Consider the following 144,179-nt stretch of genomic DNA (forward strand, 5'->3'; position numbering starts at 1 on the left):
CAATAAAATACTTGGGACAGAAGCTCATTTATTGATGAAAGCAAATATATCTAGAGTTACAGAAACTTTATGTCTATGAAAACTTGAGGAGAAAGATATATACTCTATAGGAACAAATATGAAGTGATAACGGTGTTATTGAAATGAGGATGAAATGTTCTTACAAAATCAGCATTGTGTACGCACGTAGCAGCTGTTTTTATTGACCCCTTTTCATATCTAAAATTGGAAAGAGCTCTGCATTGATTACTATCATTTATTTCACTCCTGAATATGGTATTCAGACTGATTGATCAATATTCAATTCAGTTCAAAGTTTATTTCATTTTCGACAAAAACATATATATTTCACTTTCTTTGATAACAGAGAGTAAGATACACAAGGCATTGTGGAATAAAAAAGACTCTACATTAATTGTGCAACCTTATCACTGCTTACAGTAATCATACATTGTCATGAAAACTGAAGTGGTAGAAATGAAAACATAACAATAGGCAAAGTGCGAAAAGTAGAGGGACCCACTAAGAAGACATAGTTTTTAGAATGCGGGCCCCTCTGGTAAAGAGCATCAATAGAAAGGTAACTTGAATTTATGCATATTGTTTTGTATTACTTTATATTGAAATGATGTATTATTTGAACTTGAATTTGAATTTGAATTTGAAGCACAGTAAATAAGATAGAAGAAGAGAATTATGATATCATTGATATATCTTTCTGATATCATATCATAATATCAGAAGTAAGAAGAATATGATATCCTTATGATACAAAATAATCACTTGGCTGATAGTGACAATACTCTCAGAATGATGGCAATAATGACATTCAATATAGCATGTATGAAAATACACTGTGAAGTTAGAGGGATTCCAGTATTGGTAGAGATGAGAATTGGGCTTTTAACTTTTTGCGAGATACCAAGAAAACACTTATGATATAGTACAGAGCATACCATTTTAGGAGGAATTCAAAGTTTATTTGATGAAAATCGGGTTTAGAATGACTGAAACATCCAAAAACAAAGTAAAACAAAGCGATCGTAATAAAGTGTGGGTCCCGCACTTTATTAGAGTTGCTCTGTTTTTGATATCTCAGCCATTTTAAAACCAATTTTCGTCAAATAAATGTTGAATTCCTCATAGAATTGTATGCTCTTTCATATTTCATTAGAGGTTTCTCATTATCTCACAAAAAAAAATGTTAGAAACCTGAAATTAGGTTTCAACCAAAACTATACGATCCCTTTAAGTTTGGCACTCGATGAAGAAGGCAACCGATGCACTGAACGTGGGGTAAAAATGTGAGCAGACGAAGGCAAGAACAAAATCACACTGTCCGTCGAGACTAGAAATGATTACAATTAAGGGATTTAGAATAACGAGCAAAGCAATTAATTGTGTGAATAATGACTATGCAACAGGGATTCTATGTGGAAATCAAGGAGAAAATTATCCATTGTTGCAAAATGGAATTGAAACGAAGAGAATGTTGGTCAACCGCAAACTGTCACCACGACCTATTTCAAAGTTAATGAATGACGTGAACACCTCTATTAACATTCATCGTTAATGACAAAAACATATCAAAATTGAGCGTTAACTCGGTACGCGCTATGACTTGCTAAAAAATAAAATACATGTCCATCATATACATGAACATGGATTTATTTCCTATATGCAATTAATATACACACGTAATAAATCTCTTGATAAATCTCTCTCTCTCCTTTTTTTTTTTAAACAAACAAAATAGAAATGTATATGAGACTTGAAGAGAGGCAACTTTCCACAAAGTATACAAGGAAGCAAATCATTTGTTTTTCGCCAGATGCAAGGGCATACACCAGTCGGCTAAACAGGTGAATGCGTTGATTGCAATATTAGGAGAAAATCTTTGCCGAGAAGATATAGGTATAATAGATAAATAAATAAATAACTATATACTATATATATATATATATATATATATATATATATATATAATAGATAGCACTTACATGACATGCAACATAGTAATGATAGCGAGAAGAAATTATGATGATAATAATGATGATACAACAAGAAGTAGAGGAATCACTCGAATCATTATACCAGAGCAGAAACTAACTTTTGTGACTCCAACAAACACACACACACACACATATATATATATATATATATATATATATATATATATATATATATATATATGCGGTGGCGCACACACTCGGTCGTCAACAAACCTCCTGTATTAAGCTATACTGATGGTAATGCGCTTGAATACCTCTCACCATTTAATTGAGAGACCAACCTACAGTGAAAGTGATGTCGAGCATGAAACCTGAAAGTTAAGTCCTTTCAAATGCTGGAACACGGAAGAGAAGCCCCTTAAGTGTTTCCTGATTAACTGGTCTTCATGCATATTCTTCAGAATGTTCTAAAGGACGAGATATGAGCGGACTGGGTGCACCGGTGGCATTCATACTCGTGGAGTTATCCCCTTGTGGTGGTATACAGGAAGTGCGCATCTTTCCCTATCTCCATTCATGCGAAAGACTGGGACGTTAAAAATTATCGGGACTAATTCTGTGTGACCGGTTGTAACACAATCAGGGATGTAGATAGGCATGACATTTATCTTTTTCTTATTTTAAAAGGATGGTATAGTGTAAATGGAGATGAGGATTGAGCTTTTAACTTTTTGCGAAATATCAAAAAACACTCATGGAATGTTACAGGGCATACCATTCCAAGAGAAATTCAAAGGCTATTTGATGAAAATCGATTTCGAAATGGCTGAGATATCCAAAGACAAAGTAAAACAAAGTCCCACCTTTTGTGAGGAGCGTTTTGTTTTGGATACCTCAGCCACAAGCATCTGCTTCTATGTAGGTTCCTTCCACACACAATTTTATTTACCCGTCATGAATGTACCCTTGAGGATGATTTCAAATCATTTTTATATGCTATGTATAAATGCTATTTGTATACTGACCTTTAACTTATAATCTATGTGTTACTTTACATTGTCATTGATGGATGCTGTAAACATAACTCTATATGATTTGTGTGGAAACCTAATAAATGAAATGAAATGAAAAAAAAAACAACATATTTTCACCAAATAAACATTGAATTCCTCATGAAATTACGTGCTCTTTCATATCCATACGTGCTTTCTCTGTATCTCGTCAAAAACGTTAGAAACCTGAAGCCAGGTCTCAACCAAAGCTATATCATCCCTTTAAAGCAAGACAGTCAGAGAAAGAAAGAAAAAAAGCTCTGAGATGCACCGACAATGACAACGGTCGTGATAGTGGATATTCCAATGGAAAAGTACCTATACAGGAAATAAATTCATAACAGCCTAAAATTAGTTTATAGAGTGAAATAGACACAACTAAACTTACAAATGAACGTGATGAAGGAATAATGAGGCTATACTAGTGAATGATTGCAATGACGTGTGAAGAAAATCTGAATACTAAAAATTAAAGGGAATGTAGACAAAATGTTAAAATTAGACAATCAGCATCGGCAGCACAAAATATATGTATGGGCTCTCCCCAAAAGTACAGAAACATTGAAAACAGACAAGTAAAGTTCTATCAAAGAGAACAACAAAATGTTATTACCATTGCCTTGACATATCATTCTACCTCAGTCCAGTTCATTGTTTTGACTGAAAAGAACTTGTACTTATTCAACAAACAGCGATGATGAGAAGGCATTTTATTGTGTGACATGCAACTTTTGACATCTTTGCACTCGAATGATAAGGGAAAAAATCATGACCATCACTGTCACTTGTCAAATAAGAATCATTGATATATAAAAAGCTCAACTAATATTATTATTGTTATTATTATTATTATCATATTCATTATTATCATTATCATTATTATTGCCATTATTGTTATCGTCATTCATTGCTTTTGTTTCTATGTTTGCCTTCTGTTTGTTTGTAATCATTTACCGGCATGTATGTATGCATGTTAATATGCATTACGTATATGCTGGTATATTATGTTTCAATTTTCTCATTCAGTACCTCATCTTGTATCCCTCAACAACCCGGTCGGATGGATTGATGCCTCATGTTAAATTACTTTTTTGTTATTAATGTTAAAATTTCCCCATATATCCTGCATCCGTGAACGAAGTACCATCAACAAACTATATGTGTCATGCGCACTCCAGATGGACAAGAAATGGATAAATGCCAACCGTGACTATTTTGTGTGTTTTCGCGTACAAACGGAGCTGTTACATTGGCAAGCCTAAGCACGATACCACATATTCGCGGTGCTCTCTCTGCTGGGTCACTAAAGTTATTGCACATCTTGACTCCATTGTGCAATGTCAAACAAGATCGAGGAAATGTAAAGATTAAATTTGGTTCTCATGATTGACTAGCAAATTTTGTTTTAATGAATTGTACAGTTTTATCATTTGTGCGAAAGCTTTAAATATCAAGTCATGAAGGACATGTTATCTTTTTTTCATGTTGTATAGTCAAATTGTATAATTTCAATTCAATTCAATCATAGTTTATTTCCAATCAACGAAAATAAAAAAACATAGTACAAAGAATACATGTCATTAAATAATATTGTTCAAACGTTTGCAAAAGATTCATGTAATATACGAGACAAATTATAGAACAACATAATGTACAATAATTAGGAGGAACACTGTATAAATACTTCGTGGGCTAGCGGAAAATAAATTCGATTATGGAAAACAGCGATCCACTAAAAAGCAAAGCTTGTCGGACGAGGATCGCTAGATGAATAATAAGTAGTCAATATATATAGTCAATGACACAGAAGTCGTATGCACAATATGAAACAATTTCCCCAACCAAATTACAAAGTGAAGACAGATAGTGTGGATTCACTCATTAATGCAGCGTCATTACATCATGCTAACATTATGCAAAGAAAAATGTGAATAAAAGCACATGTATACAAATATAAATAAAACGTGAATATATATATATATATATATATATATATATAATACAACTGTATAAATATGTAAATACATAATTATCATACCGTGTATCCTTACATAATATATTTACATTGAATACATGCATGCATAAATACATAATCATACATAACGTTTAATTTAAATGACTCAACTTGATCAACTTAAGCAGAATCACACACACACACACACACACTCAATGTAAAACATTCTACAACCTGCTCAAGATGCTGTGATCTCCCAATAAACCACACCACGAACAGAAATGGGAAGGAACTCCACCTGAATAACGACAATCAAGACAAAATACTCATTGACCTGCTGTAAACTAAAGCAACAAGTAGACTCGTCTCATCACTGAACTTGACACTGTCAAATGATAATGATTTTGGGTGTTTAATACCTGTCAATGGTGCCATCCTCACCTCATATTAAGATGACATTACAAAATAATTGAGGCAAAATTGGTGACGACACGTGTCTCTTACTGGCATAATGTGCGGATGCACTTTGGTTTTCATTATTGTTTTTTTTTTTCCTCCAGTTAAGTCGATGTTTTGCTTTGTATGGTTCATAGACCAGACTAACAGGACACTGGTGAAGTCCACACAACTCTAAAATGCTAAAAGAGCGGTGGTGACACTAAGAACTACCCCCCCCCCCGCGTTTATCTTTATCCGTTCAAAAGAGGAAAAACGAACAACGTATGGAAGCCTGCACTTCCGTCTCCGAGTTGCGCCTATCGCTAGTCAGGGATGAATCACTGCTATGACCTGTCACAATGGGATAAAACGCTTTTGGTCTGGTAGAGGCGCATTACACTCCGCGATATGCCCAAACGACGCCACTCCACAGATTAGGAGGCTCAGTAATAAGCCTGCTGTGATACCAAGGACTGGTAGTTAGTTGAGAGCTGGTTAGCGTGAATGGCAAAACACTGGCACAGGAGCGTGGCAGTTTTCTTCGAGCAATAACAAAAGATTAAGTGCGCTGCCTCCATCTAGCAGACATGAGAACTTCTAGCCGGCAGACTGAAGGAGAACTGTGGTTTGATTTTGACGTGAGCTAGCAGTACGCTGGGATTGACATTGTTGGTGTTTATATGAAATTAATCTTGTTTGGATCTTGGTTGGTTTTTCCCGTCAGCAAACGAAAGCGCATACTTTCATAGCACTCCGATCCACTTGGATTACGTACGCCGTCACAATGGTTAATCCTGTTTCTTTGTTCATTCGAACTGTCATCTGTTTTGGTTGCTGCTGGACATGTTTTGCAGTGAACACAGTTGAATTGCCCAAATTTAACGGACAGACCATCGATCTAGTCTGTGAACGACCCCAAGGAAGTCTCCAAGAGCCTTCGATGATATGGAGGTCCGTGAGTTCGGACATCCAACTCACGAGAGACGACTACATTTATCCGAACATTGGGGCGTTGTACACTCGAGTACACTTGTCACAGACGTCATCGGCGAATGAGTACAACTTGCAGATCACTGATGCACACGAGAGTGACTCTGGAAAGTATCAGTGCGGTTATGAGTCGCCACAGGGGGCATTTATAGAAATAACCACTGTAAATGTCGTTGTTCTTGATTCGGAAATAACCCCAGAATGCAGTAGCAGGATATTACCAAGTGATGGACGGGCAGAGGGTGACGAGTATGACATCAGTTGCAGATGGTCACGCGACCTGCAGAGTGGTCAAGCTTTGATTTTCATAAATGGACAAGAGATACTACCTGACGCATTACTTTTCGACAGTGTGATCGCCCGCGCCGTCTTGACAAGCGATGACGTCGTCACATGTCAGCTGGTTGACCCGGTAACCAGTGAGATAAAAACTTGCGAGAAGATCGATCTACCACAGGATGGCTTGAAGGTTCGGACGGATCCTCTTGTTGCAGTAGTTTCTGTTGGGGACGATGCTGAATTCAACTGCACTGCTAAGGCGGACCGCGACATTGAGAGCTACGTTTGGAGTCTCAGAGCAGATGCGGTTATCCGATTCCTCGGGCCCAGGATTGGTCGGTTCCGGACGGACGACGGATCTCGTCGCTTGACTCTCCTCGCTCTTGAAGAAGAGGACGACATGCTGTGGGTGAAATGTTCAGTCGCAACAACGGATGGCAGCGCAGTTACGACCATGTCAGTCATACACGTGCTGCCAGCAACTGTCGACCCAACGAGACGCGATCCTCAAGAACTGCCGAGGCGAACGACAACGCCAGTGCCGGTGATGTCAACGACGGCGATTGACATCGGGACCCCTATTCGCAATGTCACATACGTTTCCGAGGTTCCGACGCCACTTCCGGTGATCGTTATCTCTCTGGCCGCTGCAGGAGGATTGATTGCAGTCTTGATCATCTTGGGCGTGGTCTTGCTCCTGATCAGAGCTTTCAGGAGAAACTCCAAGCAGGTTGATGGGAACACAGTCAACACCAGTTGGGTGATGTCTACCCCGGAGATTGCCATATCGGACGAGGTCCCCGAGCCACGACGCTTCGGCCGCAAAAAGAGCCGCTCCAGCTCTAGAAAATTCCTGTATTCGCGGAGGAGCAGTAAGAAAAAGAATCGTACCAACGGATCTTTGCCAAACGTATCAACCGGAGTGACGACCCACTTGCCTCCACCTCAAATCATCCCCGATCCACGTGGTATCTATCAAAATATCCCCAGGAGCACATCCTCCTCATCCCTACAATCTATGCAAAGCAGGAATAAGATGCGTGCCGGGATATCGCACGGGTATGAAGACGTAAAACCCGAGCCTCCAGACGTGATCCGCTACAAAAAGCCACGCCCCAGGCACCACCTACAGCTACGCCCTGGGGATGAGGGAGGTTACGCCTGTATTGAGAACCCCGACGAGGTTCCACCTATAATCTACGCGGATTTGGACCTTTCAGCGAGCCCGCCCGTGACGAATGCCAACAATGAGACTTTTGATCCGAGCATCCTTTATGCAAAAGTCAATAAATAATTTTACATTTACTTATCTGTTTTGCCTTTGGATTTCCCGTTGAAGGCGAAGATATGACTTCAAAATGTGAGCATAATATGAGCATTAAATATATCAAACAACTTTTAGGAAACGTTTGGACTTGACGTGATGATGAGATATTCTCACCAGTCTCGCAAAGCTGGAGTATACCACCTCAGATGTCCGTGTGGTGTTAATGATAACGTCTCCTAAAGAGGAACTGACGCAATGATCAATAAAAATAATGCTTAAGACTACTGGAGTAGCTTCAATTCCACCACAAATTCCGTACATGAATTATTCCATAAAAATTCTTCTTGTTTTGATCGATACGTCTTGTTATCTATAAGTAATTTGTAAATATAAATTGTATTTATGTGAAGTGTGTACTTATATTAGAACGCGTTGTTCGTACAAAACAGATAGTCAAAAGAAGTGAAATACTCGTTCCTTGGATTTGTCCCCCGATGCGAGGAAACCGTTTTAAGAGTTAGTTTGTCACCTGCACTTTGTGTTCGTTGGAACACGTCATATAACTTTGAATTTATTTTCAGTAGAGATTTACTTATAAATCAAGCGTTTGTCAGGAGCAAGTTTTGCCATGTACAGGCCCTACTTGTAGATGAAAATGTTGTTGCATTTCGTCATAGCATACCTTTGTAATTCAATTCCTGCGGGCGGGTGTGTATTTAGTGTGACATGAATAGTTTGCAACGTGCTTGCTCTTTAATTGTGTAATCTATATAGTTTATATTCCTTGCGAATAAGGATATGGTGGTTCCTTGACATTTAATGCATTGCATTCAAACAAAGTGTGTGATCAAATCAAAGAAGATAATCGTTGTCCCTTCTCAGTCTTAGGTCATTTGACGCGGCCATATGCCTGAAGTGACATATATTACGATTCATTACTGCCGTAGGATATCCACTTTGCGATATCAAGTCAGATTAAACCCATGCAATATAGACAGCACAGTAGTCAGCCAGAACATTCACCTGTCAAAGGGTAGTAGAACCGGATATCGTCACCTTAAACAGCATCCTGGTTTTGCAGTCAGAACTGGAATTTGCCGCAACTTCTTTTTGTTGTTGTTATTTTTTTATCTCTCTCCCCTCTTCCTGTCTCTGTCATACAGATATGATCTTATCTTGTGTACAAGTCATGGCATTTCACGTGTGCGCGTGTCCGTTTTCATGGAAATATTGCGTTTTGACACTGCAATCGGTGCCGCAGTTTAACTATGACATGTTAACGTGTAAAAAAGAAAAACAAAGAATGTTGTTTAGGAGGACTCGGCGAGAGCAATGATTCGCCCATAGAGGTTACAGGTTTCCTTGGTACATACGTTCACTTTGTGACGATGCGTCACTTTGAGTCCGTCTTTGCTCAGTGGCAGTTGAGATTGTTTTTGTTTTGTTTTGTTTTGTTTTAGCACTGCTTGGATTTAACCAAAATAAAAATCACAAACTGAAAGCTAATTCATGAGTACCTTGAAGTTCGGTGAATGCTAACTATGCTGTTTTGTCATGATAGCGATTTGCTTGTTAATGTCAAGGTTTTATTGCCAAAAAAGTGTTAGTTATCGATGGTAACGTCATTTTCTTTTTTTCCCTTTTGATTTGTCCGTTTATCAAAGAGATAGTAACTAATACTCCCCTGTGTCATCAATCCTAGGTAAATTCATTGTCGACGAGCCATATCATTTCATGCACAATTCATTGTAGCTGACACATGCTCATCAAAATGATGGTTTATGAAAGAATAATTCTATAAATCGTTGGTAACGTGCTCTTTTACCATATTCTTTTTTTCTAGATTTTTCTAGCGTTTCTAGATTGTTAGTGTTCAGTTAAATAATTGGCCGTCGTTTAGCCAGTTTTCTTCAACTAATGCATTGTGGAGGTCAAGGATTCCGGTGTAGCAGTAGCGAGAAAAAGATCCATGCTTTAAAGAAAATTCAAGAATACTTACTATATATTCCAGTTATATAAATGGATAAAAGGACTGTACAGTACTGGTTGAGGTGAGGGACTCGTGTTTTGAACATTCCTAAGTGAGATAATGAGAAACCTCTTATGAAATATGAAAGAGCATGTAATTTTAAAAAGGATTCAACGTTTATGTGATGAAAATTGGTTTTCAAATGGCTGAGATATCAAAAAAGTGATAATAACAAAAGGCGACAGGCCACAACTTTATTAGGATCTCTTTGTTTCACCTTGTTTTTGGATATCTCAGCCCTTTCAAAACCGATTTTCATGAAATAAACTTTTGATACCCCTTATAATTGCATGCTCTTTGACATCTCATAGAGTGGTTTCTGAATATCTCGCAAAACGTTAAAAGCTAAATCCTCGCCTCGACCAGAACTGTACACACCCTATAAAACGAAAATTACGAATACGTACCATTTCATAGTTTGATGATATCTGAAGTTATTCCAACAGACCTTTTGTCTATCGTCATTCTAAGAGATTATTAAGGTGCAGTCAACCTTGATTACGTCGAATTCAAAGGAACTTTTATAAATACATTGGCATACTGTGAAGATATATATAATGCGATAACGGCATGCAGGGAAAATTAATACTGAAAATCTATGGACTAAATTTCGACTTACTTCACTAAAAGTCACACATGTCTGTATCTGTTCGGGTATCACCTTTTGTTTATTCGACTTAGCCGATTTTAGGACTTGCATGAGGTTAACTGATTATTGATATTATAATGTGGTTGTAAAATGTTGTGATAGTACGTGATATTGTCTTTTTCACGTCTATGATGTTAAGTTGAAGTACTATGAAGAGGGAGATTAAATTTAGTTTCCTGTATTGCTGAATCTTTTGATCATGCTCTGCCTTGTCTTTGTTTTTGGTTACAAGTCTTTTATATATATCTTCTGAGATTCATACTTTGAATAAGTCACGAAATGCTCCATGAAATTTCAGCAAAGAGAGAAAAAATGAAACAATTTTACGGTCTACCTTGCTTATTCGTCATAATTCGTCTCAAGATTAAACAAGACCTATAGAAACCTGGTTACAATTCACATGCTGGTGTGCTTAGCCGCCAAAATGAGAATGCTGACATTGATTATTCATCTCTATACCTAGATATGAGATACCATGAAATGGAGCCTATAACTCCGGTCAAGGTTTGTCTGTTCGCTCCCCCCGGTCTGACCCAAAGGCATTGAAAGAAACGAATCCTTCCATGGAGAAGTGTCGCCAGTGATAACGTAATTCACCCGATCGAGCCACGGGATGCATCATGTGACTTGCTTTTGTTTGTTTCGTAACATCTACTCTTTGCCTTCCTTATTCTTACTGGCCCAGTTAAAGGAGTCCTCCGGATAATTTTCAAACTTGTACATATGAGCAACTATATATTGGTTAAACTGTGTTACACTGAGTATCAGAATTTGTAGTGATTGGGATGAGGAATAGGAGTGTTTTCAAAATTTGTAACGAATTACAATGAACAAGGATGATGACATGGCTGTCTCACTACAAGAATGCATGAGTTGGGTTCAAGGAAACAGAACAAAAGAAGAAGACACGCATGAATTCTACACAGGTGAACTTGTTGAGCACGTGGTATTGTTATGGAATTACATTGCTACATTTCTGAAATAATAATTATGTGAGGCTCTTATGTCATCATCTTTGTTCAGTGCAATTTCTTTTGGGCTTTTCAGAGTATTGATTTCTCTGCTCAAGAACTACAATAAATTCCACAAATCTATGCATGGAGCTGTTTATACTACAGAGTGTGAAGTTATGAAATTCGTCTGGAATGCCCCTTTAAAATGTCACCAACCACCAAACATTGAAGGCCCCATTTCCCGAGAAGACAGAAAGTAGTAGAAACAGACTTTACGACTTTACTATGGTAGGCTATAAACACGTACATAAAAATATGACAAATGGGACGGAGACGTACTTCCTGTAGCCGATATAAAATTTATTAGTTATTTTGGTGTCTTTGGTGATCTGTACTATGATTAAACCTTTGCTGATTGCCACGATGACTGTTGCTCCGACAAAACAAATAATATATAATAGATTGTCCAATGCGCTTCTGTTTATACCCAAACCATGCAAGGCAGCATTGTTATAATCAGGTTTGCGTTCTAGTTGTAGCTGATATATATTGATTCTTGTGACCTTCTTGATATAGCAGTACATAACGTTTATGTAATATATATATATGTATATAAATATATATATATATATACATATATATATACATATATAGCGAAAACTTTGAGCAAAGAAAATGGGTTTTCATATATATATGTATATGTATGTATATATATATATATATATATATATATATATATATATATATATATATACATATATTATATAAACATGAGTGTGTGTGGGTGTGTGTTCATTTAGGCGTTTTAGATCAGCACCATGCCATGTCAAGGTCTAATGTCCCTTTAAAACAAAAACAAACAAAAAACAATGGACGGCTCAATGTCAAATAACAATAATCATGTCACTGTCATCGTTCTTTTCACCAGTGGGCGTTTCCAAGAGTTGCTAAATATGAAATAATCCAGAGCGTTACATTGCAGCGAAGAAACAAATAACCAAAGATGCAGCGATCTTCATTGGCCAAAGTGTGTTATGTAAAGTTCATATCAGTACAGTCGGCATCTGTAGTACTGCGAAAAACCCACTGTTAACCACAAAATGAGGACCACAGCTAATTACAAAAGCATAATGAACCGCCTACATAACTGTATGTTCCTAGGAATTTGCTAACGACGCACGCTCTGTCAGTGGCTTGTTATCAAAGATTGTAATCTCCTTTACAGGCTCCACGAATATGAAAACTATTTTAAAAAGTCACTTGGACTGCAAAAACAGTCTCCCATTGTCCTCTATTTATGTCCTTTGAATTGAAAACGGAATGCAGAAAATCAATATTGAATGGAACTGAACTGAACTGCACTGAGCTGAACTGAAATGAAAGGCGAAAATTTCACTTGTCCCTTGTAGTGTTGCACTATGGCATCTTGAGGAAGCTGTTTATAAAGTAATATACACTCAAAATATTAACTTCAATTTGAAAACTCAGGGGTGTTTTTCATTGCATCCATCACGATTTCGTAAGCTTTTTGGTAAAGTGTACTTCACGAGTTGCAAAGCATTGAATACTCTGAATAACAGCTGTTTGAGGTAAGATATGATAACCCCTGTGTAAACTTAAAATACCCTGGTTTATGATTTTTCAATAAACCTAATTGAACGTTTATGTAATTCATATATATACATAAATACATATACATACAAAATACACATGCTTACATACATACATACAATACAATACATTCATATTTACAACATACATACACACTTATATAGCTTCTTGCTTGCAAGAAACAGACAAACCCTATGCCTGCACTGCCTGCAACTTCCGCAGTACAAGTAGAATTGGTCTGTGGAGCCATGTCAGGAAGCATAGTAAGAACTGACTCGCATCCTTACACATAGATCGTCTCAGTCATCATCGAAATCGATGGACAGCCATAATATATATATATATATATATATATATATATATATATATATATATATATATATATATATATTATATACATTTCATATATAATGCAATTCCCATAACTTTTAAGAATTTGCGGCAATTATCCATACTTTTGTAAACTCAGATATTTCAAGAACTGTCTCAAGAGTGTGAGTCCGTGTGTTTGTATTACGGAATGAGGGAAAACCTGGTGGGGCAACAACATGTCACACATTCTGACACCGAAACAAATCACCACCACTAATCAAACTTAAAGTAATGAAAACTTTATTCTTCCCTCGCTCCTCAGACGGCACGGTCCCAGCCTCGAGCCATCTTCACTTTCAACCGTGGGCCGAATAGGCCACACCCAATTTGTACCAACATGCATATTCATGACAGTTTGTTTGTGTTTATTTGTGATTGTGTATTACAGAGTTTTAGGAATTATTAGCCGAAACATGATTATGAAGATGGGAGTCATAAGCAATATATCATAATGACATCACGGTGGTATCACATCAAAATTTCACATCATTTGTCCTTCACAATCTGCATTATAATCATTTTGTCGTAATTTTCGAGGCGAAATAATTAAATATAGTGATTTTATACATGTTTCCTCCACCCACATGAATTGTCTTACTTCTATATTTACTTTTTACCTCGAAAATTACGACAAAATGATTATAATGCAGATTATGAAGGACAAATGATGGTGAAATTTCGACATCAGACCGCATTGATGTCATTATGATATTACTTATGATTAACCATCTTCGTAAATTAGGGTAGGAAATCACCAGCAGACAATGGCATTAAACTTTAAAGAAGAGTTATGTCAAAACAACAGGAACATCACAATGCATGTAAAAACCATATATTCCACATCTACCACACATCCTGTGGACATGAATCGCAATTACACATGTACTTCCTTTTTAGTTTATAGCCTGGCCTATTATACGGACTTATGTTTGTAATACGTCAGTGCGTAATGATTTACTCTTGGTATACTCGTACTATACTGTAGAGTGACAAAGAGAGGGGGTGGGGGAGAAAACAGTGACTGATGATTCGTTCTTTGAGACTTCGATACAGACAAGGAGTGAAAACAAAAAAGTGTAAAAATTATTATGTGCCATTCGGCTAGTGTGGACTGAAACCAGGCCTCATTTAATGACATGAACACGTTTCTTGATAATCATAAATAACATATCCTGATGGGCACCACGTTGCCAATTTAAGGCTCAAATGCAATCTTGCGTAGCTCAATCCTGCAATGTACTGACCCCCCCCCCCCCTTTTTTTTTTTTTTTACTTTGGTTTATTCCCCCGTTCAGCCTCCGCGACCACTTTCCCTGTCAGTCCGCTCTTCTCAGCTATTTCTCCACCCGACCGGTCCTTTCTCTGTAATTGGGTCATTAGCTGATGTAGTCAGGTGGACCGTAGCACGACTTCACCCAGATCAGTAGAAAAGCGGTCATTCATTAATGTGCGTCGAATACCCAATCAAACCACGTGAAATTCGAATGCACGCGTGACTGCTCACTTTAAAGAACTATCTAATGCGAATTAATGCATGTCGACTTTTTTGGATTCGTAATACGCTCAACATAACTTACATGGCCAAATGATTATCTTGATACGTGCCATATTATTTCATGGTTATATTTTCTACTCATGTTCTTCAGATATACGTAGATACACCTCCAAAACACCAATTAACACCCATTTACCAATCATGGCCACAGTACTTATTTGATTGGTAAGTACTATGACTAACAGAAGACATTTTCATACTAATATGAAACAAAAGACATTGCAGTAATCCATAGCAATGATTGACAGATTGGTTTGGAAGATTTTTTTTTTCCTGTGGGCGTATTCGAGTAACCTGAAGAAAAATAAAGAAGCAGAAATATCTTAATTACAGAATTATTATGGCATATACTGAGAATTTCTTTTGGCCACGTGAAGTGGTGACGAGGGTATGATGAATCGATCCAAAAAGGGTCAACATGAATTTTCACAGCATTGTCTCTGTAATAAGTAATGAAATCATTATTTGTCTCAATAAATTTACAACATATTTTTCCATCACTGTTAATGTTCCACTTTTTGAATCATAAGCATCAACAATAAAAGATAATAACAACTTTGTGAGTATAAGCAGCCATTGGCCTTATATCTGGTTGAGAATATTAAGAATGGGACAAAATTATTAAGATAGAAACCAATATAGGGGGATTGGTGACATTTAAACGAAGAATTATATCGATAGATCTAGCGGTGTAAACCAGTACCTTCAGGTAAAACATCGTTGATATGAATATTATAAGCTCTGTGTATGGTTAGATTTTTAAAATCATTGTGGCCGTGTAAGACTTATTTAAGTTATTTTGCTTGATTAACGATAATAATAAAGAAGCGTTGACATTTTAAAGGTAAAACATTTCGGATGATGATGATGATTTGGTTTTGATTATGGGTATTGTTTCCACCTTACCGACCCCCTTCCTTCCCTCACGTACATAAACACACAAACACAAACACAAACACACGCACACATACACTCACATACACTCACACGCACATTCTTTTATACTCCATGCCCTTGCCTGATGCGCGTTGTCTATGACAAAGGAAACAATGCTTCTAGAGACAGGTGCATGCATTCAGAACTACAGCAAACTGCGGGATTCCTTTCATTTGAATTGATGGTTAGCCCCCCCCCCCCTTCTTTTTTTAAAGGGAACAATCCTCAATGACACCTATGTAATTCGTGTGAGCACCGATTATTGAAATGAATACAACATTCCTAATGAAGCCCCCCCCACACACACACACACATACTAACGTGAAAACATTCCATGGATGCCAATGATACAATATTTCTTCCGTAATGTATACACCTTATGACAACAGACGAACAAACAGAACACGCCTGCCGTGTTCGGCTTTGCCTTCCCCACCCGCATTTTGCTGCGCGATTTCTCAAATTGCAATTTATGCAAATGCAGGCCGAATGGATAACCCATATCTGCCGTGTAGCTTTTATTTTTGTTTGGTTTTGTTTCAATCACATGATTACCCGAGCGAGAAGGTACAAGCTGGATAGCTAGTATAGACAAGTAGGGGGAGGGGGGGGGGGGGGGGTGGACAGAGTTAGAGTCTGGTAGGCGAAACCCATTTCTAATCCATCACTTTCACTGAGCAGAACTGGAAGCGATGTGTAGGCGCTCTGCTTCGAGCATCTTCCCGGATAGCATAATTAAAGCTACATCGTATACGGATACAGCAAGTAAGTCTGTACTCGGCTCATGTTACAAATTATCTTCTCTTTCAACGTTCTATAGACCTAGTGTGTTCTCCTCTTGAGTTTCAATTTGCACAGCTGGAGTAACATTAGACACTTCACATTATTGCTCAGTGCGTCGCCTTTATTTCCAAGAATCTGATCCACGCGTGTAATATTACCCTCCTCAAGCCTATATGGACATTGCTGCTACTCCAGTGTGCAGTATGTAGAGTGACCTAAAGTATTATCAGACGACCACGCTGCTGGTAGATTTACCATGGAGCTATTCGGATTCAACCTGACAGCCGGACGGGAAACGTACGTTCCAGGTGACGTGGTCAACGGCGAGATCATTCTGCAGTCGAGCGCCTGCGAAGTCGTCGACGGTGAGCTCAAACTCTATGTGCTTTCGGAAAGATTTCGATCACTTTACTATAGTGTTCATTGGGGATCTCATTCTATACAGTGGACTCCCATTGCAAATAGACTAGCACAGTTATAACGAAATTCCCGTTATAATGAAGTAAATACAAATTCAGGTCCTGGAAATTATCGTCTATATATCTTTGTAATTACTCTACTGTTCGGCTATCACGAAATTTCGATATAACGAAAGAAAATTGCCTGCTCCGAGGACTTCGTTATACGGGAATCGCCTGTAAACGTATTTGATATTGCTGACGATTTGTGAAGATCCCTATTAGGACCCTTCTCTGATTTTCAAAAGATTCGGAGGTAGAAATGTTCTTGATGCGAAGCGCGCGGCGAGCCTATATTCTTATCGATACACCATTTTCTGAGGAGACGATAACCTATGAGCATGAGAGTAAGCCCGAGGTGGCTGTTAATGTGGAGTATACGAGTAGCCCAATTAGGCAAAAGCTTGCTGTCATAAAAAGAGCCATTTTTCCGAGGGCTGTCACACACATTATGAACCAATGCCTGGCCAGCTGACCGAGAAGAAGAAAAAGAGGCAGCATGAGGTTTGCCAGCAACACAAACTGCAACTACCGCTAATGGCCGATTCCTTTTATCCGTTCTTGAAAGAAATCTCCTATTAGTCCATGGGCCAAGACCCGAAAAATGGGTTGTTGGTACCATCTGAGGTGGCACAACCTTTTTGGTGTCAGTTTGTTTGTCGGGCATAGATATGCTTATCAAGCTATGATAGCATTTCCAAATGAGTAGCTTAGTCATAATAAATGAATTTTTAACCAATTTGGTCTCGTTTTTATATCCCTATACTTCTGAATCGAAACTAAACCGCTATACAAAGAAGAGCACTGCCTTCTGTATGTCCACAGGTGTTCTGTTGTAAACGCGGTGCGCTTAGTTTTTATTCAAGGCAGCGAAGGGAATATCCAAAAGGTTATGATGTCCACAGCTGTCACGCGGTGCGCTTAGTCTTTATCTAGACCAATGTACCGTTATCATATCTAAAGTTCCTCATAAAAGGGATTATCTATACTGTTTTTATACTACCCTATCAACAAATACATCAGTTAAAAAAAAATCACTCTGTTCATTTACAATATCATTCATTATAATGTATTGTAGTGTACCGGTACATTGTTTTTGCATATCTTATATTGTTGGAGGGAAATAAAGCGACATTGGCGTGGTATCAGCGTTTTCACCGTAGCGTTTTCGCCGGAAAATGATAAATAATTGAAAGATACGGTAAAATTCACGAGGAATTGCTTTTGTTGTTGTTGTTGTTTTTAGATAAAAGGATATACACTGTATCATACGCTTTGAATATTCCCTTCGCCGTCTAGAATAAAGACTAAGCGCTGTGGACATCATAACCTTTGGATATTCCCTTCGCTGCCTTGAATAAAGATTAAGCGCACCGCGTTTACAATAGAACACCTGTGAACATACCATAGAGCTGCATTTTACAGCTCTATGGAACATACAGAAGACAGTGCTCTTCTTTGTATAGCGGTTAGTTTCGATTCAGAAGTATAGGGATATAACAACGAAACCAAATTGGTTAAAAATTCATTTACTATGACTAAGCTACTCATTTGGAAATGCTATCATAGCTTAATAAGCATATCTATGCCCGACAAACAAAATGACACCAAAAAGGTTTTGCCACCTCAGATGGTACCAATATCTGGCCTGGCCCATGGACTATATATGGGATCTTCGAGCAATGAAAACGGACAGGAAACTTTTTTTTTCACGAACACTGGCAGAGAGTGTCTAAACAGCCAACTGAGTAGCCCATTAAGACTGATCTTAAAAGTAATGTAAGCCCTTCTGTATAGGGACAGATGAGGGTAGGGCTTGAGGTTAGGTTTGGGAAAAAGTCCCTTTTGGTACAGCCACCCACTTGCACCACTCTACTACCCTACCCTTGTTAGCTTACGCACGGATGCACGCACGCACACACATTTGGTAGTGGAGTGTTTTTTGGGTGGCTATCCCCAGGATGTTATTTTCATTAAAGTATGAAATACATACTGGAACTTTATCATATCACTTTTATGCAGTGTTAAGTGTGAGTTGTAGGGCATAATAGGTAAACAGTGCAGCATTTTCAATGGTTACTTTGTAATTTAGTCCCATACGTAGTAATCAAAAGGAGAAATAAAACATAGACCCCGTTTACAGTGCGGGGCTGGGCCGAGCCGCGGCCGAGCCCAGCCTAAATTGCCGGGCCGAGCCCCGCAATTTTGTCCGTTTACACTGCCGGGCTCGGCCGCGCTTTTATCAAACCTTTCAATATTTTGTCGTAGTGGCGCTCTGCTTGTAAACAAACGCAAATTGCTTGTAGTCTGGTTTTCAGACCCTTTGCCGACTGGATTCTGTGGCGACGAAGTCGCCGTTCGGGCAAAGGCCTTTGCCGAAGGAAAAATCCTTTGCAGGACAAAACCACCTAAAACTATACTAGTTTTCGACGTTGAGGGGGTTAATATCCTGAATAACGAAATAGTACCGGCAGAGGGGTTGGAAGCCAGACTAAAATTGGCCGTGCATTTGGCCCAGTTAGCGTTTACACTGAGAAAAGGCCGAGACCAACTCCAGAGCGTGGCCAAATGCGCGGCCAATTTTGCCCCCGCATTTGGCCTTTCGCGCGTTTACACTGAAATGAAGGCGGGCTCGGCCGCGGCCGAGCCTCGCACTGTCAGCGACTGTTAATGGGGTCATAGTGAAGAAAATGAGAGTACTGTAGCGTAATTGTAGTTTTCGCGAGACAATTTCTCACCCTGACATAGCGGGTGCATGTCGTTGATGATTATCATTTTGAAAATTACTAGCTGCTTCTTGCCGCAGAAATAGAAAAAAAAAGTCCTCTTGGCATTCATTAAATTGGCACCTCTAAATTTAACTGTACAACTTTTCTTGGAGAAAGATTATAGACTGAACTGCTCAAATTAATCTAGTTTATACAGCATCAGGAAATATTACCAATCCTTTGCCAATTTGAGAGTATATCAGGAACTTTAATCATTGATCATATCAATGACTTTGATCTCTTATGTCTTGCCAATTTAAGGATCAGCTAGTTTATAAAGGGATTTCGCGACAGTTGAAGGTTCTGCAATCAAAATTGTAAGATGTGAATATACAAGCAAAGGTTCAAATGATTCAGACTTACAAAGCAGTGGCAATGAAAAGCAATCATCAATATGAAAGATTCGACAATAAACACAGATGATTGTATATGGTTTTTGTGCCATGATTTGCCAGCACAGCATGGCGTGTAATGAAGCGACGCCAAGTAATAATGCGGCGGGTCAGTTTTTCAGAAAGCTTAGCAATATACGCCCTATACGAGACACGACATACTATAGCGCTGTCCAAATTTCATCGCCTCAATGACATGGCAGTAATTAGTTTCTCTCTATCTACTAATTACTTTCTATCTTGAATCAGTCCAGGCATAAGCAGACAAGGTGCTAACATAAAGCAGGGAGGTGCCTCCCTGCATAAAGCAATGAATCATAAATATGAATGAAAGCGCGAAACCATGCAGTGAGAAAGAGACAGAGAGAGAGAGAGACGGAGAGACAGACAGACAGAAAAGACAGACAGACGGAGGAAAGGAGAGAGAGAGTATCTGGCTATAAGACAAATTCTTTGATCGTTATGAGAAACAGTGTCTTTGGGAGGGGAGAATAGACCAGTTCGTAATTCCACTTTGCGCATAAGCAGAAAAAGGTCCTTTGTACCAACAGGCATTTTGGTTTGTAAATTCACTGAGATAAGCATCTGTGATGCGATGATTATTCATGTGATCCTTATCTAGATGGTGCTTGCCAGCACATCCACCTGACAGCAAGAATGGTATTTTCGCAATATAAAAGGAAATAGGCTGTTATTGCCTTCAGTACAAAACAATGAAATGGATGCCTGCTAAATCGTCAACTGATGGAGTATTCTGATCACCTGATCTAAACGCAAGTTCATTCTTTGTTTGAACATGAATTCCATGAACTGTTACGTCGGACAAGCTTATGCATTATGCCACTTTGAAAACGGGTGAAGTGCCTAACCAACTAGAAAAAAAGAAAGGTCATTGTACCAATGTGTAGGCCTACATGAGCTAATTACGAACTGGCTTATTAATCTTCATGCTCAAATATCTAGGTACACTTGGCAAGACTCTACTCGTCTGATTATCACTTTGATTAGAATAGAGCTGTTCTAATGTGAGTGTCATTATGTATAATGGTGTGTGTGTGTGTTTGTGTATGTCCCTGCTGTAAAGAACACAGCGTCCCACAGTGTGTTAATAATGTGTCCACGTATTCGACTTTGTGAAAACGCTCGAATTTAAAAGTGTGAAGATGATTTCACACTGTGGTGTGGTTTCTCAGAGTGAGTTCACATTATGATGTTTTGTTTTGACATTGCAAATTGATGATCCACACTGTGAATTGATGATTCATAATGCGTTCACAATATTAAAACGTTCGCAATTAATAGTGTTAAGAGATTTCACACTGTGTTCACAATGTTTTGAAGTTCACACTGTGTTCACAATGTGTTTACACTGTATACTTCATATTGCGCTTAACACCGTGGGACGCTGTATTCTTTCTTAGGAGTATATATACCATGTTTAAATGAGTGTTTCTTTGAATTAATGTATATTTCAAAATAAAGTTTATGAGGACTGGGAGAAAACTTACAGAGAGAGTGGTTCCATGTGACAGTTCATCGATAACACGAAATGAGTATTGTTTAAACGCATTTGTGTTTAGTATCGTTTAAGGGAATAATCTAATGTCTCCAGAGTGTTATCAAAGCTCAAGAGACTACAAGCTCGTTCAATATTTCATTTTAAGTGCGATACTATTCACAGGTGATTATGTAGGTGCGAAATGAACAAATCCGTCAATACAGTTGTATAATGCAGCTCTCTATGGGACTCAGCCTTCTAAAGAACCCCGATGAATTATACAGAACATATAGTCTCATATATAGTTATGACCTTATCGCTGACTCATTAAATATCTCCTCTTGAAGTACAAATCAACCGTCGAATAATATCTCGTGTGTGTGTGTGTATGTGTGTGTGTGTGTTAGTGTATGCGAGAAACTAGCTGTTAACAATTTTCGATCTACATTTCTTGATAGCCACAAGGACATTTTAAGAGTTCAAAATCTTTCATAGTCATACCATAACCATTTCTCTTGATATTGACTTACCAGTCTTTTTTTTTTCGCTTAGTAATCTGACCTCTTGATATTACCATGTTTTTCTCTTTTGATGAAGGGGGGGGGGGGGGGGGGGTAGACTGAATAGAGCGTCGTTCGCAGCAGTAGTTTCAAAACTAGGAAATAATACCGAGATACATTGAGATAAGAACGAGGAAATCGCGGTCATCTTCATATTGCTATCATGTGGGTAGGAAACGAACAGTTTCGATATTCGAATCACAGATTTAAAGAAAAAAAAAAACGTCGATATAAACTGCACGCAGGATTAACACCCATTTCATCTCCGTGTTTTCGCTCTGATCAAAATAGACCTGACGATATGTTTGGTCGGAGAATGTCAGGTAGAAGTCAAAGGATGGTTCTCCAAACAGCGTGACTCGGAAAGTTACCTCAGCGTAAAGAAATGCCTCGTTGGTGAGTGAATGAATGATGATATTTATACAAATCTATATGTTCGCTATGAAATATTCTTCAGTTTTTGTTGTCCCCTCGTTTCTCCATTTTAATCTCTTTTTTTTTTCCTTTTTACAACAAGCACTATAACTCAACTTTTTTTTTGTTGCTATCAACAATTCTAAATGTATCATTAGTACTCGTTATAGTAATAGTACTATCAATACTACTATGAGTTACTAATCAAAAAATCGGAATTGCAAGTAGCAGAATAGAAGTAGTATTAGTAGTAGCAGTATTAATTACTACTGCTTCTACTAGTACCATCACTATTTCTACTACGACTTTATACTATTAATGCTTCTTCTACTACTATACCTACTGTACTACACCTGCTGTGATCATTACCACAGTCGTTACTACTTTTACTCTTCCTTCTCCTCCTCCATCTTTACTACATAAATCCACTACTACTATAGTATACTCTGCTACCACTAATATTATAGCTGTCACCTATGATACAGTATTTTTTTTTCAACATTACGCACTGTATGTATACCATTCCTACAACTGTTTTCACTCTTCATTGTTCGTTTCCCCAAAATTCCTTTCTCATTATCTTCATTATTATTGTCATCATCGTCATTATCATCATCGTTATCATAAATTGTCGTCGGCTTCTCTCTCAGTTGAATATACAGGTTGTTTTTGTCCGTTATTGATGTACATCAAAGTGAAAATTGTGCATGAAAACGAAATTTATGTAAAATGCAAGGTCATTTTGAAAATCATTCCGCAGAATTTGACTTTAACAAAAAAGAGCGCGAGTTAATTTCTGTATCGGTTCAGACGGTTTGCAGAAGATGATGATGTCATATCGGGACTCGACATGGTCGGTGTTATCTCTTATCTTTGCGGCGTATAGTAGGTTATTGTGGTCGTGTTGGATGAGTGGACAATAAAAAACAAACAACAAAACAAAACAAAATAAAACAAAGGAATCCGTTCAACAACAAATCAAGCAGCCAGGCAGTTGGCTTATTCTTTTAAAAAATCACCGCGATGCCCAGCTTAGCTAAATTACAAAAATAAAAGGCTGAATTCTCCTCTTAATCGGATCGGATAAGTTTTCTTTGTTGTTGTTGTTGTTTTGATTTGGTATTTTTTTTTACAACAAGGATTTAAAGGACTGCTTTCTCCAGAAGGCAATGTAAGAGATTATGACAATAGATGTAATATTCCATCTTTGGTTTGGAGGAGACATCCTTATACAGGTTCTACGCATGGAAAAAGAAGTCAGTATACCCGAAATTAAGAATAAAGATAAGTAGGACCTAATGAATTTTGTTTTCGAGCGTGTCGTAATGCGAATGTCAGTTTAAAGAAAAATTGTATCCTTTACTTCAAGCACAGTAATTATAATGTATCACTTTACTTGGCTTTAATATAGCGTATCACTTTACTTGGCTTTATGTGCAAATGACATTTGGGACTGTCAACCCCCCCCCCCCCCCCTATTGCAGTATGTCCCTGAAAGGTAGGTAATGGTGTTATCGTGTTATATATGCGTCATTGTTATGATTTCCTTTTTTTCTGCAAACCCAAAACATATGCTATGCGTTTTATGTAGATCATGCGTCACCAGAATCGGACAGAAAGCTGTACTCACGTGACCTTCGGGTCAAATACTTTGAGATCGACGTTCCGGAGGGCCACTTCCCGCCAACGTTCAAGAGTCCAAACGGAGATGGTTGCATTCGCTATGACGTCATCCTCAGGATGAGACTCAGAGGAAAGCATGAGCTCGTGACGTCACGACCAGTGCGCATAGTGGAAGACGCAAGTGCGAGTGCGTAAGGGCGGACTCACACTGTGCGATTTTTACTGCGATGCGCTGCGCTGCGACAATGTGCGATATCGCAGCCTGTTGCACTCTGTCGCAGGTGCTGCGATGTATACCGCACACTGTGCGATTTGTGGCCTACGATTTACACCGTGCGCATGCGTACATCGTACATTACGGCACCTGTTCATCATAAAGAACGGTCACCATGAATGAAGTCACTCGTGACTGTTTTGTTTTGTTTTGTTTTGTTTTGTTTTGTTTTGTTTTTTGGCGACGTTGGTTTGAAAAGTACATGTATGTTCAAGCTTGCTTTTTTTTTATTCTAAAGTAACTACAGAAATTACTAGATATGAATCGAATAACACTGTATATTCTAAGAAATAAAGTTAATAATGATAGAAAAAAGAAATGCCATATTTTGGTATTAATTTGGATCACTGCCTGGATCAAAGTCCCCCCCCCCCCCTTTTTGGGGGGGGGAGGGGGGGGGGGGTTACGTGGTTGTAGGATTCTTGATCATTGGAAATAGTCATTTACAGCATATTACGCATATTTATGTAATTATTACAATGGGCAGAAATCACAGTAAGGGTGAAAAAGTACTGCTTGGTGGAGGTCTGTATTCTCTGAGTGCTTTTCTAAGGCTTTGATAGTGGAATTCTAGCATTGTGGTTTCTCAAACACATAAGGTATTGTGCTGACATATTTTTCTGGTTGGCCCTTGAAAAATTCACTCTTGTTTTGTGTACGGTATGTAATTACCATCCAGATGTAAGGGAATCACACTTATTTACAATATATATTGATTCACAAATAAAAACGTGACAAGAATAAAGATAATGATATATTCAAGTCATTATATTAGATCTTAAATATAGACACATTGATCACAATTAAAGTCAATTCAATAGTTTATTTCCATCATCAAAAAAGAAAAAGATAAGATGGTACAAAGCAGTTCAAGTTGTCGATTTGTCTTTCTATATCATGACGACAGCTGTATGCTTCAATTAGTTCAATACAATTGTACTGTCCAAAAAATGCAAAAAAAAAATGCAAAACTAGTAGGAAAAGCAATATCATAATTGTGCTGTACAATTCATATATACATACTGCAGTATGGAAGTCACAGTTCTTAAAAGTATCACACAAAGTGACAAAAAAACATCAACTTCCATTTCTTTTCCACATAAACAATGAATAAATTCAGTCAACTTGAACATCTACAATAAGTTCAGCTCAACGAGTTACCATTACAATTTGCATGAGACAACTACCTATGCCACTACAATTTCCCAAAAAATGTTGCAAAAACAAACAAACAAACCTCAGAGAGGAAATTGCTGCAATCTAACATACTCTACAAGCAATGTTTACAGTTAGAGTTTGTGTACAAAGGTACATAAACACTTACTGTAAACATACAGTGTATTTTGAAAAATGCCAAATTGAAATGATCATACCAGCATCCGAAGGGGTGCTTTGAGATGCACTAAATGTGCTACTGGTCCTAATCCAGATTAATCAGACACTGCATACACTGCAAAATACTGTGGCAAAGCAGTCATTTGAATTGAAATTCCAACTGTGTGTGAACCTTGTCAACTGTATACCTTAAAAATGTAATATCATTACAGGAGATCTCATCTTCAACATTGTCCATTTTCTGTCAATCCCAGATTGTGTTGGTGCCTACCTTAGGCATTCTTTACAAGAAGAAGATGTGCTGGTTAAAATGTGCAGAAGAAAAAAAAATACAAGGTTCAAGGCTAGAGTACATGTAATTTTGGTTACACTTTCCAGAATTGACTTATAAGTTAGAAATATACAATTGTGTTACCAATAAATCAGGAAGATACAAATGAATGAACATTGAATTGCTTTGACTGATAAGGGTAAGTGGCAAATTGTAGCCTACAATGTAGCAAATACAACTATAACAATTTGCTGACTCAAACTCTCAGATGTTGAGTCCAGTAATAAATGCTATCCATCGATACAGATAGAGGTATGATAGAAAACAAGCAAACAAACAAACATAATTTTTTGCAGAGGGGGGAGATCAGCAATTAAAATATGTATGATTAAAATACCATGCAGCACTTATACGGTAGCATATATACGACTGCATAGGAAAAAAAATAGCTATCTCAGAACGCTGACTGCTGCATTCACATTGCTCTAAATTCAGAATTGCACAGTAACATGATTTCTTGTTTGCAGCTATACACATGTAGTACAACTTATTGCAATGATACATGTGCCATTCTCCATTTTTCTAGCTCAAACATTTCTGGCAATACATGTATCATTGTCAGACTCACATTTCAATACGCTTAGACAAGGGCGATGAAAACACACTGTGCAATTCCATCATTGTGCAATGATTATTAAAAGCCTTGTTGATGTAGACTGGCATTATTAGGGTGATTAATAAGTTTACAAAACTAAGTTGTTCAATGGTCAAGTTAAACTAATATTAGACAACTTGCAATAAGCTCTTACTTCCACAAAGGCCTAAGGTGTTTTTACTCTGTGCAGTCCTGTGAGTGACGAAGAAATATGATGTCATGTCGCTACCACTTTTGCAACAGTGCAAGTCATATACAACTTCAAGGTAAAACATCTCTTGAACTTCTGAAGTTTTCCATCGATTCAAAAGAAGTTTTGCTTACATGTTCAGCTCACTGCAAAGTGTGTTGCCATGGTAACAGCACTAATTGCCCTCAAAGTTATGTAACGGCTTTAAGAACAGCTTTCTCCCCCAGTTTTCGAGCCATTAAAACAATGGTTGGCCCACATGTTGAGTTTAATGTAAAGTTGCACAAAACATACATTTCTAAACAGTAGTGGAAAGAGTGTTGCTATTGTCTCTGAACATTGTAATGGCCCTCACAAATCAAACAAAAGCTTGTGGAATTTTTCCCTCTCCAGTTTTCCAGTGATACAAACAAAACATGGTACATTTGTTGTACATGATTTAAAGTTGCAGGATACATTTTAAAGAGAAAGGGAAAGTGCATTGTTGGAGTAACAGTGCATAATCGCCTTAAAATCATGACAAAACCTTGCACATTGAAATTCTTCAGCTGTTTGATGGTATTTCAGAAAAAAAAAATGACTCACGGTGATTGCACGTAAATTTGAGTTTTTCGAGAGTAGCTGTGTTTGTAGTTGGTGGGAAAACAGAAATCAAACCATTGTAAGTTAACATCAAATGCATGTAAAGTTCATGGAAACTTTCACTGGTCCAACATAAATGAAAGAAACAAGTCAATATGTCAGTTTCTTCAAGTTCCACCTTCACGACTGCCTGCTGTAGTAGCTACCACTTTCCTGCTTTGAAAAGTCACATTTTGTTTCCAGTAAGTCCCAGAGAGACAGCAATGTCATCCAACACCGATCTTGCAGTTACAGGTGTAAGTGTTGAGGTGAACTACATGACAAGGGCTAAACAAACACAAAAAAGAGAGCAAAAGGGAGAAAATAGGGGAAATATTAATTGTTACAAAAATGCATAAGGTTCCCTGTGAAGCAAATGTTTGTAGTTTAGGATGCCTCCAACTTTCCGCCCATTTGCTTACAGTGTTTACAGCACTTGAACTACACACATTAGCAACTGACAACCACAGTTGAGTTATCCAGTTGAGTTTTTATGAAGTTCCTCGACCATGGAATTGACTGTGGAATTTTATTTTCTTGAAAAAGTAAAAGAACAATGTGGCATGTTTTTATTTTATACTTAGAGAACTTACGCCTGAATAATCCTTTCGACAGTGATCATAGATCTGAACGCCCTGACAAAAAGAAGTATCCCTGGATGATAATTCTTTGAATAAAGTCTACTCAACAATGTTCTTTGAAGTATGTAAATCAAATTTGGGATTTTCAGATACACCCCAAATACATAAATATGTTGCACTTGTCTGTAGAGAGAGAGGAAAAAAACAACAACAAGCATGTTTTTGTTTTCCTTTCTCTCTCTATTTTAGAGGTAAAGCAAAGATTTTCCATTAGTGCATCAGCAGGGTACCTACTGCTGATAAAATGTTGGTTTCCATTGCTTCTTGACTCCTCCTTATCTTCTTAGGTTTTGCTTTGACAGGTCCTGCTTCTCCTTCTCCTGCTCCTTATGTGTAGCATTTCAGCCTTTGACGCCTTGCTGGTAGAGTCTTTATCATCTTGTAATTCCTAGTAAATAGGAGAAAAAGAAAAAGAAAAAAAACACACAAACATGATAACATATTGTATTGAATTAGAATGATGAAGAGGTATGCATTCCCCCTATGTCTTACAATGGATTCATTCTTTCAAAGAAATGATGTTTTCATTTATTTCTAGAAATTGCTTACAATGACTGTATTTGAAGTTCTATGAATAAACTATTCATCACTTTTAGGGTAGCATGAATGAAATTTTCATTTTCTTCAAAATACTGTAAAAGACAATTAAATTACACTTTTTGAAATAATATCTTTCTTGCTCTCAACTTAATGTGTTTTTTTTAATTGTCAAGCCACCATAAAAAGAAAAAGAAACTGATTTATTCACACATGCAGTCACATAAACATTTTGGAAAATATGAAAAAGTGTTTATTTTATCTTCTAACATATATACTATACCTCAGTCTCCAAAATTGGTTAGGTATCCTCATGGCATGTTTGTCCTTAGAAATTGCAGGTAAGAGAGGGATTCATGTACTTCTGCAGGACAACCAGTTGCCAGCTGCTCCTTTTCTGCTCTTCCTTTTCAACATTGAGACAAGCCTCCAGTATGAATTCCTTAGAGATTTCATTTTTATTCAGACCTGTTTAGGGTGACACAAAGGGACAACTATTTTCAGGCATTTATGATAATTACAGTAGACTCTAAATTTACCATTTGGGTAAAAAGGACAACATTTGGGAATGAATCTAGAGTTAACAAACACATATAGTGATAAACAAATTTATTCAACTATTCATCATTGTTGATCATTGGACAGGCCTGTACATAAGTGCTTCATAAATTCATATATCATAATCATAATTATTTCAGTCATTTACTAAGGTCTAAGGGCTCGAAAGCTTAACTAAATTACACTATGCATTAAATATAGTGTACGTTTAGTACAAGTATGTCAATATACATACATGTGTAACACATGACGCACACAGCATTGTTTCCTACAGTCTGCAATTTTGGATAATTCATGATTGCCCTTGAATGATGTTTTACATTCTGCAATCAAACTGCAAGTACAGTTTGTACACCCTACAGATTGGGGCAGGGTCTTTGATGATTTCAGACTGAGAGTTCATTTTGATATACTTTGTTATGAAATTAAAGGGCAATTAAAGTTAACAGAGAGTACGGTATGACATGTACACCGGTACTGTACTGTATACTATATAGCCTTACCAAGTGCTGTGCACAGCACGTTTGTGACTTGCTGAGGCAGCAACGACAAGGCTGTGTTTATTATCGACACAGATTAACAAATGACGCACTGCCGGATAATCAAATACTTTGTAGCACTAGTCTGCAGACCTGAGCATGAACATGTTACAGCCTCATACAGTAACAACTTTCAGTTTGGAGTGCATGATCGATCATCACATAAAAACTCGAACAAACATGGATAAAATGTTAATCACCTAGTAACCTACATGTAGAGAGGGTCACTTCAATGCATTGCATTTGTTTTGTGTGTGTGTGTGTTTCTAGACTACAATTTCTGTACAAATCTCCAAGAACAACTGATCAATCTAAGTTACCTCAGCTCCACTTAGGCCTTATTGTTAAAAATCTAGAGTGCTATACTCCTGGCTTAGGTAATTTCCATGAGACTAGACACTACGTCTACTCTTAAAAAAAGTGTGGGAACAGTTTGTTTATTTTTTGTCTAGGATCTGGATTCATACTGCTTGTAACTATAGCAATGGATCTCAATTACAGTGTAGGTCTAACTCCAATGGTTAGAGTTCTAATTCCTCTAACGTTTAATACAAAATAGGTCTAAGCCTACGGTTCTAGCGTTAGACCACAGCCAAGGGCAGGAAAGGCTAGCACAGCTACTGACAATCTAGATCCAGTAGGTGCCTAGGCCTAAGTAATAATCGACACTGTATTTCTGTAGCCATCACTAGCTTAACCAGAGTAGGCCTACCGTATGATTTTGAAATCCATGAGCACATTTTGGCAAAAAAAAAAAAAAAAAAAAAAAAATTAGATCCATCTAACGTTAGTACCCTAATACGTTAGATCACCGTAGGGACTAACATCACTATCGTTTAATGTTGTAGAACGGGTCTAAAACTAAGAAGAAGCCTGCTGACTGCGAGTAGTGCTAACGTTTAGTGCATGCTACGACTGCTAGTGCTAGACTAATTAACTGTTAGATCTAGTGCTTTATAGGGTCTAGACAGACTAGTTTAGTGAATGATCTATATAAGACTTTAATAAGAAAATGTAGATTTCTAGAGATCTTATCACTAATAATATCAGTTACATCTTGATGGGCTAGACTTTCAATTATCAATATCCTTTCCTATCAACGTGTAAAAAAATATCTGGATCTGTTTCTGTTTCTGTTCTGTTTCCGTCGGTATAGAGGTCTACCGGTACTCAGAATTAACTGTACTCCACCGTTTTGTAACTGTGTGTTAGTAATGATAGTATGGTCGTGTGTGCAGGGCAGGAAGAATGTTTCACATTTGAAGCCTCTAGACTAGACTAGATCTCTAACTGTTGGTTACTGTTTTTCAACGTTATGTCGTTAGACAGAAACCACGTCTAACGTTAGGCCCAAACGTTATGTGTTTACTGTTACAAATACCGAAGCAGACGCTGAGATATGGGGATAGATGTGCTTCTATCGATTTTTACATCAATTTATCGTCGGATTCATGTACCGCCGTTCTGATAGGATATGGAGAAAAACTTCCTCTTTCATATGATACCAAATTTGTTAGGATTCGTTAATGGCATGGTCTGGGGATTTGGCAATAAAGGCGAAATTTTGCTCAAAAATGCTGGGTCAAAACGGCGTAGGCGCGCGGCTCCATTGCATTCTATGGCCTAAATGGGACTTGCGTGTTATGAGATAGGGGCGCGTTTTGGTCGAGGGTTAGCAGTGCGCGATCAGACACCCTACTGTTACTGTTAGTGTTAATTCACGTCCACGTCAGTCGATCCAGTAGCAGTGCAATACTAAGCCATTATGGTCTAGACTTAGATCTAACGCTAGGGCCTGTCCAGACCAGGGGCCTAGCCTAATAGTTTATAAAACGTGTAAAACTTTATGTCGATTTAATTTATAAAATTCGACTGGAACACGTACAGTACATAGATCTAGGGCAGACTAGGCCTAGAACCACTTCTAGGCCCACACACGTATTTAGGCCTAGCTAGATATGGGTCTAGTTTATAGCATACTCAGTAGGGCCTAGGCTTAGTATAATTTAAACATTAGATCTAACACTTAACAAGTTAGTCCAAGGCTATGCATACAGTACCGGTCTGGCGGTACGCAAACAAAATTTTAACCAACCCACAGACTGTTTAATCTGCCCTCGTTCAAACTCTATACATGGGACTACGTATGGACAAAACGGCTGCAATGGACGCGAGAAGCCCATATTCATGGTAGAATTACTCACGATTGCACTCTAAGTCGTTGTAAAACACCCTCCCCATCTCATCTTCGTCATCATGTTGAGATAGATCAGTAAGCAATTGTGGAATAAAGGAAGCATATCCAGCCAAATCTTGATTAGTACTTCTTCTACCACCTTGCTTCACTGAAAGTTTTCGATCATCGTCGCAAGCGATTGTCGCAGAATTTTGAACATGTTCAAAGTTCTGCGATGGGGCTGCGATCCCTGCGATATCCCCAAATCGCCGGTTGTCGTATCGCAGACATCCTCACACTGTGCGATTTCTCGTCGTGCGACATCGCAAAGGGTAAATCGCAGTAAAAATCGCACAGTGTGAGTCCGCCCTAACCCGAGGTCAGTAGGCAGGTGAGTCACTGTGCGTGTGTAGGACTTCTCTACTGGTAATATCCAGCGTAACTGCACAGCGTCGTCAAGGCGGTCTCGAAGGAAAACGGATGAACTTTTGGTAACAAATGGTGACCACTCATCATCATATCAAAACATGATAGCAGTCAGGTCATGTTGGAACAAGAGGCAGTAGGTACACAGAGCGTATCAAAAAAAAAAAATGGAGGAATCCAACTTTGGAGGGCTACTATTTCATCATTGTCAGCTATGGAGAGCGCAACATTAGTTGTGAGGAAAGAAGAACAATTCTTTTTTCTCACAACCAACGTTGCGCTCTCCAACGTTAGTTGGATAACTTTTCTTCTTTCCAGTGATACCTAATTATGACTTGACTAATGTCATGCGTGACTGAGCATATGAACTTTAAAACAATAATGACAAGTTGCACTTTTTCTAAGTGTGAGTGTCACATGAAGGAACAATGAATGTCTCTTACTGAATGGACGAGATCTGTTAATGAAAAAAATAAAATAGGTCAGCTTGCACGACTGCAGGTTTGTGTTTCGGTTTTGTGTTTGGGTTTCATTTGAACATTTTATGGTCCATAACTTTTAACATAGCCTCCAGTCCGATAGCATGGTCACTCACATAAAAGCCAACCCACACAGTCCATGTTTATCACATAGCTTGCAGCGACAAATTATGTCCTGAATATGAAGAGAGTAAAATGGATAATGGGTTAGCCTTTGTGAGAGTGACCAAGTTATCAATGTTGAAGGATATGGACCATAAAAGTTTAGAAAAAAAAATCTAAAAACACAAACCTGCAGTCGTGCAGGCTGACCTATTGATTTGACCACTTTCATTGACAGATCTCATCATTCAGTGGGACATTCATTGTTCCTTCAAAATAAAGCTCAAACTTGGAAAAGTGCAATTTGTTATTGTTGTCTTTAAATTTCATGTGCTCAGTCATGCATGACATTTGCCAGGATAATTTGGCATCAATGGAAAGAAGAAGAGTTCCCCTTTCCTCACAATTAACACTGCGCTCTCCATGGATGACAATTATGTAATAGTAGCTCTCCAAATTTGGATTATTTTTTTATACGCTCTGTATTTCATCTCAAAGGAACTAACATAAAGTTAGGGAATCAAAGGACTGGGGGAGACAAAAAAAGAAAGAAAGTTGTGGAGCGGCTTACTCATGCATTGGCTATTCAGATGACAATTTTGATGTCGACCTTGAGGTGAGTTGTTCTGACGTGTCCATACCTTGTTGGTTGTCATGGAGCCTGAGGAAGACTGAAAGTGACCTACAAACTTGAAAACGACGTCGGAAAACTGATGTCCTTCACTAAGAATGACCAAAATAGATGTTTCGGTATGAATTAGACTGCATTAGTGTTGACTGACAGCAAAAAGCCTATTTGCCGTGCTTTGACTTATCAGAGTTCATCACGCATCGTCAGTGTGTAAGTAGAAGCCATGTTTGGAAAACCTTGCTGGTTTCCGCATATCTAAAGATACGCAGACTAGGTAGCAATAACATAAACCAGCTTGTGAGAACAAACTTCCAAAGCTAAAGTACCACTAAGATTTTAAAAGTATTGTTAGAATCCCTTTAATTTGCTTTAAAAGCTAAGGTGCTAGCCATCCAGTGCCGTTAAGGTAGAAGAGTCTAATTTACCATTGTTGGCGTAAGTGCGAGGTCCTTTATAGTCTCAGGTCATCAATCTACAACATTATTTATCCCCTCCAAAACAGTGACACAACTTCATGATTTGAGTTTGAAAAAGGAAAAGGTCAACGGAATATCATTACACTGAACATAATCACCTGAGTTCTCAGGAAATATAAGTGCTTTGATTCGTTCATACCATTTCATCTACCAATATTCTTGGCACGCAAGTAGCGAAAAAAAGACCCACGTGTTCGTTCATATTGTTTCCGGGTCTTGAAGTAAAAATGAAACCTGAAATTTGGCTACTTTTAATCTTTGATAGAGTCTCTTCTACCTCTAATTCTCACAATAATTATAATACAAAGTTTGATCGTCCTTACAATAATTATATAACAAGAGAATTAGACGCATTGATCAGCCATTGTCGTGAGATAAGTACAACCTGTCATTTTTTTCCAACTTAGATTGTCATGTTCATTTTCTCGCTAAACACCCGTGCCCTTTACATACGTGAGATCTTGACAGGTTAATATTAGAATTTCCCCGCAATCTTATGGCGTGTCCACAATATTGGGTGCTGCCAGATGCAATTGTAATATCTGGGACTACTACCCATACCATAAGAGTAGCAATCTCTTTTTCTATGTTATCTGTTAGGTCAGTGGATTGAAAGTGCCCACTGACCTCTTCATGTCCATACTTCCGATTTCGGCGAAATTCTATCGACACTAACCGTGTCTTGTTTGATAGAGCAAGGTGAAAATAAAATTTAGATATAATGGTTCTTTAGCGCATGCATATATAATAATACGACCACTTACTTTGTTTCTCACAGCTCCTAGTGATCTGAAAAGTCATTAAGAATTTGATAGTACCGTATCAACAGTAAATGAAATGATTATTATGCTAATTTCTCTGGAAATATGTGTGAAGTTTTATCCTAAATCGCGTGTGCCAACACGCATACCCAATGAGTCTTGCAACAGACCCTCGACTTAGCCCTACGAACTATGTATAACAATCATGAATTCACTTGTTTGCTTTTTTGTTTAATTTGTTTTTAAACCCGGTATAAGAGGGACAGATCTTTTTGCATGAGTTTGGACTTTAACATCCGGCTGACAGTCGGTTTCAGTGGAGCATGTTTCCGAGCAGGAAATGGAGGGCGATGGAACGCAGCAATGGCATTTTTTGACGCCTGTTGATGTGGGGATAAATGCAAGTAAAATGATAGCTCAGTTTGTGGGGAAGAATAATCATTGTCAATGTTAGATTGGAAATTTTGATGGTGCAAGGGACTATAGCTTTTTAGGCTGTCAACAGCGAATTTTAAGCCACATCCTACTGCCCGGTTTCTGACATTAGAATGACCTTCTGGACAGTACATCTTTGCTGTCGATTATTCATCAACTTATTAATTTTTTTCTCTTCATGTAATAATTCATGTATCCATTAGCAATCAAATCAGTTATCTATTTACGTTTTATTCTCGTATTTGTTGACCCATCAATTATTCATCTTACTTTTATTGTTTGCTGCACGTCATTATGCCTAAAGGGTTCATTAAAATCATAATAAATTATTACGATTTCCATGAATGTTAAATCTAAATCTTAACATAATTATTGATATGTTCACTAGAAATCCTCTCTTACTCTCTTTCTCTTTCTCTTTCTCTCTCTCTCTCTAAACCTAAGCATGTTGGTGATGAAACTAACATCATCAAAATAAAATAAAACAAGCAAACCAACACAAAAAACAGCGAGCAAACGCTTCTAATGAAATCATGTGAAAATATTTTTATTTCATTATTTCATTTTCGCGAATTCATTTTTAAGTACGATGGATCTGTCCTCGGTAGCGGGGCCTCTTTAGGAAACAACGTAATGCAGCAACTGCTAGTTACGTACAGACGGTGATCTTTAACTTATGGGAGGATAAGGTCGTAGATAACGAAATTGACTTTGTCAGTTGTCGACGAAATAGCATTTCGTGACGAAATTGTCATATTGTGACGAAAGAGACCACGCAACCCCACTGGAAAGAACACAGTGTCCAACAGTGTGTTCCCAGTGTGTTCGTATATTTGACTATGTGAAAACGCTCAAATTTAACAGTGTGAATATGATTTCACACTGCGATGTGGTTTTCACAGAGTGTTCACATAGTAACAGTGCTTTGTTTCATACTGTGATTTGACGACTCACATTGTGTTCACACTGTTAAAACGCTCGAATTTAACAGTGTGAAGAAAGTTCACACTGTGTGGTTCTCACACTGTGGGACACTGTGTCCTTTCCAGCAGGGATCACTTGGCACCCCATACTTACCTACAAGCTTGTCTGAACGTAACTTATGTTAATGAACTGGACGTATAGGTGACACACACATATGCAAATTTCACACACAAATGCATGGTACACGGCGCATGCTGATTCCAGAATGAATGGACGTAACAGGTCAATAAGCCAGTTCGGGGTTCCAGTGTGAGCATGAGCAGAAAAAGGTCATTTGTACCCAGAGACAGGTTGGTTTTTAATTTCACTGAGATAAGCATTTGTAATGTTATGATTATTCATGTAATCCATATAAATGGTGCCTGCCAGTACATCCACCTGACAGCAAGCCTGGTATTTGGCAATGTGAACAGAAAAAAGTTTGTTAATATATTCAAAACGGCTCCATGACATTTGTTCCTGCGACAATTACTCCCATGCTATATCTGCATGCTAAGCCAAACGTAAATTTAACCCATAAACATAACCCTAACCCTAATCCTAATTCTCACATCAAACCAAACCTAAAACCCTATCACAACCCTAACCCTAACCCTAAGTCCTTAGAGAAAATAAGACCGGAGCAATTGTCGCAGGAGCAAATGTCGTGTCACCATTCAAAACGGCACAATGAAATGGATGCTTCCCAAAGTGTTGATTGACAACTATTCTGGTCACTTCATCTACACAGGTTCATTCTTTGTTAGAATACAAATTCCATAAATTGCTATGTTGGGCAAGCTGCTGCATCATGTCACTTTGAATTGAGTAAAGTGCCTGGGGCAACTGAGAAAAGTGAAAGGTCATTTGTACCCATGTGCACATTAGAGCTATCTCCGAACTGGCTTATTCCTTGAAACGACGCTTGGGGCGGCTTGTTTTTGATATGCCATTTGCGATGTTGATGGCGTTTGCTATTTTCAGACAAAAGGTCAAGGAAAATCGATTGACTTCCACAAAAAGGGCGATTACCTGTCATGTTTGGCCTTGAATGTTCAATCCTGTCTTTTCCGAACTCTTCCGACACTTAAAAAGAAAGCTCTGAAATTCCCACGTCTGAAACTTCGCAAAACTTTTTTAGACATTGATATTATTCTAGAGACTGTTTTTTTGTCTTTGCAGACGTTGAACAGACCACATACAACCCGAATCTCATGAACTCCCTGGAGGACATAATATTTTGTACGCATAATTATTGCCCAGTCAATATTTTTCTTGTGTTCCTCCTGACTTTTCCAAATCAGTCCTGCCCTTTGCATTCATGTATCCATTCATCACTTGTACGAGCAACATAGGAACATCCGTGTAGATAAAGAACCTTATATAACAAATGAACAAACAAAAATGGGTTATGACGTACGTATATCAGACTGCAGTTGTTGTGGTCCCACACGAAGGTCATAGCTATCACATAATACATGAACTGACTGCTTGCAGGAACAGATTATGCCTTGCTTTAAACCATTGGTAACCAATATAGTCTCGGAGTGAAGGGTAACCTGTTTTAGAACGTAAAATGCACTCATCATTAAATTACAACTAAGTGTTCAGGATAACTTCATTTGTATCATATTTATTTCTTTCTGGGGGATCATGAAATGACGGCTGGAATAGAATGTATACAATGTGATGATACAGAATTGTACCTTTCCTTGTCTTACCAACACTCTACTCTCACGCCTACACTCATCGCCTTTTGTTCTGAAATTGTCGAGAGGGGAAAGTGATTAACATACAAATAGTTCTATCATCCACTGCGCTTCCGAATGGCCTCTAGTCAGGTAATTAGTTTGTGTATTTAAAACATAGCCCGGTGCATTCGACTCCATTGAACTCAAAAAAGTTCGCTAAATGGACTCCTCCTCGCTGCATGGCATTTCCTGCCTGACTGAAAGTTGTCCATCTGCATGACTTTACTCATTCCCAGACCATCAGCAAATCAGTCCACGAGGAAAGTGCAAGTGATTGTTTAAAAAGTGAAACGCAAGTAATATGAGTCAAGATTTCTTTTTGGAAGTGTATGTCTTAAGACGGTGGTTAAGAAATAGATCAAAATATGTTGTATAGTCGAAATCTGGACAACTACCTGACAACTGTCACTATACAGCCTAAGGAACAATGACTATTGCACCTGATGTGTCGAAAAGGCGACATTCATCCATTTATACCTTGTTTTTTTATTTCCAAATAATATAGGCCTACATGAATCGTATTACAACCCTCAAAATGACGGTATATTTCATACAACATATATCACATAGAAAAGTAACTAAAGAATGGAAAGAAAATTGAGGGGCTGCTAAAAAGCGAACTTGTAAAAAAGCATGCAAGTAGACCTACATTACATTGCAGCAACTTGGAACATAACACTGATAACAGTCATGAAAGCATACACTTCGTGTTTACGAAGTGACGTAGTTACGTCACCTCGTAACTGTGGGCCTCCTCCGTGGACGTGAAACTTTCACTCTCATTTCCAGTCACTAATCGGGTCACCAGTTCCGTTCATGCGACGTGCCGTGACGCCAATCCACGTTTATTGTGAATCAGACAACGCTACCGTCGTCTACGTCACTGCTACCCTGAGACGAAAGAGGGCGCTATCCCTAAATGCTTTCGATCAACTTCGTTTGGTCCAGGTACAAAAATGTACTAATGACAACAATCGAGTGAATGATAAACTGACAGTAGCAACAGTTATAATGATTACAACAATGGTGATAATTACATAAGTTTGTTTCTTCATGATTTTTATATAATATCCAAATACTTGTCTCATTGATTCTGAATGTGTCCGCGATCAAGATATCATTGCTGAAGAAAATGTCTGCTTACAAATCAAATCCTTGGGTGAATTATTATTTAGTCGAGTTTTACAGTAAAACGAACAATCATCTGATAGTGCTGATAAGAAGCACCGCACGGTGAAACAAAAATGTTATGCTTGCGTGAACGGGAGATGTAACAAAAATACAATTTTGCTACTCGGGCCAAAATAATTATCTAGACACAAAATAAATCTGCTAACCCGGAAATATTGTTCTTTGCAAGCAAAATGGTACATGCGATAGTTCCAGTTTAGATAGGAAAACTAATCAAAATGTTCATTTGGTCATTTTCCTGTATTTTTCATGCTCCACAACTTATCAAAACCTTTTTAATGCGTGTGGTAATAGTGTCTGCCCGGTTGTCATCCAGACGAAAACAGGAGAGATGACATAATTCAAAATATTCTCTTATCTTTCATACGTCTCACATAATCGTTCTTCCCCACTGTTATGAAGCGGATACAGTATAGAATCGGAAGGAATAAAGTCTACGAGAAGTTCCATACCATCAGCTGCTGCGATGACATCCGACTGCATACGAACAGCGAAAACAAAGTCACGGTTACCATGGCATTTTCCAGGAAGAACCTTCCCACAATCCATCACTGCGGACTTATCTCCATTCAGTATTTCTTACAGGTAACAGCTGAAATTTCTTTAGCCAGTCAATAAATTTTGATAACTGTTAGTTCTCTTACCAAGGAACAAAGATCAAGTTTAAAGGGCTACGCGCTTCATGCTCAAGCTTACTATTATAGCATTTGAGCAAAGAAATATTCTGAAATAATTATCTTGACTTTTTCTTTACTGCAGACTTCCTCCTGCCTGAGGTCTTCACTGAAAATCCCGTTCGCATTGTGATGACCATAGGTCATTGTTCGCGTTGAAGTCAATCAGAAAGCTAACCTAGAAAGATGAGTGTTGTAATCAAGACTTTCATTCACTTTTGGTTTGTCGAGTACGATCAAAGGCTAATAGAATGATGACTGAAGGTCAGAAATCGCTGGTCCATCCGCATCCACCAGTTCACAACAAAGAAATATATCGTCTGATGTGAATGTTGTCATTGGAGGCACCGGTGACATTGCAGGTTGTGGAGCCTATAATTCGCTGACTACATGCTCTGACATGACTTAAACTCTTGTCGGTATTTAAGTATCGTACCTCGGAAGCAGCGGATTAAAGTATGGTGAGATCAAGATACAATGATGTCTGTCGGAAAAGAACTGTGTGTATAAAGTATCACTGTGAAACGTATTCATTAACCTGTATACGAGTCGTAGCCGGTTTGGATATTTGCCGCATGCACATTTAATTCCTATCATGCTGTTGAGTCATGAACAAAAAGTTAAACATCCGTTTAAATAATTATATAAAACAATTTTTTGCCATTTTTTCCCCATGCTGTTCTAGTGATTACAAACGCATGACGAATTTACCGGATATATGGCTAGTCACTCAGTAAAATGGTATGTTATAAACACAGACATCATTATAATCATTAACAATGTATACAGCGGCTATCGGCAATGATCGTGTTATTATAGTAATTGTTATTGATATAGAACGTCTGCCGCTGCTGGAAAAGCATGGTTTCTCACACTGTGTTCACCTTGTTCACAGTGCATGTGTTCACATACTGTAGTCGACTGCGTGAAAACGCTCGAATTTAACAATGTGTAGATGATTTCATGCTGTGGTATAGTTTATCACAGAGAGTTCACATACTAGTTTCTGTTTCACACTGTGAATTGATGATTCAGAGTGTGTTGACATTGTTCAAACGCTCAAATTCAGCTGTGTTTCACATTGAATTTCACAGAGGGGGACACTGTTCTTCTTTTTTTTTCAGCAGAGTGGACAGTACATATTGAGTCAACACACATCTCTCTACCACTGACATTAGAGAGTTTATGTTTGTTTGTTTGTTTGTTTTCGACTGGTTTCTACCGCAGGGATTGCTGTATGATCTGGTGTCAACGAGTTAAACTTCATGGCATGGTAGCTAGGGTGTTAGCATTCGAGTTATGTTTATGTAGTGTCAACCTGATTTCATACTAAGTGAAATATTTTCTTTGCCGCTGTGCAAATGCTTAACTGATGTTTACATATTATGAAGCGACCTTATCTCGTTTGAGATACGGTCGGTTTGTTTATGAAGTCAAAGTCCTTAAATTTTGATGAAAGTTACCTTTCGCCCGTCGTGTGCATCACCCCTATAATCAAACTAGGCCATAATCATAAACGAATTAACAGTCATAAATGCAGTCATTATCATTCATGAATGCAATTAACACACGGAAAATAAAAGTGATTAGAGCCATTATCTGTCATATCTGCGCTGAACACACCAAGTCATGGTATTGAACAGCAATGCAATTAAACCAAATAAACTGCTTGGCATCTTTATAACGCAGTCAGTATAATATGTTTTATGATTCTGTGTTTGTTTGTTGTGACGTTTATTCTTGGCAGTAAGTTTGTATCGTCTTTTACTTATCACCACCAACTCTAAGGCTACGCTTCCCCTGATAACCCAAACAATGAACTGTTTCATTTACCTGTCTCAACTGAGAATATTTTAGTATGATAATACTTGGAACCAAGTTTGCATGAGTTTATTGTTGCTATGTCGGGCAAGCCTCGGACACACTTTTTCGGATATTAAGGTGCCCCGTAAATATTATGTGCTTAAATTGTGAATATGTAAACTGGCCTATAACGCAATTGTAGCCCGCTGCCAGTGATAAGGTGTTAAAGAGACTGTCAGATGGTGTGAAAAAGTAACATTTTCAGTTTTTTAATTTCTGTCAAGCAATATATGACCCAGTATGAGTGTGTGTATGTATAGAATGCATGTATGTATGTGTGCATTATTAATGTATGTTGATGTTTGTATTAATGGTTAAGTGTTAGAGCAAGAAGATATCACACATCTCCTTTGCTAGAGTAACATAGAAGCAATTACTTAACAAAAAAATGAATCGGGTCCAATTACAGTCCGAACCCTCCTATCCGGCCTCCCGTATCCGGATCTCTCTATTATCCGGATGTGATCTTGGCGGGATTTTTCTCTTTCAATCTAATAATTAGGGGGAAAGGGGGAGTTCAAACTCAAACAAAATTCCTGCACAAGTTCACAGAAATTACATATTATTCCCAATCTGCAATTAACATAAAGTCATATCCAATTAATTTTCATCTAAATAACATGCATTCAGACATTCACTACCCTTAAATCACCGCACGAACATGGTTTCATTAAATCAGGGCACGGTACAGGCGATCGTTCATTGCGTAAATTATCACATTATCATAACGCTGACCAACTGAAGAGGATGTGACATGTTTACGCAAAATTGATACATTGATATTTGTACATGTACAGCTACCGTTGGGTAAAATTAAACTATCAGTCTCCCATATGTCCGGTCAAATCCCTTATCCGGATGAGCGCCGGTCCCGACATGTCCGGATAGGAGAGGTCGGACTGTAATATAAAAGGGAGAATTAAAAGCTCATTTATCTGTGACGTTTCCCGGATATATAAGAAGATTAAGGCAGAGCGAAGAAGATCTCATTTCCAATTTGAAAATATTCCTCTCTTTGAGACTCATAATACTTTTCCCCCCATAGGGCGAATAAAACTATATATCTATCAGATTTTGCCTTTTCTCATGCTGATACTGTAACAATTTATGGTGTTTTCTAATATTTTGATAATCAGTGCAGTCAATTTTTATCACAAACACCTTAATCATGAATTAGGTGCATTTATTATTATCATTTTACCTATGCACGTCGTTGAATTAAGGAAAGAATAAAGCTACATAGAGAAATGACTTGTCCAGGTCTTATTCAACTAATTTCATTGTGAAAGAGAGCATGATATTGAATAAAAAATCAAATGAAAAATATATAACAAAAGTGTTCATATGTGCGTGTGTGCCGGTATGTGTGTGTGATATTGGAGGGAGGGAAGGGTGTGACCTCCAGTTTTTAACTAGAGATAACAATACTTTTTGTTGCATAAATATGTGATTATAACGACTTTGCTCTTTTTATTACATCAACTTTAATATAGAGGGAGGTTCTCCCAATAAAACTGAATGAACGTTGAATGCAGGGAGGAGGGTGGTTGGCTTGGTTGCAGTTACTTATTCCGAAGGTACGTTTTTCCGAAGGCTCGTTAATCCGAAAATGAATACGGTTCATTAGTACGCACATTGTTTTCGTTAGCGGCCGTCCATTCATATTAGTCAAAATATATATGAAGAATTTTATCGCACAATAAAAAGAGCTAACTCCAATCTTGTTAAGTTGAGATATTTGTCATTAAAGCTGATAGGACAAAGAAAATGATAATGAAATACAGGATATTTTTAATCATACCTTCTAGAATTATCCTTATTATGTCACAAGTGAGGTGTAACTGGAAAGGTTTGATTATACTCTATCTGATGGTGGACTTACTTTAAAATGTTTGAAAATGGCGCTTAAGTCATCTTGAAATAAAACTCAGCATATATATCATATTGTTATCACATATGAAATTTTATTCTAAAATAAAAGTTTCGTAATTCCTAAGGTTCGGTTAATCCTTTCATATACAGAAACTTGTTATAATGAACATATATTTGGAACGAAATTAACACCGTAGAACAACGAAGCCAATAATATGATATAAATCATTACCCTGTTTCTAGTTCACTGTGTCCAAGTCAAATTAGTATTTCGACATCGGGTCATCTTTGATTTTGGCTCGTTTATATTGATTTTTCTATTCTATCTTATTTTGTTATCATTATTACTTCTCCTTTTTTTTTTACTGGGGAAAGACATGATTCCTGACAGGGCCTGAAGTTCATAAATGTCGCCATACGAGACATTTGAATTTGGGGAAAAGGATTATATTCACCCGGTAAATATTGGCTATTGTATTTTATCGTTTTATTGCGGAGATTTATTAGCTCTAACGAAGGCTGTGTCCCGAACTCGCTCAACAAATACAACGAGAGATTTGACACAATTGTCAGAGAAGGAGAGAAAGAGAAAGAGAAAGAGAAAGATATTAGAGAGGGAGGGAGAGAATGAATCAGATGAGAGAGAGAGGGGTGGGTGGGAGGGAGATGTAAACACGAAAATGATGAACATAATTTATGCAACGTCCTATACACTCAAACAACTTTTCTTTTCTGAAATAGACCACGGGGAAAAAAGACCGTTGACCTCTTACTCAATTGTACTTCTCTGGCTATTGAAGATTGAAAATCGGTTTTTTTTTTTCCCAGGTAAAGGCTGATTACTATTTTGATTGCCCTACGGAAGGTCAAAGTATGGAAATTAGTCACGTTTGACCACAAGTACAAGAAACAGACAATGAAAAGAATAGTTCTCTTTTTACATGATGTACACCTCACACAATTAGTAGCTTACTTCTTATCACATCATCAGGTAGAAACGAATGACAACAACTGACCAATCACAGGCCCCGTGCTCCTCTGTCTTTATAGTACCTCGAAATCTGTAATAGCTGACCTTGTGTTAACCAAGCATCGATCAGTTTCACGTGGTGTGTGTATGGAATATACGTCTCTCATGATATGAAAGAGAACTTGAATGAGGCAGGAAGGAAGACTAAACATAATTGCGCAAACAGATACATCATATTTTTTAACATCGAAGTTATCGACACGTTTAGGATCGGGATTTGGAAGGCTCAGAGACGGACAACACAGAGGCAGTAATGGCAGGCACACCCTCACCACGAGTGCTGGTTGCTCTAGCCGCGGTCCTAGCGTCCGCGGTGCTCCTCCCATCAGTCGCAGGTAAGTCTCCGTTACGCTACTGGTGCACCAAAATCTATACAGATGCCATATAAAACGCTATTCACCGCATTATTGCTGTCTCATATACCAGAGAGGTACGAGGCGAGACTATAGCTGGTGAAAGCTCGAAACTAGCGAATTGAATTTAGGCTCTCTATAAGCCTCGAATTCGTGCAATACACATAGTCACCTTACGCATAAAGCTATAATCCACTATCGATATTCGAGTTATTATAAATCGAAAATCTTGATATCGGCCGCTCTTCTGGTTTAGTCCACATTTCGAATGTTCTTGGAGAGAAGTATGAGATGAATCAAAATGATTTGTTCTTTTTATTGATCATATCAGGTTCTGATGCCGGGATCTACCAGACGGCAGCAGTTGCAACTGATATTGATATTTGTTCCGAACTGGGAAGGTATATATGTTCCCGTAGAAAAGAAATACACGTATGGGTATACATATTCACAGCCAAACCTTTCTTAGCGGCCGCCTGATGTATGTGGCCACTAAATCCCCAGTACAGTGTTCTAGATCCTGTACAAATGTATGACGGCCAGCCTGTATATTGTGCCCACTAACGTTGTCTTTAAGAGGCCACTTTTCTTCTGCTCCCCTTAAAGGGATGGTACAGTACTGGTAGAGATGAAAATTGGACTTTAACTTTTTTGCGAGATACCAAGAAAACACTTATGAAATAGTACAGAGCATACCATTTTTAAGAGGAATTCAAAGTTTATTTGATGAAAATCGGGTTTGGAATAGCTGAAACATCAAAAAAAAAAAGTAAAACAAAATGATCATAATAAAATGTGGGTCCCATACTTTATTAGGATCGCTCTGTTTTGGATATCTCAACCATTTCAAAATCAAGTTTCAAACATTGAAATCCTCATGGAATTACATGCTCTTTTATATTTCATAAGAGGTTTCTCACTATCTCACCAAAAAAAAAAAAAAAAATGATGAAAATCTGAAGTTAAGTCTCAACCAAAACTATACGATCCCTTTAAATGGCCGCTAAAGAAAGGTTTGGCTGTATGCATGTCATTGAACATTGTATACACGGTATGCATGTGGTCAAAACGTCATGTAACTACTTGAGATGCTAGATGAATGTTTTTATAAAGTACTGATGCCAATAATGCTGATATGGCATAACGTGTAACATTATTCTGTAGCAGTCAGTGTTCCCCTCCTTGTTGAATGAAGTGTGTAACTTTGATACACTGATCATAGTATTCTCTGGAGTAGCTGGATTTTTCGACCATCTTCAAATATTTCCTTAGAGAAGATAATGATTACGGATAATATGGCGATTTTCGGCGTAAATATTATTGAGGACTGCACTACATAGCTGTCATCGAACACTTGGCGTATCCAGCAGCTTTTTGGTTACCGCTCCCAGTGAGGTGTTAGAGAAGGAGTGGAATCTCTATCCAATTTGTGCAAATTTATGAGTAGGTTGTGCAGCATGGCCGATGAATGCCTATCGCATTCCACTGACTTGATGTCCCATCCTCCAAGCCGCTTTTCCTTAGAGGTTTGGTATCGAGACCAAATAAAAAAAAAGAAGAAATGTAACAATATTTTGTTTTAAGCTCTATTTCAAAGGAAATGTTGAAATCCTGTGTGGAACTTTTTGGTTTATATTATGGAACAAATCCTCTCAGTTTTTTTCAAATATTCATGTTATCAAAACCCCAGGACTGATAAAAAAAAGAATATCACTAGCATATGTAAAAAGTTTGGTGTTTTACTATCTTGTCCACATTTGTGCATAACTTTGCATGATTGCCAGGTTATTAAGTAAAGTAAGATAATTAGCCTATGCGCGTTCCAGAGTGTTCAATAGCAACTTACAGTTAGAGAAATACTATTTTCACTGATTTTTATTCGAGTGTACTATTCTTTACACAATAAATGATTGCTGCCAAAAATACTGAAAGGGACAGCGAACTGCTGCTCGCTCGGTTTGTTGTGAATGAGGAATTAGTGCATACACAAATAGAAATGCTGTCTATTAGCACCTGCGATAGAGCACATGTTATCTTCTCCGCGCCACGGAGCATAGGTACAAAGGAGAGATTTTTGTTTCTTCTCCTTCTCTAACACCTCCCTGCTCCTCCGTATATCACCGAGCAGAATATGTTTCTGTTGCCAGCACAGCTGGAGGATGCACATTAGAAACTCCTCTACTTGCTTCCTTCTGTGCACATCATTAGGTTCGACAATACAAACCAAGTTCTGCCTTGGTAGCATCCTGTTTACAAGTAATCTTTGCCATGTATATGGAGCCCTTGCGTAGCAATGTCATCGCACTACTCCTGCAATAATCAAAGTGTCAAGTTAAAGGGATGGTATAGTTTTGATTAAAGTTGGGATTTGGATTTTAGCATTTATGAGATATTTAGAAACCGCTTTATCAAACATGACAGAGCATACCATTCTTAAAGTAATGCGAAATTAATTTGAAGAAAATTGGTTTTGAAATGGCTGAGATATCAAAAAACAAAGAAGTCCAAATAAAAGATAGGACCAACCTACATAATGATAATTGGGATCACTTTGTTTCTGGATATCTCAGCCATTTTAAAAACCGGTTTGCACCAAATGAACTTTGGTGGATTCCTCTTCGAATTGTATAGCCCTAAATATCCAATAAAGTCGTTTCTAATTATCTCACTAAAAGTTAAAATTTGAATCCCCACATCAACCAAGACTATTTCAACCCGCTACGATAGCAGAAAGTTCAGCACCTCATGTGAAGTTGAAGTTGAAGTTTGAAGTTTTTATTAGCAACAACATTTTGAACATGTACATATAAGAATCATAACACAATTGTATCTACATACATATGTGAAAAAATATACTTATCTGTTATTCCTTTATAATAACAGGATTAAATGATGATATTTCAGAGTTAAATATGATACATGTAGCGTAATTCTACAAAGTTGCTGTTGTTAACAAGGAAACCAAAAGTTAGCACAAGTGCTAGTCGAGATTGGTCACCTTGATCTTCATATTAAAAGCTACGTACAAAAGAAAAATTATTACATGGTTAGTTGAAATGACCGTGAATATCTATACATCATTCATTTTCTAACATAGAAAACTAATGATACTTGATACAGTATGATATATATATAAGAGTAGGAAATCTGCAAGGCATTTACGAAATGTAGATCTTTTGCTTTGTTCACGCATTTCTCGTGGCAATGTGTTCCAAAGTTTTGGTCCTAAGTAAGAAATCGAAAATTGTCCCTGTGCAGTTCTAAGTTTTATGTCTTAGTTGAGAAATTACGTAAATAGTGACAGTACTTTGAGAAGACATCAACTTGGGGTACCTTAAACCTGTATGAGATTTATTGTGGAAAGTTGAATATTTGTTACTGTGCCCCCTTCTGTCCTGCCCTCTTTAGGGATATTCTCCGACAGAATGGTTCTGCTGTCGACAGTGCTATCACTAGTATGCTCTGTGTCGGAGTCATGAACGGGGAAAGTTCGGGCATCGGAGGTGGATTTTTTATGGTCGTCTACAACCGGACCAACGAGAAGGTGGAGGCACTGAACGCGCTCGAGACGGCGTACAACGCAACGTACCCCGAGATGTTCGACGGGCAGGGAAAAGACGGGGCGAAGTATGGTGAGTCTGTTGATGAAAGTGCATTTATACACAAAGATTTGAGTCTTTTAGAAATCATAACAATGGTGCAGTCAAAAGAAGATGTATTAATATTGATAATGATGATAAACAATGATAATATTAATGATGATAATGATTTTGACAACGATGCTAAACTACTACTCCAGGACCTGTTGCTACTATTATGTCGTATACTTTTACTACTATTATAGTGGGCATACTGACACCACACACACACACACACACACACACACACACACACACACACACACACACAAAGAAACAGAATAATTATTGTGGTCAGTTAACTCTGGTTGGTGGTGAAGGTGTTACACTTACAGAGAACTTTATTTCATCATTTCGCTTTCTATCCAAGGAGCGAAGTCTGTTGCAATCCCCGGAGAGGTACGAGGTATGTGGGAAGCTCACCAGCGCTACGGGAGACTGCCCTGGTCCGATCTCTTCCAGCCGGTCATCGACCTCGCCAGGAATGGCTTCCGGGTCGGGTCACATCTCGGTAAAGCCCTCGACGATCTGGATGGAAAATGGGACCAATACCCCACTGTGAGGTATGTGGAAGTAATTTATTAGTTTTTTTATTTTCTTAAAGTATTGTTGGAAGTATAGCTGCAGCAGAGAAAAACAGATTATGATGTGGTGCAAACGTTTTAAACATTTAGCATCCATATTGTTGAATTCAGAACATTGTGTAAAAATGACGTTATTACAGCCATTAATGAAATAATACATTCACATAGCGATGGATCATTATGAGAGAAGGGAAGTATTCAAAATTAAAGAATAGAAACAACTGCGAGTAAGACAGGAGAGAGATAAAGGAGAAGAGAAGATGACGAAATCTGCAGATTAGTGCACCAATTAAGTTACATCTAATGTGATAGTATCCGCTGTTATAAACATCTTTTTTTTTCATAAAACAAATAATGCACTAGTGTTGAACGCCGGAGTGTATTTTTATTACGACGCAGAAATTGTGTACAATGTGTTATTTACAAACAGGACTATGTATACTATTCGAGAGGAGAATCGCGTGGCCATCGTCGGCGACACAATTACCAGGCCGGCCCTGGCCGCTACCCTTGAGGCAATAGCTGAAGACGGTCCGGATGAGTTTTATTCGGGAGAAACAGCCCAGAAGTTCGTCGCAGATATTAAGAATGGGGGTGAGTTAATTGTCAATTTGTAAGTTTACCCATTTTCTATGATTATGTGTTTTCCTATTCACTATGGAACACAATACGTTCATACCCATGTGTTATACACCTATACATCTCTATTTATCTGTCTTTCTATCTATCTATCTATCTATCTATCTTTCTTTCTTTCTTTCTTTCATCTATCTATCTATCTGTGATTATTACACAGGCATCGACAAAGTGGTTGTCCAGTGGCCTGGAGCCACTCAAAACTGACGTCAGGCCACCAAATGTCCAAGACGGTTATCTTTTGGTGGCCTGATCGCGCAATGAAGATTCAAATGGATTGTAGGTTTCCTCTTATTTCAAACCAATTCATTTCTTTTTTCTTTCTTGCGACCGAAATTTGAATTATAAAGGTATCAGTTGTCCGAACCACTCTAGAAAAAGTTAATGTCGTCTCCTGTATCAATGTATTACATATTATGTATATTGTAAACGGATACAGGTTACTTGAAAGTTGCAATGGTGCGTTATTTGTTATAATAGACTATAACAGGGTGCTACTCCTATCCTATGATGTATGATATAAGTAGAACATGTAGAGTATGGAACGTGCATAATGAATTTATGACTCAGTGTCATCATGGCGTATTAAACGAATGATAACGTATGTACCCATATGAATAGGGAAATAGAGAGTAAGATTAAGGATAGAGGGAGAGAAAGAGAGGGAGAGGGAGAGAGAGAATGTACAGTAGGAGATAGAGAAGCATTGCCATCGATGGTTTTAGTATATATCGGGGAAATAAATGGAGAATGTTCCATCCGAATGGATTGAAATGCTACAGAGGCAAACTCTTAATTTCCCTCGACTTATAAGTACGAAGAAGTCTACAGTGAAACCCATGCGAATCACGCTTATGTCATACTTGGGATTCACAAATTACAAACTCTTATATCAATTTTATCCATATTGTATGAAACAATGGCACGTGGCACATGATCGACAAACTGATATCTTCCTTTCCCATTTTTGACAGCGAAGTCAGAAACCTTTCTACTGTCCGTCCTTCTAGTTTTAGCTTCTCTCACTTTTTCGATATCTTTCATAAACTTTTTTTAATCCTTTGGTAGGTGGTCTTTTGACTCTTGCCGACATGGAAAATTACAGGGCCGAATGGATAGAGGTCGAAACGCTGCGAGGTTTCTCCCCATCCAACCTTACCGTGTACTCAACCACACTGACTTCTAGTGGACCATTTCTACAATTTATGCTCAGGACAATGGAAGGTGATTTTTTTTCTTAGTTTTCTGTTTGTTGGTTATCAAACATTACATGCTATTCTGTATCTCATCGTATCTACTTGATATACAACATAATAAGTAATTATTCAATATTATCAAAAAAGGAAACCAAACTTTTCTCAAAGATTTAATAGTGGGACTTCTATGTCCACGAAGAGTAAATTGTTTATTTTATCTTACGACATCTTACCGGCGTCTAAGTAGCACGGGTCAAAATTTGAATACTAGTATCCTGATTCGGAGTAACGTCCCTTTCATTCATTTTTGTATCACTTTTGATGATTTTTGAATTGTCATAGTAAGTGACTGAAATGACTTTTTTTTCATTCTAAGGCATTGCTGGTTATGTTCGCAGTTTACAAATCGGACTGTCTTGATTATAGTGCTCTGAGGTGATGACGAAAATAGGAACATAAGCTATGAAAGCTGTGGAAAAAGTGTGTGGAAGATAAATGATTAATGCCCTCAACAGTGGAAACCTCGTGCGAAACATTGTTTAGTAGGCCTATGCCTACTAAACAAAATATTATCCACGGAAAGTAGTATTAGATGTACTTGACCTTTGCGATCGTTGGGGAGGCACGAGGAATAGTAAACGGACCACCGTTTCCATCCGGCTCTATCTTGGGCTGCTGTGAGGAGGTCTGACAAGGGTAGAGCTGTCCATTCCTTCACATTGTCCAACCAGCTCTTTCTCTGTCGGCCGCGGCAGCGTCCACCTTCTACAGTGTCCTAATGGTATTAGATGTAATCATGATATAAGTGGGATATCAGCATTGTGATATCAACAAAAAAAAATTCTATCAAACAAACAAACAAACTTTGTATAATCCCTTGACAGTTGCAGTATAACAATCAAAACTTTTGCATGAATCGTCGGGTTTTCTCTTTTTTCAATCGTCTGAACATCATCTTATAACATAGTCACCAACACTCAAACATTTCTGAAATTGACGCTCCAGGTACACTTTTAAATGTGTCTGCAATAATTGAAAAGAGTGAAGTTGAAATAAAAGAGTTACAGAATTTGAAAGTTTCACACGCTGGCATGAAACAATAATACGACTACAACCAGTTTGTCTGTCAATCGGTCGTTGAATTTCTTTGATATGGTAAGTTATGATACTTGAAAAAAAAAGGACAACAGAAAATAACAAGGACAGGACTGTCTTTAATTTGTCAGATTTCGGACTGTCGGGAGAAGATCCCATTTCTGAGAACCAGATTGTTGATTTGTATCATCGCTTTCTCGAGGTGGGCAAGTTTGCTTTCGGGTCCAGAATGCATCTCGGGGACTTGAACTTCCAGGCCTCGGAGGATGTCGCTGAGAAACTGGAACAGGTACATTTCGGAAACAGTATGTTTGTTTTATTTATTGACTATTACTTGTTGCTTGTTTGGTGGCTTTCTGCTTTCCTGGTTGCGGTTCGTTATTCCAAAAGTTCGTCAATCCGAAAATAAAATAAGGTTCATTATTTTGGAGTGTTCGTTACAGTACGCATCTCCTTTTCATTTTCCGATTAACGAATCTTCGGATTAATTCAAACGAATCTACGGAATTACTGTATAACATCGCATATTGTGAATATTGGTAATCCAGTAAGAGGCGCAGAAAAAAAAAACAGACCACCGCGGGTGATAAAGGACCTCATGACATGAATGGAGGTTCCTCCAAATTTGAAAAAAAAAAATATAAAAAGATTAAAGGGTCGTCGAATTAAGTAACATGTATTATTTCAGAGCATAATGATACTACCGGCAGTATTCTTACTCTGCCAAATTAGAAAATGACCATTTGCTCTTTGAATTATTAAATCAGACCTCTTGGTAATGTGATTGACAATTGCTTTGAGAAACCTGTTAGAGTACAATCACTGGTTTTTTTTTTTCCAATTTCACAGACACTGGAAAATCTCAGGTCACGAGAGTTCTCTACCTTTATTCGAAACCTCATCAGTGATCACGAGAATGTTGTCGTGTTTAGCAAAGGGAGCAAATACGACATCGCATATGAAGTGGACGGCGAGGACGAGGATGATAGTGAGGAGGAGGGCGACACGAGTCACATCAGTGTCCTGGCTCCGAACGGTGACGCAGTGTCGGTCACGACCTCAGTTGGATACAGGTAGGATTTGGTTTTAACCATTCAATGCCCTCCTCATTTACATACTTCTAAGAATCTCAGATTTTCACTCAAATATCTTTTGTATAAAGATTATTACCATAGAAATGAAAATGAGATTATAGATCTGTGAAATGCAGATCGCAAGATACCTCTCTAGATACCTATTACAGGCTAGTAGAAGCCAATCTCATTTTCGTAATGTTCCTTTTTTTCGCAGGTCATGCTTTATCGTTCATGTTAATACATTTTGTTACAAGGGTATCCAAAAACTCTCAAGAAAAGTCGTAGCAACTATACTAAAGATACTTCAAATGTGTAAGCCATGTTATTGTCATTAAATTTTTGTACTATCTCTTTTTGGTACCTGGGTCTCACACATATTTGTCATTGAAGGAAAGTGTGAAATACTAGTAAAAAGCAAATAAACCCACTTCACCCCTTTGTCTGTCCATGTCATCAAATTGAATGCCTTTAGTTTCTGTTTACCAGTTGTGATGATAGACTTCCTCGCAACTGTGATTGATCATGTAACATTCTAAGAGATTTCATAAAACTATTTTTTTTTCAGCTGTGAATGGTAATGCCACGTGACAGATTAGATTTCATGTGCATATTTCTTAAAAAGAAGAAATTAGAGTAATTGATTATGACATTGAATGATGATACTCATTCTTTAATGCCTTTTACTTCAAGCTTTGGCTGCAAACACCTGTCTCTCTCCACTGGCATCGTGCCCAACAACCACATTCGCAACTTCAACTTTAAAACCAAGTATACGAGCTGGGATCTCTTAGCCAATAGGCTTGCACCGGGCAAGCGCCCTCTTTCGACCATGGGTCCGTCCGTCATCGTGGATCGCCAGGGAAATGTGAAAATGGTGGTTGGTGCGTCCGGTGGTCTGCGCATTCCAACCGCGAATGCCTGGGTAAGACAATGCCATGCCCATGGATCTTTCCTTTTGTTTGTTGTTTTTCTGCTTTTTCCCTCACTCCATCTTTTTTTCCTTTTTGTCTGTCTATCTTTCTATCTTTCTTTCTTCCCTCCTTGCTTGCTTTTCTCTCCCTCTACCTCTCCATTTCTATTTCTATGAATACAAGACGTGACAACTCCATAAATCTTACATTAGCACTGTCTCGTCCGCCCAGTTTCTCTACCCACTTAATATGTTGGAGAATTATTAATTATAATGACCCTAGTGTGATGTAAGCTATTGCCATATCAACTAAAACCTGGAAACTGATTATTTATCTTTACTTTTTAATTTTCATTCTTACATAATGCACATACAACTATGATGTCAGTAAAATCTCTCTCTTATATACATGAATATACACACAACACACACATTATATATACGTATATCCATACACACACACATACATACATACATACATACAATATACATACATACATATGGATATGTACTATGCGTATGTATGCGTGTACGTATGTACTTGTATATCCATTACAATGTTTATGCAGCATAATATGCATGTTTGAATTTATTCAATCTTCTCCTCGTCTGTCTCTATGTAGGCTACCCTTTGTTTATAATACACTTTCTCCCGTCCTTAACCACCCCCCCCCCCCATCCTCCCGATATGAAACAGGTGATATTCCGAACCCTGTTCATGAACGTGCCACTCGACCAGGCAATCAACGAAGGTCGGATCCACAACCACCTCCTGACCAACAAGGCCTACTACGAGAGTGCTGCCTGCGTGAGTAGAATTGAATAAAAAAGGAAATCACATCTCCAGTAGCTTTAAAGGGATGATATAGTTTTGTTTGAGATGGGGATTCAGATTCTAACTTTTAGTGAACTAATTAGAAACCACCTATATGAAATATTAAAGAACATACAATTTTAAGAGGAATTAAAAGTTTATTTGATGAAAACTGGTTTTGAAATAACTGAGATATCCAAAACCACAGAGTCCTAATAAAAGGTGGGCTCCACCTTTTACAAAAACCGTTTTTTTTTTTGGTTTTTGTTTTTGTTTGTTTGTTTTTAATATTTCCGCCATTTCAAAATGGATTTTGATCAAACAAACTAATCAAACAAACTTAGAAATCATGTTGGAATTGTATGCGATCTAATATTTCATATTATAAGTGGTTTTATATCTCACAAAATGTCAAAACACGAAACCCCATCTCAGCCCAAACTATACCATAACTTTAAGTGGTATTGATAATGATTATAATGATGAACATCGTAATTGATAATTCAGTGATTCGGGCAATTACCATTGAACGATGATAGTAATGATGGTGATAATCATCAAATCGAAAATATCGACAATGCTGGTGATAATAAAAGGACAATGATGATAATTCTGAGTGCCACACACCTAAATTATTTTCAGTTCTATTTACCCAGGCTAGCGTTGTTGGTGTATTAGCACTGCTCTCATTGAATATGATATATCACTATTTGCTAAATATCCCGACTATTGTCACTTCATTGTATCTTAGGAGACTTGTTTAGTACAAGAGGATGAGAAGAGAAAAAAAACCACTAATACACGTAGACAGAAATATATGAGGAAAAAGAACGAAACGATCGTGACTGATGTGGCAATGATTCCTTTTTTTCGTTTTGCTTGTGTCTTTACCAATTAACAAATAAAGGGATAAATAAAAAATGAATATATAAGCAAAACAGATAAATAAATAAGTTTGATATACAAAATATATTCAGTACGTTCATTCATCTATTCATTTCATTATTGTTGAACTTTTATTATTTTCAATTCATTCATTTATTTACTTATTCACATATTTGTTCATTTATTTGTTTAGTTATTTGTCTGTGTACTTATTCGTTTGTTTATGAATGTTCACTGCTTTTTTAGGAGGAGGAGCGCGAGATTATCTGTACGAAGCTGGCGGACCGCGGCCACATCGTATCCCACAGCTCCAGCTATGCCACTGTACAAGGTATTCTCCGGACAGACCAGGGCATTGCCGCCTACTCCGACCCGAGGAAAGGCGGGTTGGCCGCCGGCTTCTAGTGCTTGAAGACCTATCTCTCCTCACTCAACGGATTCAACGGAGAAAGTTGAGCTAGTTACAATGAAAATTGCCGAGGAATCATGTTCAATTTTGATACCACAAGTCTATCTTTTTTGTTTCTAATGTCGTGTTATTTTATTTGTTAGTTTTGCTTGTTTTTGATTTTTTTTTGTACTTCTCAGATTGAGAAAGCGCATGATTTTACGTTTCCTAATTTTGTATGCCTATTCTCGTCAGTGCTTTATTAGGTTTTCTTTATCAATCTCATGTATTTGATTCTATTGAATCACAATATAGCATCTGCCTTTTCCCAAAGCCGCCGGATTTACTCCATTTATGTTCTTTGAACAATCAACTATCGATTTGCTGTAATTTGTTTGCAGAATATTGTCATACATTATTGTGATTCGTCGTGTGAACGTATTTTCGCTGTACATGTTTTCAAATTGTTACGCTCATTAATCAATGCTACACGGTTTTCATTATTAGTCTTTTTTCAATGTTGTGATTTTGTACCTTAATCGTGCTGAAACTTGATTGTTGATTGACTATTAAAGTAATTTTGTAATTAATTTTTGTTGGATTTGGACTCTTTGTTTCTGTTTGCTGTGCCACCAAAGAGGAAATGAAGGCACACACGTGCGCTCAAATACGTACAGACACGTCAACACATTTTGCGTTGACACACGAAGAGTTTGGTAGACACACGGATAGACAGACAGACAGACAAATGCAAAATATAGACAGGTGGTGATAGATGTAATGAGAGAGAGAGAGAGAGAGAGAGAGAGAGAGAGAGAGAAATGACTCGCACTTCCTCCACTAAAACTGTGCTGCTCACTACTCCAATACACCACAATCGAGTGAATTTGCTCAATTAAATGCCTGCTTGCCTTGACATCGCCAATAAGTATCATAGTTACCCGGCAATACCATAAGTTATTGCAATTACTGCATAGTAAACCCTTTACCTGAATCACAAATCACATTTTGCTGTGACAAATTCGTCGCCAGTGGTACACTCCGAGGTAGACTTACTTGTTAGTCGATCGATTTTCTAGCTCAATTTGGGTTTTGTTTTAAAAGCGGGCGGGGTCGCCAGCTGTTCTGTGTGAGGTACATGTACTTATTCCGGTATGCTTATTGATTTATTTAAATCGAGGCGGTTGACTCGCTTACTTAATAACAATGATAAACCATCAGGACAGTTTGTGTACATGTCCTTGTTTAAGCTATGCTATTCAGTGGGTTCACGTCAATGAAAAAAAAAAAAATGAATCTACTTGTTAATGAGACATTCCAGACGATTTATACAATTTGACATCATGTACAATGTAGGACACAATTAAATAGTGCCAAATATAGATTTGTGGACTTGTGGTCCTTATGAAAATAAAACCCAAAACATAATACATTGAACATGGATGACTTAAGAGATTATTGTGCCACTTAAGAGATTATTGTGCCACTTGCTCAACAACTTCTCCTGTGTAGAATTATATGCATGCTTTCTTTTTTTTTCTCTTATTCCTTGAGCACCCAATCAGACATTCTTATGCGAAGCTGCTATGTCTTCATCCTCGTTCATTGTGATTTGTTATGAATTTTGAAAACATTCTTAATCCTCATGGCAATTACTTTAAATTCTGAAACTCAGTACCCAGTATTGTTGAAATGCAAACGTCAGAAGATTATTCGGAAATCATCTTCTCTATCGGGGATTTATTTTCTTTTCAGAGCGAATAAATAACTTTTAATTAGCAGAGTTAAATTAAATTAGGATTTTTTTTTTTTGTTAAACGATATTCCCTCATCGCTGGAGAAGCAGTGAAATTAAAAAGTAGAGTATTGGAGAATCTTCATGAACTCAATTTTGCCATTCTTTTCTAAAGCCCATGGCAAATTGTGATGTGATGTGTCAATGCAAGCAGTCAGGCATACGCATCTGTCACCTTTTGGTATGTGATGAAGCATAACAGTGTATAAACCACTGATGGGGCTACCCTGGGTAAAAAATGAAATAATTGAATCTTTGAAAGTGTTTATACTATAAAATTATTACATGAATATACAACAGAGCATTATGTCAATAATAGGTGCACAATCTTTTCATTTCATAGGAAGAAAATAGGCACTCTTTCACTATCATGGAAAAGGCAATTCCACACAAATTCACAACAAAATTAGAATTAATACTTCATCAATAATGATTGTAATGTATACATACATACTCCGTATGCATAATCATATTCATGCAATGAATTATGTAACTGCAATCGACAGTTGATTCACGTTGTGTCTAGACTATCCTTCTCAGGGTCTGGTCGTAACTTACAATTAAAGTTAGATTTGTTTTTCCATATTCGTTACGACAAAAGAAAATGGTTTTCGCCTAATTGGTGAATGAGTCTAGTCTGTGATCGAGACTATGCCCATGGAACCTCGCCCAAAGAAGGAACTCTACGATCGATATGGCGTTACGTAATACAGATTGGCGCCAGTGTACTCTTCGCTTCGTTGGCGGATAAAATTTTGTTCGCAGCTGAAAAATTGCAGGAGAGATTCCGTTCGCAGAGAAAATTTCGTTGGCAGAAAAACATTTGCCGCTCAATTACGAATAATACTCTGAACACCACATTTCCGAGGTGACTCTTTATTCGAATACGCCTGGTTTTGATTTATTTTCGTTTTTGCTGCGATGAGAAGAAAACTAGGAATGGGGACTTACACGTACAGAGGAATTATTGTTTTACTCATGTTGGGCTGCACATACATATTACTCGGTAAGTGCAATTCTGCATTCCTGATGGCTTGATAGTTTTCTCTTTTTTTTCCAATAATTTCTTGCATGCTTAAATGTGGAAGATGTATTTCAAAGATAGGACATTTATATATGTAAATTGTCTAAATATCTGCATGTGTGTTTAAGGGTGTATGTGTGTGTGTATCTATTTATTTGTTTTTTGTTTGTTTGTTTGCTTGATTGCTTGATTGTTTAGTCTGTAATCTTCCGGAAAATGATATGAAGAGTGCATGTTATCAAAAATACGTATGTACTGTATATAATTTCCGTGTTTTCACGTAGTTTCATACGATTATTTCTATACGATTTATTTCTATTCAAAAGAAGTACGCTGCGAGATATAATAGTGAAATGTGCAGCTATACGCATACCATAGCCACTAAAATGATATGAAAGTGCAAGTAGATGAATAAATTAGGCTTACAACAGAAGGAGAAAGTAAAATCATGGTTTAGAAACAAAGTGTCAATCTTGTACTGTAACCTCTTCGACGAACAGATCAGGTCGAAGCCGATATGATGACGATGATGATGACGAACTCCACGTCTTCTATGATGCGCATGTCGTCGAATACTGAGGAGAAACTGGTGGCCGACCTCCTGTCCGAGTACAGCCGCTACGTCCGACCCGTGGTCAACACGTCCAAAATATTGTACATTCACTATCACCTGAGACTCTCAAGAATATTGAAAATAGTACGTATACGAAACTATCGATAGTGCGTTATCATCCCTCAATTTTGTCCATTATTTTTGATTATGCCATAAGAATACATGCAATATAAGTTTGATGGTACCTACTTTGTACATGACCTAAGCAAAGAGTGAACTGCAATGGCTTACAGTGCTCAACTACGTAGGAGCTCTTGTCGTACAATGAGTTTTTTTCTCTTTTTTTTTCTCTCTGTCTTTCTTTTTTTTTTAAACGAGTCGTCCCTGTTTTTTATGAAGATGTTCATCCTCACGTATTTTGTAGCGTTGGAATGACGATAGAGCTTTGCATTTCGCGTGAAACAACTTTTGTCATTCATTAATAATGCGTATTTGGGGGTTTTCTTGTTATCATAGAAAATATACAAACAGCTATGTAATATAACATTGTGACGATACAGTGGATGTATAACTGTATGTTTATCACGTGATGTACCCCTGTATACGAGTTATATCGGTTTTCTCTGCAATCACAATCATACAACATCCTGTCTCTATAACTGCTGGAGGTCATGTCAGAGAAAGTTATTGTTCATAATGAGCAAAACACATTAATGACAAAGCAAAGCAATCTAATATTTATTTCAATATACATTGAATTAATGACTGAGACGACTAAGTTGATCTATAAAACTTGCAGTCTCAAACGAAACTTTTAAATCGAAATACAGCAATCTCAGTCCTCAACATATTTAGTAATATTAAAATCTTGTTCCTTCGATGTCATCTTATCACACTTATCTTTGTCCGGAAATAAAGATAACTATTACAGTTGATGTTCAAGTTAATATGGTCCAAAATAAATGCAGAAAAATATCAGACTAAAAGAAATTGACGAATATTTCATGAGTTTTTCATAACATTTTTCTTTACTTATTCAGGACGAGAGAAACCAAATTCTTATCACGGCTATGTGGCTGGAGCAGGTAAGTTACATTCACGATATTGATATGAAGTAATAGGATCTCTTCAATTGTTAAAGTATTATACATGCAATGCAGATTTGATGTACCAAACAACCTTAGACAATGTAAAACTGTGTTTTATTTCAGCAAATTTTAATGTTTTCAGTATATCGATATCCTCTGCTTACTAAAAAAAAAAAGCGCTGCATCACGCCTTGGTCAATGTTTCATTTTTTACGCATTGTTTTGAGTTCTGGTTATGAGCAACTATACACTCTCCATGAAATTGAATTTAAAAAAAAGCTTTGTTAATATTACTAATATTTCTACTAATTCGGGACCATGTATTGGCTAAACAGGTGCTTGTTGAATCTCGGGTTCAACGCATCTCGGGTTCCCTAAACAAAGTTGCACCTCCAAACCTGTCTATCTAGCATGACCGTCCTCGGTTCATTAAAGCTATCAAGGCCTGTGTCGTTCTTACAAGTATCATTACACGTGTGCGTGTAAACATTATATAGCTCGAATATGAAGTCTGGTTCCATCAGATGTGAATCTATATAATGGTATACATCCATTCTCCTGTGCCACCTTTCCACAATTTTATCGTGCTGTTTGTTTTCATTTATCGAGAACTGGGTGGATGAATACCTGAGGTGGGATCCGATGGACTATGACAACATCACCAGCATCCACGTACCTTCCACTCTCATCTGGATACCAGACACAGTTCTTTACAACAGGTGGGTGTTTAATATTTGGTTAAGACCCCTTGATAACGACGATCTTTAAGCATAGTTCTTGGGTGATGGAATTTGCTTGTTAAGCTTTCATGTTTGGTGATCTTAACATTGTTTCCCAAGGTTGAGGTCTGCTGAGTTCCCGTTCGCTCTTATTCTTTTTTTCCTTTTTATCCTTGTGTTATTTGGAATGGGTTATCTCTGGCTTTTGGTTTTTTATATATTGACGTGTTTTGTTTTTTTCTAAGAGGAAGTAAAAGCCAAATCCTTGATACTGAATGATATTATTCGTAAAATTAAATGGCATTCCAGCTATGTTTTGTCCGTGAACAAATGTACAATTAAATGGGGAGTAGGCCTATATGCCGAAGGGAGATGTCACAGACTTTTGTTATTTTACAGCTTGGGTAGGAACGATGCATGGTCAGTAAACAATAGTGTTCACAGATATTCAGGTCAGGTAAGATTGTTTAGAACCAGTTACCATGGTGATGAATGGCTATGACATCATTCTTGGTATTCTATTGCAGGTTTGATTTTGGTACTAATACAAGTTGTAGGTAACCGGAATATGTATTGATGTACGAAATATTTGTTTAATATGATCATTCATCATGTCAAGATGTTTGGAAAAAAATTCATATTTGCCAATCCAACGTGGTTGAACATTGCACTTATTGTATCTTTCTTCTCTTGTCATTATTTTTCTCAGTGCTGATGTCGACAAAGAGCCCGGAACTGACGTCATGATGACGAACGCCATCATCAGCTACAACGGGTCCGTCTTCTGGCAGGCTCCCGCCATCTTCAAGAGCTCCTGTAAGTTAGAGGTCTCCTACTTTCCCTTCGACCAGCATCGCTGCAACATCAAATTCGGCCCGTGGGCCTACCTCGGCAACGAAGTCGTGATGAAGAAAGTCTCAGGTAAACAGAAAACAAATTCTGCGAATTAGCTATACGGATGTGGCTTTGTCGTCTCTTACCACCCTGAAAAAGAAACCTCCCTTTTATCCGTTCGTGACAGATAACAACCTAAAACCGCACACTGTCTGTGCAACGTAGAATAAAATGGCTATCATTTTGTGGTTGTTTACAGTTTAATCAGTCATTTACTTCATAGTTAGAATTTTCAAAGAAGTATAAGGATAATTTGTTATTTCGCGAAGTAGTAGGGTCGTCTTCCCCAAATCGTAATCACTTCGACCACAATGATGAATATTCATTGGCTTCTTTTGTTTTGTTTTTAAGAGAATGAGAACAGTCATGTTTGTGACATCTTGATGTGCTTTTTCGTTTACCTCAGACTCCGGCGACTTCTCTCAGATGAGCAGCAACGGTCAGTGGGAGCTATTGGACATGCCGGTGGAAGAACACCTGGTCAAGTATGGCTGCTGTCCAATCCCTTTCTCCGACATCGAGTTCTTCATCGTGCTCCGCCGCAAGGCCCTCTTCTACGTCTTCAACCTCCTCTTCCCGTCCGTGTTCATGTCACTGATATCGCTCCTGGGGTTTTACCTCCCGCCCGAGTCCGGCGAGAAAGTTGGTCTCAACATCACCATCCTCCTGTCCTTAGTCTTCTTTCTGCTCCTCAACGCCCAGCTGCTCCCGCCATCTGACTCCATCTCCTACTTAGGTACGACGAGACGAAAGCCAGAGTCCCGCCCATCCATATCCCGACCGCTCATTGTTCTCTAACTTTATCGTCTGGAGCGTTTTCAATCCGGTTGTCTGATTTTATGAATATACTCAGTATCCAATTCGAAGCATTCTCTTTCAGCTTAGCCCTTGTATGTTATTTCCTCCTTCTGTTCATTTCAAATTAGGTGTTAGTGTTACGATTTTAGAGATGCCAATGAATATTTGGCGTTGTTCGTACAGTTTTCGTAAGTTTATCCAGGAAACAATTCACCAACACCAAAGTGGTTTCTGAATTTTTACTCTAATCATAATGATTTTTTTTTTTTGTTGGCAGAAGTTTTATTGATTCATTATCCTATATCTTGGCCCATCAGTTTCATCAATTATTCCTATTGCCATTTATCATTGTTATCATCATTGTAACAATCAAAATTGTAGTTATTTTTAATCATTAACATTATTGCCATTAGTACAATCATTATCATGATTATAATCATAATCATCATCATCATCATCATCCTTATGTTGACAGGTCTGCTTCTATCCATCATCATCGGTATCATGTCCGTGGAGACGGCCATTTCCGTCGTTCTCCTTCGCATGTACCACCTCCGCATCCGATACCCTCCACCAGCCTGGGCCCGCTCCATCATCCTCGACAAGTCGGCCCGGTGGCTGCGCCTCGACCGCTACCACCACGAGTTCGACCCCAACCCGACGTTCGACCAGGGCCTCAACGCAGAGGCCATCGCCGACCCGTTCGAGTTCGACACCAAGAAGGCGACGAGGGAAGGGAAGTTGCTCGGATCGAGCTTCCTGCAGAAGCTCGAACTGGATGCCGATGACTACGGGATGGAGAAGAAAGGCAACGACGAGGACGAAAACGAGGTACGAGATCGAATTATTAGAGTGATTAACATTTTGATCTTTAAGAACCCTAAACATCCCAAGATAGCGACCGCTGCGTTATCTTCATCTGCTTTTTTCACCTGCTCGTGCATGGCACTGTAGAAAAGGGTTAATGTTCTCTGAATGTGCGTTGTATCGTGCAAACATTTTGTAGCCTCATATTTTTAGCAAGTGTTTAGGTAGCTCCAATGTGCTATGCGTTTCTTTAAATAAATAGAAGCTACTGAAATATGCAGCTCTCTTCATATTTTCGATAGCCATGTAAAGTGGGAAACCTATTGAGACCCAGTCATACTGTATATAATGGTGGTACGATGGTTCGTTTCTCTCTCTCTCTTTCTTTTTTTTTTTTTCTTTTTTTTTTTTTGGGGGGGGGGGGGTGGTTAGTATATAGATTTCACGCTTACCGCTACCATGATTACCAAGCAGGTCTCGTGATGTAACCAATGTCATTGTCTCAGGTCAAGTTTAAAAGTACATTGAATGTTGAATGTTGTTTTTACGTACATTGGTCATGTTGGTCACAATGGGAAATCACTGAAAATGACCAGAAGTTATAGAAAAGGAATCATATGTTGCTTTTTTATTTTGTTATGTTTTTACTTCAGAATTTGCCTTTCTTTCTTGTTTTTCACAGGTCGGTAGCGCTGGAATCGGTTCCTCTATCTTCCGTATCGGTAACTACCTGCGTCGTCTGGTGAACATTTCCAGAAAGAATGAAGCGACATCGTCGATCCAGCAGCAGTGGATCGATCTTTGCATGGTCCTCGATCGTCTCCTGCTAATCCTTATCACTCTCGCCCTCGTCATCTTCACCCTGATAATTCTTCTGCTTATGGCCGCCTCTCCCCAAAATGTCTGAGAACTTCAGCCTTTCATTTTTAAATCTCGCATCATTATTATGATTATTATCAATCATATCATACAGCATAAGTACCATCGCAATCATCATATCCTTTTTCAAAATCATAAGCGTCATCTTCACCCGCATTGATCATGTTGATACTAATGATCAAATAACATCGCTATCAACATAACATCATCAGCGTCATCGTCATCATTATCATCCTCATCATTGTTGTCGTCATCATCATCATCACAATTATCATTATCAAAATATCCATCATTATTAGTATCAAAGTTGTTATGATCAGTTGCATTAGAAGCAGTATTGTTAACATTAGTTTCGTCAGTATCGTCTCTATCGTTATCGCTGCCATATCATCATCACCATCGTCATCCTTTTCATGAAGACGCGTTCCAATCTGAAGACTAGGTCTTGTAAAAACTCTTTTCGCCCCGGTTTCGTTTACAACCAAATCGCACGTACACATTCAGGTACTGTATGTCATGATTGTGAGGTAATGCCTGCTGCATGTCACATGCACGCAATAACAGCAGCTACCAACTTAAGAATTTTGCCAGTATGTGCGCCTTAAGTCCTTCTCACCATGAGAAATCTGAAGACTGCGGTAGCGGATCCGCGAAGTGCTCTGTGTTCTGGTCCAATATTGGTAGTGCGGTAGATCATTACTGCCGAAAGACATCATTCAAATATTTTGGCCGGAAAGAGAAAAATACTCGCGGTATAGTGTTAACGACTGAGCACAGATTATACCCTGCCAAGTATATTTTGTTTTTATGATTGTCTGTCACTTATTGTTTTGTCTTGTGTTTTTCGATTGATTACTGATATTATTTTCAATGATTCATTACTCTTATTTCGTCTATGGGATTCAGCCTCGATTGGTCAATGGTCATACACTTCGATCCACACTGCCACTCCCATTCTGAGTAAGATACGTTTTAGTTAATTATCACTTTGTCAGGATATTGTTTTATTCTGTACGTGATACTATGATGAAATCCAATATCAATTTCGCATTTTGGGATGAGAAGTTGAAATATATGCCTAAACTTGAAATATTGAAGTCAGCAAAAATAATAAAACACGTTTTCAGCAGTTTGATGATGTATCTGTTATCAAAATTTCCATCGTTCTACAAGCTTTTTATTCAGAAGGTAGAAAAAGACATTCTTATTTTAGTTCCTTTTGGTCACATGTCTTTATCAAATCAACTGCTGAACTGTCCAAAGCCTTTAAATCGCTAACTTTATAGATGTCTTTTAAAATCAGCAACTAATTGAGGATATCTTAGTTAATACTTTTTCAATTAAGTCTCATCCCTCTTCCCGTCTCTTGTTATCTCCAACATTGCAATGTAGTTTATCAATGATGTCTACACAGTGAAATGAAATTGGATTTGGGATTTTTGTAAAAGTCTTGTACATTACATTTTTTTTTCAGCTGCATTTTAAGCAACTAAGAAACGTAGCTCGTGGAGTTGAATAAAAATCACCATTTCATGTTCATTCGTGTATATGATATTATTTCCACTTAATATCTCATGCTGGCATTTATTTAAAAAAAAGTGTTGACGTGTTGTGAAAACTCATGTATGTAATACTTGTAGATTTCTATGCGTGTGAGGTCGACTGAATATTTTTGAATCTTTTTATTCTGCAGTAAACTATTTATCGTAAAATCTATACTTTTCCTCCCCTAATTATCACTGAGATGTAAGGTGAAGATTGACGTGAAAGAATGATTGCATGTGTAGATCTCTAAAAGTTGCAATAAAGAAACCAGCGTAAAGAGACAGTGGACCGTTTTCGATCAATTTGGAAGAGGGGAAATAGAAACACACTACAGACACACAACAAATCAAAGGACACATACACACAAACGCGCGCGCACACACACACATATACACCAACAAGAGCGATGGATAAAACTGTCCAAGTCCTGATCAATACACATAACCAGGCAAAGATGCTCTTAATGGTATGACCAAAATTAAAATGCTAATTGTATTATTCCGCTCGCAAGACTATCGATCAGTCACGAACTGTTTCCACACGCAAAGAGCGTTTTTCGATTTAACATCCCCCACTTTGTCGTACTTTATTGACGTGGCCTTATTATGCAAGAGGTTAATTGGGTGTGTGTTCTACCATCTGTCGGCTAGATTTCATTTGACATGATGTGTGTGTATAAATAAATATATATATATATATTTATTTATTTATTTATAATATATATATATATATATATATATATATATATATATGAAAAAAGATGGTGCGTGTGTGTGGGTGCGCGCGAATGTATGTGCGTACTAATTCATACAGTAATGGTTTCCATCAAGAATATTTTGATATTTTATGAATGAAATCGTATGGAGACAAGACTTTTATACAAGGCATTATAGCTTTTCTGTCTGTCTCCGAACACTTTCAAATGTAATGTTATACTGATGCTTATTGTGATCATTCTTTTTTCTGTTATTGTATGGTTTTGTCAATTTTGTGTATTTTATTTTTTCTTCTATTTAAATTGAAAGTGGTGAATAAATCGAAACTATAGCTGAAACGGAAGAAATAGAGATAGATAGATAGATAGGCCTAGATAGATAGATAGATAGATAGGCCTAGATAGATAGATAGATAGATAGACAGATACACACAGATATTCAGAGAATTAACCCAGTCAGACAAAAAAGGAATCTGAAATGTGTATGTGCAGATACGTGTGCTACTTTACAATTTTACTGACACGATGCCGAGCGTTTGTGTAATTGTTGTTTTCATGATTTTGATATGCATTTGTTTATTTCAGCGACATTGAAAAGTGGCATATTTTCGTGTAACCGCTTCACTGTTATGAGTTTCCTAATGTTTAAAGAAAGAATACAAAAATGCATTATAAGCCATTCTTTATCTATTAAAAAAGAAATTGCCAATATACGAGATACAGATCGACATTTGCACCTACAAAAAAAAAAGACATAACTGATTTATACACGTGTATCCTTGACGACATAGTGAGAATTGCTTGACATGAATCAAACATCTATTTTCTTTTTCACCAGTATACTTTATAAGAACTTCAATTTGTATGATTATGGTTTCGAATGCACATGGAATGCAATTGCAAATTTGATGATAACGCTTTAACCCCCCCCCCCCCAAAAAAAAAGAGAAAACCATCAACATTTCCACAAACAATGGCAACGAAGAGGACCACTCGGAAGGAAAACACCTCCATCATGCAGCCATAATTCTGATGTCGCCATTTCGTAGGCTGGCCCTTTGACCTTTGCCATTTGCTCTTTGCCCTCATTTCCTTTTTTTTTACTTCAAGTTTGGTGAAAAATCTGACCATCCGTTGTTGAGTTATCAGGAAATTAAGCATATTCTATGTCCTTTATGAACCTATGACCTTTGACATCATGACCCCCAAGTTAAAGTGTTTCTTCCTTCATTACGAACATGTTCTACAAATTATGTGAAATTGCGATCATCCGTTCTTGAGTTATGGGGAGAGCAAGCGTATCTTTATGAGCCCTACAGAAGCTTTGACCTTTGACCTCATGACTCCAAATTTAGTCGTTTCTTTCTTTCCTTCTTATGAACACACCCTGCAAATTTTCTAAAAATTCGTTCAACCGTTTTCTTGTTATCTTGTACACAAACAGACAGACAGACAAGCAGACATACACACAACACCGAAAACATTGCCTCCGCCGACCGTTGGTTTCACGTCGGCGCGATGGTAAATATCAGAGAGATAAAGTTGAATAAACAAGTGTTACTACGACTAAAAGCCGGCTGCTCTCCCTCCTTTCCTGGGATCCGAGTAGGCTGCTATTTCCTGGTCCGTCCGAAGGATGCCCAAGACCGAAGCGACAAGTGGCGAGCGCTCAACGACATGTCCGCGGTTTCTCAGTTTGGCACGAATTGCACGCGATATGCTCTGGTGGTGAAAAAAACAAAAAGTGAAGTGGAAGAAGAAAATGAATGGGCTAATTAAAAGAGGACAGGGTAGGAACAAGTGCATAAATGCAAATCAAATACTGTAAAACAAGAAACATTTCTGGCATGAAATTTTCCTGGTCTGTCGACAATGACAAATAATAACTACGAGTACAATAGATGGTTTCTTGAGTAGCAATTGCGATCTAATTGCAACTTAACATGAATATCTCCTATGGCGACTTTCAAGTTCTATTAGTGAAGTTCATAACGACAACAACATGCAAACCAACCCTGAAAGTTTATTAAATACAAAAGTAATTAAGATCTTCACATTTAAAGGCGTCATAATCGACTTTGTCATCGAATACTCAGTAGTTACAGCCGTGTCAGCAGTCCCAGGTGCATTTTATTTGTGTGTGTTGTGTGTGTGTATGTGTGTAACATGAACCAACATGAAAAATAAAGTTTATAGCGGGCCACCTTCCATTTTCATTGCTAGACGACGGTGATTTAAGAAATGTGTCTAATTCTAATTTAAGCTATATATTTTAAGGAAGGAAAATGTGGATTGACCATAGCAAGCTGATTGCTTCATCAAGAATCGCCTGGATAGTCTTGCAATCTTGGTGTTTGTCACTAACGTTCCCCTTTTACGCAACAAAGACTGTATGTTTTTTTTTCGGTATGCGGTGAAAAGATTGTTGAGATGGGGAATTAATTTATACGGACAAACCAAGATTATAAACCTTTTCTTTGACAGAGACTTCGACAGTGTGTAGAACGCGATTGGGTTTTCTCTACCAATCGGCACTCAAAGGACAAAAAAAAAAAAGGATAGCAAGAATGACATTGGGATCACGAATGGGAAGAGCAACAAAGAAGAAAAATAAAACCAAGAAGAAGAAAGGGTAAAGAAAGAGAAGAAGAACAGCAAAAAAAAAAAAACCAAACAAACAAAAAAACGGTGAGTGCTTGGGAATGATTTTTTTTTTCACACAATGCATAATTGACACTTATTTCATGTTCGTTACTTTACCAACGATTGTAATGTATTAATGTAAGTTTTTATACTTGTTTTCCTTGTATAAATTTCCATGCATCATTTTTGTCACTGAAGAAACAAGATTTATGTTTATATATTATTTCATTGTGAAAAAACCCCGAAATAAATTTGAGCTGAACTGAATTGAACTGAGAATACTGTTGAACTCACCCGAGGCGGATCTTCGTAGTAGGCTTTGTTTGTCAAAAGGTAGTTGTGGATCCTACCCTCAGTAATGGCCTCGTGGAGAGGAACGTTCATCACCAGCGTTCTGAGAATCACCTGTTTTCATATCATATGGGCGTTTGCAAATGAGGATCATGTTTTAGTTACTCAAGATAGTTGGAGACATATTCAGCCAGAGAATCGGAGAGAGATATTGAGACAGAAAAAGAAAGATTGGGAGAGGCCAAAACGAAGAGAAAAGAGTGATGTAAAATGAAATCCCCTCACAATTTCAATTGAATGCGTACAAAAACAAAATATTGAAATTCCATTTTCTGTTGTAGGTAAAATGTAATATCGGTCCTGGTTAATGAACTCACAATAATGATTAGTCAGGCAAATTAAGTATTTTAATGCATGTATAGGGTTTGAGACTTCTGAACACAAAACAAACAAAAAAACGAAGAAGATGTTTTAAGATTTTGTGTACAAACTGTGTGGCTGAAAAGGAGGGGATAACATCAACGCACTTATCTGCATATTCATGTTGACTGTTCAAAAAGTGTTCAGTGAAATTCAGTGAAACTTCACATTTTTACAACTTCTTTCATGTCTATCAAATCAAATTTTCACAAGTTGTGCTCATAAACTGTTATTCATTTTTTATTCAGCTAATATTCAATAGGACTGGAATTTCCTTTTAAGTACACAAAGAGTTCCATTACATTACATTACATCATTGTGCATTGTCTGCCCTTTCATTTAATAATGTTACTATCTTCTTATCATTAAATGAACATCCCTTGTTTGGTTTGAGGAATATTCTTTTTTGCTCGATGTACAGTAAATCTTCAAATGGTTTTATTCCCGCCTAAGCATTGTGTGTGGATATTATCGCGAATTACTTAAATACAGAAGTGATGCAAAACAAAAGGCAGTAGAGATGAAGTAAACGGAACGGTAATTTCTTATTGAACAACTTAAAAAAGAAAGAAACGAATGAAAAGGAGAAAAACATCAAAACATTAAGAATTTTGAGATGATGGTATTATCACCTCGTGCACTTTGCTCCCATTATAATGAATAATATTGTTTTCTTGAAATAAAACAACTTGACATGAAAAAAAAAGTTCGCATTCTTCACACCGTATATCACAGTAGAGTTGCGTAGTATTGCGTACCTACTACGTCAATATTGGCCGCGTACTTCTGTCAAGTCTTTTTGACGGAAGCGAAGAAGTGATTTGGCAAGACCTTGAATCGAGTCTCAAAGGATTTTTCATTGGGGCTGGCGTTAGGCATCGTATAATTGTATAGGCATTGGCGTATAAAGTAGTGTAGAATTGCGTACAATTGCGTAGACATGGCGTACAATAGCGTGGCATCATGGACTTGGGTATCAGTTGCGTTATGTTTGCGCCTTGTAGCCTACGCCGAAAGTTCGCGGGAAAAAAACAAATTAAACAGGTTTACTATCCGCGTACCCCGCGTACCACTACGCTTCTCTCGGCGTACAAGATATGTTGCGCAGGCCGGCGTATGCACAACGCGTAGGGTAGCGCAAACTCGACGTAGTCTGTACACTACCCAACTCTTCGCATGCATGATGGTCTGAAAGCCCTTGTTATTTTTCTTTTTATGATTCCATTCTTTCTCTCCCTCTTTCTCTCTCTCTCTCTTTCTTCGGTTGCTATATATCTAATATTATTATGATTGTACATAATGCACAAAACACGTACCAAAGCATTAGAAGAAGGGATGCGCATTCCGCCTGATGCTCCAATAACCATTTTGACATCGCCATTTTGATCAACGAGGATAATTGGTCCCATGGTCGAAAGAGGGCGTTTTCCCGGAGAGAGTTTGTTGGAAAGGAGCCGCCAAGACTTGTATTTCGTCTCGAAGTTAAAGTTTCGAATGTGGTTGTTGGGCACGATGCCCGTGGACAGTGACATGTCTTTACAGCCGAATCTTGCCATAAGAAAAAACGAATAGACAGACACACAGAAATATATAACATATACAGGATCAATATATATTTTTACCAAAACTTTCCAGCTTCAATAATATTATGATTATATGGATCTCTCTTCTAGCAGGAATTTCATGAGGAAGGAGAAACTTTTCTTTCGATGTCCAAAATTTACACCTTTAAGAATGTACCGCGCTACACTTGTTTAGTCTATATACACAAAGACATCGGAACGTACACAGAGGATGCACCACAAATAAACTACTGTTAATAACACATTTATCATAGGATCCAATTTCATAGGATACATTTTTATCAACGTGCTGGTTTGTTTAATTGTAGTTTAAAAAGGTGCACTGAACAGGCAGCAGATGTTTTCAAATGTGTTAGGAATTTCCCCGGACGGATACAGCAACAATCTACACATTACTTGAAATTCGCTTATTGATGGAGTCCCCTATACTCCTGAGTTCTTTGTATATCGCCAAGCCTCAGAAGAGCATTTAGGTGTTTAAGTTAGAATACATTCGTGGACATGCTGAAGTTTTTTTTTACAGCAACTGATTAACAAATTGCCCTCATCGACGTAAACAAATACGGCAATTTGTCATTTATTTGCCAAAAGAAAAATCGACGTAAGGATTTCGGGAATACACGTATTTGAAGAAATACGCAGTACCAAGTCAGGATTACAACTGACACTGGCTATCGGGGGAAAGCTCAGTGGTCTAGTGGATTTGACTCAGGAGGTCCTTCGTACGAATCCAGTCCGTTTGTGTGTGTATACCGATGATTTTTCCCCCATCATGACTACCACTAACAATGACTACAGCACTGATTGATTCGGTGTTTCTATAAGTTCATGTAGAATATTTTGTAAATCAGTTGCAATCAAATTGTAACTCGAAGGAAAATTTTCATTAATTCCAAATGTTGATGTTTGCGGTACACCGTACGTGATATAAAGGGTTAATTCTCCTGATCACGAATCCTTACTTATAGCCAATCGACGTCGTGACAGACACTGCATCGCCATTCGGCGCTAGGACGCTGACATGACTAGTGTCGCCTGTCCCCTTGTCAATGTCGTAGTTCTCTCCTTCGATGGCGCCGACATCGAAGTCAGACACGTATTTTTCTCCGCGTTCGTTGAGGACATCATTCGGCTGGTTTTCGATCTGCCTCCGGATGAAATCTGAAAATTCCTGAGATCTGAGATTTCTGAGTGCCTGTGGAGAAATCGGACTTAGATGCTGAAGAAGCAAAACAACTCGAGATGCTCTTGTATCGATCGATAACTGATGTCATCTGACAAAACAATACGACTAAATACAGAATAGGCAAATTTCTTTCTCATTTCTTCTAGTTTTTATCTAAAGGTATTGAACAAAGGTCTCCCCCCCCCCCCAGTCTTAAAAGAGGACGAATTGAATACAATAGTTAGTGACGGGAGCTGATAATTTAGTTTGTGATTGCATTAGTGGTTATGCTCCTGGTGAATTACTGCAGACGGAAAGAAAACGAAAAATTATCTTTTTTTTTTTTTTTTCAAATCACATTGATGTCCGCAAAAAATCTGGGTTGCTGGTATTTTCTAAACAATCTGTTGTACCTTGCGTGTAGAATGGCATGACGACTTTCCACAATATAGCATCCATGGTATTAGCAATGGAGTTAAAATAATATCGGTCATGGCGCCACTGTTTATAAGAAATTCATTAAAAATTGATAATAATTAGTGTGAATAGGCCTATTCATGTAATGGAAGAGTACATTATACATTTCCAATTTCATTTTTTCAAGATAGCATAACACTCTATTACAGTTCTGAAAAAGAAGTAAATTGGCAAATTGTTAACTTTATGCTTTCATGAGCATCTACATCTGAAATAACAGCACAATATTCAATGACTTCAAAATCAAATTCAAGCACAAACAATGGATCTGTCAAAAATTACACATATTAATAGCACACATGGATGACAACTCTTCTACTTGTTTTGCGATAGGCCTAATCATTCTGTTAATTTCTCCAAACTAGACACAACTTCTCTCAATATTTTGTCTCTGTATGCATGTACGCAACCATCAGGTAGACAGAGATTACGTAACTGATGAAGGGTGGCATTTCTAATGACCTCTCATGTTATCGGGACTGTACAGATGAACATAGATGTAAAGCGCATGGTAATTCATTGTAGTTATGGGATTATAGATCAGAGATGGTTAGTGACGTCACAGTAAGAATGTTACTGACTCGCTCCAGCTCGGGAGACCAAGTGTCGCCGAGAAGAGTCCTCATGCCGAAAGCCGTCTTGCACACCTCGAGAAATCGATGGTAAAAGTCTACCATCTCAAGGTCGCTTAATGTTGGGTTTGTCGGCAAGTCAAAGCCTGCGTTGAAAAGAAACACGATTTAACAGATACACACTTCAACAAACGAACAAAAACAAATTACTCTTACTCTGTTCGTCATTATTTTGCCGTTATATGAAACATATCGTTGTTTTTATTGTCTTGTTGAGTGGAAGAATAGAATCAAACGTTTATTGCCGCGAGGCTGTGAAAACGCAAAATGTGGCTCGTAGATATGCCACTTTGTTATAATCCCACTAACTCTGTGGGAACTTCTATTTTTGACAATTCTAGTGTCATTTTAGTGGACATGAAACTGCACAGTCAGAACAGTCACCTCTAGGTGGTTTAGTGACTTTTGTGATTCACTCTTCTTTCATGGTCTTTTTAGCACTAGTTAGATTTAGAAATGTGATTTTTTTTTCTGTAGAAAGAGACAATAAATATTGATTGAATTGATTGCTTAATTAGCAAGGTGAGAACATTACCATGATAACGATTTCCATTTGAAAGCATATATTTCACATCAAGTGACACTTGTAAGGTAAAAGGAATCTCTTTCAATTTGTAGCTGCTGCTCAACTTGATTCAAAGTCGGGAGCCTGAGGCCGTGAGTTAGGGATTAAAAGTACCGTCCATTGTCCGGAGAATGAATTGTAGAAATGGCCCACTAGATGTCAATGTGGTTGAGTACACGGTAAGGTTCGACGGGGAGAAACCTCGCAGTGTCTCGATCTCCATCCACTCGGCCTGGTAATTTGCCAAATCGTCAAGCGTCATCAGACCACCTAAGCAGTAAAAAGAGGGCTTTCGCGTACTCGTTTCCTCCAGGAAAATATTTCATATAGGAAACTTGGTAGAAATGAAGAACCTAATGTGAAGACAATTTCTAAAATCTGTCTCATTGGTTAGCAACTACATCATATCATCATGTGTATTCCCCTGTGAATCTCAACAAACTGATTCATTTTTGGACAAATATTCTTGACATCAGTTGCGGTTTTATATTCTGTTATCAGCAACAACAAAAAAACCAAGAACAACTTATCAAAAAACAACAAATACTAAGTGCAGTATTAGATTTTTTTTGTATATGTTGATGAAATCTTAATGTTAACTATGATCTCACATGGACTAAGCTGATGCCAATAATGTATGCAGCCTACAAGTTCAAATACTGCTAACGAAGATAGACATTCCTGTCTTTCTGTGTGTGTGTTTTTATTATTATTATTATTATTATTATTAGGAAAGAGGTTGAGGGAAGGACATATTGAGTATTTCATTACCGCCTGCTTTAATGTCTTCGATGAACTTTCTGGCCGTGTCCAGCCGGTAAAACTCGTTAGGGCCATTTTCGGCTATCGCCTGCAGAGTATCGGCCAGTGCGGGTAGAGTGATGATGTCTCCACGGGTAGCTACACGTCCTTCCTCTGCGTTATAATACATCTCTCTGTTAGGGTATGGAGTAGAAGCAAGATGGATAAAAAAAGTCAATGTTTCCAACCTTGATGATCTCGACCTAGTATGCAAAAAAAAAGAAGAAGAAGAAAGTCCTACGAGAGAATAACTTTGAATGTAACGAACTAATAGCATGAATAGTATTGATATTTGGTCACAGTTTGTTATGCCAAAGGTTCGTTATTCCGAATTTATTCCGACGTTTAATAATCCGAAGTTATTCCAAAATGTTGTTATTCTTGAGGTTCGTTAATCCGAAAATGAATGAAAAAAATTGTTATTATCAAGGCTCGTTAACTCGAAAACAATGTAAATTTCGTAATTCGTGAGTTACTTTGGTTAGTACGCAATTTTTTCAGATTATCGAACATTCGGAATAACAACCCAAAATCAACGATTTTGTTTTGTTTTGTTTTGTTTGTGTCTTGCTTTGTTTTGTTTTTTTTTTTCATTTTCGGATTAACGAACATTGAGGTATACGGAATTTGTGTGTTTCCGAATGAGGAACCTTCGGAAAAACGAAACTTAATTCATTTTCGGAATACGAATCTTCGGAATAACAAACCTTAATTCGTTTTCGGATTAATAACGAACCTCCGGAATAACAAACATCCCCCATTTCTTGAAAGCCACAAAGTCTGTTTTAATTTGATTAAAAAGTTTTTTTTTCGAGATACGCTTTTAGATGTACTTATAAAACTTGACAATCAAACGAAGCTAGCAAACACTATAATAGAACTGATTTTTTTCTTTCTCTCTCTCCCTCTAGCTCTCTCTCTCTCTCTCTCTCCCTCTAGCTCTCTCTCTCTCTCTCTCTCTCTCCCTTTCTCTCCTGCTCAAAGAGTTACAAAGTTTTTGATAGAAGGTCTTTGATACAGAGGATGAAAAAAAAATGAACATCCCGATAATCGAGCTAAGATTCTAAATTTTATGTAGAGTATTCGAAGTTGATCATGATCAATAAGTCTAAGCGTACATGTATCATTCAGTCATTCCATTCACGACCAATGCTTTCGCTTTATCTCAGCAACAAGGAAAAGTAGAAATTACGCGGTGCGTAATATATGTCCCCGCCGGAAGTAGCATTTTGTAGCAAAATGTACAATACTGGTCAAAAATCAAGGTCAAAGGTCAAAGAAGTCAAAGGTCAAAATTCTGTGTAGAAGTTTTGAAGCCCTCACCTAGTGCCATCACATAAAGCAAACGGAATCGAAATCGGGTTAGAAATGGCAAAGGAGTAGCATTTTGTAGCCAATATACAATAAAATGTAGGTAAAAAATCAAGGTCAAAGGTCAAAGCAGTCAAAGGTCAAAGAGGTCAAAGGTCAAAATTCTGTGTAGAAGTTTTGAAACCCTCACCTAGTGCCATCACATAAAGCAAACGGAATCAAAATCGGGTTAGAAATGGCGGAGTAGCATTTTGTACCCAATGTACAATATGGGTCAAAATCAAGGTCAAAGGTCAAAGAAGTCAAAGGTCAAAATTCTGTGTAGAAGTTTTGAAGCCCTCACCTAGTGCCATCACATAAAGCGAATAGAATCGAAATCGGGTTAGAAATGGCGAAGGAGTAGCATTTTGTAGCAAAATGTACAGTATAGATAAAAAATCAAGGTCAAAGGTCAAAGAAGTCAAAGGTCAAAATTCTGTGTAGAAGTTTTGAAGCCCTCACCTAGTGCCATCACATAAAGCAAACGGAATCGAAATCGGGTTAGAAATGGCGAAGGAGTAGCATTTTGTAGCAAAATGTACAATATAGGTCAAAGGTCAAGGTCAAAGGTCACAACTGAAATTCTGTTTAGAAGTTTCAAAGCTCCCATGTAGTGCTATCATAAAAAACAAACAGAATCAAAATTGGCTCATAAATGACAGAGAAGTAGCAAATTGAAGATTTTGATCACACACGGACGCACACACGGACAGACAGACACACGGACACACGGACACACGGACACACACACGTACTCGTTCGGCGGGGACAAAAACCATGGTATCAGAGACTCCAAATAACTACGCGAAAAGATGAGCAAATGCATTTTTTTTTGGCTCTTTAGTGTTTCATTCATTCATCATTAAAGAAAAAGAATTTAATGTAGGATTCTTTAATCAATAATGCAAACCATTTAAAACACGCCCGTGACGTCATTTCAAAATAGGCCGTATTATACAGATTTGATCTTCACTCAAACACACATTCCAAAATTTCACTTAATTCCTATTGGCGACGTAAAAGTCTCCCACCTCACGCTATCAGAAGTTCATTCATTCATTGCTAAGAATAGTAATTAAATGTAAGACCCTTTAATCCGTAATGCAAACCATTTAACACATGTCGTGACGTCATTTCAAAATAGGCTTTATGTAGATGTGATCTTCACTCAAACATACATTCCCAAATTTAACATGATCCTATTCGACGACGTAAAACGTCTCCCACCTCACTGTGGGATATAAATCCCAGCTATTTCGCAATGAGAACAAGGAGCTGCTCAGATGTGCCTCGACCCGGAAGCCATTCCTGGCGAGGTCGATGACCGGCCGGAAGAGATCGGACCAGGGCAGTCTCCCGTAGCGCTGGTGTGCTTCCCACATACCTCGCACCTCTCCGGGGATAGCCACCGACTTCATTCCTTTGAAATGAAAAGAGAAGTCATGAAATACAGTATATTTTGCTGTATCGAGATGAAACATGACGAAATATCTGATAATTACATGTATAACAAACTATTTTCTTTCGCTTCAGTCGAACGCATGTAGAATTCTTGTTTCCTGATGCAGCAACATCTTTTATCTCATTTATAACGAATAACATTTAGCAGTCATCACATGGAGCTCTCTATACCGAACTTCAACTTTCAACTCACAATCTTTTTAAGACCAAGACCATTGTTGTCCACAGCACTGATTCAAAGCAGTGAAGAAAGCCATGCATTAGCTTGCTTAAGCAACTTCTCTAAGTCAATTGTTTTGTTGTTGTTGTTGTTGTTGTTGTTGTTGTTGGTGGTGGTGGTAGTGGTGGTGGTGGTGGTGTTGTTGTTCTGTACACATTATATTTTGGTTACCAATATTACAATCTTACAAAGTCACCTTAAAGGGATCGCATTGTTTTGGTTGAAATTTGGCCTCAGGTTTCCAACTTTTTTGAGAGATAATGAGAAACATTTCATGAAATATGAAAGGATATACAATTCAAAGAGGAATTCAAAAATTAATTGATAAAAATTGGTTTTCAAATGCCTGAGATATCCCGAAACAAAGGGGTCCTAGTAAATAGGTCGCACCCACCTTTTATGCGGACCTTTTTGATTTACGTTGTTTTTGGATATCTCAGCCATTTCTAAATCGATTGTCATCTATGAGCATCCTCTTCGAATTGTATGCTCTTTGATATTTCATGAGTCGTTTCTAATCATCTCTCGAAAAAGTTAAACTCTGAATCCCCATCTCACGTTGTCTCAACCAAAGGTAAATCATCCTTTAAAACACAGAACACTAGGCTGTACATTAAAGGAGAGGAAATAATCAATGCATTTTACATACAGTTATCACGTGTTCTTCCCTCTCTCCATCCTGTTCAGACATTCATTCTTTTGTTCTTCATCAAACTCACCATACTTCGCCCCGTCTTTTCCCTGGCCGTCGAACATCTCGGGGTACGTTGTGTTGTAAGCCGTCTCGAGCGCGTTCAGTGCCTCCACCTTCTCGTTGCTGCGGTTGTAGACGACCATGAAGAACCCGCCGCCGATGCCCGAACTCCCCCCGACCATCACCCCAACGCAGAGCAGGGATGTGATTGCACTGTCAACGGCAGAACCATTTTTGCGGAGAATTTCACTGGCGGAGGGAAAAAGGTTAATAAACAAACTTAGTTCGAACAAACAGACGAAATCTTAACTTGATGATGTATATTGATTGCACGATTCGTGACTGATCTTGCTGGCTGACTCACATTGACTGTTTATCGTAACAGTGCACTGACAATTTGCTATATGTAATTAGACTTTCGTGTGTCTCAAGACACGGAGGACAGGAGATGCAAAGAAATTATTGTACCCACGCCCCTCTAATTTTGCATTTCAAGAATGTAGGCTATGAAAAACAAAAACAAAAACATGCGCTATATGCCGTCTCATTTGATAATAAGGCGAACATTATCAGAGCCCAGACGTAGAATTTCACAATTTTTTTTCCAATGAAAAGCACACAATCCCTCGACATGTTGCTGACATACATTGAGGGTAATTGTATTCCTTCTGCTTGCAGAGAGAGGTTAGTAAAATTCTCTTTAAGTATGCTAGAAAAGTGAATGTATATTCACATTTTCGTTAAATCGTTTTCCTTCACTGGCGTCACGGACTGTTGTAGTCTACTCATTCAGCGATGGCGGCACCGAAACTTTAAAAAATTCTGACCTTTTGAACGGATTGTCCAGTTCTAAAAATTTCACTGATGTGTTCTACTTATAGAGCAGCATTCGCTCAATCTCAGTGTATACTTTAGTTGTATTATCTTTCAAGCTTTTGCCATACTACGAGGGCTGTTCGCTTCCCATTGATATTGAACGCCCTCTTCTCACCTTCCGATCTCTGAGCAGACGCCGGAGTCCGTTACCACAGCTGCATCTTGGTAGGTTCCACCCAAACCTGGAAAAGGTTATTAAGTTGGAAACTTTGAAAGGTTACTTAGGTTACTTACTTACTCACTTAGAACACCAGAGATCTATTGTTAAAGACAATAGCCATGAAACTTTTTTTTTCTAATACATATCATAGAGCCGAATCAATCAAACAAAAAAAACAAACAAATATATAAATAAACAAACAAATAAACAAACACACATATCACACACACACACACACACACACACACACACACACACACAGCAGGTAGAAGCATTACCAGGCTCCTAATTGTTTTCCCCATATTAGTATCTAAAACACTTTCACCATGGGAATAAAATGAACGAACCTTTGTTTTTAAGTTGATAACATAGGTAGAAAGAGAACTACTCTTCCGGGATGGTATAAGAGTGATAAAATAGAAAAGAAGCAACAAAGGTAGTTATCTCCTATCGCATTATATACTAAGCAAAACTGGCACTTCTGGGTAACACCCTCTTCAACGTCACATTTGCTAACGCTTAAATAGCGATGAAAAACGTTTCTCTTGACCTGGTGAAAAGGAATTTAATCGGATCCTTGACGGATCTTGAGATGCCCTCATCTCCTAGAGTACTTCACAAATTTTACAAGCTACGCTTTTCTTGTGAATTCCTTTTTTCCATGTAGAGTTACAAAATACGATTGCATTACTTCCTTGTTCATGTATCCAAATACCAAAGTTGATATCATTATAATATTGTATTCATGATTTGTTGAAAGTTATGTGATTCAAAGTTCCTTAAAATATTATATTGCGTTAAACAAATACATACTGCTACTGAACGTTTTCGACGTGCACTCTTCGGAGTAGAAATCGCACGTATGAAACAGGAAGCGAGAACAAAACGAGCAACCATTCAAGCGAAACAGTGCGTACGCTGATTGGCTAACGTAAACATGAGTAAGAATCTGAATCAAAAGAGCGCCAATGTGCGTACAAACTCCTTTTGCCTGCATAGAATAGGACTGGTCAGCTGAATGACATATTATATATTATATGAATGAAATATTATATTAAATGGGTTAGTCAAATACCGGTTAGTGATTGGCTAAACACAGTCACGTAATGGAGGCACATTGGTTATGTTCGCCCATGGGCAGAACATTTTGTAATGTTCTCCCAAGGGAAAACATTTTCACGTAACAATGACAAACGATACCAAACGATTGAACGATCATATTTTTCACGCAATCGATAGGATACATTTGCCTATTCCATACAATGTTAAAAAGCAGATTTGACTAACCCATATAATGTAACAGATGATGACGAACATGTACCAAATGTTCCACCCTCGGGGTTTGAAATGCTATTTCGGGAGGCTATAAGTCCCTCGACTTCGTCTCGGGACCTATAACCTCCCTCAATAGCATGTCAAACCCTTCGGGTGGAACATTCGGTATGTTCCTTCCCCCGCCAGTCATCATCTATATAATGTACTCATGTAAGCGTTAGCGGCCTATGTATATTGCTTTGTATTACTTTATATGGAAATAAAATCATTTGAATTAAATTGAACTGAATTGATCAGAATAACGTGGTTGTCAAGGACTAAAACCAATGCGTTTCATCATTTTGTGTGTAAGTTTTACTATAACATACGGTTACTCTTACTTGCAGCATTTCGTTTGGGCTGCCCTTCCATAATGATTCCTTCTAAACGTATAATACTTCTAGCATCGTCTAGTTGATCATATAACTCTAAGCAATAGATGTAGGATGTGAGATCAGCCTTCCTGTCTTTGTGAAGAAAAATTTATCTTACCAGGGTCCTCTGCCACGTTGGAAGATGAGGAGCCCACTGACGCAGTTCCTATGGCAACCATGAGAATCCAACCGCAGAACAGGGTGCAGAATGTCATTCCCATTGTTCAGAATTCTTACGGCGTCACACCCACGTGCTTAATAGCAACCAGTGAAAGTCTAGTGTTTTGTTTTTGTTTCTTAGACGATTATGAAAACGAAGAGGTGGAACACCTTGCCGATCCCGTGATGAATATCATCAGGAACACTCGTGGGGAAAACTGATCAGGAAGAAACAGCGACCGTTTTCAGGATTATGGCAGGATGAACTGTGATGGTATTAACTGGCCGTGGCAAAGTGCCATCATTGATATGCAAATCAAAACCCCATGATTTATTTTTTTTTCTGGTTTGTCCTTGAGATGCTCTCATCCCCCCCCCCCCCCCTCCAACTTGCTTCTCTGACGCCAAACATCGCGCATAACGAACTTTCAGTTTCTGTTCCTCGAAAGCTCCCAAGGCAGAATACATTTACCTTATTTAGCTTTTCGAAGGCCATTGCATTCAGCAAATAAACGATCACTTTTTTCCGTACAATTCTGTGTTATGGTGTTTATTCCTGTTTTGCTGTTGTTTTGTTGTTGTTGCTGTTGTTGTTATTGTTTTTGTTGTTGTTAGTTTTTACTCCACATGAAAAATATGTTTGTCTGGCCTTATCGTTCGTTCGTGCGCACCTGTCCTGGTTTTATATCATCGCTTTAAAAAATTACAGAGACCGGAAGCAGTCCCGGAAAAGTGGGCCCGTTTGGAGTGGCTCAATATCTAATCATCTTCACTGTTACTGCTGTTTTTGTAATCAATCGCGGGTTTTTTTTTCACTGCACTGCCTATAGAAAGTGACATCCGTCGGCTAGCATTAATGTGCAAGTAGAAGTAGATGTACCTATAGCAATAATGGCAGTAGTGGCAGCAGCTGAGCAGCAGTATATACTGGAAGTATCATTATTCTTCTTCTCTTTCTTCTTTTTCTTCTTCTTCTTCTCTTTCTTCTTCCTCTTCTTCTTCTTCTTCTTTTTCTTCTTCTTCTTCTTCTTCTCCTTCTTCTTCCTCTTCTTCTTCTTCTTCTTTTTCTTCTTCTTCTTCTTCTTCTTTTTATTATTATTATTATTATTGTTTTTGTTGTTGTTACTAATTATAGTTTTTATTGCTATTATCATTATTTTCATTATTATTATTATTATTATTGTTATTTAATTATTACTATCATTATTATAATTATCATCATCATCATCATCATCATCAGTAGTAGTGGTGGTAGCAGTAGCAGTAGAAAGATACGTAAAATTTTTTTCCTGAAAAGGAGTTTTTCAGAGCTGGGTCTGGTTTGTTCAACCTACCTCTACTTGCATTTAGATAAAGCTTACCCTGGGGAAGATAACAAATTAGGTGAATAGATAAAAAGATAAAGGAAACTTGCTTGGATCGTAATCTGGGTTAGAGAGCGTTTACAGAGAAAAAATACCCAGAACAAATAAACAGGCAAACCAGTAAACAGACAAGCGATTATACAAACCAAACCTATAAAAGACCCACAACAACATAAACGCTGGTCCTTGTTTCTAATTAGTGTAAAGTTTAACAGAATAGAGAAACGATGAGTTCAGCAAATTATAGAGACCAGGGTGCATTTGCACTGTTGCAGTTATTGTTTTATTGCTGATTTTTTTTTTTTTTTGGGGGGGGGGGGGGGGCAAGGAGGGGGCGGGAGCCATGCCTAGTTGGGGGTCCGGGCTCTAGAGATGATGACTGTAGATTTCCTTCTCACATCCACATCACGTGACATGTGGTAACTGGCAATCGCTTTGTAAGGATATCACTAGCTGGTCATCGAATCGTTTCTGTTCTTGTTGATGTTGTTGATGTTGTTGTTTTGACAATTTTCTCAAGCATTTTTTTTAAAGCCATTTTCCTTGAATGGATCCTTTAATACAATGAACATCAGAGTAACAACAAGTACTACTCACAAAGTATTATCTGTATCATTTCTTTTTTATTTTCACAAACAATCACGAAGAAAAAAAAATATGTGCATTGAACAAAACACGGCAAGTCTCGTATGTTGTAAATGTATCAAAATACATGTATGCTTACAAGTAATGTTACAAAATAAATAATAAGCGCTCATTCCCTTACACACTATTTGCGTTGATAGTGGGTAACATAATTATCTGCATTCTGGAAAAACACATTTCTACCAGTGTACCAAAGCATGCAAAATGTGATGTCATAGCAATTCATCGCCGTGGAAACTGGTTCAAAACAACATCGCCTGGCCCTAATATTAATGTGAACACTGTGTTGCTAACCACGCTCGAACCTGGTTACAACACAAGTTATAACAAAAGACTGTGACATCATCAATTCGTAACTTTGATTACATGACGGTAAACCCTATTCAAATGCTGCTCAAAGGCTATACAGTGGTGACTCACAAATTTAATGGCTGCCTTCTGTACAGGCAAGCTCTAAACACGCCAAACGACTTGTAACGTCGAAAATGATCTTGAAGTATTTTGAGGATCTGACACCAGACTACACAAACCACCCGGAAGTGAAAAGCCCTGGCGATCATACGCTTTTAAAAAAGTGTCTTTCAGAATCCCAACGTATCATATAGACCAATCCGGTTTTAAAACACTGTAACTTATGTCAGCCATCACCGGGGTGCTTCCAACATAAGAAGAAAAGATGATTCAATAGGTTATGCAATGAGTGAGGTACATTGCTTTGTCAGTGCATAAATTAACTATTGTTACGCATACTAAAGCCCCCAGTTATGACTGATATAGAAGTAAGGATAGAAATCAGCACTCAAACCGAATCGGTCCATACTGGGTCTGCGTCTATTTTGCCACGGCCTGTGATAAGTTAGCTTACACATAGCTTACATGATAAAAGTTAGGTAATATCTAAAGTTTTATTGCTTATTTTCATCTGTACCAAATAAATGATAACTGTGTCTTTCCATAACCATAGTGTCTTCAAACTGGTATATACAAACAAATCAATCTTCAAGACATTGGGGTCCTAGAAAAAAATTACTATGACATTGTGAGCAAGCAAAACTGAGTTTACAGAAATATTACCACTATTTACAACATTCCCATCACACCTACTGCTTAGGTATATGATACGATATAAGGCACATTGTTTGCCAAGAACAATTCTTTGTCCGCATCGATGACATCAAAAAATCATTAAGTATCAACATTAAAGATTTGCACTGTTCTCTTGACCAGCATGTACGAAATAATACATTGAATTGCGTTCACGATTAGAATTCTGCATATTTTCATTTACATGAACACTTGCAGACTTTATAATGCATTGATCATAATATTCGATACAAAACGAGCTACTTTTCTAGTTCGTGTTCTTCTTGATTAGTATCATCCAAATCCTTCAAAATACATTTAGGTGACCATTTGTTACAATGACGTATTCTTATAGTTGAAAGAAAAACAAAATAAGAGCGTATCCAATTATACAGCTTATGAAAGTGTCTCTCATACATGTTCTATCAATCATCTGTGCGCCGCATTAATTTCTTGTCCATATAGGTTGTGAACGAGTGTGACAATCATGCATTCATTCATTCGTTCATTTTTTTTTTGCATAATCGGCTAATTAGCACAAAAAGGGTAAAATATTTTCCTTTATGATGTATTTAGAACTTTTCATCATTGACTTTATAACGTAAGTATGTAAATGAACTGAGTAAATCTGTGACGTCATCAACTCTTCTAATTTGCATAAAGTTGGGGCAACATAACTGTTCTTGGAAATCAAGAGATCTATAATACCAAAACTCTCTTGTAGGTGGTCTTTTTTAAAAGAAAACTTCCAGGTGTCTGTCGATTTTTTCCTTGTCAAAGTTAACTGAAGCACAGAATTAGATCTTGTTTTCTTCCTCTTCAAACTATATATATATTTTCACACTGTTTCAGAGCATCGTGTCAATCACTGGTCACAACAATAACCTTTGCTATAAAGCAAGGGGAAAAGGATGTGGACGAGGTCTATGGCAGGATTCCGGCATGCTGGCGTGAGACCAGGGTCGATCTATGGTCCGATGTTCCTGGCACGACCTTGCTCTACATTCACTGGTAGCGAGCAGAAATGTACAAGGACAAAACATCGAATAATGATAATGGCAGTGTTAACTCATCGAAGCTTTCCTATATGTATAATGTGCTAAGGCTTATGAATTCAAACATGTCAGTTATGAGTCTCGATGGAAATATACAAATAACCCTTTTTTGTTTTGTTTTTGAAGTGTAAAAAAGGCTGCTTGAATAAAACGTTCTTATTACACCGTCACATACACTTTTTCTTTCACTTTATAAATCTGTCAGGAACATACACTAAATTGAGTACATACTTGTTTATTAACGTCTTTCTTTCCTCTATAAGGATAAGCAGTATGCCCAATGCACTACTGCCGTATTGTACGTCGCATTGCCTCTTGATTTTCCTCCTAATGCTGGTAGGCCTACGCGCAAATCTGTTGTCGTGATAATGACGACGTCAATTGCGAGAACAGTGGTAGCACTGAAGAGGCTACCCTGGTTGAACAAGAACAGATTCAACATTTTCATAGTGATTGGCTTTTGGCAGGGTTTCAATGACACTGGCCCTTTTGCTTGTAATTTATGTCGTCGTCCAACGCTTTACAAATTCAACATCAATTCTTTTCATCACCATTCAATCCTCAAAACGATGTAAAATATGGGCATTTGAAAAGAATAATGATTTTATTGCATCCCGAATCATGAACGAGTATCCATCGATGAATTTCCTTCATGACCGCTATTCTTCAATAAGTAACAATTACTAAATCATTCGGTGTTAATTCAGCATCATTGACAGAAAAAAATAAAAATTTAACCACCTGTCAAATGTCCATTCCAGGCTCCCGATTGCATGATTATTATTTAAAAAAAAACAAAAAAAAAACAAAAAAAAAACCAACATGTGTTAACAAAAGGATGCATTTGCATCTCCCTGAATTGTCTATTGCTTCATTCGTAAAAGAATTGAAATAGATCTGAAAACACAGGGAATTTTGTTCAAAACATCTGATTCTTATGACAAAAGTGATACCAAGTTGTAGAGGAGGGTTTTCTTTTCAATCTTTAAGATAAATCATACATCGCCTCTGCCTAGTCAACTGATCAAAGAAAACATGACTATGTAGAGTTTAATGCTCATGGACGGTCACTGGTCAGGGACCAGAATAGGTGCAGCGAAGCGACGTCCAAGGATGATGATGTCTGTTCCAGAGAATCTCTTAAGGGCTTTTTACACTTGTGTTTCTTAACCCCGGACTTTCTCTGACCCAGGACTATCGTTAGTCCCGTACCAATTTTTTCAGCTTTTTACACTCGCCAATTAGTCCCGTACTATCTCTTGTCCGGGGCTAAGGAGAAAACTGACCTTTTTACACTCGTATTTCTTAGCCCCGGACTTTCCAAACCACATGAATATTCATAATTACGCTGTGTACTGTACACGTACACGCACGCACCGGCAGCACTTGATTACCTCTTTTCTGATTGGTCAGTGAGGGTCGGACTTCGTCTCCGTCGCTTAGCCCAGGATTATTTTTTCGTTCTGTTTACACTCACTTGCTTGGCACCGCAATTGCGGTGCTAACCCCTGCTATTTTGCAGGGCCAGATAGTACCGTACTATCGGTGGGGCTAGCCCACTTTGGCAAAAACGAGTGTAAACAGAAAGTGGGCTAAGGATAGTCCCGTACCAACGGTGGGGCTAAGGCCCCCCCCCCCCCCCCTTAGCCCCACCGTTGGTCCGGGGCTAAGCAAAATTTTACAAGTGTAAAAAGCCCTTTAGCTCTTGCCATCATCACCTAAAATCTTTCATCAGCAGTTTGAGACCATTGCGGCAGCTTTACTGTTTACAGTCTTGTGATAAGAGTGACTGAAAGATGGCCGTTTAGTATGGCTGGTGCATGGTCAATGTTTTCGGCTAAGAAAGTCCCTAGAAGTCTTTCAGACTGACATAGGTCTTTGGCTGGCACAAGATGGCCAGGGTACAGATGACCGTCGAGATGAGGAAGATCCACATGAAGAGTCGATCGAATACGACGGCGACGTACTTCCACTCATTTAGGACCTCGTCCTCGGCGTCGGCTTCACGGTTCCTCGCGGTCATGTACTTGAGATTGGCGGCGATGTCATGCAGCATCGATTCGAACTTCCAAGCGGAGCCAGACACGAGCTCTTGGGACTTCTTTCCGCCGTCCTCGACCGCAGACACGCCGTTGTGCCGTGGCGGGGCGAAGCTCTTCTCGTAGCCGTTGCCCACCTTCCCGTCCTTGTTGGCCGCCTCGTTGTCGTCGCCGTCACCGTCGTCGTCGTCGCCCATGCTGATGAGCTCCTCTCCCATGAACATGCAGCGGGCGAGGACGGAGAAGGAGAAGTGTTTCAGCCATCGAGGGACGCGATGTGTGCCGGGAAGGCGGAAGTGCAGCCACAAGACAAAGACGGTCATCACGGTCGATAGGGACACGAGAACGATGACGCATGCGTAGTACTGAGCTGGAAGAGGGATGATGGGATGCAGACATTTGAAAACGACCCATGAATCTTACTACACTGGAGGAGTGAAGGGTCAGCACAATTCACTGCTATAATGTATTCAAATATGTGTATCATTAACTTTTGTCAACGTTTGTGCTTCTGCCCCAATAATTACAATGTCTAGGAACCTTTCGATAACATTTGCAATTTGAGATATAAAGTGCAGATCAATTATATAATCATACATGATCAATCATCTGAATGAAGAGTGTTTGGGGTAGTACCTGCGAGCTTTGCTGTTGCTTTGAAAATTTCATATAGTGACGGGAAATACACATCATATAAGTCATAAATGTCACATGATATTTGCCATTAGGCATAAGCAGGTGCTGGTTTTACTTGATGTCATTCAAAGCTTTAGGATAAGAAATAGGATACTGATTGTCGAATTTAGGTTTTACGGGTCATAGGATACACGAAATTTTCTATGTTCGTTTTGACCAAGTACATTTTTAAACTTTTTAATGTCTTGATTTAAATCTTTATTTCAACTTTAAGTTCGTCACAAAACTTGTATTCGATGTTTGCTCTTTCTGCTTGGTGCAGTTCATGAAAGGTTGGAACGATAGTAGTGGTCAGACTTTAAAAAAGTAGGTGATGTCGAAATGTCATGTATACGGTTGGAAAAAAATCGAGTAAATAAACTGCAAACTCAGCTTTGATTCAGGGTTCGTACATGAATTTTTATGGTTTATGATGGGGAGGCGCTACTAAACTGACGTGCAAGTGTAGCTACGAAACTAACCAATCAGCGGCACCACTTCGGAGGTTGGCGGCATGGTCTCCGCAACCAGCAGGAGGAACACGGTCATGGCCAGAAGAATGGTGATCCCCAGAGTGACTTTTTCTCCAGCGTCGGCAGGCATGATGAACACCAAAGTGGTGATCAGCGAAATCAGGATGCACGGCCCCAGGGGATTGATCATATGAAATAGCGCCCTCCTGCGGATAATGACGGTGAAGTCGACGTCGGGGTAAGGCTCCGCGCAACACTGGTAGAAAGCGATGTTGTTGCGAACCGGCATGCCAATGAGCGTCCACTCGCCGTTGTCGATGTACGACGAGACGTCGCCGCTCATGGATCTGTTCCTGAGATCAAGCTGAAAGCCGTTGTAGGCCCAGGAGCCAAACTTCAAATGGCACTGCTGCTCGTCGAATGGAAAGTAGGTGATGTCGATCTTGCACGTGCTCTGGTAGATAGCCGGGGCGTTCCAATAGACCACCCCTTCGTGCGTTACGGTTGCACTGGTGAGCATCATACCGCTGAAACCACTGTCAGCGCTGATGAAATCAGTCAATCAAGAAAAGGACAGAAGCAAAATAGTATCCATAGCAAGACAAAATAAAGCTTAGAAATGGCAGAAAAGAGATTTATTCAACCATATCTACAATGATAATGGTTTGAACTAAAGTTGGTCACCTGATGCGGTTAAATAGGAAATGTATTTTTTTTTTTGTTAAGTTATCTCATGTTGAAACTTCTTCAAAGACTCATCTTCAACAAGAAACGAAACAAACATAAAAAGTCATTAGGGCCTTTGGGATATCAATCTCGAGACTTATGCTACATTAAACTCTCGTGACCTTTACTGGCATCTAACTTTGATAAAATTCAAAGAACTGTTTTCCACTTACTTGGTGTACAGGACAATGTCAGGCCGCCATATTGAGTCTACAGGCACAATCAACACAGACGTGTTGCCGTAATCTTCAGGATTCCATCTGAAATTGCTGTCAGTCCATTGCTGGTAAATGTAATCACGAAATAAATTGAAGTTTTACATGAAATCAGAAAATCATTGTTGTAGAAAAGAGAGAAAGTCACATAGAATTATTCAGTGGGGAAACCAATTTGCAATGACAAAATTTGATGTAATGACAACTCGAATTAACTCATTTCTCTATGTTCATGGACTATTATTACATTACAGAGCTTGAAAGAGCACTTATGTAGTTTAATTTTTCATTAATATAACTGCAAGATATTCTAAACCATTAATCAATAATTTGATTTGAATAACCTCAGCACATTCATCAACTAAGCAAGGGAATGTCCTTTCATATAAATAGTTAAAATGAAGCTTTTTTAATCACTTTTTCTACAATGTAGAGTCAATCACAAAGTCCGTTGTAAGTAATATTTATCTTTTATGAACAAGGGTCATTTTATGAAATAAGCATTTATATTTCGTTCTCTTCTCTCTGAATGTTAACTTTCATAGGTATTCAAATTACCTTTCTGAAGACAAGACAAACAAATGATAGAAAAAAGTGCTAGAAAAGTTAAAATTCAATTTTGTTTTAGAAACTCTATGATATCAACAACCTGGAAAGTGGAAAAAGATATGGATAAAATGTTTATTTACAATTTGATCTATCATTAGAGCTGTCCTAAAATGCTCACACCATACTCGGTTTTTTTTAACTGTGCCTTACCATTCTCATCCAGAGGTTGCTGGTAAGGACCTGACTTTTCTCATCCTGTGGAATAAAAGAAAAAAAAAATGAGAGAAAGAGTTCAAAAGCCAGAATAGTAGTATGTTGATTTCGACTTAAATCTGTCGATAACAGGTATCAAATACCATTAGTATAATTATATGTTTTTTGGTAACTTATGTAGGTCTTTACTCACATCCATTTTGTTAGGTTTGCTTTGCAGTTTTACCTGCCATGCAACCCCATACAAAAGAACGGGGGAAAAAGGAGATGTAGCTGTGCACCAGTCTTACACACCGTCCCACACTAGGAAACTGACCAATAGTGCTGACCCCTCATGGTCCGCCCAAGTTGAAATATTCGCCAAACAGTATCAACCCTACACGTTGCGCCATGGGAGAAGTAGAGTCCTCCGTAGTGTGAACAGAAATAACTGCTTGTGTTTGTCAAGCCGTTAAACAAAAGAACCCTACCATTATCACCATTGTCGTCAGCAGCATCATTGTCGCCATCATCTTTACCATCACCATCACCATCACCATCACCATCACCATCACCATCACCATCACCATCACCATCACCATCACCATCACCATCACCATCACCATCACCATCACCATCACCATCACCATCATCATCACCATCACCATCACCATCACCATCACCATCACCATCACCATCACCATCACCATCACCATCACTATCACCATCATCATCATCACCATCACCATCACCATCATCATCATCATCACCATCTTCAACATCCTCCACTTCATCATCAACACCACTATCATCTTCATCATCGTCGTTGTCATCACCAATTGTTCATCATGCCAAGTTTTGCTCACCATGTCGATAATCTGCTGGATGGCGGCACCTAACCGCACCATAATGGTGTCGGTGGCCCGCTCGACGGGGCGGACGATGCTGCTGTAGTTGGCAAACATGTCCCGCAGGAGCCGATATTCATCTTCAGTGCCGCGTGCTCCTGTTGAGATGGAGGATAATAATTCAGTCAATTCCACTAACAAACATTTGACCCTTCCTATGCCTTCAGTACCGATTGGCACAAAAAAACCCCATAGCGTTGTACACGCACTATGCAAAGGGTTAACTTAAGTTGTTGCAGATATGTTGATGCGGTGGTCCCAATGGGGCTAAAGAAGAAGGCTTGAAATGTTTGCTGAGTATTTATAGCGTGAAATCTTCATCACAGTTAACCCCTCATTTGCATCGATAAACAGTTTGCATATGATGTCGATGCCGTTTTGGGACGGTGGTAGTTAAAGAGTTAAACTCTTCTGCTTCCCTTCCCCCTCCCCTCCGGCATCCCCCTCCCCCGCCTTTTCGTGCACAGATGGCGCGAGAGATCGGAACGAAATTTTCACCTACATGGCGGTTGGGAAAGTCAGCACAAATTATAATTATCATCCCTAATTGGTTATGTCAACACAACAGCCATGTTTACTAATATAGGTATATTCTATACATTTTTATAAAACACTTCTCATGACTCCCAAAAAGCTTGCTGGAGGTTTCCCTGGACTTGCCCGACATAGCATCAACTAATGCATGCAAAGGGCATTCAAAGGCATTGAGTGTACTCGTAGACAGAATAGCTTGCTTGTATGTCCTATGACGCAAATAACCATTGCACTCGTAAACTTGCAGGGTTTTATTCACATTCGTTTCACTCCTTTCGATAGCCGTCATTATAGGTTACCATTTTAATGTCTGTGCATTTTACACATTTTACACAACTAAACATTTTTTTGATCAGAAATTGCCACTTGACCTTTTATTCGATTTATCCTTTTTTCTCTTTTATTTTCACTTTTGGGACAAACTCTTATGATGGCAAGAAAATAACTTACAGTACATTATTTTCCTTTGCGACAAAACTATCGCTTATCAGGTACGTAGCCTGACGAAAAATATCCACAATTCAAGCAAAATCACAACCCCCCCCCCCTTGTATAGTGTTGAAATAAAGATAGGTAGATCAATACAATCGACAAGCTAAAATGCATGTTAATCCTACTGCCTTCAGCACTTTAATGCCCCCATGTATGTGTGTGTAATGTCCACCCATCTTGTCGAGGGGCGACAATGGAGATATAATTATGGATGGACATTAGAATCCGGGATCTACTAAATACTGGTATGGTAATTGTGGAATGGACCTGCGTCAAACAATCTTCAGCATAAAACATGTTAAACTTTCAACTCAAGGACAATAATACGTAGATTGCTTACGTCCTGGTCTCTACTCGACCCCATGTCCTTTCGATCGGCTGACCAACGCCTGAACAAATTGTCCATCGGGTTTCCACAAACAATAGTCATCAGCCGCTCTTTTAATTAGGATGCATTATTCATAATCTATATCAATTCTGATGGTGTTACGTAACAACTTACTGCCACGCTTACGTGTAGAAATTTGAATGCGTAATTGAAAGGTGAGGCAAGATATTCTGATACCAGTGGTTTATGGGGTAACATAGACACACTAAAATATTCATACACACACCCTCATACAAGTAGAGGGTCTCACATGATATACATACACACAGAAACACAAACATACTATAATTATGAATCTATGCGTATTATGATGATATATACAAAATGTGTTCTTTCTCGCAAAATATGTGTCAGATGAACTTGATAAAAACGTACTTTAACAAGATGTAAGGGAAACATTGATACATATTTCTTTTACAGTATTTTGCTAAGAATGCCAACGAACTCTGTTGAAATATGTTTGTAACACATTTAAGCTTGAAAAGCCTTTCAACTGCAACGAACGAAAATTTAAAACAGATATATATTCCCTTTCCTCCTGTATCCGGCTACGTGAAATATTACAACAAAGCAGAAATCAACGTTACCCAATTCGTTACCTAATACAACATGATAAAAGAATGTATGAATGTAAATAACTTTTTTCTACCTCCCTTCCTTTTCTTTCCCTCCTTCTCTTTCTTCTTCTTTTTTTTTTCTTCTTCTTTTCCTCTAATTCAGATTTCATCTTGTTATGCTCCTTTTTTTCCTTTCATTCTCCCCGTTTCTGTTTTCTTTGTGACGTATTTTCACAATGATTGGTGGTAATGGGGTGGATTTCCTGATTACACAAACATGCTGAAAACTAGAATTTCGAGCAGGGACGATGAATTATACCAAACGAAATGGTCGATGAATCAAAAACAAGCAAACAAGAAAGTAAAATTTACTTACCCGCTAATAGACTCGCCAGAAAACATACAACGACCCAGTTCGATGCCATTGAAAGACGTTTTGTATCTTCCGTGTGATAGTGTACTGATGAAGAACAGGAATATCTGGCTATCGAAAGATAACGAGAACGCGGGATACGTTTGATAAAAGTTCGTTCTGGAATCCTAGACCGCAGGTTACGTAGAAAGGCAGTAGGCCTACGGGAGTCCTGACAGAAGAAATAATACTATCTTTTCTAAGAGAATAAACTATTAGAACGTAAAGTCCAGCCCTACACTGCCCGCTCGCATAACATCGATCAACGCTTAAAAGATATCGATGTGCGCTCTTTGACCTAAAAAAATATTCTGCGCATGCGTTAATTCAATATGCAGAATGACTGATGCAGCAAACATTTCAGTTCTCATTTTAAAAAGTTGTTGTAATTGTCCTGAAGAGTGTATAACGTTTCATAAATAGACTTGGCGTAATTTTTTTAACGCTGGACTATAGCTGCATCTCGTTTTACAAAAGTTGTATGATTTTTCTTTTATTCGATAACTCTTTGATAGATTTCATGCATTCACAGCCAATAAGTCAATGAATAAGAGATATGTATTATATAGATAGGTTTAACACTTACAATCCAACTCCCATAAAATTCATCGCACTTGCACATGATGATAACAGTAATTTTTACCAGCATCAGCATCGGTCTTGGTTCTCGTTAAGAAATAACAAAACACCGAAGCTTGCGGTATGAAACGATGTAAAGTGAGAAGGAGAGGAGCAGCAATACAGGGGACAGTCGCCATTAGAAGAGCTTGACTTGGATAGCGACTTCAACTAATGGAAACAAAAAGAAAGGAGTGATTTTTATTTTACATTATTCTAAGGTATATTTGCTAAATACAAGGTTAAAATATTGAATTGGGCAGGTTAGTGTTTGGGTATGTTGTTCAGATAAAATAGGCATGTTATTTATATCAGACTTTGCGAATATATGCGTGCAAGTGTAATAGTGCTCGATACTGCAAACACTAAAATAAGCATGTATCATCCAAGGATTATTAAATGATTAGTTTATCTTTTTACTTTTTATAGTATTTCAAGGTGGTAACAGGGTCATATCTGCACAGTCTGCATATTGGGAAACGTGAGTCTGCATAGACCGATCGGAATTTTCCCGACAGATTGCGGATTGGGACACGCCAACACTGTATTATTGATTATAGGCCTACCGCACCCGTCAGTCTGCCCATGCCCCCGTTTTAATCTGTCGGCGCTGGCTTAAAATCTGGAAACTTTTCTGTAATTCGATTACTGCTGGATCATGACATGTACATTGTGTAGTGTGTGAAGAAATCATGATTTGGGTAGCATCTTTGGCCAAAACAAACTATCGAACTATTTTGGGGGGTATACACGTTACTGTAGATAATTATAGGGATCCTTTAGTTTGATGATATGCAATATCCATCACTTCTTTTATCCTTTGTTGTGTAGCACTTTCAGAATGTAGATCAATACTTATGCGCTCTGATGGATGGTACACTCAGCAAGCGGGGAAAGCTCGGGCAGATTACATGCATTGATTTCCGCTAATTAAACGCACTGCTTCGTGAAAGTGTGGCGACATTTCGCTTACAACATAGAGAACCATTACATAGACCCCTATTAGCCAGACCTTCACTTCCGTCCAATGATATTTGTTTGGGTGTGTCTGCCGCGAAGTATCAGCGCGCTCCACCCTTTCATAACACACCCTCAACTTAGATGACTAATAGCAATTTGGAAAAGCCTAACTGTTACCTTATTCTTCGTATGAGGCATTTTGCCCTCTTATTCAATATGCATCAAAGAGGTCACAGTGATAACAATTCACAGTAATTTTTTTTTCAACTTCTGGGAGAGAGACTATCCACATCAAGATACCCCCCCCCCCCCCCCCTTGGCGGAGGTAATAATGCCCATCTGCACAACCGTTCCTGTCTTTGCCAAATGAATTCGTTATGGGGGAAAATATATCTTATTATCCTGATCGATATCAGAACTAACCACACTCTGTTTATGCTAATTTATATGATTAGACGTTACATAATGCTTTACGCGCGCAGCTCACCAAAGCAATATCGGAGTTTCTCGGTTGCGCATGCGCACAAGCAAACACTCCCGACTCTTTCCTGTGGAACTTGAGAAAAGGGGTTGCTCCAAAGAAAATTTGTGAAATCTCTCTCGATACTATGCCTTTTGCGGGAAAAACCAGTGAATCCCGTTCTTGATTTGTATCCAATTCTTGTGATTTTCTGTTGTTTTCGAAGGTGACTAAGTTCACTTAATCCTCATTGAAAGACGCACGTTTTGCACCATCAGAAATCTACTTTTCGTCAATGCGATGGGAACCCCTGAGATCAACAAAATGCTGATGATACTATTTTTGGCGGTTACTGTCGCCGGTGAGTAGCCCAGTTTTAAACACATTTATTCCAAAATTATGGATCCGGTCATGATTTCGTTGTTTCGCCGTGTCAATCCACTTCGTATTTCATTGAGTGCGTACTGATAGCTGTAAGAAAACATTCACAATTTCACAATATCGTAGAAACAACATTACTCTTAGATCCCTGCTTGAAGTATGGAGTTTTTAGTTCTGATTATGCACCGAAGCGTTCAGTTAATTCTATTTTTGGCCAGTGAAAATGTCACAAATGATCTGTGATCTCTGGGTTGGAGAAGAAACAGCTGTATGAGTAGCAATCTACTGTAGCAGTCTATGGAATCCACAATAGTGGGTGTTGATGTACAGCAATAGTTATATAGTCAAGTATGTACTTAGTGGTGCCGTATAGGAGAGGAAAGGGATATTGATGCTAGTAAGACAGATAATGCATCACTCAGTGTAATAAATACGGTGATGGAAGTACCACTGAATTGAATAATAGTAATACATGTTATACGATTAATCTGACTGACACCAGTACAAACACACTCCAGGTGCTCCAGTTACATGAGTATGGTAATAGTACATTGCGTTATGTGAAAGAACACTAAAAGATTTCCATTCCACTGTAATGTACCAATTCATCTAACATTATAAGATACACACATAAAACAACACCTATACACTGCCAACCTGGCAATCCTCACTATCGTAATAATTTTCGTTTTTCATTATGAACATCACCTCAGACATTATCATTATTTCACCCATATTATCAGATTAATTATTTTGTTCATTCGAATTCTCATTTGATTGATACAGCACTCTTTTTTTTTAAAGCAAAGCAAAACAACCGGTATCTCATACCTCCAAAAGAAAAACGCCAAAATACATACAATAGGCCAGTTTGTAGATTGATAGACAATCCATACGCCATCATCATCATCATCATTGCCAGGCTAACCGTAATAATGGTCACTTGATGAGTGTGGTCTTTTTTTTCAGGCGTGTCCGGCCAAAGCTCCGATACCTACCGCCTTATCACATCTCTGATGTCGAACTACTCGAAGGATATCCGGCCCGTCGTGCGATCGTCACAGTCCATCATCGTCCGGTACGGCGTGGCCATTCAGCAGATCATCGACTTGGTCAGTAACTGCATAACATAACTCTCAAATATAAGCCGAATTATTCAAAAAATATATATACATGTATATAAAGACCAATATTCAAAAGAGTGTCTATGCACTGTATATATTGGTGGTTAGTTCTAAATCTATATGATTGTGTCCTCCATTCTGTAAGGCTCGGTTAGTGATAAAAGCAATGAGATATATAATAATCAATGTAAAGGTCATTGTTGCAAAGCGTTTTATCTCTGCCATACACAGTCAAAGCTTACAAAATCTTCGTCTCAACTTCGGGGATGTATTATAATTATTATGACAACTGTATGTTTTAAACCTTGTGACATTGTGTGTGAATTATCGGATCTTTAAAAGGGTTGGTAAGCGATGTATTACAGGCAAAGAAGGAAATGAAAGAAAAAAAAAAGAAAAAGAAGAAGAAGAGACCTATATCCCCTAATCCAACGCCTGACATCAATAAAGATTTAGACTCCGTTTTGGGAAAATTAATCCCAGATTCCCAAATAAATCACCCCTGAACTTTTAAGCCGATCGATTTGAGTTTTTCATCCATACATTTTTCTTCCCTTCCAGGACGAAGTCAACCAGATAATAACAACCAACGTTTGGCTTCGACAGGTAAGAGTTCAGAATCATGACAAAAGTTGTAGGTTCTAACAGAAAAAAAAAAGAAAACAAATCAAGTCTTCAGTCTATCTCTATATAGAAGCGTTGAAAATGAGGGAAATTTGATGATGTATATATTGTGTGTACTTTATTTATTGATATAATAATTTGCTGACTCTCTCACCGTTGTTGCCATTTACCTTATCTCATATTCCTGACATGACGGAGGTCGCAGTGCATTTGACTAAGGACAATAAATTGTTTTACTGCACGGTTTTAGTTTCCTAAGCCTTTATCATAACAAATTTCCACCTTTATATAAGTGTTCATCATCATCTCTTTAATTGCTGTATCTATTTCTCTACATATATTCTTTATCAGTCTCTATCTATCTATACACGGTAAACACGGCTCAGTGAATAGTGGCTGCAGGTTATAACATTGTTTGATTAGTCTGAATTTGCACTTTTTTCACTTTAGAATAATTGCTGTTCATAATGATGACGTCTAGTTACATATTACATTTTGAGTTATCCATGTATTACAAGCCCCGATTTTACTGGACCACTCTTTTTCATAATTACTTTTCTGTTAACCTTTCAAAGTATGCATCGTCGTTTTTGATAAATTTACATTATTCCACATCTTTTTATATATGATATATGTGTTAGGTTATACTTTACTATCCCATTGCTTTTTTGTTCAAAATGTGTATTGTTCAAACAATATGATTATGTAATGCATGCTTTGTATTTTGTTAATTGAATATGTCTATAATCTATCTTCCTTTATCCCCTCTCTTCGCAGCACTGGTCTGACTGGAACTTGCGATGGGAACCCGGTGAATACGGCGGGATCCGCAAGCTCACCCTGCCCTCAACCGACATCTGGAAACCAGACATTATTCTCTACAATAAGTAAGGTCACGTGATGAGTGTGTGCAGGGATAGTTACGTAACAGCATTTCTGATTGTGGTTTCCCGCCATTCATAGTTTTATTACAAGATGACCGAATGATAATGATGATGAGATGGAGGCTGTCCAATATACTTGGAGACTGGGTTTTAACGTTTATTATTGTTATTGTTCATTTCCATCTGTGAAGATGGCTGGATAGCCCATATTCAGCTACACTAAGCTGGTCTTCCATGGGTCTAGTTGGATGTGAGGTGGGACCACTTCACCAGGTTAAACACCCTGCTCTTTGCGGTGAATGAATGAAGCGGGATCTTTTACGTGCATGAGTTGTGACTCTCTCACACACGGGACCTCTATTTTATATCCTATCCGAGTGTTTTGCCTCTTGGTAGAGGGGACGGTATGATTACACACAACATTGCTCAGTTCAGACTCGGGTTTGAAGCCGGGCCCTTAGGATCGTGAGGCAGACGCGCTACCGACTGAGCCAACTCACCGCCCTATTAAGGGTACTCTACAGAGAAAACGAAATATAACACAAATCAACCTGCACGATAATTATTCGGAAGGAATCTGATATGAAAAATTAGTCAAATTTACTTAGTCAAGTTGTGTTCAGGCGGGAATGCTGTTGCATTTGCAACAACGATAGAACCATTATTTATATAGCGTATATCACTTCAGTCTCTCAAGAACAAGAAATGACAAAATTTGTGCAGATTTATACCGAGCTCTCTTCTTAAGCAGGAAAACAAAAATCTTAAATAGATCAGATTTCAGAACTTACGTAAGTATATCCAACAAATCTGCACTTTCATTGTAGTGAAGTGTAGTCGAATTCATCAATAGTTTTGTAGATGCAACTTGGAATGAACGTAACCCATAGATTTTGATCTAATCTGTGGAGAAACTAAAAGTGACTTGATTCTTATACCTCTTAAACCTCTGCTATAGGCTTGTAGTCATGAATAAAATCTTATAGGCAGACTGGGACAGAACCGTTCAAGCGTTTGGATGAGATGTAATTTCTTTTTAGTTGTTTTAGCGCTTGAGTTCTGCTATTTTTTAAGCCTATTGTTTTCTTTTGTCATCACTATCATTCATCTGTTAATACATTCATTTGTATTGTTTTGTCATGGTTTGTTTTTTGCTAGTGCTGACGACACATTCGAAGGCATAATGAAGACGAATGCAGAAATTTCATACGACGGCAGCGTGACGTGGAACGCGCCGGCCATTTTCAAGAGCTCCTGCAAGATCGCCATCAACTACTTCCCATTCGATGTGCAGCGATGCACGCTTCAGTTCGGCTCGTGGGCCTACACCACGCAGCACCTAAACCTCATGAATCGGTCGGCAGCGGGGGATCGCAGCAACTTCATCATCAACGGCGAGTGGCGGCTGGAGGCGTTTCCGGTTATCCGAACGCTCTACCAATACGCCTGCTGCCAGTACCCGTTCTCTATCCTCGATTTCGTCATCACTATCCGACGCAGGTTAGTCCTACTCAGTCGCATTACTAGTCTAGCTCTGGACCCTTTTCGTCGATTTTTTTTTTTCGCTGATTATACGCATCAAGCCGAGTGAGCTCTGGGCGCGATCCCGAGAACTGCGCGACAGAGGAAAAAGGCCTTTTTTCTCGGTCGCGCAGTTCTCGGGATCGCGCCATCACTCGGCCCAACGCGTATAGTAGGCGAAAAAAGAATCGATAAAAAGGGTCCAGAACTAGACTATCGCATTACCCGATGGCGCCCTTTTGATACCTCGCCATATGCTGTCTAATGTACGATTCGATTGTGATTCGACGTGCTTTTAGTCTGTTTCTCTTTTTTTTGTGTGTACAGTTTAAAACTGACCAGTGAAAAGACGAGCTATCCGTATATTAAGAAGCTTTCAGGAAAAGAAAAATCCTCCAGATTGCAATGATCCCTTAACGGCATATTTCTTTTTCGCTCTCTCTTTCTTTAGTCACAAGTTTTTCAACAAAGAATGCAGTTGGCATTCATGCATCTGTTTATGATGTGCTTAGTGTTAACGAATATTTTGAAGACATTTTCTCGCAGCGCAATGATTAAAAAAAAGATACACCAAACAAAATTTAAAAAACGATATTTCAAGTTGGTAATTCGCCAAATCATTCGTTACAAGTTTTGCTAAACCCTATACTCGAGATATCGATAAAGAGAGATATTTGGGGCCAAGACAACTGTAAAATTATCGTGTCACCGTGGTTTCGGGTATACGAGGTCCCGCATGACGCATGCGCAAATCTTTACTCATATATCATCACATCGAGTTTAACTCAAAGAACATTAAAGATAGGCAATCCCTTTTGCATGCAATTTTTTTGAAAATTTGGTGAGAACATTTAGGTATTGAAGAAAACAATATTTGGAAACATCCTGTAAATTTTGAACTCAAGAGGGTCTTAATTTATTTAGTTAAATCGACCGTTAAGATTCGAATAATCATTTCGTACTACGAGAAAATTACAAATCTAAACTACTAGTCTAGTTTTACAGACCTGTGTGATGCACTTATGTAGTTCATGTAAGTGATATGTTGTTATTTGCCATAGATAATAAAGTGAAAGAAGCTAGTGAATTCTTCCTTTCTGACAGCTTTTGGCATGCATATCTTTTGATCGAAGTAATAGTATCATATTACAACCACAGGATTATTAGTATATGCAGCTGTGCCTCGTACACAGAATACGTTACGGTGAGCATTTGGTGCATTATTTGAATTTTAAGAGCTAACAACCTTCAATTATCACAGAAACGTTATAGCTTTACAATAGTCTTGTCATTCTGGTGGAATATATCATGTTCTGTGGTATTTGGGAAGGAATACAAAACGGATGGCCCATCTTTAATGTCTATACGTGTTGGAGGCAAAGTTAAGTATAAAAAAAATGCAATTATTCGTGCATAGTCTATCATAATAAGCCAGTTCGGAGTTGGCTCATGGGCACATTGGTCCGAATGACCTTTCTTTTTTCTCAGTCGGTTAAGGGGCTCTTCACTCGTTTTCAGAGCGACATAATGCATAAGCTTTACGCAACGATTTATGGTATTCATCAATCCTGCTTAAACAAAGAATGAACTCGCATAGACCAGATGGCCAGAACGATCCGTCAATTAACACTTAATTGGGAAAGCATCCATTCCATTATCTTACATTGAATGTAAGACCAACCTCGATCTATCGATATTGCCAAATAGCACTTTTGCTGTCAGGTGGATGTGCTGGCAAGCAGCATTTATAAGGATTACATGAATAATCATTATACATAATAATACATCACAGACGCTTATCCCAGTGACTTTAAAAACCAACGTGCCTGTTGGTCCGAATGGCCTTTTTCTGCTCATGCGCAGAGTGGAACTCCGAACTGGCTTATTATTAATGACCCTGAGATGTTGTCGATTCGCCATGATACCGTTGAATTTGAATATGTAGTACTTCGTTTTGCTTTACTTTTTTATTTTGAATATTGCGATCTAATGATTTTGATGGGATTTTTTTGTCAATTCATTATATCGCATTTACTCTTCTTATGAAAATAATATGAGAATCAATTCAATTCAATTCAATTCAATTCAATTTAGTTCAGTTTAAATCAATTTAAGTTTTGTCATTTCTTCTGTCTTCAGGAACTAGTACACTTAGTATTCTAATTTCCTTTGAATCTCTTCTCCTTCGTCTTCTCCATGTGGCAGATCTCTATTTTACGTACTGAACATGTTGGTTCCGTGTATCCTGGTGTCGGCTCTGACCCTGCTTAGCTTCTACCTCCCCGCCGACGCTGCGGAGAAGATCACCCTCTGTATCACCATCCTCCTCTCGCTCACTGTCTTCCTCCTGCTCGCTGCCGAGACCATGCCGCCGACCTCCGAAGTCGTTCCCCTCATATGTGAGTAACAATTATTATCCGGCACATGCCCTGGAAGAGGGTAAAGAGGGATAAATACTGTGGCCAGCAAAGTAGTCGAGTGCACCAGCTCATCACGAAACCGAATGAATGTTTTAAAAGAAATTAGATTTCATCAGAATTTTTATCAATTTTGGATTTTCTTCTCATTTATGTTGTGTCTACAATCTACCCATCATGTTTTATTTTCTAGTGTAAAGAAGTCTGATCGAAGACTTGTAAGTCTAATATAACCACCTACTAACCTTTTTTTTTTTGCAATTTTTGTAAGAAAATGTAAAGATAGATTATGTTAGAAAGTCTCATGTATACACACGGACACACAGGAGGATTGTCGAGACTAATGTCCATTGAGCATGAGAAGAAAAACAAAACAAAAAATAGTAAAGGAATGACTATTAACTTGAAAAAAAAATGAATCGAATCAGTAAATGCTCGTCGGCAACTACAGGGCTGACGACTTTAAGTCCCTCAGAAGGACTAGACGATAAGAATACACTGCCTTGCGTAGGAGTACAAATGGAGCCCACAGGAGGTGGGCTCCGAGGTCTCATCCAATGAGACACATTGTTGTAACGAATAAAGACGGAGACAATGATATTGTTCAAAATCTCCCACGATAATGAATTTGATATATTCGTGCATTAAATAATATTCTTATAAGTGAAATGATATTGTGACATGTCCTAAAATGAAATACTCTCCATGCCTTCACAAGCATTAGTGAGTTAAGATGTAATGATTCTTTCTCTAATTGAAATTTGTCACATTTTAGATTATGACTTATAATTTTTCATGTTCAGTACACGAGATGTAGCCCAGTCTCAACTCTGCCGAAATATGCCTTTCATTATAATTTACTCCGTTTCCCATTCGATTCCTCGACAGCCAAGTACTACATAGCGACTGTCGTGTTGGTGTCCGTCTCCACACTTTTCACTGTCATCGTTCTCTACATCAACCACCGGGGGACCTACACGGGAAGGGCGCCCTCATGGTTGAGGCGTCTGACACTCCATTACTTGGCCAGGCTCATGTGGATGAAGGGATGTGACGATGATGAAGATAACCTGAAAGAGGTACCTTGAGGCCAGATAAAAAGTTGTTCAGGAACTTTTCATTTCACTGAAATAGCAAAATGGATAAACGTTAAATACGATAAACACGTGATGTAAATGCATGATAGATAAACAAAATATTATGATTATAATGATTAATTCAAGGACATGCTTAGAAATATATATTTGAATATGTCAATGGTTAATTTTTCTAGGCATATTAGATGAGTAACAATTCATGTATGCATCATGACATTGTCTAAATTTCATATAATTGCTGTTGTAAGCATAATGAAAACTTATTGCAGGAGCTGTCACATAAGGCACTGTGCATTTCGTATGTGTTTGAATGCCGGAATGATATGTTTCTATAATCGTGACATTGTTTACTTATACTCAATTATAAGGATTATGCTTTAAAACATTTTCATAACACACTCAAGAACCCAAGTGAGCCGAACTTACTCAAAAGCGTATTTTCAGTCCTACTAACATCGACTTTCGAGACCTTGTGGATTTTGTGATGCAAGGCTCACATTCTTTTTGTGTGTATATTGTTTTTTCTCTAAAGATCATAAACATAGGTGTATCGCCCAAATGCACATAAAACAGCAAAGATTAACAAATAGTACGCACGTTTATTGTCCTACAAATTTAAGTATTGGTTGACATATATACATATATATATATATATATATATATATATATTTTTTTTTTTTTTTTTTTTTTGTATAACACACTCTTCCATCCTGCACTCTTCTTATATACCGGTTCATTTTTATCCATTGAAGATTCCACGTATCAGCTTTGAGAATGCATCAGCTATGGATAAGGGCGTGTCCGACCAGGGGCGCTACAGCGGAGCGCCCCTAGAGCTCGATGTCGCAAACCTGGAGCGTGACGTTCTCCCCATCGACAACAATGACGTCTGCACTGACCGCCGCGGACGAATCCATTCCCTGGTGAACGAGATCGCCGACAACCTCCAGGAAATCACCGAGCGGTCCGAAGCCGAGGTCTTGGACGAGGCAATCAAGGAGGAGTGGGTTCGAATCGCCTTCGTGGTCGATCGCCTCTTCATGTGGATTTTCGGCCTGACTACCGTCTTGGCTACCTGCAGTATTCTGTTCCAAGTGGATGAATAGCTATACCACCACAGAACGGTCTAATCGACTACCGGTAGCCGCTCTGGTGTTTATAGTAACAATGTTCTTCAAGACCGAGGGCCCCGCCGCTATTATCAGCCGAACATTGTCAATATTAACTCTTTCATGCCAGACAGATTGCTGCTCTATGGGGTTTGTGTGTGTTAAATAGAGTAAATTTGTTACTTTGGCAAAGCTTAGAGCTGATACCCATCTAAGTAAAGAGGTAGAGCGGGACATTGTGTTCTTAAACATCGCAGTGTTTGAACGAGGAACAATAAACTGGGTACAGGTGGATGCATCTGATAAATGCTTTCGCACCCACTGGCGCTGTATATGTGATCATAATTTAAAAATAATTTGCTGACTAAGAGAAAGCGTTTTTTACGAACGATTTTTTCGGTCTTAGATAAACCTATCCAAGCTGGTGGATTGGGGAAAATGAATCAGGTTAGGCATTAGGAATTGGCGCAGCACCATTTTTTTTTCTAGGAAATTTGAGGATTTAAAACATGGCATTGTCTTTTTTCATGACTTGTACAGCATTACTTTGTTTTTTTACCAACACGCGTACAGGAAACCGTCAAATACTCTTGGCAGGAAATTCTCTGATTTTTGTCATCATGTGACGATGTTAGCTGCTCATAAGCAATGTATAAAACAGGAGCAAAATAATTTGTATTATTCGTTTCTATGCTGTCTTCTATAAACATGATAAAAATGTTTTGCAAAGGAATACGCCAAAACAGGCACTATCAGGAGCAGTACTTACAACAACTTTCATTTTTATGTCAGAGATGGGCACAATATGATAATCAAATGGAGGGGCAAGGAATATTGTATGTATGCGAGGCATTTTTTACCTGCCAGCAAATCTCAACTAGGTGAAAAAAAATTCTTTGTCTTATTGTCTCTGTGTATAAATTGTATTTTAACTTATAATGATAATGTACATAATAATCTATTATTGATCTCACGGCAAATAACGATTTTCAATTTGCTAGAAGAGTTAACTTCTTAGATAATGTTTATTTCTTTGAATACCCTATTACAAAGTTTGCACATAATATGTTTAGACATATTATTCCTGTAAAGGTGAAAAAAACATCATTCTATCTGGACTTACTGTTATTATTTTCCGAGGACAGTTTCACGTCCGATCCTTAATCTTTGTCAGCTTGTTTGCTTTGATGGCGGGAAAACGTCGGCGTAAACGCATTGTCAATGTTATTGTATGGAGTACGATGCAACGATTCAATTTTGTACCTTTATTGAACGTTGCCTTGGTGAATCAGAACTTACATCAGTTGTGTTATTCCTCTGCAAAGCTTGGCGTATCCAAATCAGATTCAGACTTACCATATTTATTACACGTTAAAGAAGATCCCTTTCATTACAAGATTAATTGAAAATTGAACGGCTTCTTTTGCTCTCAATTGTGAGTTTGGATGCATCGTTGTAATTATAGACAGTTCAGAAAACCGGTATTAAAGATCGCTTGATTTAGTCTAACACTTATATTGTTGAATCAGTTTCCGTAATAGTTAAGAAAGTTATTGTGGCATTCTCCTCCTATCATCCCATTGCTGGAAAATAACACAAACTTGTTCTAAGCACTGTAACTTAAAATGATTTTTTTCGCACATTGTTGTTGTTTTGTTTTAAAGAATGAAAGAAGAGAGAAATGGGGCCCTACACAAATAATTTGCCTCAGACAGCACGTATAACATAGAATAAACATTATAGATCTTAAAGAGATATAAACAAGAGTATTAAATATATACCAAGTCTCCTCGAGGGAGCTAATATCGTCTCCACAAAGGAGCTCATAAAGTCTCCTCGAGGGAGCTCCTATTGTCTCCATAAAGGAGCTCATTACGTCTCCACGAGGGAGCTCATATATATTGATAAATACCTCATATTATATTCTTCAAACAAACTCAAATAACTACACAATACACGCGCGCGTGTACCGCACACTAACTCATCCACGTGCACACACTCAACAACATACATACACCTCCAACCACGCACAGACATACCCATATCATGGTTCAACCCCCCCAAAAATGTACAGTATTTAAATAGAGCACACACACAATGATATTGCACATTGTCATTTGTTTCTCGTACTGCTTCTTTCGGTTACCTCACCAATATCACACACATATACACACGTACACACTCACAGACACACACACACACACACACACACACACACACACACACAAACACAAACACAAACATATTATATGATAATTATGTAAGATACATACGATTTATATATATATATATATATATATATATATATATATATATATATGTAAGATATGAGAAAGGAAGGAGAAATCGGTGCGTAGCTTTGACATCATTATTCCTCTTACTGTTCCTCGGTTCGATCCCCGGCGGAGACCAATTTTTCAACTCTTGCGCTTTTCCAAAAAAGGAGGAACAGTAAGAGGAATAATGATGTCAAAGCTACGCACCGATTTCTCCTTCCTTTCTCATATCTTACATATGCAAATTATTCAGGAGAAGCCAAAAAAGCTGTTGTAGCGGTGACTTCTTTCGCAAAAATATATATATATATATATATATATATATATAGGCCTATCAATATAATAATCGTGTAAAATTTATACATAAGTGTTTATATGTGATATTATATATATATCATATATATAATCATATATGTAATTATATATATTATGCATATATACATATATATATATATACATATATACATACATATATATACATATATATATATATATATATATATATATATATATATATATGTGTATACTCAAAATACCTGACAAAAAACAAACAAACTTAAGTTTACACATATATGCGTGGATGGCACCTTGGCATGATTTTAACATCCAAAGTAACCCTTGCATTGAAAACACTTTTCTTGAAGACGGCCTTGCCATGATCACCCGCTATCTTACCTATTTTATACCACACATGCTTCCACGAAGGAATAGTGCATTTGTTTCTGTTTTTCTTTGCTGTGGCGTCTAAACATCTTCATCATTATTGACACTTGAGAATGAGTCACTTTTTGAAAACAGGCGTTGTTGTTTTCCTTGTAGTGAACGAATGTTAAAGCCCGACCTCCCGAGAAGGAAGAGCAATAAGTAAACACGAAATCAACGGGCCCTGCCAATTTTAATACCCATGGGCTGAAGGAGTCAACAAAAGGCACCCTCCTCCTCCTGAGCTGCTGTGGGCAAGTCACACGGGGAAGAAAATGGAAACATTTCTGTGGCTTCTGACAAGGTGATAAGAGTTTTGGAGGACAACAACAAAAAAAGAGCCGGAAATAGTATTACCCCGGCTCCTAATGGACCTAACTGTGGACTGTTCTCTCTATACAGTGGAGCGTTTGTATTTGTTTTCGGCCGTTAGATAAACACACCGAAAAATATCTGTCAGCAATGTGACAATTCTCTAGCTAGTGCATCAACAGCTCAGCAAAAGAAGAAAATGGGCAATATATAGCTCGATCTTTCTCTTACTATCTCTTACGCACTCGCTCTCATTATTCTTTTCTCCATCTCCATCTCCCCGTCTTTTTCCCCTCTCTCTTCCTTACACCTTTTCCTCTTGCTGCGTCGTTATGTCCTCCTGTTTCTTTCTACATATCTCTTAATTTCTTCTTCCTTTGGTGGTGCAGTAAGAAAAAAAGCGAAACAAAACAAGAGTTTCCGAAGATAACTCTGAACCAAACGTAAAGATGGAATTTGAAATGCCAGACGCCGTGCATGTGCGCTATGTGGGGTCCATGACATTTGATCCTGCGATAACTGCGACGATGAAATATCTGCACGCTACGCCAAATATAAATTCTACTCACAAACCTAATCCTAATCCTCACAACAAACTTAAAAGTCTATCACAATCCTAACCCTAATCCTAAGTCCTTGGAGGAGAAAAAAAAAATACCGGAGAAATATTGTCGCAGGAGCAAATGTCGTGTCATCGCAGTGTGATGGTGAAAAGAAATGAGTTGGAAGACATCATTGTCATCGTCCAGGGGAGGTGGAAAGGCCCTGCAATTTTGAGAAATGACTCTGTCTCAAGAAGGAATGAGTTCATCATTACAAATAATATTAATGAACATGGCATATAAAACAGATATACTCGCACTGAGACGCTCTAGCTGAATTCATGCATTCCGAGGTTGCAAAAAAAAAAAAAAAAAAAAAATCCCGAGGAACGCAGCTCCGAAGAATACAGTGCTATTTCAGCCACCGAGGATTCCAACATTCCACGCGTGGCTCGAAAGAGTACCTCATATATTTGTTTTGTATTCCTCCATTTACATTTTTTATCTATAATAGAAAAAAGCATAAGAAACGTTTTCTATATAAGGCACGTTTTCTCTCACTTATCTCTGTAATCCTGTTCTATATCTACATTCCTGTTCTATATCTACATTGAATTAGTGCACCTTGATAGATACAATTTTTAATGCACAATCTGTGGTCCACAAGGCCGATGAAAATAACGTACACGTCATCGATGAAAAAAATATATATATGATCACATATTCATGGCATCATTCATGGTTATGATGCCAATGACACTGTATAGTGCACTCTACTATACGTTACCGTATAGCACACTTTTGGAATATCATTAACATTATAGCCTTGATATGCTTGGGCACATGACTCAATGTAGGCAAAATGATAAACAGGATTTGATTAATGAGGTCGTTGATAAGAAATATCCTATTAGGACTTCGAGGTTTTGTTATCTTCCCGACTGTCAAACTGAAAAAAAAATGACAAAAATTTGACGTGCAATAATAATCTATTTTCTTGTGACAATAAACCGAATATCATTGATAATAATGTGAGTTAATAGTGGTAACCATAATGAGGAATAAGAATAATGACCATAATCTTCAAATCAAGAATGATATCATTAGGGTAAAAAGAGAATGTCTTCAAGATTGAGCAAGAAAAGCATAAAATTATTGAGTCAAATAAAAAAAAATGGGTAAATTAAAAGCATCTCCTCATGCGAATTTCACAATGATATCATGTTTTTATCAAGTTTCATAAGACTTTTTCAAAAGTGCACATTCAATTTATCTATGCTTTCATCAATTCATCTCTTATTATCATCCATCTGTATACATATATATTACGTACTTGTTTTGTGTCTTTAATCCAGTGCTTGAACCTACAATGGAAACATAATGAATAATCATTACCATAATCATTATCATTGTCATTATTTTGCAAGGAAGAAAGGTGTTGCAAGAAAGAAAGGTATTGCAATTTTCTAACACGATACGGCATTGAAATATTATAAAGTCACTTCTGTCTATAGCTTAATCCTCGTCAAGGCCGTCTTTTTAGAGGCTGATGTTTCCTTGTTCATCGAGAAACTAAAATTAATCGATGCACAGCAAGAATGCTACTTTGTATAGGTTTCATCGTATATTTTCTAACTTTCATTGATTGACCACCATGTTCTGTATGTTTGCCATAATCTATAGTTTATCTGAGCTGGATATCATGTATCATTTCATTTTGCTATTTTTATATACATATATTTTGCATTGAGAAATATGAAATAAAATTGAAATGAAATGAGATGAACTATACAATCAATCATACATTTATCTCAAGATTTTAGTGACGTGATGAATTTCTTTCGACAAATTCTAAAAATTCATCAACCTTCTGTAAAGGTTGGTTTGTACTGAAAAGAAATGATTTCTGGTGGTATTTGCCTGAATATCTCTTCCACTTCAAATTTTTCCTTGTTTTGACCTAACACCAGTAAATGGCCAAAGCTCTCACATCTTCCTGTATACCCAGTCATCCCTGGTCTTCTTCTCGCTCTTCTATTCCTGTTGTATACTGCCTTATCAATCATTCCTTTCTTCGGTGCTCATTGTTACGTAACAGTGGGGATACCTGTGCCTTTCTACCAATCACTGGCCGACAGTCGTCTACAGAAGACACTCCCTCCGCCTTTGAGAGCAAGGTGTCATCACTTTTTCGCTTCACTGCCGATCGCAGCCGCGAAAGTGTTGTAGAGAATGCCTTGTTATATTTTCGAAGGGGTAGAGAGGTGGAACAACACAACGTAACCCAGCTGGAAACTCGCCCGGTCACGTCAGGTCCTCGTCAGTGGCTGTATCGATCGCAGGTGAGCATTACGACCTGCCTCCCTGAGTTGACGCCGAATGATTGGGCCAAAATCGTCTCGTTGTCCCTACCTCAGACTTATTTTTAAGGATGGACCAGAAGCAAAAAGTTATGGGAGAACGTCTATGAACTAAGAAATTGTAAATGTTTACATCCTTGAACCAGGAACAAGAAGAAGCAGAAAAAAAATCCAGTATATTTGAAAGTCGTCGCTGAGAGAACTTCAGATCGCATGTGGAGTTCAGTCATAAAACTTTCTCGACTCTAGATCATCTTGTGGAATTTGGTTTAATATATTGTAAATGTTATCATGGATCTCCGAACCACGTTGAATGAAAATATGTCGGTGTCTTTCGAGCACCGGGACATTTCCAAGGATATGCAGTTTCACCGTGCTTCGGATTTGTCGAGTCTTTATCAACGCGACCACTTTCATCGGGCAGTCTCGCGCTACGTTGAGCGAGATGACGATAACCTCGACGACGACGATTGTCATGATTTTGGTGAGTGCAGTCCTGCTTCCTTGCAGACTTCCGATGCCGCCGGCAGTTGCGACGACACCCATGATGACTGCGACGACGAGGGGACAGCGAAGTGCTGTAGCGACAGCGGCAGCTCTATCAAACGCCGTTTCGCCGATGTCAAACCTCCGTACTCGTACATCGCTCTGATCACAATGGCAATCGAGAGCTCAAAGGACGGAATGCTCACACTGAATGAGGTCTATCAGTTTATCATGGACAAATTCCCCTACTTCAGAGAAAACCAGCAGCGGTGGCAAAATTCTATCCGCCACAACCTTTCTCTCAACGACTGCTTTATCAAGATTCCCCGGGCCCCGGGCCGGCCAGGGAAGGGAAATTACTGGGCGCTCCATCCGTCTTGTGGCGATATGTTCAGTAACGGGAGTTTCCTAAGAAGAGCAAAGCGCTTCAAGCTGCACAGGAGTCGGAACGAACCGGCCCAGATCCGCCACGTGAATTCCCTGGGACACTTCAACCTGTACGGATCGTACGGACCTTCCTCGTACCCCTCATTGAACTCCTATAGCTGCGCGTCTCACCCCTACGCTCCACCCTCCTCCCAGCTGTCTCGACGCCCATCGACCATAGATGTGCCAGACACGCCCTGGTCTCCTTCGTCGTCAGCGAACCTGATGTCGCAGTCGCTGTCGGCGTTGTATCACTCATCCCTGGCTTCGCTATCCTACCTGCCCTCGAGGGGGCTTCCCTCATCTCTTTCGGCGGTGCATCACCCGGCCGGCTTAGCCGCCTATTCGTCGCTATACGACCCGCTTCATTGCACTTCTCAACATGCAACTCGCTTCCATCCTTTCAACAGACAGATAACAATTTAGCGCCACACTTATGTCACTTGACTACATACTGTGACATGTTTCAAAATTTGCGGACCATTTAAAACTTTCGGAGCTGATATGAAAACACAAACTGGATCATTTTGAAAAATGCTTACGTTTCTTTTGGGATAAAAAGAAATGGCCACGTCGATCGTGATTTTTTTCTTTTACAAGTGAAAAATATGTCATAAATTTCTTGCTAAAGACATACTTGCAAATTAACAAACGTTTCAAAGGTAGTCCAGTTTTCTACATCAATGTGTAACTGAAGATCACAGCAAATTGATCGTCGCCTGTCGAGAGCAACACCCATTAGGAATTCAAACTTCATTACTGTGTTTTGCTTCACCCTGAAAGGAAATTACCAAAGAAGATGTAAACTTGTATAAATGAGATGTCTTTAGAATTAACACATATAGATTTTGACTGTATAATTTGATTCTCATGTGTAACTTATTAGGGTCATGCACTTAATATTATGCTACGATGGATCCAATATATATATAATTTCGCTAGTGCCAAATTTACTATGAGAATGGTCTGTTATTATAAAGGCAAATAAAGGATAAAACTTTCGAGTACTGTAGATTTCTTTGAAGTCCATTCAGTTAAGTTGCATTTCTGCATTCTGTTTTCGATATAAACAAATAGTGTAAGCAAATTCAACAAAGTGTCGCCATAGTTATATAAATTACTTAGTACACGCATCAATATTCATCGCCTGTTTCAATCTGAGGAAAGTGTGTAAAGTAAAGACTCAAAGCAATTTTGGATTGAAAGTTTTCCTTGGTTCGTTCCTCGTAGATATGACTTATGCTGTGATCAAAGGAAATCTATTTGTAAAGAACATCTTAGCTTCTAGCCAATTTCACCCTCGTTTTATGTTTTTTTTTTCCTTTTTGACAAGAATGTTTAATTTGTAGTTTGGAAACTATGAAATACGAAAATAGCGTAAATGCATGTACCTGTTTGCACCCCTCCCCCTTTCTCTTTATCTCTCTCTCTCTCTCTCTCCTTCTTATTTTACCCTATATCAAAACCCTGGATATTTTGAATGCCATTTTATGAGCATTACAGACAAACGCACTTTTGCTTTGGTAATAAGTATACTGTGCTCTTTAAATGTGTGTTTGACAGGTAATGTTATCATATCTTTATGCGTTACATGTAATTAATTGACTTTTCTCAGAAATCATCCCATATACAAATAGACCTCAGGAAGAAAAAAACAAACCGGAATGTTAAAAGATACACTGCAAAAAGTCCGGTGTTAAATAGTGAACACCGAGCTGGTGTTAAATTTTCGGTGCTCATATACGGTGTTAAATTAACACCTCCGGGTGTCATTTCCAAATTTTAAACTGTTTTTTGAAGAGTTTCTTAGTAACTGCACTTCTTGTTGATTTTTGATTTAAACAAGACGATCAAGAATTTTACATTAAAATACTAGATTTTTGAAAAAATGTGAAAATAAATTTACACCAAAGTAACACCAGCTGGTGTGGTCTCTTATTGAAGCTGGACGGGTGTTAAACCATTGATATTGACACCAACAAATATCAAATCAACACCGTGTGGTGTCATTTTTGAATTAACACCAGTACAGTGTTGAAATAACACCAGGTACAGTGTCAAATTAACACCACGAAGTGTCAGGTGACCACTTTTCAACACCATCACAGTGCATTTTTAACACCTGTGGGTGTGGTCCTCTATTGAAGTTTGATCGGTGTTAGATTTAACACCCGTGGTGTTAAATCTAACACCGATGTTTTTACAGTGTAGGGTCCGATCACTTCAAAAAGGTAACAGTAATCCAGATTGTCAGGTGTTTCTACAGGAAAAGATTCCAATTGGTAATTTGTAACCATGTATCGTTTGTGTAGTAAAAATGTTTGAATGTCAAATTCCTAATCGCATCTTTAGTCTTACCACGCCCCTGACACTAAAATTGGAGAGTGGCAAGACCAGGCCTATAAATGTTTGTTATGCAATATTTCATACCAATAAATGGTATGAGCACACGTATACACGTCCCTTATCATAAACTGTCCTTTAAGAATTATTGTGAAGAAAACAAGATATTAAAGTTGAAACTACTTCTCCTTAAACGGCCGATGCTATTGTTGTTTGTCATTATGAAGTATGTTAAAATGCTCTCAACATTTTTTTGATACTTCAATAATATCTTATTTGATTTTATTCATATTTCCTGTGCAACAATAGACGATAAGGTAATTCTGATTATATAATCATATATATATATATATATATATATATATATAAATATATGTTTATATATATATATAGATGTTTATATATATATAGGTATAGATATGTTTATATATATATATATATATGTTTATATATACATATCATGTGAAGACGAAAAGGAGAGATTGCGATGCATTTTTAGTGTCCAGCAAGTTTTAATGGTTCCTACAAATTTTCAAGCGTCACGCGTCTTTAATTTTTTAGGTTTCAGACAATGATTATGTATATATATGTAAGCATATATATCTCTCTCTCTCCATGATTATATATATATATATATATATATATATATATATATAATTATATAATCATATACATATATGAATTATATACATAAATATATATATATATGTGTGTGTGTGTGTGTGTGTGTGTATATATATATATATATATATATATATATTTCCAAATGTTAAAAAAATTATCTTTTTCAGAGAATATCTTGGACTTTTATTTTGTTATAAGTGAACTTATTTTGTTTGCCATTTTCATAAGTGTTCTATATAACATATTCATGTTACGTGTGTGAGTGTGTTTTTGTGTGTGTGCGAGCGTGCGTGTGTGTGTTATCTCCCTGACAGATATGCGTTTTTCTACGTACTTTGTCCCCCTCGGCAAGCTCTTTTAGAGCATGATAAAAGACTTGATCGAATCAAACCCTAAATGAACACACAAATGAATGAAGGTCTCATTTCAGACACATATAGTCTATAAATACCCATACACCCACAAATACACACCTACACCCACTTCCACACACACACGCACACACACTCTCACACACACACGCGCGCACACACACACACACACACACATGCACACTGCAAACTACATCAATTACGTGGGGGAAACGGACGCGTTGCAGTTGATAATTGCATCTTTGTGCGTGTGTCACATTAATGCGTCTTTGGTTAATGATTTTATTGATCGGTCGGTTTAGTGGGAGGTGCATCCCAAGCTGGCTTTAAATGCATTCAATAAAACTGAATTCTCTGTGTAATTCGAAAGAAATCGAAGAACTTTGTGTCCGACTTCGCTGTATACTTTTGTTTGATAATAAAGGTGTGTGTGTGGGAGAGGAGAGGGGGTGGCCAGGATGGAAAGAATTTAGTGAGATAACGTATAAGCCTATCATAGAAGCAGTGTGTGTGTGCGTGTGTGTGTGTGTGTGTGTGTGTGTGTGTGTGATTGTGTGTGTGTATTTCCCTACATCAAACCAGTTCTAAGATTTTAAAAAAGGTATGCGTTTTGAAAAGAAACTTCTTTCTGACATTAAAAAAAAAACTGAGGCTGACGCTGAGTTGAGGCTTATCCGACATTCGGAATAACTGATGCATGCATTTAGCAGGTACATGGAAATTACCTAGCTCATTAATAGGTCCGTATGTGGACAAATATCTAAAAATTGTAATACATTTGAAAAAACAGAACTTTTTTTCAATTTTTACCTCAATGCTCATCACCAACGTCGTGTTTATCGTCGTGTGCAACTGGCCAGGAGTTCTGAAGGGCCGGACAAGGGGTCAATCCCACCGGGAGTGTGGCGCTGGTCACATTGCCACAGGGGGTATGTCTGCTGGACTTACTTCTTCCTTTAAGGCCCGAATTCACGAAGGTGGTACAAATGAAACCATGGTTTAAACCATGGAAAAAAACCGTGGAGCGCCAAGTGTCGCACGGAATATTTCGTTACGTAATTGGTCATTTCGTTGACAAAATGACCGTTTCGTTAACGAAATTATCATTTCGTGGACGAAATGTTCATTTAGTTATAAAATGTTGTCATTTCGTTACAGAATAATCATTTCATCGACGAAATGACTGATTTCGTAAGGAAATATTCTTGGCGCTCCATGGTTTTTGTCCATGGTTTAAACCATGGTTCATTTGTACCACCTTCGTGAATTCGGGCCTTGGAGTCTTCGGCATAGAGCCGTGGCGTACATGTAGATGTTTAAATGCATTTACCTGCGTTCCTGTAACGCAAACAAACAATTTACTCTCTGTGCACTGTGAAAAGTAAAATGGTAAATCAACATTTTAAATGTTGTCACTCCTTCAACCTTTTGTGAAATGTTACATTTAACGTTAAAACTTTTCATTTACCATTTCATATTGTATATTTTAAAAAATGAACTGGTAGATCCAGCATTTTGAATTTAAACTTTGATGAAAGGTTTGAGGAGTGACAATGTTTAAAATGCAGATTTACTATTTTATCTTTTGCAGTGGTATATTTGTAATTCTAATTTTTAATCCATTAAGCGGGAGTTGTGTGTTATGGAAGACTTTTTAAAGCGAGCCTTTAAAGAGTCTCGTAATTGCTGAGACGAGAGTTAATATTTTGACGGTAGTCTTGATATTTTCACTCCACGGTTTGCTTGTTTTCGTGGATGAGCAAAAGTATGGAAGTAGGTCCTGAGTGTGTCCTTAGAATTCACATTTTGCAAAAATTCTTACAAAGCTTCTTTTAATCTATTCTACCTCTTAAGCTGTTTCAAATTGTGCTACTTTTACATCAATGTTGAACATTGCTGGTTTGTACTTTGATCAGTACAACACTTAATTCACATTTGTACATCTTGTGTTACACAATACCCGTGAGTTCATGTTTTGTTCGTTATGTATTTTATTCTTCCATTTTTTTATAATCAAATTAAACTCGGAATACATGCAATAAGAAAGACGAACACAAAGAGAAAGAGAGAAAAGGTTAACCAACGATGCAACCAGGGAAATGTGGTTGGTAATAAATACATTTCGCTATTTTTCCTCCTGTCGATGCTTTTCATGATAACATTAGCACCATTTTGAAAGCAAATGAAATGAAAATCTTCTAACGCTTCAAGGACAAAAAGAATCTACAGCAATTTTAAAAACAGGCGTATAACAACCACATTATCTGATCTACCTTGTGTTCAGACGTTTGCGTACATCCCTAAGTGCAAGTAGAGCAAAATACAAAAGATAATCATCGATGGTACACTACGGGGATGATGGAAGCCTATGCTTCCATCCAGTACTGTTGTGTCTTTCTTTGGCAAATGTTTTGGTGTAAAGGCAGTAAGTCAGCAAATATCCCACGGTTATTTGCCATAGACTTATCCCGCGAACAGTTAGGTCTGTATCGAAAATACACACTGCACCGTTCTATCTATATCCTTACCACAAGAAATGAAAAAGGAAGAAAAAGGCTTTCAGAAGAATTTTTGAGATGAGAATTCTGGAACGGTATAAATGAGCCACACAAAAAATAGACTCATTTACCCGTACTAGATTAAAGGCTGTCTAAACATACATTCAATAAAGATTTAGAAAAGGGAATATTCAAACAACCATAAACACAAAAGAGGGAACAGTAGGTAATAGAAATCTCAAAAACAAACAAGAAAATCAGGGAAATAAATAGGTAAAATTTACAACCATGTGCTTACAGTTTTATGTTATTAGACAAAGTTGTTTTACATACTTCATTGGGATCTTTTTTTTTCACAGACATCTGATATTTTAGAGAAGGCAGCACAAAAGCAGGAGGGTATTATTAAGAAGTAAACAGACATTAAAAAGATCTTACAACTAATAAAACTGATTTTCTCTGTTAAAAGCTGACAAAAGTGGGGATAGTTTGTATGTAGAACGGAGTACTGCTGAGGAGAGAGTCGGGAAGCTATCTGTTTCCCTCCTTAATTCTTAGATGATTCCCATGTTACGGTCAGTTTTAAAATTTCAATTTTGAGTTCAAAACAATGACAACCTTTTTGCCCTCCGTCGCTAAATTCAAAATGATTTATGAAGAAGATTTGAAATAATGCATGTGCGATGTTTGAACAACATTCCACAAAATTGACAACATTACCAGATTCGGCTACTATACACCATCTCTTTGCATTACAGTTATGTGCTGTGACGTTAATGACGTATTCTTTTCTCTGCATTTCTAGGGTCTCCACCCAAGGTTTTGCTGATGGCTTTCCCGTGCAATATTTGTTGCTTTACACCCCACAGCGGTATTCAAACTTGCATAAACCTACTGCATTTGTTGTGCTTCTGTTTTTCAAGTGAACACCTGCGTGTAAAGATTGCAATTATTGCAAGTAAAATAATGATCTCGCTGTCAACGGCGTAGCCAGGATTTCATCTTAGGGGGGGCGGTTAGTCTGCGAGGGAGCGAAGCGACCGAGCCCGAGCGAGCGGAGCGAGCGAGGGGGGGAGGGTGTGGGAGGGGGGTGTCCCCCCTCCCACGGTAAGAACTTTTTGCATTTTGATGTTGTAAATGGTGCAATTTGATGCATGTTTTTGCGCGTTTTATCGACGTGAAACAGTCCCAATTGTTTATGGTAGCAGTTTATTTTGATGTAGATTATTATTGAACAATTTGCCTATAAAATGGTATAATTTAGATACACTTCTTGTATTAATTCTTTTCACTGAATATCATGAACGCGACTGAACCCGAGCGAGCGGAGCGAGCGAGGGGGTAGGGGAGGGTGTGGGAGGGGGGTGTCCCCCCTCCCACGGTAAGAACTTTTTTACATTTTGATGTTGCAAATGGTGCAATTTGATGCATGTTTTTGCGCGTTTTATCGACGTGAAACAGTCCCACTTGTTTAAGGCATATAGCAGTATATTTTAGTGTAGATTATTATTGAAGAATTTGCCTATAAAATGGTATAATTTAAATACACTTCTTGTATTAAGTCTTTTCATTGAATATCATGAAGGCAACTGAACCCTAGCGAGCGGAGCGAGCGAGGGGGGAGGGGAGGGTGTGGGAGGGGGGTGTCCCCCCTCCCACGGTAAGAACTTTTTGCATTTTGATGTTGTAAATGGTGCAATTTGATGCATGTTTTTGCGCGTTTTATCGACGTGAAACAGTCCCACTTGTTTAAGGTAGCAGCATATTTTAGTGTAGATTATTATGAAACAATTTGCCTATAAAATGGTGTAATTTAAACACACTTCTTGTATTAATTCTTTTCACTGAATATCATGAACGCGACTGAACCCGGGCGAGCGGAGCGAGCGACGGGGAAGGGGAGGGTGTGGGAGGGGGGTGTCCCCCCTCCCACGGTAAGAACTTTTTGCATTTTGATGTTGTAAATGGTGCAATTTGATGCGTGTTTTTGCGCGTTTTATCGATGTGAAACAGTCCCACATGTTTATGGTAGCAGTTTATTTTGATGTAGATTATTATTGAACAATTTGCCTATAAAATGGTATAATTTAGATACACTTCTTGTATTAATTCATTTCACTGAATATCATGAACGCGACTGAACCCGAGCGAGCAGAGCGAGCGGTGGGGTAGGGGAGGGTGTGGGAGGGGGGATGTCCCCCCTCCCACGGTAAGAACTTTTTGCATTTTGTTGTTGCAAATGGTGCAATTTGATGCGTGTTTTTGCGCGTTTTATCGACGTGAAACAGTCCCACTTGTTTAAGGTATATAGCAGTATATTTTAGTGTAGATTATCATTGAAGAATTTGCCTATAAAATGGTGTAATTCAAACACACTTCTTGTATTAATTCTTTTCACTGAATATCATGAACGCGACTGAACCCGGGCGAGCGGAGCGAGCGAGGGGGAGGGGAGGGTGTGGGAGGGGGGTGTCCCCCCTCCCACGGTAAGAACTTTTTGCATTTTGATATTGCAAATGGTGCAATTTGATGCATGTTTTTGCGCGTTTTATCGACGTGAAACAGTCCCACTTGTTTAAAGTAGCAGTATATTTTAGTGTAGATTATTATGAAACGATTTGCCTTTAAAATGGTGAAATCTAAATGCACTTCTTGTATTAATTCTTTTCACTGAATATCATGAACGCGACTGAACCCGAGCGAGTGGAGCGAGCGAGGGGGGAGGGGAGGGTGTGGGAGGGGGGTGTCCCCCCTCCCACGGTGAGAACTTTTTGCATTTTGACGTTGCAAATGGTGCAATTTGATGCATGTTTTTGCGTGTTTCAACGAGTTGAAACAGTCCCACTTGTTTAAGGTTGCAGTATATTTTAGTGTAGATTATTATTGAACAATTTGCCTATAAAATGGTATAATTTAAATACACTAGTCTTCTTGTATTAATTCTTACACTGAATATCATGAACGCTGTCTGTTCAGCAATCAAGCAGAAAAAGCATGCATACGAGGGTGTAGATAGGGGCATATCCCCTGCCACACGAAGGTGATTTTGCGTTTTCAGACCTGAAATTCAGCGATCTGGTGCAAAGTTTTGGTGCAATACTTTTTCATCGAAGTGTTAAAATCACGGAATTTAGCTCTTATTCCAAATGTGAACCATCTGTGTGTATGTATAAAGTCTAGTGAGGTAGAGCTTAGGGGAAGGGGGATTCCCCCTCCCGCTCGTGGAGCTTATTGCGTTTTTAGAATTGAAATAAAGCGATCTGGGTATAGCCACAGTCTACTTCTATGCATGGCGGGGGGGGGGGGGGGGTGGCGAGCAGGGAGAAGGCGTTGGCGAGTGTTATCTCCACCCTTCCCTTCCAATGGAGCTTTTGCCTTTTTAAGGTTGAAATTGAGATATCTCGTATACGCATATTTGATGGAATCAACATTTGGGAAATCACAAAAACAAAAAAAAAATGGGGGGGGGGGCTGAGGGAGGAAAGGGTCGATTAAAAGGGGAAATTCCCCTTATACATGAAGGAACCTTGAGTTTTCGGAATATAAGTGATAAGTCTTGTGCACTCAGAATTATTCATAATTTTTTGTAAATCTAAAAAGTGTACTTAGCTAGGGAAAGAGGCGCAGAGGGGGAGGGTTTGGGAGGGGGATACCCCCTCCCAAGCACGAGAGATTTTGCATATTTTGAATTGAAATTCAACGATCTGGTGCACACTTTGAGTGAAATATTCCAAAAAAAAAAATCTTATTTGATGAAAGGTTGCAAAGGAGACCCGCTTCATGTGCATGCATACAGTATACACGCATTTTTTTTTTCCGCCTCCCAAATCCCCGGTCCAAATCTTAGGGGGGGCGACCGCCCCCATCGCCCCCCCCTGGCTACGCCGTTAGGTTTTCGAAGCAAACCAAAGCAGCTAGGTTGATTTGGTCTGGAGTCCATCGACTTTGAATAAATAGAATACGAAAACACGAACAGTGATGTTGTTTTGTTCGTAAATTTCACAAGGGATAACGATGAAAGATTATTAACTTAGTACTGCTGATCAATATACAGAGAATGTTTGACATTAAGTTCCATTAGTGTTCATAATAAAAAAGCACTCCACCTGCAAATGCAAATCTTAAAGTGAGTGGTGGTATATACTGAGGACATCAATTACACGGACACTTGCACACAACACACAAGCAGACATATATGATTATATAATACATTACGTATTGATTTCTTCAGATCAATTTAAAAGGAATTTGAAATTGGAGACAATTCGGAAAGAAAGTAAAAAAGTCCTAAATTCATAAAGTCATGATCCTACTTTTTTTTTTGCTTTACCTGCTCCTCCTAACGTAACTTGTATTTCAAGTTTAAGTTGAGACTTAAAGTCCAGTGCGATCTAGCAATAAATAAACCAGCATAATATGCAATTGATACGTCCTTTCGATTATGACATTAGATGGTTTAATCAAAATCAAATGATCCCAAAGGTATGTATACGAGGAAATTATTTGTATAAGGGACAGAAGTATTTTGAATGAAAATTAGATAGGAACAATACCTTATCAACTTGATTTCCTCAGGTCCAATGTAAAAACAACAGTAAACATCTTAAAAATGAATAGGAAGTCATTTGCTGTGAGCTTATATCAAAGGCGATTAAACTGATAAAGACAAAGAATAACTTCGTATTGATTTGATGGGAACAATGTACCTTTATCAACTGTCCAAAATTTGGACATTTGTCGACAAAAATAAGAATCGACAAAAATACCAAAAAAAAACCTTGCGCTTAATGAAAATAACAACAACAAAGGAATATAACAGGGGAATACTAAGTTACTGACAAACATCATTTACTCGTCTGTATACGGGTATTGCCAGAGGAAGCCGCGCTGTCGAATTAACAAAAGACTTGAGCTCATGGTACACATCTTGAAAGGGTCCAACTTCCTATTTAATACTAGGTCAGTCGCTCTATTCTATCAAAACATTTTAGGTTAAAAAAGAAAAAGAAAAATAGGGATCTTAAGCTAACACCCCACAAAAGAACCCACCTTTGGGCCGCTAGACACCGCCTGTTTGTTTTCGTCCTGGACAACCCGCAGTATGTTTGCTCTAATTGCACCTCCGACACTTGCCTCATTTACTTATTGTTACAACTGCTGTTTATGTCGGGAAGTGTACAATCAACGCATACGGCACCTTGAAAAAAAAAAGGAGAAACGAAAAGGTTTCGGTGGGAAAAGGTGGACACAAAAAAAAAACATTCTAGTTCTCATTGGCTGCTTCACTTAATTTACCTAAAAGGATAGCGCTAAGCTTTGACAAGAATGTCAATAAAGATTCAGTGTATCCAATCGTTCAGATCTAGCTGTTTGTTTTGTAGGCATCTGAGGTCTGAGAATCGATCTGCTTTCGATTCCAGTTTGGCTTAAGACCAGTTCACATCGCTTTTATCTTTCCCTGTGATGTTATTCGGAGTTGTGTCCTTTTTTTTCACCCATTAAGTTTTTTTTTTATTTGCAGATGCTTAACAGTAAATACTTCACACAGTGTATACCGCTGATCATTACAGAGAGTCATATCGCATACTGTTACTTTCTAAAAATATTAATCATGACAACATTACTGTTATTATTATTGTTATTGATATCATTAATACCTTTATTATTATTACTATTATTATCACTGTTATTGTAATTTTTTTCTTTATTATTATTATCATCGTTATCATTATGATCTTGATCCAGCGACGGAGGAAGATGAACAATAAAACAGACCGAAAAGAAAGTTGCGACGACCTCTCAAAGTCAAAGTAAAGTGGCAGGTCCACGTTTTTCTGACAATGCTTGATGAAACTTGCAATCATTCTAGTTTTCGAAAGTGATGTTGCTTTATAGCAATTTATCTCAAACCTTTAATAATTCTTGCAATAGTAAACATTTGTTAGCTTTTTTTTATTTTTTCAAGTTACAGGTCTGTTATCAATCTTGTTGAAGAAAACCATATCTTTTTTTTTTTTAGAATTTTTTTTTTTGTTTCAAACAATATTTTATTTCGATTTCATCATCAATCATTGATTACAATTCAATATTTAATTGTGTTGCTTGCAGCGTGACATTTCAAACGTATATCAAAATATTACAAAATAATTCTTAGGACTGTCATTGTGTAAATTTCCGATTGTTCTACTACTAGTATACAATACACAGTAACTGCTTCACAAATATAATCATCTCCGCAATAATTATAAAATCAATTGTTAATGCCTAATGGGTCAGCAAAACCAAAATGTATGTACAATACACATTACAAAATATACCCATTGACTGCGTCCGTATACTCGTCACAGCAGTGATTATGAGATAATGAAATCAATATTGTTAAGGGGTCAAACACAAGGTCTGCATACCTATGCATCAGGTGTCAACAAAAAGCCTACATACCTATGTACACACAATCCAATATACAAACATTTTACAAATCTTCATGATCAATGTCTGTACATAATTCATACCTATAAACATTACCCCTTCATCGCTCACCCGTATAACCTCAACAACACTTCCCCCTCTAAATAGGCATACTCCAGGTATACCTCACTCCAGCACAGATACACACACATATTTGCACGCACACACACACACACACACACACACACGCCCACAAACATCGAACCTGTTCACCAAACACTCAACAACAAAAAGCACAAAAAAGGTATCAAATAGTAGTGCAGTAAGTATCCCGTGCCATTAAATGATTCCATTTCCTGCTGTGCAGGGCCAGCGTACCTCGTTTCATTGCTAATTTCCTTTCTTCTTCTCTACTTTCTAACATTCTTTCTCTAATTTCTCTTATCAAAGGGGGCCTGCTCTTTTCCTTCGAAAATACAAATATCATACATTTTATCAATAATATCAAATGGTTTATGAGTTGTCCTTTTCCAATATCCTGCGTTTTAATACCAACATGAACAGATTGCCAATCTAACTTTTGCATCTGGGGTAAAACAAAAACTTCACTACACAATTTCCAAATCTGATTGACTTTCCTACAATGAAAAAACAAATGTTCATAAGTCTCAACCTCAGAATAACAAAATGTACATTGATTATCTCCTACAAAACCAAAAGAAAATAACTTGGCTTTTGTATATATTAAACCATACAACATTTTATATTGAAATTCACGCAGTTTACAATCAAGAGTAGACTTCCGAGGCCTCAGAAAAATCAATCTAATATCTATTTCCTCAAAATTATATAAACCAACTAAATTATTATATGCTGATGATGTTTCAATTCCATCCCTCATCAATGCTTTATAAATACGTTTTGATGTTATATCCTGTATATGATATATTTTATTCTGCAAATATAATTCAATTTTCAGTTGAGTATCCTCCATATTCATTTCTCGCTTTAATGTACCTTTCCATGATGACGGTAAAGCTAAAAATATTTCAAACATTTTTCCAATCATTTCTTCACTAAATCCTAATCTTAAAAACTCCCTTCTCCCTTTAAAGTCCCCATTTACATCTACCAAATGATGAACTTTATATACATTCCTAAGAAATAACTCTTTATCAAATATTGTATATCCATCAATCAAAATAAATTTATTATTAAAAATTACCTCATTCCTTTTTGAATCCTCTTTCAGAATCAAACTTCTACTTCCCATCCAAACCTGCAACATATCATTATAAAATTCTGGTAAAATTAGCCTCAACAACCCTAAAATTGCCTTACTATAAAAAATCAAAATACCTCCCACCGATTTAGTGAAAAACTTAAAACATAACTTCCACTTCATACTATGATCCCCAGAAATCAAACGCTTAATCCACATAATTCTTTGTGCTTTAACAAACACTCGAAAATTAATGAACTTTAATCCTCCCCTATCATAATCTAAATACAAAATATTCCTTTTTATTTTATCTCTACCCCTCCAAATAAAATCAAATACCACCCTATCTAACTCCTCAAATACCCAATCAGGTGTTACCATGGGTGAAGAAATATAAATCAACTTTGGTAAAACAAAAACCTTTACTAATTGAACTTTCCCCATCAGCGTTAAATCTCTCTGTTTCCACCATAATAATAATCTCTTTATCTTACTCAAAATCTCCTTATAATTCATAACTTCTTTAACATCAGGGTTCAAAGAAAAATATATTCCTAATATTTTTACCACCTGTTCTACTCTACCAAAAGGCAACACACAATCCTCCCTCGGAATACCTAATAACAACACATACGTTTTATCATTATTAACTTTTAAACCCGAAATTTGATAAAATACATCAAATAATCTTTTAACTTCCTCAACAGAATATCGATCCTGAAGAAATAACTTATAGTATTTTATCGATCATGATTCTCTCCGAATTCGTGCTATACATTTTCCTCTCAATCAATACTATCTGTCTTTATCTTCATTTCTCCTTTTCTGTCTTTATAAATTCTCTCTCCCCCTCCCCCCCCCCTCTCTCTCTCTCTCTCTTTATTTCTTCATAAAGTTTAGGTAAACATAGGAAGCCTTAAGTCAGAAAATTTCTGGTCTTCTTCCTTTCTACCTCACCACTCGCAGAGCCATGCTAAGTATGATAAGTAGCATATAACCTCCAAGGCAAACCTGGGATACAAATGTTAAGTAATCCCTTCTTCACTATGTACATGATATACGTAAGGCTTCTGCAAGGAATGCTTTGTTTGAGTACATAAAAAGTTTCCCATTTCTTGCAAATAAAGAGGAAAAAGAAGGGAAAATGAAAACAAAATGTCCAGACTTATCAGCTTCAGTTGATACAGGAGCTAAATAACACATGCAACTAAATTACGGTAATTGAATTTGTGATAGGTAACGCATCGCATGAAAGAATACGTAGGTCTGTATCAAAAGAAAAGTATTTCCAATGGTATCTTTAGAACTTGAAACCAGGGACTGTTGACATAGGCCAGCATGGATGAGTTGAAGATATTATTTTGCCTAATCAACTGTTTATTCCATTTTTTTTTCATCTGTCCTATGTATTCTGTATAATGTTTTATTATGTATACGAATCTTTGTTGATAATGATAATTTTACCTTATTTATCTGACACGGGTCAGGAAGCCTTTGAAAGGTCTCTAGGCATGTTATGCCTATTGTTGATTCCTCCATTTTTATTATTCATTGTATCTCTCATGATTTAAGTTGCAAATATTGTAATATTTATATTTTCTTTTTACTTGCTATGCGGAAATTAATGAGTTGAATTTATCTCTAGGACTCATTAAAGGCAATAATGATCATTCAGTAGCATTTTTAAGACATAAAAGCGGTTATAGTATTTCAGTTCATATCGTCTATTTACTTTCTCCTCAGTTAACTTTCTCCTTTACAAGCGCTGATGTTAAAAGAGGGGAACTCTAACTGGGGTCTAACATACTTATAATCAATCTATATCATCGATTTGCGCTATTCTTCATTGAAAAAATACAAAACCATTTCATTTCATTTCACTTTATTTCACTTCATTTCACTTCTTTCATGTCTATTGAAAATGCAAATACAATAAAATATTCGAACACATATAATTACACAAAATAAGTACAATTGTAATTGAGAAAAATACTGCGCACTGAAGCGCAATTAACATTGTTATTTGTATGCCAAATACCGAATAAAAGTTGTTGGAAATGGAGGGGTTGTTAAAAAAGCAGTGCTTGTAATCGCCCCATAAACAAGTAACTAAATACTAAACTAGCGAAACTAGGCATATTGTCATAAACGTGAAAGAAAGAAAAGGAAAAATACACAAACAAAATGAACCAACAAACACATATGAGGCAGCTCTTTTGTAAAAGAAAAAAGTATAAGCATGGAAAGAATAACAGGAAAGGACTAAAGAGAACAGGGAGAAATGGAGAAGGAAAAGGAGTTGAATTAAGGGTCAAGACCATGAACAAGATTCCTGTATTTTTCCATCTCGAACAAGACATGTAAATACATTTTCTTTATATCAGTGCATTATGTATCGACATTGCAAAATATGATAAATGAAACTTATGAATATACCATTGGTAAGGTAAAAAGAAAAACTGTAAAAGGCATTCTAAAATTTTGAAGATAAAATATATAGTATAATGATGGACTCACCGAGATTTACAAATATCTTTGTATCATCCAAATTTACTCGACTAAGTTCATTTCTAAGAGTGCGTTCCTTTTTATGATATTTTTTTCTAATTGTGTGCTTTTCATTTGAGATTATTTCTTCTGTCATTCAACGTCTTCCGACGTCCACATCGCGTTGTAGCACCTTTACAAAAGGAAGCAAAATGATAAACTTTGTGACCTCGATTTAGACATTAGACGTTAAGCTTAATCATGATGAAGGACGGTACATTCATAGCAATCTTCATCTACTTGGGGAAAGGGAACTTGCAAAAGCAAGTCAAACAATAATATGACACATACCAAACTGGATTATAAAAGGTTTAAAATTACCCCCCCCCCGCCATCTCTCTTTTTCTCCCTTCCTACCACTCTCCCGCATTCACCGTTCTCCGCAACGTCTGAATATTCGTCACCATGGTGCATGAGCGGGAGAAACTTGCGAAAGGAAAAGAAAAAGAAAAAAGCTCGTCATGTTAATTCCGTCAGACAAAACACGGATGTCGGCGAAAGTGACTCGTTGAACAATAACCGCAGATCGATATTAACACAACACATTTCGGTCGTGAAAAGCTATTATCGGCGATGCCCAGCGCAGTGCCGCTTTCACTACAGGCCATCAAACCGCTTTACCCTAATGCCAAAGTGGTTGTTTATTCATGGTTTATCTCGTCATACGACTATTGTGTGACTGGGGCATATTTTGGTTTGCACATACGCCTTCGAGCATCCCCACCCCACCTTCTTCCACACAGCATTATTCAGACAGACAACCCCGCTTCCTCCCTCCCCCCCCCCTCCTTTTTTCCTCTCTCACACTCCCCCATCCCTCTTCATGCTTCTAGTCTTGCTTCCAGATCATTCTGTCAGTACTTAATTTTGCTACCCAGAATATCAACGCCCTCTAACGACGAATTAGCAGGCTCCGCTGGATGGGTGGCGACATAATCGAGGGTCGGGGAGCGATGAAAGGTGCATTTTGTGGAAGGCGCTAACAGTTGAAAAAGGGCCTGGAAACCAGACTACCTACCTGCTCCCTCCTTCTCCCCTCAGACGAGTACAAAAAACGTCCAACGTTTCCTGTTTCTTCCGAAGGTTCATGTCGCATGTTCCCGTCACCGGCTTATTCGATACTGTTTAATCGCATTGATTGTGCCACTTCCCTGAGACCGAGCGAGTATGGATCTATACAGGTGTCCGAGGAGGTGTTAAAAGTCCCCACTCTCTCTTCTCCGTCCATTAATAGCTGTCCAGACTACCGCACTTTCTTATCAAAGCATTTTTACCTCTGTTCGCACCTATCCACACTAACGTCATTCATTAGTCAAATTTCGATCTGTGTTTTCTTACCGCTGTCTATTTTTCGCACTTACTCTGTTTGTCGAGCCATTTCCGTTCATCGCTTGTGCGTATTTGTCGTGCCGTGTTTGCTTCGATGCGTGCGCTTTGTTATGAATAATAAATAAATTACGGGTTTTACGCCATTGGCAATTTGACTGAACGGGAGATAGATTTGGCAGAGCACCTCTAAGTGCGATTGATTGAGATAAAACAAATTTAAGGTATTATAAATAATTCGTGACAACTTTCTGCGCCACCTTTTTCGCCAACTTTTAAAGCACAACCCTTATTTTATCATTCTTCTGAAGTAACAAAGGTGATCTAAAAACAACAGAGAAAAACCTTTTCGTGCCAGTGTAAACATGCTCATTCCTTGTCAGTGTAAACATGCTCATTTCTTTTCATTCATAGTGGGAATGCATGATTTTTATAACTTCCAATGACGTATTGTATAGTATATCTGAAGATCCAGTTTGAAGCAATTAGACAGCTGCTCTATGAGAACTTTAAATGGCAATTTATGCTACCAAATTTTGTGCAATAAATTTAGCATTATTGAAAGACATTGTACAGCTTCATGTAGAGTTTCTCTCTGACTGTTTTTGTTTGTTAAAATCATTTCTACTGCAATAACAGCTTTGTTAAAAAGTACAATTATCTGCGCCCAAATCACATTTCGCTCATCTTATTTTTCCATTTTACTGATATCTTTTATAGGCCCTATCTGTGGTTGTGAGGATATCTTTAAACGTCTTTCAATTCCCACAGCGAGCAAAGTTTCACTAAACTAATAGTGATTATCAGATCAAACAGATTCAAATATCAATCAAATGCTTACCCTTTAAGCCGTTTTTGTGTTTTCTTGATGGTGGAATAACATAATCATTTTCAATCCGTTAGATTGCAGTATTTCTCATTTAGATTTTATTCTATTAAATCCATTTCATTTTCCTTCCACAGAACATAGAACATAATCACAATATTACAATCGATCTTGAGTACACATTGGTTGATTGCAAGATAAAAAATTGATGGTAATCAACGAATTAAAAGCATGATTGTATACATATAGATTCAAAGCAAGCTTATTTCATTATCTCCATTCTGAGAAAAATAAATAAGGGTCTTCTAAAAAGCTATTCTTACATAAAATGTGGACGACTCATGCGTGGACACCCAAAACTAAGACTTTATAATTCTAAAATAAAAAGTAAAAGTGCACCATATTGTGCCACTGGAGAGTTTCAAAATGGCATGCAACCAAATACGTGAGCCTGCGATAACGCCGTTTATTGCCACTAGGACACAATAACATTGCATAAAAATATTTATGCATCTCCGTGACATATCAACTGCAGTATCATGAGTAATTTTTCAAGCATAGTCTTTTGAGTGGATACCTCTTATTTTTTCGCAGAGTGGATCAAAGTGTATGTTTCTTTTTGTAGTGAACATGTACACACGAACATATTGTTATCCCTGTCTGACTATGTATGTTATCAACGACTCGCATGTCAAATTTATCATATTGTTTCTTGTACATTCCGTTGAAAAAAAGTGAAAAATAAAGTTTGAAAGTTTCAAAGAAAGATATTAGGTATTTCAAAAAATTACTCCTTTAAGAAAAAAAAACAATGAATGGTGATAGTTGTATGACTAATTTATACTTTCATGCAATATGTTTTATTAACGGCATATATATTTTTATTGCTTTTTCAATTCAGTTCAGTTTAATTCTGCATTCCGTTTTCATTGCATATGAGGAAAAATTGACGTTATTATGTCATAAATCATACAAATTGTTTCAGCGCATTAATACACATTGTGGAGTACGATTGTATAAAGAAAACGTATAGGGACCATCTTCATAAGCAGAGCTTGACTAGGAAGATGGCCCCGGTGTCTGTGTATTTAACCCAAAACTTAACTTCCATTTTATTTCCCAGCATGTTTTGAAACGTAAAATCAACGCCACACTCTCAAGTTATAATATTATTGTAGTAATTTATGCTTGATATGAAATACCAATTACCCATTCTATACTTAACATACAATGGTTCTACAGCAGATAAAGAAGTCACTGGAGGTAGCATAATGTTCGGAAGCTGCATGAGTCAGGCAATCTGGAATGGACAATATAGCTGTGTATTGAAAAATCACAGCAATCAATTATACTCCCTAGAACAACTTTCACCTTCAGGTGAGATAAAATGGTGTTTCCTCTATACAGATAAAGTAAAAGGGATGTTGGGTAACCGATGAAAACCGACCATTCAAGTTGGATAATTACACGCCCAATTGCATGACGCATGCAACTAGTCTATTTGGGTGTAATTATAATGTATCGAACCTTGTTTAGGTTTCCCGGCATTCATTTGGTATCCCGTTGTGAGACCTTTTTTCGCGCATTATTGTCGATTATCAGTCAATTTGAATACCACTCATAATAGGGCACATAAAGCTTAGTATTCCAGCCCTCTTAGCTTCAGCGACTTTTCCGATAATCTAACTGAAATCTTGGGACAAACTAAGACTGTACCTGATGCACAGTTACCTGTAGAGACAAAAACAACAACAACAACAACAACAACAACAACAACAACAAAATGCATTAGGCCTTCCGGTAGCTGGATTATGAAAATAATTATTACATGTGTTTACATCACTTAGAGAGACTCCAGAAGATTTCACTGCTTTTGCCTGATACCAAAGACTACGACTGCAAAATTGGCAGTTAACTGGTGAACAGGAAAAAGTAGCTTGGTACCAACTTGTAAAATTGCCAGCGCCATGGTAATGAGGTTCCTTTATAATCCCATGCGATGATCAACAGGTTGGCATGGCTACGCGAAATGAGACTGACTCTCTTCCTTTCCTTTTCAAGGGGTGTCTGATGGTGGTCGATCGGTGAAGCCCTTTGGCCCAGTCTTAACTCTGACAATATTGTCACAATTTAGCCCGAAAGCCTGTTTTTATCTGATGACTGAGAAAGAGAGAGTGGTGATGTTTTTCTAATGTGCATCAATATGTGTTAGCAAGAAGGCGTCATTATCGCAGGTGCTGTTAGTTTACAGAAAGATTTTTGCGTAATTTGGGAAGCTCAACAACAGCACAGGAGATTGAAAAAGAGAGTGATATAACACTTGGTAGCTTTCACTCTAAGTGTATTGATTACTTTTAATTCCTCCAGCATACCCTTAACAAAAACATGCAGTTAAACATCCGATGGTTTATATGCGATTTGGCTTATCGTGATTCAAAAGCATCGTCACGTAAGGCTTTTTTTTTAGAACCACATAATACAATGTATCCAAAGACCTATATCTTTTTTTCCACCTTTTTTTTAATAAGAATAAACCAAGGGCTCTCACCAGGTAAAGGGGATCCGTGAGTACCGCATGAAAGTGAAGTTAAGTGCAACTTTGCAATTTTTTTCTTTGTTTCGTTTTGAATAGCTGTGCTTCGTCATTTCTTATATATTTCTCTTTTTTTTTGTTATGTGGTTGCACGGACATTTCCGGGGCAAATACAGGTGATCAGAAATAAAGTATATGTTAATGTTGAGTCTTGTAATTGAAATAATAGACATGATATTAGCAAAAGTAAATTTGTAAGCATTAAATTCTTTTTATTCAGCCTAGTACTCCCACTATTGCTAAGGCGGCGTGATAAACAGTGATAAAACTCGTCATCACAATTTCAATAACAGTCACATAATTATACATTACGGTCATTGACACCGATACGAACTGGTATAGTCATTGATATGTTGCAATATTTCCAAACCTTATTTTTCATTTATTTATTTATTTTTTTGGTAGGGGGGAGACAAACAGCGTTGAAAAAGTACAAATGCGTCACGTGCTGGTAAAGGAACGCAAGGAAAGCAACCCAAGGAGTATAGTTGCAAGAAACGTGACACATATTTGATTTGATTTGATTTGATTTATTTATTCTCTGTATGCCATCTTTTTTTCAAGTACATCAACTTTCTGCAATTTCATTAACAGAGTACAAAATACCGGTAGTATACTTTATACAATTGTCATCATTTTCATCAATTATGCAATACATCTGTAGTATAATTACATGAGTAACATATGTTAATAATTTGCATACAGAACGATTGCCAATAATAAGCACAACGCTTGACTGTTTGGCAACCGATAACAAATAACATTACAATGAAGAAAATCAAGAGGGTCCAACATGATGCTCGTGGAATAAGGGTTAGGGAGAGAGAGAGAGAAAGAGAGCGAGAGAGAAGAAAGGAAGGGGAGGAGATGATAAAAACCTCCGGATACTAGTCTCGCCAGATCAACTCGACATACCTCTATACCTAGACACATACATACATATTATTGTAAATAATCATAATATTCTATGGCATAACTTGGGTATAGAAAAGGTTTCAGGCAATATCGTCTCTTGATGGATATTGATGTCTGATGATCCGTCATCTTTTTATAAATACATACTATGACCCACCATAAAATGTCGAAAAATACATTCAATATTTCATATTCATTTTGAACAAAAATGTTGCAACTCTTGAGCAGAAAATATTTTACACATAAATTTTCCATTTGAAAATTATTCATAAAAGTTACGTCGGACCAAAAAAAAAAGTTTTGATCTGAAGGGATTAACAGAGTGCGCATGCACGTGGTAGCAAAGTTTGCCACTATAAGTGACGTCATCAAACTGTCAGCATTCATTTAGCAAAATTGATTGATCGGCCTACAACTTCTTCGCTCTGGGTGATTTTGAAAATGTCCTGAATGTTATGCCCACAAACAACCTGAATGGGGGAGAGAGTGTATGGCTACAGCGATCAATTTCTTTTTATTTTGTTTTTCTGTCCAAACGTACTATTCTTTCTTTGATAGAACGTTTATACTGCTAGTCATAACAATCGTACCGAGTGCTACTGAAAATTAAGAAAATTACTAGATTACATCAAGGTCTTAAGTCACTGTTGCAAATCACTGGAATACAGACCTCCCACCGATATCCGCAACATAAAAGGAAAAGACCTCCCTCCAACAAACACATATACACATAAAATACATAATAGACCTAGACACATCCATATCATACGTCACTATGGTAATGTTGACATTGTATAAGAATTTTTTGACTCAGTGACGAGTTAAGTGGATGTTGTTTATAACTTCTTCTTTTTTTGCTCCACATGATCTCAACTTTATATCCCAATTACTAATTATTTTTTTTCTTTCTTCTTTGGTATCGGCAGACGGTAGTTAATTGCCGTGATTATGCACATATCCAGCGTTGAGCGTTGAAATGTTACGTTGTCTTGGTTGGCGGTGTGGCGTCTTCTTTTTGGGATAGGCTACTAAACTTTCTGGCCGTTTATATAAACATAATGTTTATGACCTTCATGGGTTCATTGTTGAGGCAATTTGCGCCCATCTGACTCAAACTTTGATTATAAGAAATGGTTTGCCCTCAATTTGAGGAGCACGACTACTTAAGCAGGTGTCTCTATTGCATTCTGTTATCGAAATTTTTAACCAGGCTGCCTTTGAATAAGTTACATTGTACCGTCTTAGTGTTTATGATGTATATCAAAATAGCGTAATAGGATTTCAACAGACATGAAAGAGATAGTTAAATCATTATTTGCTGGTTGAATGAATATCCATCAATACTTTATCGGTGCTTCCTCCAGCACAAGAGAGGTCCACAATAGATGAATTCAGATGTTATACAAAAAATAGCCCTATTTTTGCGCAGACTACTGAACTGTTTGTCAAGTAATCTTCCACGAAGTTAACCACTAGTTAAAATAAGCTATTACGAACAACAAACAGCCATTAAAAGTTTCAAAATAACAATTGTCCTCGGTTCCTTTTCAGCGCGACGACAAAAGCTGGTATTAGGGCCTGCTTAACGCGGTGCGCTAGAAAGGCCCGACTATTACAGAAAAGGAAAGTGCTAAGTGGTTTTCAGCACCGTGCGATGCTACTGAAGATAGCACGCCGCGCTGGTGCGCATTGAAAACATTTTCATTTATTGATCGCATGACGGTCATTTGCTTATGGCGGTTGACAATCTGGGAATAATAATTAGCTTCTTGAATCGTTGTTTACATGGGGTATTAGCGGCACTGTCAGTATTTTGAACTGACTGCATTCTAGCAGAGAAAAGCACGAAGGAGGCTCTTATAATTCCTCTCAATACCCTCTCTTTTCCTCCTAAAAACGTCTTGGAGGACGACAGAAAAATGTATTGTTGTGTTCAACACGCTCTTGACAAATCTTAAGTAAACTAAACGCCTCTGGGAAGGGGGAAATTCAAAAAGTTGTTTTTGTAATGCGGTATTCAAAGTAAGTACCGTTGTTCATTATTTCCAGCGATCTGTTCAGTTCAAGTGGGACACCAGTCGTAAGAAGTGGCTTTAATGGACTCAGTTCTTTCAGAACACTTACCAGGGAAAAACTGCCAAGTTTATTTTTTCTCTCTTTCTTTTGAGAATTTAGCCTAATTGAAGCCGAATTTGTCCATTCGACGTGCTGCTCTGCTATGAGAGGAGGAAACACGCATAAACACCTATGAGCATGGCATATCTTTATGTTGGTGTGTGGGTTTATGATAATAAGCCTCGATATCATAGTGGTGGCCCGGTAGCCTGGGGCCATTAAAATTTGATGTCGGGCCACCAGTCTTTAAGTTTGAGGTGGTCCGATCGGACGACAAAGATATCAAAGTAGATTACAATGAAATGTTTCTTTTTATTTACCTCCACTGACTCTTCGGATCATTAAAGGAGACCTCCCAATGACTTTCTGATTTTTACATTTGAACAACTATAAATTAGTTATACTGATGACATAGTTTCAGAATTTGTGATAATTGGGAGGAAGAATAAGAATATTTTCAAAATTTAGGACAAATTGCAATGAACAAGGATGATGACATGGCAGAGTCACCATAGGAATTCATGAGTTGGGGCTCAAGTAAGTAGAACAAAAAAAGAAGGCATGCATAGATTATAAACAGGTGAACTAGCAAGTAAGCGGTATTGTAATGGAATTACGTACACTGCTACATTTGTGAAATACGTGAACCTCCTATGTCATCATCCTTGTTCAGTGTAATTTGTTTAAAGTTTTTCAAAGTATTTTTTCTCTGCTCAAGAACCACAATAAATTCCACAAATCCATTCATGGAGTTGTCGATTTATGTACTACATGATGTGAAATTATGAAAATCGTCTGGAATGCCCCTTTAACAATCAGTTTCAAATTCAATAACACCTGAGAAAAAAAAAGTATGCCTTGTGTAAAGCACTCGTTCACGGAAAATAGAAAATGGAGAATATGAACCGAGAGTATAGCAGCTGCTACCTATGATGCAGGCCCGGCGGAACCGGGGGCCGGGGGCTCGCCCTCACCCCCCCCCCCCCACACACACACACACTTCTTTTGCAGCATACATATAGCCCCCACTTTTTTAACCCCGGAAGTCTCGCTAGAAATAGAATGAAACCTTGAAGCGTGAGTGCGGTAAGGGCCCCCTTTTTTTTTGGGGGGGGGGGGGGCTTGTCAGTTTGAAGAAATCCGGAAGTGGCACCACAAGTTGCGCTGAAGGCTCTTTTTTTTCCTTCTTTTTCTTCTCCTTCTTGTTAGCCAATTTATAATCTCAATGATTGGTTGGTGGGTTCCTAGAGAGGGTATTGTAAACGCGTGAAAGCATAGCAGATGCGTTTTTTGCACCTTGAGAGTATAGCTACACGTTTTATGGCATGAACCCCTGGGAGAGTGACTATGCTTTAGGTGTGACCAAGGAGGTTCGAGAGATGGAGTTACAACTGACTATAATTATTCAATCAGCTGTCAGTTTTCTATGGATGGACAAAAGAATTCCACAGGTGCATTTGTGCCTTTGATGTTCGATGCTTGAAGCTGCCATCTTTCTGAGCGATCTGAAGATTCATTCTTAATGCTAACATAATATCGGATATAATATTATGCTGCTCGTTTATATTTCAAATGCGATGAAATTTCACCTAATGATAAAGCATATAAAACAAAAGTTAATTCCGTTCGAAAATAATTATGTGCAAAAGTGTAAATCTGAGCTGTATTTTGTGAAAGTGTTTGAAATTTTACCCTCATTGAAAGCCGGTTTTATCACTTTTCTCCTTATTTCCGCAAAATGAAACTAATATGGTATCATCTTCACGTATAGTTCTTTATAAATTACTATGTCAGGTTAGCGTACAATCACATACATTCGAGTAATAAAGTATATTTTGATATCTATTTAAGCAATATTTGAGCAATTTCTATTCGCGCATCCCCGTGCCTTTACCATTGTCTACCACCCATCGTTTGTAAGTATAGGGATAGCGAAAAGTAATTCCAAATCACAAAGACATAATCTTCCTTGGAAAGTGGCTGGTGATTTATGCAATGAGCATCTGAGCGGCAGATCCAGTTTGACACATACTTCAAATATTTTTGAGTGGCGGCTTCGAGCATGGGATCAAAGCGAATAAGACTGTTGTGACTCCATTTCTCGAACCTCCTTAGTGTGCAATGCCAAGACCACCATAGCCAAGAAAGCGATATCTCCCCTCCCCACCCTTCTGTGTCCCCACCCCCCCCCCACCCCTTCCAGACATCGATCGATGATTCTAGAGTCAAGAAAAGCTCTGATTCGACTGTGACTCCTTTCTTGCTGCACGCCCTCAACGTCCAGAGCATCTGATAATCTCCATTTTTCCGTGAACGAGAAAAATTCTGAAGAGAAAACTCCGACAATATGACGGGAACGCAAAATCCAATCACAAAGCTCATCGGATCAAGATATTTGGATCTGGCGAGATCATGGTGAGTTTTTTTAGGGGGAAGTATTTCTACATTTACGACGTGGCTGAAAAATTTTGTTCCTCCAGCTCCACTGCACCGCAGTTACGCTACGTGTGTGGACTAGGCCGTCCATCAACCATGGGACTCGGTGCGATAGAAGTCGGGATCGTGTGCCGTAGTCCCGAACGTAAAGATTAGCGTCAGTTACGTTTTGATTATTGTATGACATGTGCTTTCAAAATTTTATGCCAATTAATTGACCAAGAACAGAAATAATCACTGGTTACAAAGTATCTCTGTATTGTTTTTACTATCCAAGTCACACCGGGATAATGTAATTACCGGTAGGACTAGGAGGAACTTAACCCCGTCGCGGGGCGCTGTACTTGTCCGTATGGGGTCGCTGCTGCGGTTAGGAGGAACTAAGATCAGTTTACAGGATTAGATCTAGATTTTCGCTTATCGCAAGCTCAGAGTGTGATGGTATCCTCAAAAACACAAAAAGAAAAACAAAATCTCCGTACGTGCCGATGCGGTGAATTAATGTACAGGGGCTGAATGCAAGTGCAGAGTCCCCAAAATTCGGACACGAACGGGCGCTGCAACATCCCCGATGCAACCTTGTGCCAACAAGTTATGGCGCGCACGGATTTTTCAGCGACCTTGTAGGCGTATTGACATTGCACGCGTGTCCGAATTTTGGAGACGCTGTCTGATTTTGGGGGAATTGACATGGTGATAATATTTGGGGATTTTGTAAAATTTTATGATCTGTTTAACAATAATCAAAAATTGGGAAAAATTAGGTTGATATATGAAACATACATTATTATAGATATTAATGATTTTGTGGAGTATTAGGCCAAGTAAAAAAAGAAACCAGTTTCTCGTCCTCGCGCGCATCGATTTTGGCCGCCGCATCAATTTTTTTACTATTTACTATTTTCAAAATGGCGCTCAAAATACCAAGAAATTCATAATTCTCGTCCCAGCCCGCTCCCCACCCGCATCGATTTTCAGTTGCCGCATCGACTTTTTTTGATATTTTACTATTTTTTCGGCCGCCGAAAAAAAAAAATCGACAATTTACCTACCAATCGTGATGTCTCATTTCTAGTTACGGCTTGCGTCCTCTACTTACACTGTAGCTGTAGTACAGCTAGCTGTAGCTTCTGTAGTGCGTATATAATAATGCATGCATTTCACACTGCGAGCTCGACAAGAAGGAATGACCCACAAAGCAGTTGAAATGTAGTTGGATGGGCGCGGGCGGGCGGGCGCGGCCTGGGCTGTGATGTACAGAGCACTCGGTACGTCGTGATGTAGACAGGACGTTGAGCACCTTTTGTACATTTTTCTCGTGCTGTTGCTCGCTGTCCGCTTCATGCGCTGCTAGATTGATTGCGCAATGTAACCACATAATAGAGGAGACCAGCCAGCCAGCATAGCATGCGCGCGTTCTGGAGCTGGAAAAAAAGAATCGTGGAGTGCAGTGATGGAGAGAACCGATCTCAAGCGCACGTGTACACAGCGAACGTGTACACAGCGAACGACTTTAAATACCAGAGCTGCCAACCTTTGGAAGCACAAATTAGTACTCAGCAGCTCCAAAATTCGTATTTTTCTACCAGACTTCTCATTTTTTCAATCTCCCTCTTTTTGCTATTTTGAATTAAACTCGTCGACTTATGAGGCCTACAGGCTCTAAACATAAGGTTATCACACATGCCGAAGCATCGAGCTTGTCACCAGCACGATAAAGATGCAAACTACGCAATGTTCAGCGTTGATTGATTGCTTTCTCGCAATGAATGTGTACAAGTGCAAGAATGTACCTCCAAAAACTTGCTGGGCTGATTATGGAAGCTTCCACTATCTAGCAGTGGACGTGGAATGCTTTCATCTTCTCAAGAGAGCTTCTTTGTGAGCGGATGCAATACTCTGTTCCGTGTTTCCAATTATCGTTTACTATGAAAACATAATCATGCGTTGTTTTCAGGCATTTTTCATTTTATTGGATTTTAAACATCAGTATTTCCGAAGTATTCCAATTCCTTTTCCCCTGACTGGAATCGGAAAGTCTGCTATAACGATGATCGCAAAATGCCGCGCTGTGTGTGGAAGCGCCGATGTGCAAACACGTGGCTTCACTTTCAAGTTTAAAGGAATGCGCCATGTGCTCCTGCCTATAAGAGGTTACTGCAAGTTCGATGAATCGAATGCGCCATAGCTGAGCTGAGCTGAATGGCTTGTTTACGGTAAACATGCAGTTTACGTTCGATACGAAGAAATCATTACGTCTTTCACGAGGGAAAAACACACAAAACAAACGAACAAACAAAATACACCCACGAACGAATGTTGATAGCCAAAACTTTGAAAAGTAATACACAGTAAGCAGTTTTGATGAGCGTGAACTGAAATTGTCATTACACGTTGTATTTTGCTGTTTATATCACTGCTGCTTCTTGGTAGCACTGTAATGATGGCCATGGGAGAAATGAAGGGAGAATGTGACTTACCAGCACAGGTACATGTTTTACTACATATGTAGTTTTGGTATACAATCATTAATCATCCAAATGATGAGTGATTATCAAATGTCTTTTTAGATTATGAAGAAACATCTTTAAATGTTTAATGTTATAATGCCATATCAGTATCATTTTGACATCCATCTGCAATTGTACAAACCAGTTTCCAGTTGAATGTGCTACAATTGTACTATGAAGAAATGCAGATACATACCAGCTGTGTGGAGTCAAAAAGTCACAAACACAAATGATAAATAAAGCAGTGTTTTGAATATCATGGAATTAATTTCAGTCGTACATTATTTTGTTGAAAGACATGCACGTTTTATACCTGTTTCAATTAATAGCACAATACATAAGAATTGCAAGTACACTGGTATCAGAAATGCCATTACAACACTAAACACCAGTATTAAGATGGTCATTTTCCCTCGACATCTGTGGTGGAAAGAAAAAGCAAATGTATTTCTGCATGCATGAAGTTTCGTTTCAAGTATGGTACATATATCTATTTGTTTGAAAATGCACAGAGTGCAGACAAGACATACACTTGGGACCTGGTCTCTCATAACACAGCTACCAGAGTGATATTTCATTTATTTTCATTAATTGGATATAGAAAATAGTAAAGCCCTCTCATTACCTTTCTCAGAATTACCGGACGAGAAACATGGTATATTTAATTATTTTCATTTTGACAATCCTCGAAAAAACATAGTAAGATATCAAATAGTAAGGACCTCCCTCATCGCCTTGCTCAAAAAACCCGGACGAGAAACTACTTTCTTTTTTTACTTGGCCTTATTTGAGTTGAATAAATATTGCAAAAAAGCTTAAGTGTCCGAAAATTGGGGCTTTTACTCTAGATCTAGTTTACAAGATTAGTTTACAGGTGGTCTAGATCTCTAACGTTAGCCAAGGCTTTTTCCGCGTTCCGTATCTCCTTCTGTGTTCTTGTTTAAAACATTTGTAGGGCCTGAGCTGAGCTAACTATGTCTATACACAGCCCAGTCACTGTAAAAATGCGACAGGACTGTACCAGAATGGTCCACAACACAAAGCGAACAGAAAGTGAACATGTCGATCACGTTGAGTTTTGATACTTGACATCATTTTTGTCACCTCAAACTCATTCAAAACAATCTTCATTAGATTTCATGTCTATGTTATCAATATTGACATACAATGTACACAATTCACAACTTACCGAGAACGAAGCTTATTAATTATATGCAGTAGATGTGGGAATGGTACACGATCGTCTTTCACTGACGGCCATTTTGAATAAACGGGAGTTCACACGATCGGAGCTGCACTTTCAAGGTCACACCAAAGATCCTATACACTACATAAGATGGTCAACTCTCAGTCGAAAAGTGAAATGCTGCCGCTTGGAATTTTGGGATTTTTAAGGAGTGCGCCATCTAGCATTGAGCAGGGATAGTTTCCAGGTGAACTGTACTTTCCGATATGTTTGTGTATGTAGGACCAAGACAGGCTAAGACAAGAAAGAAGGAATTTTCTGTGAAGAATCATGAGTAAACCTAAGAATTGGTGCAGTGCATTAAACTGCATCAATAGCTGTAAACCAACCATCAGCAGGTTTATCATTGTTTCGATTTCCAAAAGACTGCACAGCGAGTTTTCGTCTTACCTTCCTGGTCACAGCGAGCGGTAGACTCGCACACAGCTCGCTCAGCTCTGCTCGCAGGTTGCTACACTCACTGTGACTGTGCACGGCCACAAATTATTGCGAGCTGCCTTTGGCAAAGGCTAACGCTTGTTTGATCTATACCCGCTCAACGCTAGCGGATGGCAGCCACTTCCGTTCACCAGCGGCCGTGTAAACTCGGGAGAGTTGATCATCTTAAAGGGACTGTACAGTAGTGGTTGAGGTGGGGATTCATTGTTTTGAACATTCCTAAGTGAGATAATGAGAAACCTCTAATGAAATATGAATGAGCATGTGATTTTAAGAAGGGTTCAACGTTTATTTGATGAAAATTGGATTTCAAATGGCTGAGATATCCCCAAAAGTGATAATAATAAAAGGCGACATGCCCCACCTTTAATAGGATCTCTTTGTTTCACCTTGTTTTTTGGATATCTCAGACATTTCAAAACCGATTTTCATCAAAAAAACTTTTGATACCCCTTAGAATTGCATGCTCTTTGACATCTCATAGAGTGGTTTCTGAATATCTCGTAAAACGTTAAAAGCTAAATCTTCACCCTGACCAGAACTGTACACACCCTTTAAGGAGTGCGTCAGTGAAAGATGATGTACCGTTTGCAC

General features: G+C 38.0%; 7 protein-coding genes across 7 annotated transcripts; 5 read left to right on the forward strand and 2 right to left on the reverse strand.

The window, feature by feature from the left end:
• The first annotated feature begins 17,076 nt into the window (after positions 1-17,076).
• On the forward strand, positions 17,077-41,479 carry LOC139715242 (uncharacterized). The gene is made up of 6 exons (XM_071626827.1): positions 17,077-17,185; positions 22,788-22,892; positions 24,502-24,710; positions 39,144-39,302; positions 39,948-40,130; positions 41,447-41,479. The coding sequence occupies exons 1-6, from the start codon at positions 17,077-17,079 to the stop codon at positions 41,477-41,479; spliced, it is 798 nt and encodes a 265-aa protein (XP_071482928.1).
• Positions 41,480-45,237: 3,758 nt separating this feature from the next.
• Positions 45,238-56,576, forward strand: LOC139715243 (glutathione hydrolase 1 proenzyme-like). The gene is made up of 11 exons (XM_071626828.1): positions 45,238-45,319; positions 45,669-45,738; positions 48,746-48,969; positions 49,346-49,538; positions 49,990-50,153; positions 51,264-51,419; positions 52,618-52,754; positions 53,336-53,559; positions 54,253-54,484; positions 55,170-55,280; positions 56,427-56,576. Exons 1-11 carry the CDS (start codon positions 45,238-45,240, stop codon positions 56,574-56,576), a joined length of 1,743 nt encoding a protein of 580 aa, XP_071482929.1.
• Positions 56,577-59,048: 2,472 nt separating this feature from the next.
• Positions 59,049-65,144, forward strand: LOC139715244 (neuronal acetylcholine receptor subunit alpha-10-like). The gene is made up of 8 exons (XM_071626829.1): positions 59,049-59,058; positions 59,879-60,075; positions 60,972-61,016; positions 61,629-61,738; positions 62,448-62,659; positions 63,039-63,368; positions 63,906-64,261; positions 64,920-65,144. Exons 1-8 carry the CDS (start codon positions 59,049-59,051, stop codon positions 65,142-65,144), a joined length of 1,485 nt encoding a protein of 494 aa, XP_071482930.1.
• Positions 65,145-68,942: 3,798 nt separating this feature from the next.
• LOC139715246 (glutathione hydrolase 1 proenzyme-like) lies at positions 68,943-82,623 on the reverse strand. The gene is made up of 11 exons (XM_071626830.1): positions 82,521-82,623; positions 80,670-80,736; positions 79,704-79,927; positions 78,531-78,723; positions 75,924-76,087; positions 75,267-75,422; positions 74,537-74,673; positions 73,276-73,508; positions 72,047-72,278; positions 70,321-70,424; positions 68,943-69,096 (listed from the first exon to the last, which is right to left on the reverse strand). The coding sequence occupies exons 1-11, from the start codon at positions 82,621-82,623 to the stop codon at positions 68,943-68,945; spliced, it is 1,767 nt and encodes a 588-aa protein (XP_071482931.1).
• A 5,934-nt stretch (positions 82,624-88,557) lies between these two features.
• On the reverse strand, positions 88,558-94,881 carry LOC139715247 (neuronal acetylcholine receptor subunit alpha-10-like). Its single transcript, XM_071626831.1, has 6 exons — positions 94,833-94,881; positions 92,444-92,583; positions 91,596-91,640; positions 90,795-90,904; positions 89,905-90,440; positions 88,558-89,117 (listed from the first exon to the last, which is right to left on the reverse strand). The coding sequence occupies exons 1-6, from the start codon at positions 94,879-94,881 to the stop codon at positions 88,558-88,560; spliced, it is 1,440 nt and encodes a 479-aa protein (XP_071482932.1).
• A 610-nt stretch (positions 94,882-95,491) lies between these two features.
• Positions 95,492-106,060, forward strand: LOC139715238 (neuronal acetylcholine receptor subunit alpha-3-like). Its single transcript, XM_071626823.1, has 8 exons — positions 95,492-95,531; positions 98,257-98,399; positions 98,973-99,017; positions 99,813-99,922; positions 101,078-101,419; positions 103,646-103,839; positions 104,746-104,936; positions 105,707-106,060. Exons 1-8 carry the CDS (start codon positions 95,492-95,494, stop codon positions 106,058-106,060), a joined length of 1,419 nt encoding a protein of 472 aa, XP_071482924.1.
• A 6,486-nt stretch (positions 106,061-112,546) lies between these two features.
• On the forward strand, positions 112,547-113,593 carry LOC139715248 (uncharacterized). The gene has a single exon (XM_071626832.1). The coding sequence runs from the start codon at positions 112,547-112,549 to the stop codon at positions 113,591-113,593; it is 1,047 nt and encodes a 348-aa protein (XP_071482933.1).
• Positions 113,594-144,179: the final 30,586 nt, after the last annotated feature.

This window comes from Diadema antillarum, unplaced genomic scaffold (genome assembly GCF_040938485.1).
Source record: "Diadema antillarum isolate AM-2024a unplaced genomic scaffold, OU_Dant_1.0 seq00003210_RagTag, whole genome shotgun sequence".
Taxonomy (NCBI): Eukaryota; Metazoa; Echinodermata; class Echinoidea; order Diadematoida; family Diadematidae; genus Diadema; species Diadema antillarum.

What these genes read in the sequence shown, in the direction of transcription:
- LOC139715248 (XM_071626832.1), top strand. Translation starts at nt 112,547, where the DNA reads ATGGATCTCCGAACCACGTTGAATGAAAATATGTCGGTGTCTTTCGAG.
- LOC139715243 (XM_071626828.1), top strand. Translation starts at nt 45,238, where the DNA reads ATGGCAGGCACACCCTCACCACGAGTGCTGGTTGCTCTAGCCGCGGTC. An exon ending in GACCAATACCCCACTGTGAG is followed by an intron (nt 49,539 to 49,989) that starts GTATGTGGAAGT and finishes ATTTACAAACAG; the next exon opens with GACTATGTATACTATTCGAG. An exon ending in ACGACCTCAGTTGGATACAG is followed by an intron (nt 53,560 to 54,252) that starts GTAGGATTTGGT and finishes TTTTACTTCAAG; the next exon opens with CTTTGGCTGCAAACACCTGT.
- LOC139715242 (XM_071626827.1), top strand. Translation starts at nt 17,077, where the DNA reads ATGGAGCTATTCGGATTCAACCTGACAGCCGGACGGGAAACGTACGTT. An exon ending in CAGTGCGCATAGTGGAAGAC is followed by an intron (nt 24,711 to 39,143) that starts GCAAGTGCGAGT and finishes TCTCATTTCCAG; the next exon opens with TCACTAATCGGGTCACCAGT. An exon ending in CCATTCAGTATTTCTTACAG is followed by an intron (nt 40,131 to 41,446) that starts GTAACAGCTGAA and finishes TTTCTACCGCAG; the next exon opens with GGATTGCTGTATGATCTGGT.
- LOC139715244 (XM_071626829.1), top strand. An exon ending in TCTCAAGAATATTGAAAATA is followed by an intron (nt 60,076 to 60,971) that starts GTACGTATACGA and finishes TTACTTATTCAG; the next exon opens with GACGAGAGAAACCAAATTCT. An exon ending in ACGACGAGGACGAAAACGAG is followed by an intron (nt 64,262 to 64,919) that starts GTACGAGATCGA and finishes TGTTTTTCACAG; the next exon opens with GTCGGTAGCGCTGGAATCGG.
- LOC139715246 (XM_071626830.1), bottom strand. Translation starts at nt 82,623, where the DNA reads ATGGGAATGACATTCTGCACCCTGTTCTGCGGTTGGATTCTCATGGTT. An exon ending in AAAAGACGGGGCGAAGTATG is followed by an intron (nt 78,724 to 79,703) that starts GTGAGTTTGATG and finishes TTCATTTCAAAG; the next exon opens with GAATGAAGTCGGTGGCTATC. An exon ending in GGTCTCCCGAGCTGGAGCGA is followed by an intron (nt 73,509 to 74,536) that starts GTCAGTAACATT and finishes ATTTCTCCACAG; the next exon opens with GCACTCAGAAATCTCAGATC.
- LOC139715247 (XM_071626831.1), bottom strand. Translation starts at nt 94,881, where the DNA reads ATGGCATCGAACTGGGTCGTTGTATGTTTTCTGGCGAGTCTATTAGCG. An exon ending in TCTGGCGAGTCTATTAGCGG is followed by an intron (nt 92,584 to 94,832) that starts GTAAGTAAATTT and finishes CCATCTCAACAG; the next exon opens with GAGCACGCGGCACTGAAGAT. An exon ending in TCCAGCAGATTATCGACATG is followed by an intron (nt 91,641 to 92,443) that starts GTGAGCAAAACT and finishes TTTATTCCACAG; the next exon opens with GATGAGAAAAGTCAGGTCCT.
- LOC139715238 (XM_071626823.1), top strand. Translation starts at nt 95,492, where the DNA reads ATGATAACAGTAATTTTTACCAGCATCAGCATCGGTCTTG. An exon ending in GTCATCACTATCCGACGCAG is followed by an intron (nt 101,420 to 103,645) that starts GTTAGTCCTACT and finishes TCCATGTGGCAG; the next exon opens with ATCTCTATTTTACGTACTGA. An exon ending in ATGAAGATAACCTGAAAGAG is followed by an intron (nt 104,937 to 105,706) that starts GTACCTTGAGGC and finishes TATCCATTGAAG; the next exon opens with ATTCCACGTATCAGCTTTGA.